Source organism: Trachemys scripta, chromosome 12 (genome assembly GCF_013100865.1).
Source record: "Trachemys scripta elegans isolate TJP31775 chromosome 12, CAS_Tse_1.0, whole genome shotgun sequence".
Classification (NCBI taxonomy): domain Eukaryota; kingdom Metazoa; phylum Chordata; order Testudines; family Emydidae; genus Trachemys; species Trachemys scripta.
Window position 1 is genome coordinate 3,119,732 of NC_048309.1, and position 141,005 is coordinate 3,260,736.

Sequence of the window (141,005 nt, forward strand, 5' to 3'; positions counted from 1 at the left end):
GAGAGGTTAATGAGTCTGCTCTACAGCCTTAGCTAAAGGCCACGTGGATTTTAGCTCATGCATTTAGCTCCAGAAGTCCCAGGTTTAATCCCGCCCACCGACAACTGGGGTCTGTCAGTGTTACACTAGGAACTCTGTGTAGAAACAGGTGCTCAAGTCACTTCACTGCCTTACTGTGTGATTCTGAGATGACAGTGAGAATCTTCAAAGCTCTGAATAGTCTGGAACTCTGTTATCTGAGAAACACCTCTCATCTTGGCCCATCATGATGGCTGAGTTCAATTCAGATGTTCTTGCTGCCGGCTTCTATCGTAAAACTCTGACCAGTGGCAACTCCCTTTCCGCTGAGGGCTGTCGCCCTTTGGAATCCATTCTCCATGAGGGAGCCCCAGAGTCTGAGCTCGGAGGGTGGCGGGGCACAAAGCCTGTTTATTGTCTTTTGCATTGGGCTGATTGATTTTGTTCTGGGTTTATTTGATTTTGTTTTGGGTTATTTTCTATTGACATTTGTTGAGGGGCTAGCATGGTGGTGGGAGAAAAAGGGCCATCATTTCAGAAGAGCTAGTATCGGCTCTTATAAGCTTTGTTCTGCATTCACTTGCACCAGTATAATTCCACCAAGTTCAAGGGAAATAGTCCTACCTACACCAGCATGAGATCAGCTTTCCATTCTATGGGCCAGATTCTGCTCTCCTATACCCTTGTGTAAACACAAAGTAATTGCATTGCAGCCAACGGATTTATACCCATATAACTGAAAGCAGCATTTGGTCCTTTCTTAGTGTACCTAAGTGTGATGGTGATCGGTGCTGTGAAATTAATAAGCCATTACACATATTTTTATTAATTAATGTGAATTTATTGTGTCCTATGGATGTTAGCTTAGGCACTCAGATATCCCACTGAGCAAAGAATATAGCAGAGTAGCTTGATCACTACACGTTTCAGACAGGTGAATATACTCGTTTGTCTCTTGCCATTAAAGTAAACTGGAGATTTGCCACTGATTTCAATGGGAGCAGGTAATGAAAGATTTTAAAGGGCAACCACTGTAAATTGGATTAGCCAATCTAGCAAACACATTTCTTCACTAATAGGCAAGGTGAATTTCAATAAAAGTCTGTCCCTTTTCCTAGAGGCGAAGGCTGCTTTTAGTTCATTTTAAAGTAGGCTGAGGGCCCTGGGTAAACATGGATGTTTGTTCTAAATGTTGTCAGTTATGTGCGTCTGTTTGTTTTTCTATTAAAGATAGTTTCAAAACCCAAGGCAGCCTAAAGTTGACCAAACATACTGCCACAAACAAACAATTTCCTAACATCCTGTGTCTAAAGTTAAGCGTGTGTGTCAGCGATTGCAGGATCTGGGCCTGAGCCCACAAAAAGCTCTTGATAATAAATAGAATAATCATTAATAATAGCACTTTGCACTAATATCACACCTTTCCTCAGGATCTCAAAGTGCTTTACAAGGGAGGTTAGGTACTTGCTGATTGTACAGCTGGGGAAATGAAGGCAGAAAGAGAAGTGGCTTATTCATGGTTACCCGCAGAGTCAGTGGCAGGTATAACTAAACGTATGTTTGTCCATTTGTATGTCGATGTTGTACATATCGCATAACACACACACACACACACACACACACACACCGTTTCCGGTGTTTATAGTTTTTGGTTATTTTATTTTTGTTTGTTTATTGTTCTGGCAGACTCAAATATACAGCAACAAAGGCCTGAAAACAGCAGCTGGGCCCCTAACCAATAACGTGCTGCAGTGATCACACCAGCAACAGAGGGACATTTCCATACGCCGGCAGCCCCTCTGCACTGGGGGGACGCCCACGCCCATGCCCACCCCACTGGCGGCTGCAGCCCGGCTTCCGTGCGCGCGCGCGCTCGCTCGCTCCCCGGCTGCAAAGCGCGAGCCCCTTCTCCGCGGCACGCGCCCCACTCGGGGTCTTCGCGCCACCGGCGGTTGGCGCCTCGCGCCACAGTTGCGCGTGCGCAGTCGGACTGGCGGCGGCGGCGGTTGCGCTGAGGAGAGAAGGGCGGGCTGCGGGCGAGCCGGCAGGGGCTCGACTGACTCGGGGTGGGGCGGCCGCCGCTGCGCTGTGTGTACGGTCTCCCCCAGGGGCCTCTGACTGCCCGAGCGCCCCCCTGCCCAACAATACTCCCACGGCCCCACCCTGCACCCCCACATACTCCACCCCCCACGCACCCCATGCCCTCTGTCCCCCTCATCCCATACCCCCATGTTCCCCACCCTGCACCCCCAGGACCTCCCTCACCCCTGCTCTGCATCCCCTCCCCTCACTACTCCTACCCTACAACCTCATATACACCCCATGTCCTCCACCCCATCACCTCATCCCCCCATGTACCCCACCCTGCACCCTGACACACCTACCTTGCACCCCCATGTACACCCCATACACCCCTGTGTACTCCTCACCAGCATCCCCTACACCCCCCACTCCAAACAACCTGCACCCTATGCCCTATATCACCCTCACTCCATATACCTGCACTCCCCACAGCACTCCTGGGGGAATTCTGCGCCTCTGCATGTGCACAGAATTCATGTCCCCTGCAGCTTTCTTTTGCTTCCCCGCAGAAAAATGACTTTGACAGGGAAGCAAAGGGAAGCTGCAAGAGCAGTCACATACCCCTCCCTAGCAGGGCAGGTAGGTCGTTTCAGGCAGCCGGAGGAGAGGTAAATCACCGTGGGGCTGGGGACACCGCAGCCAGTGGCTCCGAACCTGAGCTGGGATCAGCTGCTAGTCCCATCTGGGGTGGAGGCAGTAGAGGACGGGACATCCTCTTCCTCTGCAAGGAGTTGCTGGGGCTGTGTCAGATCCACCCCCAGAAACCTCCTCCAGCTGCAGGAAGCTCAGCTGCCTCCCCTGCTTCCGGCCCCCATCGCTCCTCAGCTGTGGAAGGGAGGGGTCACTGTACAGGGAGCTGCTCCCTCATCCACCCAATCCCCATGCAGCCAAACCTCCCATACGCAGAAACCCCAGCCAAGCCTCACCTGGTACATCCAGAACCCTCGCTTGCTTTCCATACTCGAACCCCACCCTACCGAACCTCAGCGCCTGCATCTGGAGGCCCCCTAGCTTCCGGACTCTGACCCCTGCACCCAGGCCACGCCCCAGTGAGCTCCTTGCACTCAAACCCCCACCCCCTGCACCCCCCTGAGCCCCCACATCCAGACCCCCATACCACTGACCCCCAATTACCTGCACCAGACCCCCACCCCACCAAGCCCCACTCTCCTAGCACCCAGACCCCCCCTCTGAGCACCTTCACCTGGAAGCCCCTGCAGAGTCCCATTGCCCCTGCACCTAGAACTCACCCACCTACCCCTAATGAACCTCTATGCATTCAGATCCCCCACACCTAGACACCCCTCCCCCACTGAGTTGCCTGCACCCAGATTGTCCCACACAGAACCCTCTCACCCCACACCTGGATCCCCCCACACAGTGCCCCTTCACATTTGGATTCTGCCTGGTTGAGCCTGCCTGCCCCACACCTAGTGCACCTGGCTCAGAGGGGCAGGACCCCAGAGTGTTTCTGGGGCAGGCCCAGGCCTTGTGCTGTGTCAGGGTCTGCTGCAGCTTCACCGCTGAGTCTGGGGGTGGGGAGGCTGCAGGGTGATCTCCCACCTTCGTGCAGCCAGTGGCCTGTGCTCCCCACTGCCATGCTGGAGCCTCTGCATTTATTTATTGATAAATGAAACTTGCAGAATTTTAAAATATTGTGAATAGAATTTTTAATTTTTTTGGCACAAATTTTTTATTTTTTTTGGCACAGAATGCCCTCAGGAGTACCACATACTCCCCAACCTGCATTCCCCATGCCTTGTACCACCTTACCCCGTACACCCACACATACCATCCCACCATGTACTCCAGTGCCCTATATCACCCCTACCCTCACCCCATACACACACACCCAGCCTATGCGGTATGTCCTATCATACCCCTACTCCATATATGCCCCCTCCTGCCCTATATTGCCTCTACCCTTCATTCCATACACCCCTCCTCTTATATATGCCTTATCTTCCCCCTCACTCTGTACCCCCATTCCTTATCATACCCCTGCCCCTTCTGTCTTCTTCCCATGTACCCCTCTCATTCCCTCTACCACCCTCCCCTTACACATGATCCATCATCCCTGCCCCACATCTCTCCTGCACCTTCTCCCTGTGCCCCCTCCCCACGTTTCCCCCTCATCCTATACCCCTTTCCTCTACATGCCATATAATACACCTCTCATCCCCACATACCCCTTCTTTCACCTCGTTCTCCACTGCATATACATGGCTTACAACCTGCTTTCTCCACATACCTCGTTCATAGCTGCTCCCCTAGCCCTTGGCCCTACACATTTTTCTATTCTCCAACTTTATTTCCCCTCTCCATCTACCCCCCCGCCTCTTTATTTCCCCAAATCCCCCTCACACTCATTCTCTATTCTTGCAAACTAAACAAATCTTAGGTGGGCAGCACATGTTTTGAAAACATTCTCTTCCCTGCACCAACAAATTTAGACCCTTCTGCAGTGGTTCCAGAACTTCCACATTGAGTTGTGTGTGTGCTAATGAGATGGGTGTTCCAAATCTCAGTTGCTTTGCACCTTCCGGTGTTCACAGTTTCATGGGTTGTGGCAAACTCGGAGGAGGAGTGCAAGAGGCTGGACGGCTAGTTGGTGGTGATTGGAAAGAGGGGATGGAAGGCCAGAAACTTTCTGTTCCATTCCAGTCTGCTTTTGCAATGTTCCACACCTGGAATCTGCTTATCTTCCTATAAACTGAATCCCCATGGTAGTGAAACCTTCCCAATTTCCAGACTCATCCCCTACAAAGGAAAACCCTTGTAGCCCTAACTTCTTCCTCTCATATCCATTCTTTCATGAAAAGCTGCTTCCTAACTCAAAACTGTCCCATTAGCAAAGATAAAGCCTCCATCCAACTGTCATAACTATCCATTACACACACACACACTTGGCTCCCCTCATGAGCCTCCACTTGCTATGAAACAATACTACAACACTTGTCCATGGGGAGTGGAAAGGACTAGGACGCCTTAGCTGCTCTCTTCAATTCCTTCCCTCCCCCCAAGACTTTAAAGAAACTTTTTATAGTTTCTGTCATAGCACATTACAAAGCCACTGTACAGAATGAATAATACTGACCAAGTTTTTCAATATGTGCAAAGTAAAAAAAAGTAGATTGGGGTGAAAGAGAGGAACAATGGGTGGCTATTCACAAGAAGGAAGTAGAGGAAGGGTATTTGGAAAAGGATATGAAAAGTAACTGCTTGTACTTCTTCTTTCAGCAGATCTATAGTATTCCCTTTACTCCTCCTTCCTTTTCTGAAGACTATGGCAACATTTTATTAAAATGCATTTTGGGAAGTCCATGCCCTAGAATGCCATCTACTGTGACTCACTGGTACTTCAGAGGCAGTAGCTCCTTTCTTCAGTAGGGATTGTAATGAGTATGGCAGCCTCTTTTTCCCCTCTATCTGGTGGGAGACAGCCAATGGCTGCTTCTTGAGTCTGTACAGGTCATGAGATAATAATACTTACATCTTTTATAGCACATTTTATCTGTAGATCTCAAAGCACTTTACAAAGGAAAGTAAGTATCATTATTCGTCTCTACCCACCCTGAGAAGCTAGAAACGGTCCTTTCTTTTCTTTATAAGGTAGTACTACAGAAGAGAGTATCTTTTGTAGTTGGGTGTACTTCATGCCCTTTTTTCTTTTCAATATCGATTTCCTTTTAATTCTCCTACTTTTTCTCCATTTCCCCTGCTTTTTGCATATTCCCTTTTCTTCTCTACTACTGAGCCAAGTACTTTAAAAAAAAAAAAAAAAAAGCATTCTGCTCAAAAAACACCTGTTCTTTGATTTCTAACAGAAATGTTCAGCATGGCTTACAGTTTATCACTTTACTTTATACAGATTATCTGACATATGTCCCTATCAAAATTAGAGGTGTATGTGGCTGTAACTAGCAGATGGCTTCTAATAATTTACTGAAAGATCTAGATTTTTAGAGAGTTTAGGGGCCCAAAATTCATGTGTAATTGTGTAGTTGCCACTATTATGCACAGAAACAGCTAACCAGACACATTTTCATGCATAGTCATACAATTTCTACACACAATAGGATTAATTACACAAACATTTTGCAGGCCTAAACTGCCTGAAAATCCAATCCAAAGTAGGTTTCAGAGTAGCAGCCGTGTTAGTCTGTATCCGCAAAAAGAACAGNCAAATATGTGAGTTTTTGTGAGCTTCTTCTCCCAGTGAGCGGCGAGCCATATTTTGGCCAATGGCCCACGCTTGTTCATAAACAAATGCATATAGAACATGTTGCCTATACTCAGTAGCTGAATTCACGTGAACTAGGGAAAAACACAAGAATTAATCTTAAAAATTTGAATACACAATGTTAATGGAGATTAAAGAAAACTGATTTTTATGTTCATTATAAGATAAAGGGATAAAATACTTTGGATTGGAGTACTTGTGGCACCTTAGAGACTAACAAATCTATTTGAGCATAAGCTTTCGTGGGCTACAGCCCACTTCTTCGGATGCATAGAAGAAGTGGGCTGTAGCCCACGAAAGCTTATGCTCAAATAGATTTGTTAGTCTCTAAGGTGCCACAAGTACTCCAATCCAAAGTATTTTATCCCTTTATCTTATAATGAACATAAAAATCAGTTTTCTTTAATCTCCATTAACATTGTGTATTCAAATTTTTAAGATTAATTCTTGTGTTTTTCCCTAGTTCACGTGAATTCAGCTACTGAGTATAGGCAACATGTTCTATATGCATTTGTTTATGAACAAGCGTGGGCCATTGGCCAAAATATGGCTCGCCGCTCACTGGGAGAAGAAGCTCACAAAAACTCACATATTTGAATGCAATTTGGAGACTACTATTGAAAAGATCATTTCACCAAAGGTATGTAAAGACTGAGATGTTTAAGTCCAGTTGTAGAAAGGTAGATCCTTTTTTGGGGGAAAAAGAATATATCAACAAATATTGTAAAGGTCAATATTTGAAGTCGTGGGGGGGGGTGTTAATGGCATAGATTGTTATAATAAGCAATAAATTCAGTCTCTCTGCTCCCATGATTTTTAGTGGCTATCAAAGTTACGCCTTTAATCTCCCAGGCTCATGTTTTGAAGGTGTTGTGCAGGTTTCCTTTGAGGATGAGGACTGAGAGGTCAGATATGTAGTGATCACTTAGTGAAAAGTGTTCGCCACAGGTGATGTGGTGGTATTGTCTTTTATCATTTTCCTGTGGTAAGCCCGTGCCCCAACCAAGGTCACATAGCAAGTGTGGCAGAGCCAGGAACAGAACCGAAGTCTTCTGAGTCCTAGTCCAGTACGTTATCCAACAGAAATTGTCTTCTTTTAAGGCCTTGGCTACACTCGGGACTTCCCAGCGCTGCAGCGGCAGCGCTGTGAAGCACGAGTGTAGTCACGCTGCCAGCGCTGCGAGAGCTCTCTCACAGCGCTGTATGTACTCCACCTCTCCGAGGGGAATAGCTTGCAGCGCTGCGAGCGACCGTGCAGCGTTGCAGCCTCTGATTACACTGGCGCTTTACAGTGCTGCACTCGCTGCGCTCAGGGGGGAGAGGGGGGGCGTTTTCACACCCCTGAGCGCAGCAAGTTGCAGCGCTGTACAGCGCCAGTGTAGCCAAGGCCTCATGACAATAGCTCTTGAGCTCCAACTCTGTGTTAGCCTGAATATCTCAGAATGACACATACTGTGTTGTTTTATTGTTTAATTGAGTTCCTTTTCTATACTTAGCTAGCAGATAAAGAATTTTTTCCAAGACTTCACTAGTACACCTTTTGCTTTGTATAATAACTGAAATTGTTTTGTCTTAATGATTTTGCCACAAATATTAATACTTGAACCATTTAAAAAAATTATTAAAGGTTAAAATTGCTCTGCGCACCTCAGGACACTTGCTTTTGGGAGTGGTGCGAATCTATCATAGGAAGGCAAAGTACCTCTTGGCAGACTGCAGTGAAGCTCTAGTGAAAATGAAGATGGCCTTTCGTCCAGGTAGGTACCGAATTCTGCTCTATTACTAAACATACCATTGAGTAATTATATGATCTTTCTCAAGTCCTTTAACCTTTTTATGGTCTAGGGCAGGTCTACACTTAAACTGTGACACTCTATACCTCAGGGGAGTGCCCCGTAACCCCCATATTCATCATTTATATATAATTGTGATATTTCACCTAAAGCATGCCATGTGATCTATCAAGGGAAAGGTTATGATCTGCTGAAAGCCATTGTTCTATCTAAAAATCCCATCAGCAGTGCTGCCCGGCTAAGGAAGGTTAGTCCTTACCTGTTCTGACACCGCGCTGTGCCCCGGAAGTGGCCAGCAGCAGGTCCGGCTCCTAGGCAGGGGGGCCACAGGGCTCCGCGCACTGCCCCCGCCCCGAGCACCAGCTCTGCACTCCCATTGGTTGGTGGGGCGGTGCCTGCTGGTGAGAGCTGCATGGAGCCATTTGCGCGCCTCCGCCTAGGAGCTGGACCTGCGGCTGGCTGCTTCCGGGCCGCAGCGCGGTCCACGGTGCCAGGACTGTCAGGAAGCCTGCCTTAGCACTCCTGATGTGCCGCTGACCGGGAGCCGCCCGGGGTAATCCCGAGCCCATCCCACATCCCAAACCTCTCATTCCCAGCTCTGTTGGGTCGCAGGCATCAACAGTTTTCTTCAACTGAGTCACCAGAAAAAAAGTTTGAAAACCACTGGACTAGGGGACGGGTATAAAACAGAACAGAGTGGCCCCATGGGTCTTGAGCAGTGCAAGATGGTATATTCCTGAATTACAAGGCTGGAAGCTGGGGGAATTTGGCTCATGCCTTTCTCTGTATGATTCATGAGTGGGTCTGGGAGCATTCATGCACTCTACCTGGGTTTGAGGCTCCACATGCAGTTGTGTTGAGTGATAACAGCACCTGGAGGGGTTTGCTGCTTGTCACTAGCAAAGCATTGCAAGAGACAGCCCAGGCTGGAGAGTTAAGAGGGGCACCGCAGTCCCACAATCTCAAGCAACACCCCAGGGATCCCGTCACATAAACCACTGCAGTGGCACAGCTGTAGTGCTTCAGTGAAGACGTTACCTATGCCAATGGGAGATGCTTCTCCAGTCAGTGCAGGTACTCCACCTCCACACGAGGTTGTAGCTATGTCAACAGGAGAATTCTCCTGTCAATTTAGCGTTGTTTATCCAGGGGATTAGGTCAGTTTCACTGCATCGCTCCGGGTGTGGATTTTTCATACCCCTGAGCGATGTAGTTATGTCAACCTAATTTCCTAGGGTATACCTGGCCATAATGGTTGTTAGTGGCCAAAATTTTCCATGATCTTTGAACAGTTATTAGTTAGTAGTGTTATACCAATAAAAACTAGCAGGATCTTATTAAAGGAGACAAGATAAAGATGCCACATTTATTATGATAACAATTTGATTTATGACCAATAACTAATATCTTAATCCTTATACACACACATTATACCTAATACCTATACACACACACACATTCACACACACACACATATCCATCAGATGTTCTGTAGCTGCTGCATAGTTACCAGTCCTGCTTGAGTCTGTGGCTTGAGTTTGCAGCTTGGGTTCGTAGCTTGTGGCAGCTAACTGGCCAGGAAAGCCAGGCACAAGGACGAGCTGGGTCTCTGTTGGGCATGCACTGATGCCCTTCCATGTTGGCAGCAGAATGTTGCCCTCCTCCAAAGTTTTCCATCTCACCCATCCTTTTTGTAGGCTTTAGTTTGAATCCAGAGTCTATAGGTCTTGCTGTGTCACGCTGCCTCCAGGTTTGGTGATTGATCACCCGTCAATTGCAGACATGACTTTCAGCCTTGGACCGGGCTTTGATCTTCTTTCTATTGTACCTTTTCTTTTTAGGGTGGATTCTTTTTACTTTGTTAGGGCTCTTGTCTGCATCTTCAGCCCTTGGTGTTTGAACTCTATTTAATCAGGACAGGCTGGGGCTGGAGGTTGATTCCATCATCCATACATACCTCATTCACACATCTAAACCAAACTAATAAGATTACAGCAGGGTTTGCAAAAATGAAGGTTGCAGCAAGCCCTTACAAAATGGAGTAAGCGTTTTAAAATGGGGTTTGAATTACAATATGGCAAACAGTGAACAGAAGTTACAATATAGACAAGTATAATGGATGGCAAACAAGTGAACAGAAGTTACACTGTAGGCAAGTGTAATAAATGGTGAACAGAAGTTACAATACTGAAACAGTGCAAGTCTTAGTGATTTAAGCAGGAATTGGATTCATAGTGAAATTTACAAAGGCAGCTGACTGAACAGCTATGGCTCTTAACAAGCATCTTAATTGTTAATTAGCCAGTTATTGGGGTAACCGGTTTTATGAATGAATATTGTTTTATTCATAAAACTTTACTTATGAAGTTACATTAATAAAGTGAACAATTAAAAACAATTTCATTCATCAGTTCTAAAGTAGTTACAGTAGATTGACAGCATTTCAGAACCTCTAGCATTTTTCAGGCATTTTCATTTGTATGTATGCCAATAAATAGTATGCCTCTGAAATGTACATAAATTAAAGATTAAATTGCATTTTGGGGTCCTAATGACAATGGCAAACTTAGTTGATGATGGCAACAGAATTCCTTGATAGATTAACAGTCTTATTGTAAACACTTGTGAGAACATGACTCCGTATCACTGCTCATTTTGTTATGTTTTCCATTTCTTTTAGGACTTGTTGATCTTCCAGAAGAGAGCTTTGAAGCTGCTTATAATTCCATTACATTGCCTGAAGAATTTCCTGATTTTGACACACAGCTACCTGACTTGAAGTAAATGTTTCTCAACTTTTTTTTATATTTTGTCTGGCCTCATTTTCTTAGAGGTAAAAATGTATGTTCTTGCTTATTATCTGACCCTTACTCAGCATGCAGGTGGTACAGTCATTCCAGTTATTTGAATTTGATAACCTGATTCTTCCATATTCTAAGTCATAGAATTATGTATTGGTACAGTTCTTCCAATCCCATTTTATGAACACAGAACACAATGAAGTAATTGTTTCAGCGTAGACTTTAGAAGTTTTTCATTTAATTTATTTGAATGAATACTAGATACAGAAAAGTTGAACTGCTGTGCTCCAGAGGAGGCAGCCCAAGTAGCCTAAATTTCATTCGGTTGTAAGAACAGGGTAGCCTGGATCCATGGCATAGCAGTCCTTCACTGCTATGATCTAAAATTGAATTTAAAATTCTGGTCTTTTGCTCCCTGAGGGCTGGTAGGCTATGGGAGGCAGCATGCTGACACTTCAAAAGCTAAGAGCTGGGAACTAAAACACTTGTTTTTGATGGACTTTAGTGAGGGTCAGAGCCAAAGCATAGTACACCTTCACAGACATTTTCCTTTTACATCTCAATAAATTTAGTTATTTTGGATCTGAAAGTCTTTGCTATTTTTTGCTATAAATCTAATTTCAGAAAACCTGTAGCTTACAGATAAAAAATATATAATTGTTTTCAGTCTAATCAAGTAGTACAATGTGCCACTATGTGAGGAACAATGATGGAGCTCCCTCTTTCAAATTATCTAAAGAGTTTATAGGGTTTAATTTACAGATGATATGCTATATTGAGGAGTCCATTATGTGACATTGTATCTGGCAGAAAATGGGACTTGTATGTGAAAAAAATAATAGAAGCTGAAGTTGGACAAGATGAAGGTGTGGTTGGTAGGCAAAAATAAGTTTTTGTAGAACGTGATAGGGATGATGTTTTCCCCTGTCAAGCAGGTTTGCAGTCAAGGGATATATCTTGATTACAAATTGCTCCTGTAGTTGGAGGTAGTGTCAGTAGCCAGTAGCTCCTCTTTTAAGCCCTGGTTTACACTGGGGGGGGAGGGGCGAATAGCGTAGCTGAAGTCGACGTATCTTAGGTCGACTTACCTGGCTGTGAGGACGGCGGCGAATCGACCGCTGCCATTCCCCCGTCGACTCCGCTTCCGCCTCTCGCGAGCTGGAGTTCCGGAGTCAACGGAAAGCGTGTTTGGGGATCAATTTATCTGCGTCTACACAAGACGCTATGAATCAATCCCCCGATCCGGCGGGTAGTGAAGACCTGCCCTCAGTGCATTAATCTAAGGCCTTGTCTACACTGCCACTTTACAGCGCTGAACCTTTCTCGCTCATGGGTGTGAAAAAACACCCCCCTGAGCAATGCAAGAGTCAGTGCTGTAAAGTGGCAGTTTAGACATTGCACCAGTGCTAGGAGCCGCACTCCCTGTGCTGGTAGCTACTGCCCACGTCGGGGTGGGTTTTTACAGTGCTGGGAGAGCTCTCTCCCAGTGCTGGTGCCACGACTACACAGCCACATTAAAGCACTGCCGCGGCAGTGCTTTAACGTTGGTAGTGAAGATATTCCCTAAATGCTTTTCTCTCCAGTGTGGACCTTACCATAGTCATTGTACCTCTGCGACTTTGAGACTAGATTATTTAATGTGCTGTGCAAACTTCTTTGAAGATTACCTAGAAGCTTCAGCAAGTACAGAAGGCAGCTGCCTGTTTGCTTCGAGGTATCAAATGTAGGGAATATATAGCATCTATTTTCCAGTAGCTATGCTGTCTTCCTTTTAGCTTCTAGATGCAATTAGAAGTGTCAGTTTTAATCAATAAAGCCCTAAGTGGTTTGGGTTCTGGTCGCCTAGGAGATTGCCTTTCTCCCTGAACAAGAGTTGACATCAGCTGGGGTGTTTTGGAGCCTTAAAAAGTAGTAATTTATTGCTTTTTGTCTTTAAAGAAAAACATATGAAGTTTGAGAACCCTCAGGTTACAAGCTTTTTGCCTTGCAGCAACATGGCCAATGGGTTTCAATTCATGTTGTTTTTTGTATCTTTACATTTCTCATTAGTGCCATTGATGTTGCTGAACACTTTACTTTGAATCAGAGCAGACCTGAAGACATCACACTTCCAGAAGATTACAGAATGACTGTGCTTCCCAGTGATGGGAATTTTGGTGAGAACAGCTGATAAATTAGAATTTGAAAAATTTGTAAGAATTTTTACCAACATTTTTTCTAAATTATTAGAATTGTACTTCATAAGCAAATGCATTTACATTGTTAATGATTTATAAAATTACATTTTAAGATTTAATTACTGTATGCAAGTTCATAAAGCTTATTTTTACTCATATGAAGGATTTGTTTGCTTGTTGTAATTACGGAGTCTACTTATTCTCTTTGGGCTTGATCCAAAGACCACTGAAGTCAATGAAAATCCACCTGTTGGCTAAAGTGGGTTTTGAAATGGGCTCTAGGGCCTGGTCCACACTAACCCCCCACTTCAAACTAAGGTACGCAAATTCAGCTACGTTAATAACGTAGATGAATTTGAAGTACCTTAGTTCGAACTTACCGCGGGTCCAGACGCGGCAGGCAGGCTCCCCCGTCGATGCCGCATACTCCTTTCGCTGAGCTGGAGTACCGGCGTCGACGGCGAGCACTTCCGGGATCGATTTATCGCGTCTAGACAAGATGCAATAAATCGATCCCAGAAGATCGATTGCTTACCGCCGGACCCGGAGGTAAGTGTAGACCTACCCTAAGTGACTTAAAACCTAATGGGCGTAATTCTCATTTATGCTGATGCCCCTTTAAGTAAGTGTCAACATAATATATGCAATTTAGGCTTGTGTTCACTGCAAAGTTAACTTCACTTCTTACCTAACCTCAACCCAAGTCCCGTCCACACACAAAAATCTCTCACTTGAGTTGGCTGGCCCATCAGAGAATACAGATTAAAGCCTGAGTGCTGATCATACTTGAGCAGCTAACACAACCACTCCTCTGATAGAGGAATGTAAAGAGGCCTTAATGTAAAGGAGAATCAAGCCCAAGGCTATGTCTACACTGCACTTTCGTTGGTAAAACTTCTGTGGGTCGGGTGTGGAAAAAACAAACACACCTGACTCATTGGGGGTGGTTTTATTTTGTCCGCAGGAGAGCTCTCTCCTGCCGACAAAGGGCGGCTACACTGCTTACCTTACAGCAGCACAGCTGTGCCACTGTACAATGCACAGTGTAGACATAGCCTAATATATTTTGTGTTTTTACTGAATTAGCTTAAATTGTTTGTTCTGTAATGCAACCTCATTTTGAGAATTTTATAAAGTTCTGAGGAAATTGACATATGTGTATTTTATCTGTATTGACAGAAGTAGTTGTCAGTAATTATATTTGTTTGTTCAGGTGAGGAGACTGAAATACTAAGAGGACATAGCTTCTTCAATGATGGCATATTAATGAGTACTAATAGTCTCTTGCCTGATCACAGCTCAGTGAGCACCACTGGAGACAAATCTATACTACGTGACGACACACATGAATTCAAACTCGATGGTTTTGGAGACGAAGATGTTCCTGGGGATATGATTGGTATGGTTTGTCATAGATTAACACAATCCAATCAATTCTATCCAAAGTATTTTTACTGTAAAAACCCCACACAAAATGTAAATAAAAATAGAACTTGCATTTGAAAACATTTTTTCTGTAATTTACTGTGTGTTTCCTTTTGCACTTTTAGTTTTTCACTACTTAATAATAAACTGAGCTCATTTATGTAATCCCAGACAAAAACTCTGTTAAAATGAAATTAAGGTTGAGAGTACATATCAGCAATTTAGAGTAAAATACATTACGGGAATGTTCCAATTATTCCACAATCAGGCATTATAAAACCAGGAAATTGAGAGTTAAAGTTAAACTTAAAAGAAATTCAAACATGTTAAGATATGGAAATGCACAATTAGGGCATTCAGACAATCTTAACTCTGCCCTTTTGTGACACCAAGAAATAACCATATGATTTTGATTAAAGCATTTTAATGTTTTGGGTTCCAGATTCAATTAAAGTGATATTTTAAAATACATTAGGTTTTTTTCTTTATTTCACCTCATTGTGTCACCTGTTTGGCCTGCTCTCCTTCACCCCACATTTCCCAGCACGTGCATATATGTGCATACAAACCAGTTTTCCCCTTCCCCACTGATCCACTCCCGCACTATATCCCTGGCTTCCCCCTTCTGTCCTCTGTTTAGTAGATCTGGTGCAACAGTTTGCTTTTGAAAATAAATGTTTAGCATTAATTGTCACTGTTTGTCATTTTTTTTAACCAATGAAAGTCTCTCCATCAGCACAAGCTTATATATAAGAATCTTCTTCTGTGAAACTTACATAGAATTGCCCATTTGCAAAATGGTTTCAATAGTCCATTGTTCTCAGAAGGACTGAGGCCATATCTTCCCTCAGTCAATATACCCCATTTAAAAATGACCGCTACTTTTCACTGTTTCCAGTAAGAGTGAAGCCACTCAACTTTTTTGTTAAGAGCACCCTATGGCCACACTCCCATTGAGAACAATGGGAGATAGGTGACCTTCTCAAAATGATCACCTAACTGTGGACAAGTTATGTCCTGAGTCTTCTTGAGAAAAATGGGATGGCAGGCATTTTGAAAGAGGGCAGTTCTAGACAGAATTAATTGTAATGGAATGTTATTTGTTAGCCCCTTGCTGGGGAGAAACGTTCAGCTATAAAGAATAAACAGGGAGAAATTACCATTAATCCTAAAAAATAAAGTCTTCAGATGTAGTCTATGGAGTGAGTTTTAACTGTAAATAAAGTCCGAATCGTTTGTATTATTCTGTTATTAAGATCATTCAGGACAATTAAACAGCCCTACATTGTATGCCACATTTTTAGAGGATCTCTTTTTTAATTAATTTTAACTCAATCTAATTAACAATTTACTTGTAAATTCTGAGAAAATTAATTCTGTTCCCAAAGAGTAAGTACAGCAGTTTGGGGAAGGATATGCCGTATCTTCATATGTAACAAAGCATTTGAGTCGCTGCTTTAAGTGCAAAACTCAGCTCTGCCTTTACCATGGGCTTGGCTACACTTGTGAGTTACAGCGCAATAAAGGAGCCCCAGGCACCCTAGCTGACTCCCCGTCCACACTGGCAAGGCACATAGAGCGCTCTGACTCTGCGGCTACAGCGCTCCTGGTACTCCACCTCGGCGAGAGGAATAACGTTTGCTGCACACCCACTGTACAGCCGCGGCGCCAGTGTGGACGAGATGTTGCATTACTGCACTGTGATCGGCCTCCGGAAAGGTCCCATAATCCCCTTAAGTCAAGTGGCCACTCTTGTCATTGTTTTTAATCACTGTAGGAATGCGTATATGCCGTTTGAAAGCTCCATTTCTGACAGCCGGGAATGCTGTGTGTGTGAGAGAGAGAGAGGGGAGGGGGAGGTCTGCTGCTGTCTGAACTTACAAGGCAGCATGCTGACATGCTCTCAGCCCTCCAAAAACCCACTCTCTCTCCCCCCACATACACACAACACACTCCCAGTCACACTCCACCCCTCTCCCCGTTTGAAAAGCACGTTGCAGTCACTTGGATGCTGGGATAGCTGCCCATAATGCACTGCTCCCAATGCCGCTGCAAGTGCCGCAAATGCGGCCACGCCAGTGCGCAAGCAGCTGTCAGTGTGGACAGACTGCAGCGCTTTCCCTAATGCGCTCTCCGAAGGCGGGTTTAACTCACAGCGCTCTACATCTGCAAGTGTAGCCATGCCCTATGTCACTGCAAGTGGTGCTTCCATAATAAAACATCATAAGTAAATCATCATTTGAAATCTATGCTTAAAACTGGTTTCAGTACATTTTCCTCAGCCTTTGTTTTTTGCATCTATATCCAAGCAAAAACATTTTAGAACTACAGCCTTTCCTTTTGTACTAAAACAAAATACTTTTCTCAAAAGAAATATTTGGAAATTAATGGCAACTCAAATGTGTCGTCATGCCTGCAGTTTTGAAGGACAGCACTGTAAATAGCTATAATTAATGGTCTTAGAATTTACATACAAACCATTTATTTTAAGGGTTAATAATGAAACTATAAAAAAAAAACGTGTATAAAAATTGGTATACACATTTTAACTCAGCTGCTCTTGCTATTATGAGGAGGATGAAATTAAAAAAAAGTTTATGATATTTTACTTGTCAAAAAAAATTATTCAGATAAGTGGGCATCTATGTTTCTGCATCTATGTTTCCCCCCTGAAAGTTAAAAACAATAATTTTTTTCTTCTTCCAGCACTTTAAAAAAAATGTGCTTCTAAGTACACTTTATGCGTGGTCTGTTAAATTTTCATTATGATTTTGCAAAACGTAAAAATATAAAATAGACATTTTACCAAAGTATGGTGTTATTTTCTGCTTATTTATCTCAAAATAGTTTGTTTACAAACAGCTGTCTAGTAAGTGATTAATTTGTAATATGAGTGAATCAATTTTGACATGTTCACATAGAATTTTACTAATTATAAAGCACTCTCTGTAAGCACTGAGGCCTCATTGGCAAGGTGCTGCACACCTCTTCTGATTAGCCAAGCACCCTGAGCTCCCATTGATTTCGCAGGAGATGCACAGCATCTTGCAGGATTGAGCTCTATATAATTCCTTCTAAATAATTCATTATAATGGATTCTGCTGGCCTATTGCATAAATAATGCTATTTTAAAACATTTTAATATATGTCTACCCTGTTGACCAGATCACCTATGATTTACTTAATAGCTTTTTATTTGAGATATAAATTTACATTTGTATTAATGTAGTTGATATACCATAGGGTATTGTAAAATATAATGTACAGATTAGTTTTAATTTTGAAATGTATATATTTAGCTTTTGGTGATTACCGTTGTATATAAGCTAGAACAGGTTTGGGGGTTTGTTTTTTAGAATAAGGAAGTTATATATAAAAAACTATTTTTAAACAACATTAAAGATCATACTTTAACAGGTGAAAGGCAGAAAATTCAAAATTAAGTCTAATTCTCTCCTTTATACACATTGTTTTGTATTAAGAAAGTTTTAATTCTAAATCTTTAGACTTGTTTAAGTTGGTCTCTTGCTTTAAACGCAAGACTAATATTTAAATAGTAACACTTGGCTGGGTCATTTGTTTAATTACCACTAAAGCTTAGAGTGATTAAAATTATGCATTTTATTTTCAAGAAAATCTGCTGAAGACTGAGCAAAATAGCCTAATTTATGAGATTCTTGATATGGAGGAAGAAGTTCCTTTGTCACAGGAACTTCCTGATGATAATGCAGTGGGTGAGTTTGTAGTGTTTCTGTTCCTTCTGATTACCTAAATCAGCACTTCACTTATTTGTTAATGTATAATACTAGTGTTATGCAGGCATTATGTGATCAGAATCGTATCCTTTGCTTCATTACTGTCTTGGATTCTGTTTTCCTTTTTTCTTTTATACTTTGTTCCCCTTTCAGGTATAATTAATTCTTGGAATTCCTTGTCTGTAACTCGACATTGATATAAACATGTTTTTACATTATACCTTTTTTCTACCTCAGAGGATGTTGTGAGGTTTAGTTTGATATCAGCTCCTTGGATGAGAGGGGATATGACTGCTCTTTATAAATACATCAAGAGAGTAAACACTAGGAAAGGAGAAAAGCTATTTAAGCTAAAGGACAGTGTTGGCACAAGAGCAAATGAGTATAAACTGGCTATGAATAAATTTATGCAGAAAATCAGAAGTAGGTTTCTAACCATCAGATGAGTGAGGTTCTGAAACAGCCTTCCAGTACGTGTACTTGGGAAAAAAAGATATCTAGATTTACGATGGAGCTTGATAAATTAATGTATGAGTTTATCTGATGGGGTTACCCATGATAGATGGGGACTAGAATTGATGACCCAGGAGGTCTCTTCCAGTCCTATGTTCCTATAATGAAAGAAACTGCAGAAGTGCCAAATATGTGTATTAAAATATTATTTTAGAAATTAGTTTCAGGGAGAAAAAAAATTCTGTTGTACCGTAAGACTTACACTCCTTTTTCTAACTCTAATATTTGTGTTTTGATTCCAAATGAATTAATTAACATATTTTTATTGGATTGTGGGATGTGTGTTTTACAGTGAATTTCAGCTATGTAGGGTCTATGCATCCAGAAGAAAGCCACCAGATGAGTGAAACTACGCTGTTGACAAATGAAAAAGAAGGATTTACACTTGAGCCCGTTGATGCTACAGGTCAGAGTTCAATCAGTTTCCTGTTAGGTGCATGCAAATATTACAATTCCTGCTACATGGAAAACCCTGAAAAGTATGTTATATAAAATTATTCTAGTTATATTACTTGCTTTACTCTACTCTCTCATTATTACTAATAATATTTGTATCAGAGATTATTTTTATTTACTTACATTTCATCTGTTCCTGCTGTCAAAGTTCAATTCTGTTCTGAAAAGTGACCATGCAAAAAGGGCATTTTCTTACATCAACTGATCCACTCCCAATGTTTATTCACAGTCCTCTCCACTTACTAAAATAAGTTTTATTATTTTTCACTCCTGTTAGCAATGCAAAACCAATACTGCTATAGGAGAGTGAACTGTATTCTATTCTGGCTCATATACCATCAACAGAATTGTTAACTCAGTTCTAGTTGCAGAATCTTTGTGGGTGAGTTGTAGCCAGAAAGAACCAACATTGACTTTCTGATTCCAGGGTGAATTTTCAGGGTTTGCTTTGTTTCATGGTCTTAATTTTACTTAAACATAAAGATTTCCCTAAGATATTGAAAAAGGAAAATTTTTCCTCATTACTGTGATTAACAGGTGTTCAAAGTCAGTTTATTCAAGAAGATTAAAATTGGAAGTCTCAAAGAGACATCATCAATCCTTGGAGATACAAGAAATGAAAGTGTAATTTGTTTCATCCAGTGGCCAACTTATGTGGTACATTTGTGGGTGTTATCAAATATATAAAATAGTACAATGGAAAAGAATGTTATGAAATAAACACCCCCACCATTCATATTGAAACTAAACCTTAGAATGCTTACATTTTCCAACCTTCCTGCCAAATGACTATTGAGATGCATGTATATCATAAATGTGTGTCTCCATGTGTTGGTGTCTATGTCTCCTCATTCAACATCTTAAAGGGTTAAAACTGACAAAACCAGACATTAATCCTAAATACTACTTTTTTAAGGACGTTAGCAATTCTTGGCCTGGCTAACTTCTCAGTAGAGTAAACTGCCTGAGAGACAAGGGAGGTGAGATAATATTTTTATTGGACCTACTTCTGTTGGTGGAAGGTACTTGCTTTCAAGGTATAATGCCTGTCTCTCACACACTTAATCGTGTCCTCTTACTTAAATAAACCATTACTTTACAGCTTTTTGAGTACAATATTCATAAATCTTCCTGCATTTAGAGGTATTTGAACTTGAGAATATACAGAATTCCCAATAAAACGAAGAGGCTGTCTTTCTGAAAACTTTTGGTGAAAAGGTCCCCTCATTGTCAATGTAATTCTCCCGTTCACTCAACTTTTTTCTAAACTATTTCCAGCCTGTCCTTTTTATTCCAACTATTATATTCATGCTTAAGTTTTAAAGCATCAGAACTTGTTTGTATATGTTCATAATTCAACAAGAAATTAGAGGAAAATGTTCTAAACTGGAGTCAAAATGTCCCTTATTGTTTGGCTGGTGGTTGCCATATTGACACTTCTTTTTGTTTAAGCTGAAAGATTGACCTCAGGATGTGAGGGTGTTGGAGACGAAGGTGATACTTTTGGCCTCTCAAGGAGAGTTACCAGTACACATGCCATAAACAAAATGCCCTCTAAGTTGCTGCAGAAATGTTTTACGAAGAGAGTTGAGGACTGGGAGTAAAGTGGGGGAAATGGCCCACAAGGGGAAGGTCAGCAATGTCAGGATGGCCTAATATCCAAGTCTCTGCATTAAGAAGATCACAAGCCAGCTCCTCCCCATTCCACACTCTTGTTACAGTATATGCTGTCATCAGAACTATGAGTAAGGGAGAGCTCCTGTTCAGATCACCAACATGCTGAACAGTGAAAATATGGAAAAAATAATTCAATTTGAATAGCATCATTTACTTCCCATGTGTCCTGTGATACCCAACCCCTCTAGTACAGTAATAGACAAGTGTCCATCAGAAAAAGAGATAAACGTCCATGTTTGTGACTGTTTCTTATGCTTAGTTGTCATAGGGAGAAGGAGCTTTAGAAGAAAGAGGAAGTTGCTTGTTGATGTAGTGAAGGAGCTCAGCAGCAGCACTATTTACAAACAGCTTAGCAACTGCATGGATACTCTTACTATGTTGGATCTTGCACCCCCTACAAGAAAGTTGATGATGTGGAAGAAGTCAGGAGGAGTGGATAAACTTCTGTCCCGTACTACACAGCCTTTGATTAATGCTGAGCTACAAATGGTAAAGGTTTATGCCGTTGTATGCTGTTACGACATTACCATATACGTGATGGGATTGTTGCATATTTAGGACCTGATTATCAGAGATGGTCTCCAATTCTGCAGGCTTCATTTTGTGTGCACAAGTAACTGTGTGTCCAATAAACTGCAGGTGAAAATATTAATAATTGAACATTATCTAATTGTACAGAAATTCAGGTAATTGGACATCTGATGAATATATTTGTATCCGCTGGTATTTGCTTCTACAGAAAAGTCTGCCATCTCTAGAATTCAGGCCCTTAATCTTCAAAATTCCAAGAATCAGTACAAGCGGGCATAGAAATGTGAGCGTATGTTTGTGATTTCACATATAAGCCCTTCGTTTATTGCACACTGGTACATTATTATTTTTCTGATTTATAGCTCTGTAATTAGCACTAGACCATATTGACCTTCTGCAATTATTGTTTGTTATAATAGTAATAAAAATATTATATAGTGCTTTCCATCCATAGATTTCAAAGTACTTTTTTTTGTTTTTTTGTTTGTGTTCTGAGGTCTTCAGGCTGCCAAGTAAATACAAATGTATTATGATTATTGTTTTATTTCTATAATCTAATTGAGTAGGAATTATATTCTAGGAAGTCCTAGTTTTGAACAATGAATTCCAGGAAAAAAAATTACTAACCTTTAAATTCATAGAACCAAATAAGATCAGCTTGAGGAAAAATGTGTGACTTGACCTGATGCTGTACTGTTGTAGTAAGAGCCTTATGTCAGGGTACATCTATACTTACCTCCAGGTCCAGCGGTAAGCAATCGATCTTCTGGGATCGATTTATCGCGTCTTGTCTAGATGCGATAAATCGATCCCGGAAGTGCTCGCCGTCGACGCCGGTACTCCTGCTCGGCGAGAGGAGTACGCGGAGTCGATGGGGGAGCCTGCCTGCCGCGTGTGGACCTGCGGTAAGTTCGAACTAAGATAGTTCGACTTCAGCTACGTGAATAACGTAGCTGAAGTTGCGTATCTTAGTTCGAAGTGGGGGGTTAGTGTGGACCAGCCCTTAGAAAGAACATTCTAACAGTCTTATAAGACAAGAAGCCTTACAGAGAAATGGTGTTAAAATTGTTTGAAATATCTGTGGACATGTCCAGTTTTACTGAAATTGTCATTTCATTCATTTTAGTTTCTGAAACATGTTTTCAGTTGCACCAAATGGAAATAGTGCCAGCTAATCAGATTACTGGTGGTGGCTACTTATTTACTGATTTAAAATAAAACTTCATCCGGTTACATATAGAACATACTTTAAAAAAACAAAACTGTACTTTAAGCTCTTATCGGAAGCACACAAGTCATTTCTCTAAGCCAGTCAGAATTCAGCTATTCAATAATGGTCTAGTGAACAGCTGTCTCTATCTTGGTCCATCGAGTGTTAGACAAAAGACTTCAGTCTTTCAGTATAATGGAAGTAAAGTAATTAGAATAGAACATTATCACAAGAAGACTTCTGTCACATAAATGTTGAAGCAAAGCAGAAGGAAGAAGTATGTTGTGAATCCTGAACAACAGTGTGTATGTTTAAACCAGAAGCCTGTGGTATACCTGTGTTTATATTTTTATTTCAAATGTTTTTAATTTTCCCTTTTATTAACTATTTTAGAGGAAGGCAATTGAAACCAGTGAGGCTATTTGCATGAAATATAATGATTAATATTTTCAAAGCAGTGCAGGGGATTTAGATACATGTCTTTGTGTAGCAAAATCCCCTGCACTGCTTTCAAAATCTCAACTTATGGTTTTAATTTTTCATTTTTAGTACAAACCTTCATTGGTTAATTGCAATAAGACACTGTACTACATCTTTTTTGATAATAATGTACTTAGGTAGTGTGCCATTGACCTAAAACGTATCTCTGTATCCAGCCATGTCTACATCTCTTAGCTCATTACAAGATAAGAATCTCTTGAACACTGTCTTCTTATTATGCTGAAGGATGTTGGCTGGAAAAACAGGTCAAATCGTGCATGGAAGGACCTTTCAGGCATGGAGCCTCACCTCTTTTACACAGGAGGGAGGTATCAGTTGCTTGGTGGCACTGTTCCTTGCTTCCTCTCCCATGATTTCAGGGACCTTCCAGACAACCTTCTGTAGGTTCAGGGTCCATGATGGGATGAAGACTGCTGGGAGAGCCCAACCTGGGTGAGAGTAAGGCAAAAGGAAGCATATAGTGTCCCCCTCCTGGCCCCACAGAGATTATGTAGGCTCTATTACCTTTTATATGGGGCACCTCTTTAGTGGGTCACTCCTCCCTTTAAGAGTGTTCCAGGGGAGCTCCTGGAAGAGGGCACTGGAGTGCAAGAGCAGGTATTGAGGCACAGGCTTCCATGCAGATGGCCCTAACCTCTTGTTAATCCTTTGGATCCATACAGATCCCTCAGATCTGCAAGGTTTAGGGACAGAGCCACACCCTGTTCCACATGGAGACAAATCATGGCCCCACAACTATATGAGAGAAACTCCCATGTGAATAACCTCACAGATTTTTCTTTCCCTTATCCCACTCCAGTGGGGTTCATTATTGGTGGGGGGTGGGGAGAGAGAGATGATCCAGGCCAATGTTAGCTTTGCCACTTTCTCACTTAGAGCAGCGGTTCTCAAACTGGCTTGGGACCTTAAAGTGTGTCACAACCCCGTTTTAATGGGGTCACCAGGGGTAGCTTAGACTTGCTGAGGCCAGGGGCTGAAGCTGAAGCCCAGTCCCCACCATCTGGGACCGAAGCCTGAAGACTTCAGCCCTGGGCAGTTGGGCTCAGGTTACAGGCCTCCTGCCTGCGGCTGAAGCCCTCAGACTTCAGCTTTATCCCCAACCCCACCCCCCAACCGGAGGGGCAGGGCTTGGGTGGGCTCAGGCTTCAGTCCCCCTTCCTAGGGTCGTGTAGCAATTTTTGTTGTCAGAAGGAGTAAATAACTGTTGAAATTTAAATGAGTGAGCTAAAATACTTGTCCCATTTTTAACATTTTGGCATGTGATTTTTTTATAAGTTACATCTAATGCTCCCCCTTCCTAGGGTTGTGTAGCAATTTTTGTTGTCAGAAGGGGGTCGCAGTGCAATGAATTTTGAGAACTCCTGACTTAGAGAATCTCAGCAAAATTTGTTAACAGGGTCTGAGACAATGGCTCTAAATTTTGGATCAAAGAAATTTATATACAGTAACTGTCCATCATTTCCTTGTATTTTCTGTTATGTTTTGTTGTTAGTTATTAATCTGAAGTTACATTCTTCAAGAAACAAATCTTTGTTTTTACAGTTGTTTGCAAATTGCTTTAAGTATCATGGCTTTAAGACTGGAAGAAAAGGTATACAGACAGAGTCTGAAACTGAAGAAACAAGACGAGAGAGAGAGACTACAGGTGAAATTTTTATAATTCTGCTCGTCCCAACTGATTTTATTATTTAATCACCAGAAAATATTTTTTTTAAACTCACACATTTTATTTAGTGTTTCAGACACAAAACATTCAATGTGCATCACTGCACAAACCAGAAAGGCAAGAAAAGCTTAAAGCTTAAGAAAACTGGTTACCCACTTAACCAATTTGTTACAACAATTATATTAATTATAGAGCTGTCAATTAACTGCAGTTAACTCACGCGAATAACTCAAAAAAATTAACTGTGATTAAAAAATTAATCCTAATTAATCACACTGTTAAACAATAGAATACCAATTGAAATTTATTAAATATTTTGGAAGTTTTTCTACATTTTCAAATGTATTGATTTCTATTACAACACAGAATACAAAGTGTACAGTACTCACATTATATTAGTTCTTATTACAAATATTTGCACTGTTAAAATGATAAACAAAAGAAAGTATTTTTCAGTTCACCTCATACAAGTATTGTAGAGTAATCTCTATTGTGCAAGTGTAACTTACAAATGTAAAATTTTTTTCTTACATTATTTTGTTTTTGAGTGCATTTATGTAAAACTTTAGAGCCTACAGGTTTACTCAGTCCTATTTCTTGTTCAGTCAATCGCTAAGACAAACAAGTTTGCTTACATTTACGGGAGATACTGCTGCCTGCTTCTTATTTACAACATCATCTGAAAGTGAGAACAGGCATTTGCATGGCACTTTTGTAGCCAGCATTGCAATGCCCCTTCATGCTTCACCCACCATTCCGGAGGACATGCTTCCATGCTGATGATGTTCGTTAAAAAAATAGTGCGTTAATTAAATTTGTGACTGAACTCCTTGGGGGAGAATTGTATGTCTCCTATTCTATTTTACCTGCATTCTGCCATATATTTCATGTTATAGCAGTCTCGGATGATGACCCAGCACATGTTCGTTTTAAGAAAACTGTCACTGCAGATTTGACAAAACGCAAAGAAGGTACCAATGTGAGATTTCTAAAGATAGCTACAGCACTCGACCCAAGGTTTAAGACTCTGAAGTGCCTTCCAAAATCTGAGAGGGACAAGGTGTCGAGCATGCTTTCATAAGTCTTAAAGGAGCCACACTCTGATGTGGAAACTACAGAACCCGAACCACCAAAAAAGAAAAACAACCTTCTGCTGGTGGCATCTGACTCAGATAATGAAAATGAACATGCGTCGATCTGCACTGCTTTGGATTGTTATCGAGCAGAACCCATCATCTGCATGGACTCATGTCCTCTGGAATGATGGTTGAAGCATGAAGGGACATATGAATCTTTAGTGTATCTGGCACGTAAATATCAGTGCCATGAGAACACCTGTTCTCACTTTCAGGTGATGTTGTAAACAAGCAGGCAGCATTATCTCCTGCAAATGTAACCAAACTTGTTTGTCTGAGCGATTGGTTGAAGTAGGACTGAGTGGACTTGTAGGCTCTAAAGTTTCACATTGTTTTATTTTTGAATGCAATTATTTTTTTGTACATAATTCTACATTTGTAAGTTCAACTTTCATGATAAAGAGATTGCACTGCAGTACTTACATTAGGTGAACAGAAATATACGATTTATTCTGTTTTTTACAGTGCAAATATTTGTAATCAAAAATAAATGTAAAGTTAGCACTGTACACTTTGTATTCTGTGTTGTAATTGAAATCAATATATTTGAAAATGTAGAAAACATCCAAAAATATTTAAATAAATGGTATTCTATTATTAACAGTGTGATTAATTGTAATTATTTTTTAATTGCTTGACAGCCCTAATTAGTTATAAAGAAGAAATACATATTTTGCTTTTGTAAATACTTCAACGTCCTGTTTAAAAAATGCTTAAGAATAAGAGGCATAGTACATTTGTTAGCACACTTCCTTTTCTCCCTGTGGTATGTTAGGTTTGTGAAGGTCTCTTTATCTAGAACAGCACTGAAACCAAAGAAGGCTTTCATTTTATTCTGAGATTGATCAATAATAGCCCACTGTCCCAAAACAGCTATTTAGGTCTATTCTATTCTGGATGACTGAGACTTTGCAGAACATCCAGAAAGAGACATGTTTCTTCCGAAACACTTGATTACAGGTGTTCCACCCATTTTTGGTTCTCAATTCATCTAGAGAAAACAATCTGTAATGTTGTCAAGAAGTTAGTTAGAGGAATAGATTAGGATACCTCTATATCCACAATTATTCTTCCTCAGTACTTAGCAGTGTACTCAGTCTCTTTTAAAAAAGATTTTCAGACCCAGATTCACCCAGTTCATTTTGAGCAGCCTCATGCCATAATTATAAAAATGTATAGGCATACTTTAATGTTTGCCCAATGGTAGTGAATAAACAGCATGTCATACCCAGCCTGTATCACATACACATTAATCCACCTCTGCATGACGGCTGCTTGCTAAGTCTTCTTACCCATGGTAACCAAACAAGCAAAAGGAAGTGTGGACAAAAGTGTTACAGACCACAGACTAGCTCTCTCAGCACATACAGCCATTCCGCCTCTTTTTGGCACTAGTATCACTTAGATCAATTTCAGCCCTGGCATAAATGAGTGCAGAGAAAACAATAGAAATTGCACCTTTTATTCCAGTGCTGGAATTGGTCCCTTTTCTTATTTACTCTTCCTCCTTTATTAATTTGAGAATGTGACTACTAGCATTATACTTCACATTGAGTAGAATGTGATATTGTCACTTGCTGAATTTCACTGTAGGATGTGTTGAGAGAATTATACTTGCAGTGGAAAACAGTGTTTATTCCATGGTAAATAAGTCTGCATCTTAACCAGTCATTTCTTTTGTAAAGTTTGCACAGTTTTCCTGCAAGTGAAAGGTCGGTCTTTAAATGCTTCCAAGAAAATTCTTCCACTAGTTTTTTGTCCCAAAGTACCATTGGGTATGCAGCTCCTGCTCGGCACTCATTTTGATTCCTATCCTCCATGATCGTTAGGTGTTAATGGGGGTTGATTTTTGAGAGTCAATGTAACTTCATTTTAAACTTTGTTTTCGTGTTAATATAGAGATGTTGATAAGAGAAGAGTCAAGTTACCTGCAAGAGTCAGCTCATACAGAAACGGAGAGAACTATTACTGACGATTCATTTGTGTTGGCATTACAGAATGGCAGAAATGAGGATGCTAATAACATTGATGAGGCTATAGTAAGCACCTTCAATAAATGTAAAAGAACCAATGCATGTATTTATTAGCAACGCTTTATATTAAGTTTCCATTTACAGAGATTTATAACATCTATTAATTATTTATTACGTATGTTACAGGCATGAGTAGCTTGTGTTATAGATGTTTTAAGTACATTAGTAAAATGCCCTATGGATGGTTATAAACCATGTTTATAAGCAAACTCGTTGGATGCTCTACCAATTTATTAACCATTTATTAAAATATCTATTCACTTATTAACTCTTTATAAACTACTTATGAATTTAACCTAATTATTATTTATGTGTGCTGAAAAAGATACATGTTATGGCCATTTTTATCAAGGATAGGATTTCAGATCTCGCTGATATTTAGTAACATCACCCTGGACATTATAAAGTCTTTTAGTGTCCTTAGCAAAACTAGCAAATGTCTTTGTTTTGTTAGTTTTAATTTGAGGGTTTTGCTATAACGTAGAGTTTATATTTACACTAGGGCTACCATATGTCCGGGTTTCCCCGGACATGTCTGGCTTTTCGCTCTTTAAATAGCTGTAGGGATTTCTAGAAATCTAAAAATGTCCGGGATTTCCCCCCGGTCGCCTATTTATCGACCAAAAAGCGGCTGACAGGGCAGCCGAGTGCCGCTCGCATTGGGGCCGCGGCAGCCAAAGCCCCTTCCCGGCTCTCCCCATCCCCTGCAGCCTTAGCATGCCGCTCGGCAGCGCTGGGGGGCGGGGCTGTGTGCCTGTGAGGGAACACGGTGGTGGCGCTGGCAGCGGCAGCCAGAGCCCCTCCCCCGCTTCCCTCCTCCTCCACAGCCTCAGCATGCCGCTCGGCAGCGCTCGGGTGGGGCGGGGCGCTCCTTGGGGCGCGGAGCCAGACACCTGCTCTAAGCTGAGCGGCACGGTAAGGGGGCTGGGGAGTTGGAGAAGGGGCGCAGTCAGGGGACAGGGAGCAGGGGGGGTTGGATGGGTCGGGGATTCTGGGGGGGCTGTAAATGGGGCAGGGGTGTGCAGAGGGATTGGGACAGTCAGGGACAGGGAGCAGGGGGGGTTAGATGGGTTGGGGGTTTTGGGGGGGGCTGTCGGGGGCGGGAAGTGGGAGAGAGTGGCTAGGGGGCAGGGCTACCCCCCAATGGAGTGTCCTCTTTTTTGAAAGTTCAGATATGGCAACCCTAATTTACACCAATGTGGTGGGTCCCACAATACATTCTGCTCCTTTTAAAGCCATGCTGTAGTGCACTGTAGAAGGGTGTGGTGGGACCTCTACGTCCTTTGTGCACCACAGAGGGAGACTGAACAGTCTGGTGCAGGTGAGGGTTGGGAACAAGCTGGGGCGCAGTCTATGCATACACACTGACTATGAATCTGGTAGTTGCGACTCTCCAGTGGAGATTGCAGAGGCATTGCAATCACTCCTGCAGAACACAAGTCTGTGCCTTGCCTATGGGGTGGGGAAATTAGTTACTGTAAAAAATACTGAGATATTAAAGACTGGTAGTACATACTCCTTTCTGTAAGGAGAAGATGAAGCCAGTAAAAACAATATCCTTCCAAAATTTCAAATAAAAATGAATACAGAAGTTATTTATTTTAAAAATGTAGAATTCATGTTTGTCAAGTTTTTCCTGTGGGTGTCAAAATTTGCACAAATATGAAACCCTGGTTTGGTAAGGCCCCGTGTATTCCACCATTCAAGCATTTGGAATTTGTCTTGAATCAACTCCTTGCTGCAGAATGTGAGCTTTCATTTAAAAAAAGTTTCTGACCTTAATGGTTGTGAAAAAAATCTTAAAAATTTGCACCAAGTTTAAACTTGAGTCTGCAGGCAGCTTGAAACAGTAGCTCTGAGTGGTGTGAAGTGCCCCCATTCATCTTAATAGGTCATTAAGTCCAAAATACAGAGATAACATTTTAAATGCCAGATTGGCCCATGAACAGTAGCAAAATAGTTAAAAGGTTCTGATATGCTTATTCACATTGATAAGCGCCTTACTTTGCAAGTAGCCCCACTGCAGTCAGTGGGGCTGCTTGCATAGTAAGTAAAATGCTGTTAAACAAGATTTGAGCCCATCTGAGTAGCAATCTCTATCTAATGTTTTTACAATTCCTTACAGCCTAGTACTCCACAGGTGCCAAAAGCCCCAACTGTCCCCTACACAACTACCAAAATACCCAGCTTTCCCCTTAATACAGCTCTGATGTGGTTAGGCATTGTCAAAATAGATAACACATGGGCCACAGAAGAAAAAAATTGCAGCCTTAAAAAGTGAAGTTTACCAGGTAGGGAGGTAAATAACTGTTGAAATTTAAATGAGTGAGCTAAAATACTTGTCCCATTTTTAACATTTTGGCATGTGATTTTTTATAAATTACATCTAATGCTTGTATTAATCTCCTATACAGGAGATGGTGAGGAATGATCAAGACAGTGAAGAAAGAAGGTGGAGCAAAAGAACTCTTCGAATATTGAACACTTTACGGGTATGACGTTGGATTTAGCTTTAGATGCTTTTTAAATCAGCTGTTGACTTGGATTGAACCATAAAACATAATGTACAACCACTTGCTATTTGTTGATACGTTACATGTGCAACTGGTCTCTGTAAAAAGCAACAGAGAGTCCTGTGGCACCTTTAAGACTAACAGATCCAGACTAACACGGCTACCCCTCTGATACTTGGTCTCTGTAAGAGTTTCAAGTGTGATACAACCACGTTTTATTTTGTGTTGACATGGATACTCTCAGGCTTCAGAATGCTTTGTATAGTGGCAAATCCTGCACAGTTTTTGGAATTTTTAGAATTTTCTAACTTTGGAGTACTTGATTTCTCACTCTGAAGTTTGCTTTAACACTGGACCATGATTTTATTATTGGTGAGTCTGGTAGCACTGCCTGTTATTAAGGTTGCCCGACACTTCCCATTGTAAGACCCTATTTTCAATTGCTCATAACTTTGCCAAATTTTGCCAAACTGTTCAAGCTAACGTTTTACATGCTGGGTGTCTGCATCAGGCTAAATTTTTTGGAAAATTTCAGCCCAAATGATTCAGACATTTCTCAGAATGATGTTAGGGAAACGTACATTGTTTTGCCCATATTAAAAAAATTCTGATGACCTTTATTTTAAGACGCTCTTGTGTCCATATGCTTTGGAGCAGGATCTTGAAATTTGACAAAGGTTTTTGCCTTTACATCAGGGAGGTGCTGTTTGCCTTCCCTGTGAAAATCTGCCCAAATTTGGCCAAATTGTAAGTCTTTGAACAATTGCAACAATTGCTTAGTAGAGCTTCACAGCTAAAAACTCAGAAGATTCATACAGAATCTGGCATTCTCCAGCCCAGGACTGAGCAGGACTTCCCTGAAATTACAGGTCTGGACTGCTGTGGGCCAGGCATCAGAAGTGAGAGCAGGGAGACTGGCTCTCCTGTGCTCTTGATGCCCTCCTTCTCTCCCCTGCCCCCAGGCTGGCACTGAGGCACCACTGAGGAGGCAGCTGTCTGTTTTGAATGTAGAGGAGACATAAGCCAGATCTGGGAGTGGAGGCAGATGATTGTGCCAGGCAGTTGGTGGAGGAGCCTGGGAGGAATGGAAAACAGAGGGATGAGACCAGGCCTGGGAGATGGCTGTGGGGAGACTGAGTCTGAGAGATTGGGGTAAAGAATTAATAGTTCTTCAAATGGCTCTGCATATTCCCACTTATGAATATTGCCCCACCTGGTGGTACCTAACAGTAGAACCTTCTCCAAGCACTGCCTATTAGAGCGCATGTTCACCCCCACCCCCTGCCCCAGCATTCCCCTCAATGCTTTTGAATGTTCTGAGGGGAAGACTATGTAAGGGGGCACTGCACTCTACCACCTCAGTTCCTTCCCGTTGCTGCAGCAGACAGAAGTGAACCATTCCAGTCCATTCAGATCCAGGGGTTTTCCGCCTTTGATAGTTTTAGTTGTTGTTCTTAGTGTGCAGTGTAGTTAAGTAATAAGTGTAGATAGTTAAGGAGAGTTGGTAGGTTCAGTTCCATGATATGGGGGAACAGTAGAAGAAGAAGAAGCTGGGATTTAAGAGATGTACTTTGTGCCCAGCTGTCTTCCTGGCATTGGATGACCACATTAGGCTGTCTGAAGTGCTGGGTTGAAGATAATTCTCCTTCTGGGTGTTCCATTTGCCAGGATTTCATGTCCAGAGCATGCAAAGACAGATAGAATAGACTGAAGGTGCTTCTGCTTATGGAGGATTTAGCTGCTAAATCCTCTGGTTCTAGATGGTCATCGGATCTGAAGCCTAAGAGATCAGTTTCAGATCCTGAGGCTTCCTCCAGCAAGACTAAGCTGCTTAAAGGTTCCCAGGATATTGGGGTCTTCAATAGTTCGGTCTCTGGATCCTTCTGTTAAAGCTGTCAGGGCTTCGAAGGCACCACTGGTGTTAGAAGGCCATTTTCCTGCTGAGGATCCTGGAGCCACATGGTTGGCTCCGGCCTTACCTGTTCTGAGGAAGAAGACAAGTGAGAAGACAGCCAGTGTTAGCAATGCCAGATTCTGTACGTCAGATTTATCAGCTCCATCCAAGTCTGACATGGCGTTTGTGGTACTGACTCTGAAATTCTAGTTGGTTCTGGGTTCAACTTCAAACTTGGATCTGGTACTTAAGTTTGTGGGACAGGCTCCATCCTCTGCTTCTGTTCAGAGACTGTCCTCAGACCTGAAGAGGACTTTTACAGTGATGTGTGATGTGCACCTTCCTGCTTCTCATCACTCATCAGATCCAACTGAGAGGCAGAGGATGATGAAGAAGAGACAGGTGTCATCCATTCCATGGTCCATGTCTTCTTCACCAGGAAAGAGAACAGCAGAGGAGATATTCTTTCTCCAGATCCATCAATGCATCCTCTTCCTAAGACTCCTGCAAGATCCTCTGGCAGATCTTTCTCACCTTTTATTTCTCTTTGCCTTCTGGTTCTATTGTTGTCTCTGGATGATCCATAGTGGTTCTGAGGTAGTATCCTCATTTAGAGGAGGAAAGATAGAATTAAGACACCTGATTCATCCCAGTTCATGCCTCCTCAGCCTGGGTTCCCTCACTCCTTTGCTTCTCCTCCTATGGTGTGTTTCCGGATCCCATCTGTTGGAGAGATTGGCAGTCCTAGTCTCCATGGCCCCGTTGCATTGCACTGCAGGAATTTCTGAATCAGCCTCCTTATGGATGGAGAGGTGATGTTTCATCCGATAAGGATCCAGTGTCTCAGCAATCATTGGATCTAGTTGAACCAGATCCATTGGCAGCTCAGGCAATGGGACCTGATACACTATCTGAAGAGAAGGGTGAGGAGATAGCTCCTCTTTTTGAACAAGAACAAATGGATACTGACTTTGATGTCACCTGATGGGCTGATGTCAACTGATGAGCATGTGGGTGTGCTTTCTGGTTCTTCCCCTTCTGAGGATACTTTTCAGTTCTACGACCTGGTGGATTGCATGGCATCCATATTGAACCTACATACAGTGGCCTCGGGAGAACAGGCGGAGTGGGGGCAGGGTCTCAGAGAGAAGGGGTGGCACGGGAGCTGGGGTCACGGTTCAGGTGCTGGTGCACCCCCTCCTTTGAGAGAGCTTCCACCACTCCTGGAGTCAGTGCTTCAGTCATTATTTAATCAGGACTCTGTTCCAACCTCCTGAGTTTTCAGCACTGCACATAATTGGGAATATGCAGAACCACTCGAAGAAGAAATGAAGGTTACTTCCTTGTAACCAGAGTTCTGTGAGATGACTGCATATTCACAGTTCCCACCCACCATCCCCTCTTTCTCAAAGTCTTATTATGGTTTCTCTGGTTTAGCAGTGGAAGGAACTGAAGTGGTACAGGGGGCAAGACCCCCTTATAAAGCCTCACTTTCTTGATGCTATAGTGATGAGTACTATAGAAAAACCCATGAGAAAATTAATAATTTTCTCTTCAGAACAAGATTTGAATAATGTGTGGTAAATAAGGCATGGGACACACATTGAACAATTAGGAGAAAACAAAATATTGAATAGCTGTGCATTAATTGAGCATAGACTATTCTGTGCACTGAATGAGGCAGGGATTCTGTGAAAAAAATAGTAAGTGATCCTAGAATTAAAGAATGTATCATAATGCAAACATACAAGGGGGGTACAGGCAACCTTAATTCTAGCATTTCCTAACTTTGGCGTGCTTGATTTTGCAACCTTAATAATCTTCTTTTAACATAGTTTTTGTGTGTGATATACGTGTGTGTGTGTGTGTGTACACACACATATCCGGTATGATACATGTGTGTATGTTTACATAGTCACACACATGGTCATTTACAAAAATCACACAAACGTTTACCAAGTTGTGATAGACTTTACTGTATTTTTAATGGTATTTGCTGTACTTAGAAGGGAAGATAGCAAAAGCCACAGTAAATTATAATATAAGGACTGGCAATTCTGCAAAGCCCTACACGTGTGATTGTTTTTATGGATCTGAGTAGTCCCATTGAATTAAATGGAACTAATGACTTGTACTGTAAATAGACATGTAACGTTTTGCAGGATCAAGGCCTGAGTAGATTTTTATGGGATACTTTGCATCTTGTATCATCAACAGTATTGCCAACTCCAACCATCCAAAAACCGTGACTCAGACCCCCCAAAATGATGAGATTTTTAAATAAATGTTAGGTTCTTTTTGTTTGCCTTTTGCATTTTGGCCCCGTTAGGATTCACTTGCTTTATCTTTTCAAGCTTTTCTGCACAACCACAAAGGCTAGAATTTTTTTTAAAATGAAAGCTTAGATTCCCATGCAATCTCTTGATTCCAGAAGTGGGGGGAGGGGGGTTAAGAAAACACAAAATATTGTGAGACTTGTGATAAAATTGCAAGAGTTGGCAACACTGTAAAATGTATAAAGAACTTTAGGAAAATTACATACATTAAAACATACAGATAAGAAACCATCTTAAGGCCTCAATCCTGTAAATATTTACTCCTGTGCAAAAATGTTTGTAAATCAGTACCTTGGTTCCAACACCGTGGGATCTAGTTTTATTAGCAGTTAAACTGACCTAACTATATTTTTCCATTTCTTTTTCTATACAGTACATCAACAAATCAGGAGTGAGTTCTGTCAGTTTTCTGGAGCTCTGTAAGAACAATGACCGGAAACAAGTTTCAGCCAAGTTTTACAGCTTCCTTGTTCTAAAGAAACAGCTGGCTATTGAGCTTACACAGTGTGCTCCCTATGCTGATATTATAGCGACTGTGGGTACAAAGTTCCATACTATCTGAGCGCTACCATAACCTACACATACCATTCAGAGAGACTGCTTAAAAATTGTGCTCTGAGTTTTTCAAAAATTCTTTTTTCCAGAGGAGGGAGTTGAAGGTCTCATCAGACCATGGGGAATTGACAAATAGTTCCCCTTATATCATCCTTGCACCTCCTCTCCGGGTTATATAATAGCTTGTGTAGGTGTAATAGATATTTCATAGTTATCCATGGAGAAGATGTTTATTATAAGGTTTAGGTTTTTAAAAAAATATTTTGTTTAATATTATCAATAGTTCAATATTTTGTTACTGGAGAAAAGCTAAAAATAAGCATTCCACTCGAGCAAATTTTTGTATTTAATATTAAATTTATTTTAAAAATCTCCGTGAAAGTTCTGTAAAACCTGTCTAGAGTTACGACAGACACTGTTTTTAAAAATTGTTAAGCCAAAATCTTTTGCACTAGGTTTTTTTTTTCAAAAAAGACCTATTAAATATTCAGTCCAGATGTCACAGGGTACATGAATAGATTTGACTATTTCCTGTGGCATTGTGTAAGTGAGATACAAATGTCCATATGTAATGGTCCATGAAACCCTACTAACTAATGTAGATATTCAACTTGTGTACATCTCTGAAAACTTATATAGTTTATCACAAGCCATGGTACAGTCTGTTTATTTCATAACTGAAAGTCATCTGTATTTATTTTTAACTTTATTTTTATTGGATAACTCCACTAAAGCATATTTTGCTACTTTGTGATAACAGTGATACTTTAAGTGGTCTTTATTAGAAACATTAGAGTCCATTTTAAAATTATAACTTTCTTACAAGGAGAGTTTAAACTTTATATTTTAAGCTCTAATAGATTTTCAAACACTGCCGACCATGTCTCTTACTCTAGAACACTAATAGTTCCATTTTCTGTTACTCTGCTGGTTCTTTAGAGCATTGTAGAGAAGTTACTCCAGACTCAAAATATTCATATAACATCAGAAAGACATGTTAAACTATGAAATACTGCTCGGAATTTTTCTTAAAGATTACTTTTTTAAAAATTATTTGTTGACATTTAAAATTCTTTGTTAAATTTATATATAACTAACTCAGTGCATTAGTATATCTTTTCCTTCCTTTTCTCCTACAATGTTCTGTCACTTTTGTTTCAATGTTGTAAATTGGTGTTTTCTGCATTGAGAAATTAGTTATCTTAAATATACTGAAATGTGAGATGGTAATGTACATTAAGAAATTTTAACAAAATGTTGATGTATTTTGTGTGCAAACCATTGAGATTAAATCTGTAAAAAGCAAAAGCAGACATCTTCTTATCTTGTTGGTATCAACTGTAAAGTGTCAAAACCAACAGACACATAAGAACATAAGAACGGCCATACTGGGTCAGACCAAAGGTCCATCTAGCCCAGTATCCTGTCTACCGACAGTGGCCAATGCCAGGTGCCCCAGAGGGAGTGAACCTAACAGGTAATGATCAAGTGATCTCTCTCCTGCCATCCATCTCCACCCTCTGACAAACAGAGGCTAGGGAACACCATTCCTTACCCATCCTGGCTAATAGCCATTAGTGGACTTAACCTCCATGAATTTATTCCCCTTGTCCACATGTTTGTTGACCCCTTCAAAGAACTCTAATAGATTAGTAAGACATGATTTCCCTTTACAGAAACCATGTTGACTTTTGCCCAACAATTTATGTTCTTCTATGTGTCTGACAATTTTATTCTTTACTATTGTTTCAGCTAATTTGCCCAGTACTGACGTTAGACTTACCGGTCTGTAATTGCCAGTCATTGTCTGGAAGATAGCTAATGTAACGCCAATATTTAAAATGCCATTGAATATAGAAGCTGATTTAAAGGACAGGTTACAAACCATAGTTAATAGTTCTGCAATTTCACATTTGAGTTCTTTCAGAACTCTTGGGTGAATGCCCTCTGGTCCCATTCATTTGTTACTGTTAAGTTTATCAATTAATTCCAAAACCTCCACTAGTGACACTTCAATCTGTGACAATTCCTCAGATTTGTCATCTGCAAAGGACGGCTCAGGTTTGGGAATCTCCCTAACAGCCTCAGCCGTGAAGACTGAAGCAAAGAATTCATTTAGTTTCTCTGCAAGACTTTATTGTCTTTAAGTGCTCCTTTTGTATCTCGATTGTCCAGGGGCCCCACTGGTTGTTTAACAGGCTTCCTGCTTCTGATGTACTTAAAAAACATTTTGTTATTACCTTTGGAGTTTTTGGCTAGCAGTTCTTCAAACTCCTTTTTGGCTTTTCTTATTACATTTTTACACTTAATTTGGCAGTGTTTATGCTCCTTTCTATTTACCTCACTAGGATTTGACTTCCACTTTTTAAAAGATGACACATACTGGAGCCAGGATTTGCTTCCTTGATTTAGCATCTCACAGGGAAATTATACAGTTTAAAAAATAGTTTTTACACTTGATTTGCAGAGCAGCCCTACCAGTGATCCATTTTTGGGAAATATCCTGGAGAAAATGTCTCTTTTTAACTGTCAGCAGTTTAAAAGTAAAACAGAATGCTAAAGGTTCCTATTCTCCCCATAATGATCTGATTTGTGTGTAGCTTTAAGGAAAAAGGGAGCTTATTACCACTGTTATTGAAATTGCACAAAGTGCTGATATGCTTACTCCTAGGATTTGGTGTGCAACTCAGGAAAAGGACAAGTTACAGATGTCCAGAATGACTGGAAGAAGCTGAAAACAGGGAAGAGCAGAGCTGGTTTGGCACTTGCCTAGCAGATCACTTTATATGTATTTTTTATTGTACAGGCACCTTGAACTTCAGACAGGGGCATTTGAAAAATTAAAATAAATACTGTAAACTCAAGTGTACATCCCAAGGATCTCAGTTCTGCTCCTTCCTTCTCCCAGTTGGGCTTCTACCTCCTGGATAGAATTCTGGGGATCCCTGTTCGATTCACCACTTATTAAGCTAAAAGAACGAGGAGTACTTGAGGCACCTTAGAGACTAACAAATTTATTTGAGCATAAGCTTTCGTGGGTTACAGCCCACTTCTTCAGATGCATGCAGTGGAAAATACAGTAGGAAGATATATATGTAGATATAGATATAGATATATATACACACACAGAGAGAGAACATGAAAAAATGGGGGTTGCCATACAAACTCTAATGAGACTAATTGATTAAGGTGGGCTATTATCAGCAGGAGAACAAAAACTTTTGTAGTAATAATCAGGATGGCCCATTTCCAACAGTTGACAAGAAGGTGTGTGTAACAGTAGGGGGGAAATTAGCATGGGGAAATAGTTTTTACTTTGTGTAATGACTCATCCACTCCCAGTCTATTCAAGCCTAATTTAATGGTGTCCAATTTGCAAATTAATTCCAGTTCTGCAGTTAAGCTGCGTTTCAAGTTGAGGAAGACTTATTCTTTGTTTAACAGTGATGACATGCTTGGCACTGTACCAGACATAAAGATAGACCTGGTCCCAATGGGCTTACAAGCTAAAAGATAGACATAGAGGAGACAGGCTACACTGGAAAATTCAGAGGAGGGACTAACTTCTAGATTTGTTTGTTTGTTTATGGGGCATTGCAAAAGAAGGGAGTTTTAGAGCTTGAGTCAAAGGGGATTTGGATGAGCTCCTTAGCTCCATTGCACATGTGTAGTGAGGGCATAATTTAAAGGCATGTGGGCTGCAGAGATGTTACCAAAATTCTGATTTTTTGCAAGATCTTTCATTACTGACGATGATGTGCGAGAAGGAAAGAAGCCAGAGCCCAGATGAAGTTTACAGATTAAGTTTGCAGGGCTGGCATTTAAAAACAATATTTTTTAAAGTGAGCACATTTGGTTATAGAGTCCTTGAGACACAACAAACATGGAATCTCGCAATGACCTTTTTACCGTTGCTTTTCAAAGCAGGACTGTACTTTAATGTGGTATTTCAATTCAAGAATTGCTGTCTTAGTTTTTGATGTATAATATAGGCCTTAGTCCTGCAACTGCAGGTGCACCTTTGTGCCCACATAGAGTCCTATTGATTTAAATGGGGCACAGCAGTGCACCCATGGACTGTCGACTGCAGGATCAGAGCCATAGATTTCCACCTGACAGAATCTCTCAGTTCTTCTTTGAGTGATCGGCCACCTGTATTCTACTTCTGGTGTGCATGCGCCTGAGACCATAATCTTTTTGAATAGCAATGTCTGCACGCCGCATGCCCTCTGGTGCCCCATAGCCAAAGGTGTAAAGGGAAGAGTAGCCACAACTGCCCTTCAGTTTCTTCTTACCGCCCAGAACAGCGAGATGGAAATCCTGCAGTGTCCCCGTCATGGTGCAATGCTTTCCCTACTTATTTGTTAGTTGTAACTAGTGTTATAGTTAGCATAATTAGATTCCCTTCCATGTATGCTTACCCACCCATTCAACTAATACCAAAGGTCCTGACGTAGCTCAGACAGGATGCAGCCTTGATGATAATGATAGCCCCGACATGGCCCAGACAGTTTTGGTAGGCTCATCAGGTCCATCAATACGGGCTCTGATCACACTTCCAGCTCAACATGATATAATAATGTAAACCAAGGGCCATATTCTATACCCAGACCCACATCAGTGTACTTCACAGTCTGGATGTTGGCTGGCTAACAACCACAGACAGATCGTCTTCCAAGAACATCCAGGATATTCTGACTTGTAGTAGAAAGGACTCCACTAAAGCGACTTATGGGGGAAAATGGAAGCAATTCTCTGTCTGGGCAATGCAGATGCCCATACCTCCATTAGAGACGGCAATAGCCACTATTCTAGTTTACTTGCTAGCCCTAAAGTGTTCAGGACTCTTCGTCAGCTCCATAAGAGTCTTTTGGCAGCTATTTCTACTTATCATCCTCTCATACATGGTCACTCGATCGTCTCACAGCCAGGAGTTGTTACATTTCACCAATTGTCGAGGTTCAGCCTTTCTGGGACCTCATAATTATGTTATTGGGGTTAATGAGTCCTCCCTTTGAACCCCTGGCATGCTGTTCATTATACTACCTGTCTATGAAGATCACCCTCTTAGTGGCTGTAACCTCATCCAGAAGAATAGGAGAGATCCAAGCCCTTATGGCCGGAACACTGTCTAGAGTGTTCTGTAAGGACAATGTGACACTAAGGTCCCCACTCAAAATTCTTGCTTAAAGTTGTCTCTGAATTTCATTTGAATCTAGTGATCCACTTGCCAGTTTTCTTTCCCACGCCTGATCCCACTCAAGGCGAAGCTAAACTCCACACCTTGGATGCAGTCAGGACTATCTTTTACCTTTTAGACAGAATGAGACCATTCAGAAATTCCCCTAGACTATTTCTGGCCATTGCCACCAAAATGAAAAGTCAGGTTGTATCCGCACAAAGATTTTCTAAATGGGCTTTGGTCTGCATTACAACTTTCTCTGCAATAGCTCACTGGGACCTCCCCCCCCGCCCCCCACGGAGATCAAGGTTTGTTCCACCAAAGCTTGAGCGGCCTCGACAGATTTGCAAAGGGGCATTCCAGTCTCAGAGACTTACCGATCAGCTCCCTGGAGTTCAGTGCTCACCTTCACCCAGCACGATCCCTTAGCTGAGGACTCCAGATCCAATGTCTGCTTTGGCAAAGCTGTTTTACAGTCATTGTTTCAACAGAGTCTGAGCACCCACATCCAGGCCTTGAGCTTGCTGCTTGTGTGTCACCAGAAGTGGAATACATGTTGACAATCACTCTGAAGAACGAATGGTTGGCTACTCTACCTGTGGTTTTCCTAGATCTGTTGTCCACAATATATTCCACAACTCTCCTTCCTTCCCCCACGACTATGGAGTCCTATAGCAATTGCGTTCTGTTTTAAGGAAGGAGCTACGCTGCAGTTGAGACCGCTCCACAGGGCGCTGGAGGGCATGCAAAGTACAGGTGCAGCCCCAACGGACACTGCTATTCAAAAAGATTCTGATCTCGCACGCATGGGGCACGTGCATGCCAGAAGTGGAATATATGTGAACAACATATATCACAGATCTACAACTACAATAGGGTAAGTGACCATTTTTTTTTCACTTACATTGATAAATGATCTGGAAAAAGGGGTAAATGGGGAGGTGGTAAAATTTGCAGATGATACAAAATTTCTCAAGGTATTTAAGTCCAAAGCTGACTGAAAAGAGTTTCAAAGGGATCTCACAAAATTGGGTGACTGGGCAACAACATGGCAGATGAAATTCAGTGTTGATAAATGCAAAGTAATGCACACTGGAAAACATAATCCCAACTACATATACAAAATGATGGATCCAAATTAGCTTTTGCCACTCAAGAAAGATCTTGGCGTCATTGTGAGTAGTTCTCTAGAAAACATCCACTCAATGTGCAGCGGCAGTCAAAAAAGCTAACAGAATGTTAGGAACCATTAGGACAGAAAATATCATAATGCCACTGTATAAATCCAGGGTACTCCCACATCTTGAATACTGCATGCAGTTCTGGTTGCCCCATCTCAAAAAATATATATTAGAATTGGAAATGGTACAGAGAAGGTCAACAAAAATTATTAAGGGTATGGAACAGCTTCCATGTGAGGAGAGATTAAAAAGACTGGGACTTTTTAGCTTGGAAAAGAGATGACTAAAGGGGGAATATGATAGAGGTCTATAAATCATGAATGGAGTGGAGAAAGCGAATAAGGAAGTGTTATTTACTCCTTCACATAAGAATCAGGATCACCCCATGAAATGAATAGGCAGCAGGTTTAAAACAAACAAACTGAAGTATTTCTTCACACAATCCAAAATCAACCTGTGGAACTCATTGCCAGGGGATCTAGTGAAGGCCAAAAATATAATGGGGTTCAAAAAAGAATTAGATACTTTCATGGAGGACAGGTTCATTAATGGCTATTAGCCAAGATGGTCAGGGATACAACTGCATATTCTGGGTGTCCCTAAGCCTCTGTTTGCCAGAAGCTGGGAGTGAACAACAGGGGATGGATCACTTGAAGATTGACTGTTCTATTCATTCCCTCTGAAATATGTGGCACTGGCCACTGTCAGAAGACAGGTTACTGGGCTAGATGGACCATTGATCTGACCGAGTATGGCCGTTCTTATAAGGAATAATTTGATTTCAATCGAAGGCTTCGTTGCTGTCTTCAAAGCCTGGTAAGTCAAGGAGTAATGCTTCACTGTGTACCATATACTATCCATACAGAAAAATGAATGTAGTGTGATTAAAAAAAAAAGATTAATTCAATTAATGGATTGAGTACAAACTTGGGCTCTGATCCCATAACATGCAAGAAAACTCCTGAGCATCTGTGAATATAGTTTCGGGACTGGGTCCTTAATACTCCTTTGGAAACGTTGCTGGTTATAGGAAACATTGCTACTTATATGCAGTGCAATGGGTGGATCCAGTATTTTGAAAAGGATCATGGAAGACAGGCATGTTGTTTATATTGATGCTAGCATTAAGGTTATGTCAACAATTCTCTTTAGAAAAAAATCTAGGGGATTTTAATATCTCAGCCACCATTTTTTTCTACTGTCTAAAAGATGGGACCAAATACTATTTACGGAAACTGAAAAAAAGATTGGTGTGCCATCGGTTTAAGTTATAGGAATGCCCCTTCCCCCCAAAAGTTAAATGAGTGGTGTTAATTTTAGTTTTGAATTTCTGAATTTCCACACATTTATCAGTTTGGATACCTCCTCAGGGCCCAAACACATGTTGCTCACCACTGATATGTAAAAAGTTACTTGTTGGTGGAATCAGGGCCCAATCCTGCATAAGAGTAGCCCTTCCCATTGATTCAGTTAGACTACTCACATGAGTAAGAGTAGAATTAGCCATTAATTATTACTTAAATGCTGTTTGCTTGCTTGTTGTTGCCCAGTTTGAGATAACCTAATAAGGTACAAATTAAAAAAGGAGTCCTTGCCGTTATTCCAGGGCAGATCTGACAGATTGTCTTCTGTGAAGAAAGAGACCCTGCCAGGCAGAACTGAAAGACCTAAGTCTTTCTCTATAGAAGCAGAACATTTTCCATTGATGACATGTGCAGGAGAAATCTCATCCAAATTTAGACTGGCCTGGGACTGTAATTATGAATGGCTTATATTTTTCTTTTCTTTGTGGGCTGGCCAGACACTTTTATTTAGGAGTCTGAGTACCAATTTGTGGAGAAAAAGGGAGTTTGTTTTTCAAAATCTAGCATCTGTTACCTTGGGAGCAGGCCCATGACCAAGTCAGCAATAAAAAAGTCTCTCTGACTTCCAGTCCCAGGCCTCACCCACCAAAGCTTGCTGTCTCCCCATTGAGCCATCTTGTATATGAATCAGGAAGGCTCAAATGATGGGCATTCTAGAAAATGTAGTTGTAAACCAAAAATGAAAACTTTTGAAAAATAGGCTCTAGGATGTTATGAAAGGAATTTTTTTGGAAATGGCTTCCTTGTCAGAAAGGTAGTTTTCAAGGACCCTCTCAGGCCACATCTGACTAGTTAAGGGAGTAGTTACTGACTCTATCATTTGTCACTCCTCAAGTAAACTTTTATGCTAACTTTTATGCTAGCTGACTGCCAGAAACTGGGAGTGGATGTCAGTGGATGGATTATTCAATGATTGCCTGTTCTGTTCATTCCCTCTGACGCACCTGGCTTTGGCCACTGTTGGAAGACAGGATACTGGGCTAGATGGACCATTGGTCTGACCCAGTATGGCCGTTCTTATGTTATATTCTTCTGTACTTGGGGAGAAAATTAACTGCATATTTTCCATCTGCAACTGCCTTGTGGTAGTCCCTTCATAAATCCCAGGTAGCCTGTCTGATAGCTGGTTTTGAAGTGCAGCGTAGAGGAACTGACCTGTTAGGGTATGATACAAGGAAGGGAAAGGGAAAGACCTGCAGTGTATGGTGCATCCAGAGAAAAACTGCTGCATGAGAGACTCAGGTGGAGAGAAATTAATGCCGGTGACGCAGGAGATAGACCAGGAGGGAGAAGGGTCTGAACATGAAAATAACTGCAGTACCTGAGGTGCATGAGAAGACACGATTACAGATCCAAGGTGCGACAATAATACAAATACAGAAGGACACAACAGTGAATAGGAAGATGAACCGGCAGAAATATAGTCTCCTTACTGTACTGGTTGGTACATTGTAATGTAAACAGGAGGTGACCCGAATGCTGCTCTCTTGCAGGGATGACTATCCCTGCCTCTTCCTTAGCTAGAGTTCTGCTGCGCTTCAGTCATTTGTGGATGGAAGATATGGACATTCTCACCTTCCCAGGCTCTCACTTTGCAGTCTAGGGATACAATTATTGGAGCAGATTATTTGTTCTGCTTTCACGGTTCTGGCTTCTGCTGTGGACGGCTCAAACTCCTTTGAGCTCCAATTCAGTCCGGAACCGTTCAGGTGTCCAGAAAAACTGGCACTCCCAACTTTCAATGTGTTGCAGGTATTTTTAAGTCACCAAACTCTGTATGTCTATAGGAAGCATACTTCTGTCCCCTCCAGTCTTTCATGGGAGAAGAGATCATCTCTCCCTTGTGGAACTCTTCAATAGGACCCAGATTTCAATGCTGGAGATTTTGACTCCTCCACTTCAAAATCAAGATCTGTAGATGGTTTAGGAACCTTGCAAAGGTCACTGTTTGAAAGACTTCTACAGAATGAGGTGTGTTTTGAAGAGGGATTTGAAGGAGGAAAGAGGTTATTTAGCTTGCATGTGTCTAAGAGTGAGGAGCTTGCAGTATGGAAGAAAGCATGAAAGGAAGAGTAGGAGCAGGATATAACCAAAGTGGTTTGGAAGAAGATCTGAGAAGGCAAGCAGGGATGAACAAGAGAAGTGTAAGCCAGAGAGAGAGAGAAATTGAACACAATGTGTATACTTCAGTTGAATCAAATACAAACCTTACAAGAAAAAAATACTATAATAAACAATATCATGTGCTTACAAATTATATCAGATTCAATATAAAATGAGAAGTTAGGGATTTTATGAATGCAGTTTGCAAATATAGACAAATACAAATTTGTTTAGCTGAGTATATATAATATTTGAGGCATGAGTTTGGTTTATTTAATCTAGCTGTTTGTATTTTAAATAATGTAGAAGAAGTTATATTAAATAGATATCAAAGAAAATGTATGAGTAGTAGTATGACCAGCAAGAACATGTATCAAGATATGTTGCACAAAGGAATCTCTGCCTTCAATGTCAATATGGATTAAAGGTCTGAATGCATGTTTCCCATTAAATGTTTTACTCTGAATTGAGAGGACATTCCGAGACATTTAAGAAGCTGTACACAAATGTGTGTGTTGCCATTACTAAGTATAAACTTTTCTTTTGTTAGTTAATGTTTATTAGCGTTTGTAGCTATATATGTTGTTAATTGCAGCCCAGATGTTGGCTGCATTTCTGTCCTGTGTGAGTGAGCTGTGTGTGTATGTGTATTGAGCTGTGATCCTGCAAAGATTTTTGCACATGCTTTACAAATACTGCACAAAGTTAAGTATGTACAAAAGTCTTTGCAGGATTAGGACTTTATAGACTAAAACGACAGCACCTTTCATCCAAAAGTCTCTCAACGCACTTTACAGATTTTTCACAGTATCTAGTCACAAACAGATTGAATAGTCAGGAAATACAAAATAGAATCCCAAATACCTTAAACACCTGACAGATGAATTGTCACCATATCTCCCTGTTTGACTGTTCTGGGTCTGATTCTCTGCTCCTCTCCATCCATTTTACACCAATACATTACTATTGACTTGGTTGGAGTTCTCCTCATTTAACCAGTGTGAGAGGAGGATGAAGCCATGTCTATTGATTCCCAATTATAATGACATATTTTGGGGTGAGGAAGGGCCAAATTCTGACCAGTTACAGAAGTGTAAATTTGGAGTGACTCCAGATTTAAACGAATGGTGCCTGAGATCAGAATCTGTCCTAGAGACTGTAAAGTGCTTTGGGGAAATCTGTCTGGATGGGATGCATGTTGCTATAGAAACTATTATTGCTTGTGTGACATTTCCTGTGGCTTTTTTCCCCCTTTGTTTGTGTGGCCGCCTTCACAAGCTGTGCACGGCATTGGGCTATTCATGGAGTTTCTTGTCCTTTCACTCCTGCTGCAGTTTATTAACACTGCCGACGCCCTCCCCCTTTCCACGGAACATAGGGAGGTTGTGTGAATTGCAGCGGGACTGGAAAACCAGGCAGGTAACTGCCGTGTGCTTAGATTAGATGTGTCCTGGCCTCACGGCACTGAAGTCCGGAGTGGCACCAGGAATGAATATGGCCCATCATTCCGAAGTGGAGCGGGTTTAGTAAGCGCCCCCTAACACGCGTGGCTGGAGTGCTTTGGGTCCACTGATCGCGGGGAGCGGGGGAGGGTGGGGTCTGCTATAAACTTTGCAAAAATCGCCCTTGACGGGGGCAGGAAAAGCCCAGCGGGGCGGGGACCCCCTCGCCGCTGCCAAGCGCCAGCTATCGCTTTAAGAGCCAAGCGGCAGTCACGCAGCGGCATGTGAGCGCAGGCAGGCGCTGCCTTCCATCCATGACCAGCCCTCCCAGCGCAGCCGCCTCTCCCAGCACCCGGCCGGCCACGCAGCAGCATCCTGGCATGGCCGCGGAAGCAGGTGATGGAGGCAGAGCTCCCATTCCCCCTGCCGGCACGGGAAATGGACGATGCTTTGCGGGGGATTAGGCGGCGGAGGGCGGGCGGGAGGGGGTGAGCATCTCTTGCCGGGCGCCCCGGGGTGAGCCCGTCCGTGCGCATCCCTCCCCGCGGGGCTGAGGTTTGGGAGGGGCAGGGGCCTGGCGCTCGGCTCTGATCGGTTCCCCTTGCCTCTGTGTTCCCGCTGGCAGGTTGCTGAGCTAGCCGGCTGCCTGCTGCAGTACCGCAGTGGTGCTGCCCCCCCCACCCCCACCCCCACCCCCGGAGGAATTGCCGAGAAGACCCGGTGGGCCCCGCTGAGCCAACTCAGGTGAGCGCAACGCCCCCAAGATGCGCACACAAAGCGCTGCATCACCCTGGGGGACGGGGGAGGAAAGCCAGGGGCTGGGGAAATGCTCCGGACACTGGAGCGGGGATAAGGCTCTCGCCTCCCCAGAAGTAAAACTTAATGATGCTGCATGTGACCGGCACAAACCGCCCCTCTGCAAACGCAACGCAGCTCCGGAGCTCGGGCTCTGCGGCGAGGAGGCTGGCAGGCTGCTTGGCAAAGGGGGGGATATTCCACTTTGGGTCGGGCAGGCCCCCAATCAGCGTCTTGCCCGGGCCATTCCCGATGCCTCTCCTGCAGCATTGCACCCTGGGGCCTTGTTGTGCAGTTGGGGGGTTATTATTTAATGATGGATGCTGCATCTCAAAGGGATCGCTGGCAGCACAGGGGTGATTGATGAGTGTGCTCCTTGCTTATTTCTTCCCCCTCAAGGTCAATGAAGGCAGATTCTCCCGTAAAAATCCCCTGCTCTGCATGTGTCATCCCTGTAAAATATCGCTCTGCCCCTGTCTCTAGATAAGGCATATTTGAAGTAATGACCTTGCTCAGGCAGGTAAAATCATTTCCCCCAACCTTTTCTAGGTCTCTCTGATCTTTAAGCATGTGCATCTTGTGCTCAAAAGAAAGCAACATCTCTGGCCACGCTTTATAGGGCCAGCACAAGGTGTCCACCACCACAGAAACCCCACTTCAGCCCCAAAGGCTTCTTTATAGACTTTGTGAATGGCTTCTCCTGACTCAGGGTGGATTGAGGTTAGAGGGGAGCTGGTCATACCAACATTTCGCTTTTTTCTTCCACATTGAGAAGTGAATTTCTCTTCGCACGTCATTCTCCCTAGCCCCATGGAATTGTATCTTCGGTCCCTGGGCTGCCCAAGCAGGCCGGCTCGCTTTGCCTTCTGTAATCAGCTGCTTCCCTGACTCACCGTTCTATCTGGGCCTCACCTAGGAACAGGGGGCCTAGATCCCAGGGTTCCTGCCTTCAATCTACCCCTGCTCTTATCCCCGCTGGTCCCTAAGCGTCTGTCACAGAATTCCACTCCCCCACGCCTCTGCCCATGAATAAGCGTCTCTGCATCAAACAGGGCTGCTTGGAGAGACTGTGTGTTTTGATAAAGCCAGTTAACAGAGTGCCACATACTGTGCACATTGGCATAGGTGCTGGAACTAAGGATGCTGCCGCTTACCCTGGCTTGATGGGGTTTCCGTTATATCCGGGATTTGCAATCTGGTTCAATGGCTCTCCCCCCCCCCCCCCCCGCACTGTAAAAATTGTTCCAGCCCCCCTGCAGATTGGATCAGGCGCAATGTAAAGTTGACAGCAAGTTAACCCCCGTGGAACTGGGACAAGCTGATGAACTGAACCCCTCTGCACAACAGGGAATGTGTCAGTTGTAACCAGCTTTACAATCTTGCTGTATGTTTCTCAAACTATTCTTGAAGACACACGGGAAGCTTTCCCGTCGTACAGGAAGGGAAAGGGTTACCCTCCGATGATCCCTTCCTCCTGGGAATACCAGCACCCTTTGTCCCTGCGTTAATATCAGTTTGAAAAACCGATCAGCTACTTAGCACAATAACGTATTCTTGTCTAACGGGTTTCTTTTCAATAGGATCTTTGATGCAAACTCAGCATTTAGTGGTGAGCCAAAAAAAGAAAAGGTTTCCAGTTACATGTGTAATAGCAGCTCTCAGAGAAATCCCTTTCTGCTGCTGCAATGGCTCCTTAAAGCACAAATCTTGAATGTGCATGTTAGTCTACAGTACCACCTTTCCCTAGTCACTTCTGTCACCAGCCCCCTGGAAACCACCAAAAATCCCAGAGCCCACAGGATCAAATGATCTTAGAGTGCAGGGCCTGCTCCAGGCACCAGCGCAGGAAGCGGGTGCTTGGGGCAGCCAATGGAAAGGGGCGGCACATCCGGTCTTTGGCGGCAATTTGGCGGCGTATCCCTCGGTCCCTCTCGGAGCGAAGGATCCGCTGCCGAATTGCTGCTGAAGAATGAAGCGGTGCGGTAGAGCTGCCGCCAAACTGCCTCTGATCGCGGATTTATTTATTTAGTTCCCCCACACACACACACACACACACACACTTCGCCGCTTGGGGCAGCAAAAAAGCTGGAGCCGGCCCTAGAGTGGGGCAGATGCTTCATCTGAAGGAGCAGGAAGCAGGTTTTCCTTCAGATTCTGTGTCTTTAAAAACCATCATCCCATCTCTAAGATAAGAAGCTTTTAAAAACGTAAAGGGATGAGCACTGTGTTTGCTGGGGGGAGCCAAAGGCTCCCTGGGCCTCATTGTCAGAGATGCTGGGAACGCAGGCTCCGTTTACACTGCAGGGGAGGGTGAGCCTGCCAGCCTGGGTTTGCAGACTCACGCTCGCTGGGCTGGAGCGAACGTTGTGGCTCTAGCAGAGACGCGGACTAGCCACCCGGGCTCAGATGCAAGGGGTCGAGTGGGCTTGAGCGCCTGAGCTGCAGCCAAGCTACGAGGTCCACGCTGATATTTTTAGTGCACTAGCTAGAGCCCCGTTAGCACCAGTCTAACGAGGCTCACTCCCAGCTGCAGTGTAAACTTACCCACAGAGCCCTCATTGGCTTTCAACGGCCTTCCAAGTGCTCCGCACATCTGAAAATCAGTCCACGACTGCGGTTGTGCGTGTACAATCATGCCTAAGTAAAGCACAAATATTCCACAGTGCGGGTAAGTAACCCCTGGAACAATTTAACAAGGGTGGTCGGGGAGTCTCCATAAATCAAGATCAGATATTTTTCTCAAGGATCTGCTCTAGTTCAGGGGTGTGCACAAGTGGGGGCAAGCAGGGCCCTGGGCCCTGCAATAATTGGGGTGGGGGGCCACAAAGCTCTTCTGGCAGCGAGTTCCTCTGGCCCCAGAGCCTCAGCGGGGGCACAGAATGGGCCCCTCCGAAAGCAGTGAAATTTAAATTCCTGCTGATGCCGCTGCTGTAATTCAAACAGGAATTAGTCTTGTGGCCTGTGCTGTGCAGGAGGTCAGACTAGGTGAGCACAGTGCTCCCTTCTGGCTTGATAATCTGTTAATCAAATCGACTGAAGATGCCCGTAATTCCCACAGACCAGCTAGCTGCCAAAATTGTTACTTTGTGTCTGCAAATGACCTGGGCTCCAATGGAAAGGCTGAGATGAGGCTCTTTTGAAAATTTGGCCCAGAATATCTTTGCGTGTATTCTCCCTACTCTGTAGCATTGGTAAGTAAGCATTGCCACTCCCAGGATGGGGCGTTTTCCTGCTGACCTTTGTAGGGAAGGCTGGAGCAGGGCAGTCAGAATGGAGCCATGATGGCTTGCGTGCTTGGGTTGAAACCCAGAAATAAATCCATGTTGGCCCAGTGGAAAACTGCAAGCTCTGCAGGGAAACCAATGTTGGGTGGAAACATGAATCTGCTTTTGCCAGTGTTTGCACACCTGCCTGTGCGTTCCCCAAGCCTATTCCTTGCCAAGGAGCAAAGCAGGTCTGATGGCAAATCCATCACTTCGCCCCATGTAGCAGTTCGGGGATGGGGTGGATAATGAAGGGGAAAGGATTCTGGGTAAGCAGGGCCAACCTTCTGTCTGCTGCATGAGATGATTCAAATTCACATATGTTTAAATACGATTAATGAAGCTATGGATTTAAAAGCCGTAACAGAGCTAGTATTGTCCCCAAGACCTAGGGTTCGAATGGTGAAGCATTTAACAAAGGCAGGAATTTCTCTTTCTTCCCCGCCCCCCCTTTGTATATTTATTATTAAGTAACAAATCTGAGACAAACACTGCCCCATTGGATCGTAACAGTCAGATCACAACTTAAGTCCATCAGTATTATGGGGCAGTTGGCTGCGCCATTGTAAACAGGTGGGATTCAGACAGTTGGAGTCCTACAGCCACAAAAATTACAAGGCTCTTCCTACAGCCACCTCCATACTTGGGCACAAGAGAGACCAATGGCTTCCAAACACCCCCAGGTCTTTGTGCTGCAATTTGCTGATCAGTTCTTAGTGCCTTGCAATTACCCTCTGGCAGGGGGAGTGGACTGTAACACGTGCAAGTTCGTTCGGTACAGAGGCCATCAGGTCTCCAGACTGAGCAACTGCCCCATGCCACTGATAACAGATCCTTGCAATCCATGTGGTTCCAGTTTATGCGGGGGCCGGATCCCATTGCTCCAAAGAGCCCATCTCAATCTGCCACTATGTTCAATGTGACCCTAATATAAACATCTTGTATTCTTTGCCTTCCCTCCTCCCACCCCTGGGGAAAAAACGATTGAAAGATTTGTAATGATCTTTCTGAACTTAGAACATCTTCCCCCACACCAGGCTTATGTTTTGTTTGTGATCTTTTTTTTAACACAAAACAAAAAAAGGCCTAATATAGAATAGCGCAAGGAGCCTCTTTAAAGTGCGCCTCAGCATTTTGTTAGCCATTTCAAAACGAAGGTTCGGATCTGCCTTCACTGTGTGCCCTGTATTTTTAACCCTTTGGGGTTGCCGAACGCTGGGTATATCCCACTAGCAACTTTGCAGGATGTGGAAGTGACACTGGTACTCGTGAGATCTCCCGATATGAATCACTGGAATGCGTTACCTAGGGAGGTATTGGAGTCTCCTTCCTTGGAGGTTTTTAAGGCCCAGCTTGACAAAGCCCTGGCTGGGATGATTTAGTTGGGAATTGGTCCTGCTTTGAGCAGGGGGTTGGACTAGAACCTCCTGAGGTCCCTTCCAACCCTGATCTTCTATGATAGTATAGTGAAAAGCAGGGTATAGGCGCTTAAATGTAAATCCTCCATTTTATGGTAATGGCTGTCATTTATTAAATAGGTTGATATCAGAAATGTGTCCTTGATGCTACTGGAGTGATGTGTGACAAGGAAACCAAGGTCATTCTGAGTTCAGATAGTCTCGCTGTTCTTCCTTCAGCCCCATTGTGTCTCGGCTTTGCAGTCGCTCAGGGCTGTGTGGTTGCACTGAAGTGCCAAGAAAGTCTTTCCACAGGATTTCCCTGGGTTTGCCAGTTCTTTTTCAGACATGGCCTCCAGTTTTGTGGTTGCAGATGGAAGCATTGAGACATTTACCTGATTGCCACCCGCAAATCGGGTGGTTAGCTGTCGAAATTCTGACATATGTGCCCAGAGTTACTTGTGGGCACAGAATTATGCCCACAGGATTGGAGGCTGGGTTGAGGCTTACACCGAAGTGTGGAGTCGGTTGGTTTTCGTTTGCTTTCTAAAAGCAGGGCCCTGGTTCTGAATCAGGATCCTCTAGGAGAGACCCATGCGCCCACACAGAGTGTATCCAACGTCAGTGGGATGCCACACAGGTGCAGGGATTCATGTTAGCATATCCTCAGGCAGGACTGGGGATTGATATAAGAAGTATGTGGGGAAAGAGGGCACGAGTTAACTTTTGGGATAGAAACCAAACTTACCATCCAGTTCCTGGCGTTTTTGTTTTTATTTTTATTTTTTATTTATTCATTGCCAGTCAGTTAAAATCTTGTTCCAAAATGGCTATCATTCCCATTAAATTAAGAGTAAAGGCTGCAAAGGGCAGACATTAGATTAGTATAAATAAACTCTTAACCTTTGAGAGAAATGTGCTTTCCTGGGCTAGAGCCTAGTGGATTAGCCCGATTATAACTGAACTGCCCCCCTCTTTACTGACAGATCAAATTCTGTTTAGAACCGACATTCAGACACAGTCAAGTTTAAAACCTGCTTAAAGATCCTTCTCAAACTCTGTTTAAAGCCCTGTGTGAGTGGGCACATAGCAGGTTTAGTGAGCACAGTTCTCAGGGGAGAAAGATTGTCCCCATCAGTCAGGAGGGCCCTTTGAACACTATTAGCCAAAGCCATATTGAACCAGAGTTGTAGCTTGCTGAGTTCTTCTCCCAGGCGAGCTCCGTTGGGATGTATGTAAACCGCTATTTAGAACTTTGCTTTGAACCCTCCAGAAGGAGGGATGAAGCCTCAACACAGCCCCCAAACACGAGGCGAGGCCATTCTGTTAGAAACTGGCAAAGGTCAGCATTAGATTAGATTATGTAAAATATAACAAAAGGAGCAATGAAAGGGAAAACAACCCTAAATCCAACACAATAGCAGCACTGCATGAGGAACAGTGACTCGAATAGCAGGTGGCCAGACAATTTCAGTATCAGAGTTAATGTTCTGAAACAAGTCTCCTCTGCGTGGCCTCTGCACGTTCCCACTCTCGGAACAATCTGATGGATCCTGCTCCAATTACCCAGTGAAGTTTCTGGTCCGTCTGCTGTCTCAGTTGGCAGGAACTGAGGGAGTCGGAGTGCCATGCCACCCTTTCGTAGCCTCACCCTCCGAACGTTCACAGTCACCCAGGGGCATGAGAGCGCTTCAACCGGCACTGCTGCTAGACCGTTCCACTGGTCCACTCTCACTGTGGCCACATCCCAGGAGTGCGAACGTGCCGGGGTCCTCAAAGAATTCTGGTTCATTTTCATATCATCCTTTACTTTCACATGACTTATGAGGAGAGGCTGAGGGAACTGGGATTGTTTAGTCTGCAGAAGAGAAGAATGAGGGGGGATTTGATAGCTGCTTTCAACTATTTGAAAGGGGGTTCCAAAGAGGATGGATCTAGTGTTCTCAGTGGTGGCAGATGACAGAACAAGGAGTAATGGTCTCAAGTTGCAGTGGGGGATGTTTAGGTTGGATATTAGGAAAAACTTTTTCACTGGGAGGGTGGTGAAGCACTGGAATGGGTTACCTAGGGAGGTGGTGGAATCTCCTTCCTAGAGGTTTTCAAAGTCAGGCTTGACAAAGCCCTGGCTAGGATGATTTAGAGGGGGATTGGTCCTGCTTTGAGCAGGGGGTGGGACTAGATGACCACCTGAGGTCCCTTCAACCCTGATATTCTGTGATTCTGTGGTCACTGTTCTATACAGTAACCAGGCCCTGTCCTCTCAAAAGAGCCTGTCCAGCTCTTGGCAGAGCTGATAGGTACAAGATGGTCTCTAGGCATTTTTGGTTAGATCGTCAGTTGGCACAAACCAGCATAACTCTGTTGCTGTTGTGGAAGCTATGCCAGTTGACCCCAGCTGGGGGTCTGGTGCTATATCTCTGCAGAGAAGAGACCCCTAACTGAAGGGTTTAGTTCTTTTACTGGGTAGACCCTGTTCTTCCCTTTCAGTAAGCGTCAGGTTCCCCTCTCACAGAGATACTACTGCTTGGCTCCTTTTTAGGTGGCAGCTTTCTGCCCGCCTGAGTGAGGTTCAATGGTGCTGAGGGCCTCAACTTCCTTTGGAGTCGGTGGCAGGTGAGGGCATCCAGCACCTAGCAGGATGGTGGAGCGTAAGGCCTCGGCTAGGCTGCTGAGTTAGACTTGTACTGGCCTTATTCTGGAGCCAGCACAGTACCTAGGCAGCATCCACTGATTCGCTCAGAATTCCCGTGTGGGGGACACCTGAAAACGTGTGTCTGCTTGGCACAGGAAGGGTGGCTGAGCTGGCGTCCCTCCCTGGGCGGATGGCAAACTTATTCCCATATCTATTTTAATGCGGTGCAATACATTGTGTTCCACTGTATTATAAACACCCTCAAATCTTTATCTCAGCTAGGCAGTAGCCTACGATCGTATGTGATGGTCTCAGCAGCGCTATTTATCCTTTCACTCCAGTGAGGACTGCCTTTTGAATCGGTCTACTTTTGTGTATGTTTTGTCCCTATAAAATGTCGGAAATAGCCGTAGCTGTAGTATGCCCGCAAAGCACCGGACTGTGAATGCTGGAATCATAAGATAGACCAAAAGACTGATCACTTCAAGTGCCGTTTTTTCTTTGCCTCCAATCCTTAATGGGACTGGCCGTCCCGTGGTGTTCAAAGCTCCACTGCTTGAAGTGGAACAGAGTCATCCGCTGAAATGGCGATTCTGCGTTCAGAACCTTCTATATTTCTGTTAGATCCTCTTTGAGATGCGGTGTCCAGAGCAGAGTATTCGACGTCAGGGCATAGCATTGATTTACAAAATGGCGTAATAGGGCTCTCCATCCCATCCCTTTTTCATTCTCACACTTGGTTGTCTTTCGTGACCCCTGCCTCACACGGAGCACAGAGGTCTCCTCCGAGCTGTCCACAATGATAGCAATTCTTTTGGTGACGTTCTAGCTACTTTAGAACCCAGTACGAGGCTCAGAGAGGATCTCTTTTGAGACTGGAATGCTAGTGTCCTTAGCCCGCCCAGAGACCATGTGCTATTTTGCTGTTACATGACGTACTGGAGAATCTGCTCCTCTGGATTTTGGAAGCCTACGTCAACGTATGGACGTTGGCAGTTTGATTCCCGGCTACACGTCTTACATTGGTTTGGGGGGGCTGAATCTTAGGGCTTCGGCACACACGGCTGTCGGGCACCAGACTAGAGAGCTTGGAATGACTGAGCCAATTGCTCAGTTCTTGCCATCCGACAGTGACTACAGCAACCAGGTGAAGAACTGAGTATCCAAACAAACCTAGGCCAGCGTTCTGACTGTTCCTGTTTAATTCAAGAAAATCTCCATTTTTAAACTGAAAGGAAGCTGGCCTAGAATTCCAGTTTGCCATACCAGAGTCCCACCCAATCTAGGGGACTTGCTGCATAATTTATATCCAGCTTGCTTGGGAGTCTGGGGGGCAAAATGATCTCCGGATGGGGAGGAGTCTGCTGATATGAATTCCATAGAAATTGTGAAAGTCTCTTTCTCTCTCTGAGTTGGCAACTGGCAGGCCCTCCCACTGCCATCTGGAATGAGATCACCCTGGACTGCGTAGGGAGTCTCAGGAAGTTGCCAACACCTGCCAGCAAGCTGGGATTACAAACATAGTCTAAACGCTTCTTCAGAAAACCTCGCCTGGGGTAGATGGTCTCATCTCCCAGGCCTCCCTGCACACGAGATTGGACACATTCTGGCTACGCTTTATTCCAGTCATTGTCAACCGGTGGGTTGGGACCCCTAAGTGGGTTGCAGCCCCGTTTTAATGGGGTTGCCAGGGCTGGTGTTAGACTTGCAGGGGCCTGGGGCTGAAGACCAAGCCCCACTACCCGAGCCCAAGAGCTTCAGTCCTGGGTGGCAGGGCCCAGGGTTACATGCCTCCCGCCTAAGGCTGAAACCCTGGGGCTTTGGCCCCCCTGCCCAGAGCGGTGGGGCTCAGGCTTTGGCTTTAGCCCCCCCACCTGGGGCAGCTGGGCTTGTGTGGGCTCAGGCTTCGATCCCCCGTCCAGGGGTCATGTAGTAATTTTTGTTGCCTGAAGGGGGTCGTGCCCCCGGTGCAATGAAGTTTGAGAACTGCTGTCTTACTCTGTACCGTCGGTAGTGCGCAACATTACTGCGGAATGAAGCGCTTTCAGCGCGTGTAGACCGTGACTGATGTGCCCAGGTGAAGGAAGGACTTAAACTGTTGCTCCCCGCTCTTGGGGCTGGCCGTGCAAATTTCCACATGTGGGTCAGGTGACTGCAGTTGGGGAATTTTGCATTCTTCTGCACTCCCTGGCATCTCTGCCAGGCAGGACCAAGGGCAAGGACTTGGAGTGAGGCTCTGGCTGGCAATTCAGAACTGTGTGTGGTGTGGGACCCAATACGACTGTGCAGATAGCAGAGAGCCCCTGCAGCCAAGTATCCATGGACTTGGGTGGACTGTCCCACTGACTTTCTGAATAGCCCCGAGGACTCATGGCTTAAGAATGTTTTGGAGGTTGGGGGATATGAACCCACTGGCTCTTCTGCATGGTGCTGGAACACATCTGCCCGATGGTAGTGCAGGGGATGCTGTTTGTTGTCTATCTGCAGCAGCGTCAGATGCTCTCCGATCCTTTAAACCTCATCCCGGTTGCTGTGATAACCCTTACAGCTGGGTTATAGCAACCTAGAGGCCAACGTGGATTTTTGTGGGATGCTGGTAGCTGCTGCCTTGAGGAGGGAGACTGGGGGGCTGGCAGGGCGTTGGATTTCAATGACAGCTAAGCTGCCAAAGTCCAGGGACCGTGGCTGAAGGCAGGGTGTCCTTTCTCCAGTAAATGCAACAAACAGAAGTGGGGGGAGCTGGGGCTTGGCAGGTTGGACACGAAAGGTGAAATTTATGAAAGACCAGTTGTAGGGTAGAAAATCGGGCCCTGTAGCAGAGTCGAAGGGTCAATCCCCTCCCCAGACAGCTGTGTTTTAGGGCGAATGGTGACTTGTAGGAGAGCACCCGGAGCAATGAAGAAAGAAAACTATTATCTGACTACTTTCCAGCTCTGCTTTAGGACTCTTTGTTACGACATTCCATGAGGCCTTATTCCATCTGATACTAACCCCCAGTATAGCCCCACTTTGTGATTCTTGTGCTAGATGCATCTTCTGGGGGTGTCGGGGTATTCAGGTGCCAGCAGAGTCACTCCATTCTGGAAAATGTGCTTCTGGACACTAGCTTTGCTAACCAGGGTTGCCGACGGTAAGTGGCCTGTGAACAGGGGAGAGCCAGGGTTTCAAACTCTGCATTTTCAGATCCATTTGGCATGCAGCTGTGTGCTGCGCTCACAGGTCCCGTTTCAGAAGTTGTGCTCACATTGTAATGCGTGTTGAAAGCTTTTCAAACTCTGCTCTAATCACTCCTTCCCTTCCAACTGAACAGGCCGATGACGAGTGACATGAAGAGATGAGGATCAGTTCACTTACGAACTGATGGAATTCTCTCAAGTCTGCCGTGTTTCTTCTGGTAGGCTTCGTCTGTGCTGCAAAGCTAGGCCGGCATCGCCCCGGGGTGTAGATGCAGCCGTACACGCACAGAAAGAGTTGTTCTTCTTCGCGTGATTGCTCATGTCCATTCCAATAGGTGTGTGTGCGCTGCGTGCACGAGCGTCGGACGTTTTTACCCGTCGGGTCAGCTGTGGAGCCCCCTGGAGTGGCACCTTTCTGGCGGTGTATATAGGCCCCTGCCGACCCACCGCCTGCTCAGCTCCTTCTTACCGCCAGTGACGGTCGTTGGAGCAGCTGGTCTCTTGCTTTAGCAAGTGCTTCCTAGTGGTTTTGCCTGTACACAGTCGTTATCCTTCATCTTAGTAAGTTGGGGGATTCCCCTCCCCCCCCGATATTTTTCCCTGTCACCGGGGCATGCCGTGGCCCCAGGAGTTCAAGCCGTGCGATAGGTGCGGTAAGCCTATGCCCAGTGGGGATCCACACACCGCTTGTCTGAAGTGCCTGGGAGAGGGTCATTGGCAAGAAAAGTGCACCGGCTTCAGGCCCAGAACTAAGCGGGAGAGAGACTATCGCCTCACACTCCTCAGGATGGCGTCCGCTCTCCGGCTCAAGAGCCAGCACTGGCAGCCTCGGTGCACAGCGCACCGGCCTCAGCACTGAATAAGGACTCACATAAGGAGCATCGGCACCATTCCCTGGTGCGGAAGGCTGGCTCATCGGTGGGCACCGATCACAATCCCCGGTGCCACATAAGAAGAAGAAGGTGGAACAGGGCCGCTCCCCTGCCAAGAAGAGCGGACAGAACTCCAGCATGCTGTGTCCCATGTTGGGACACCAGAAGGCTGGTCCATCAGTCCCGGCACCATCGACTCAGGCCTTGAAGGGGGGTCCATCGAGTCTGGTGTCGGTGGACTCTCTGGTCCGGGAAGTGTTGGGGGAGGACTGGACCTATTGGAATGGACATGAGCAACACATCTCGAAGAACAACAGTTACGAAAGGTAGGCAACCATCTTTTCTGCTGGTGTGGGACTCTTTTCGTGGCATAGCTGTGTCTACACTGAGAGTTTGTTGGCACTGCTGTGTTGGGCAGGGGGGTGTTTTGTTTTGTTTTTTGTTATCATCCCTGACCAAGATAGCTATGCCGATTACAGGTATAATACTTGAGTACTGCAAGGCATTCCCCCTAGTCCTTGTTCCCCAAATTGCTGTCAAAACTAATTGGGAGGAGGAAACTATTTCACCTGCTTTTGATCTTATTCAGGACATCACAGAATCCAACTTGCAAGCAAGAGCCAATCGAGCTGATGGGAAAGTGTGATCTTTAACAAGTTTAAATGTAACAGTCTCCTCAAGATGAATGGATGAAGTTCACACCTCGCTGCAGGTTCAGCAAGACAGTGCTGCACGAATGTATGAGTGACGCCTGTACTCTGCACCCAGAAGGACTAGAAATGCCATTGTGTAATGACGTCAGCAGGTGGACCTGACGGCTGTTGGTTTGTAGTGCTCTGTCCTGACCAGCAAAGCTGATCTCTCCCTTTGTTGCAATAAATGAGCCATAACCTTGCCCACTAATTAAGAGGATAGCCAAGAGATTGCAATGTCAGTTCAGGGGAGTACGTTTGGCCTGGTCTACACTTAAATATTAGATTGGCCTTGTTATGCCATTCAGAGCTGTGGAAAATTTTCACGCCCTGAGTGCGATGGTTAAGTCGACCTAACCCCCGGTGTAGACACAAGAAGGTCAATGGAAGAATTCTTCGGTTGACCTAGCTACCACCTCTCAGAAAGGTGGGTTAACTACATTGATGGAAGAACCCCTTTCGTCGATGTAGGAAGTGTCTACACTATGGTTTTACAGTAGCACAGATACAGCAGTTGTGGTGTAGACACGTTTTTAGACAGAAACCGGCTTGCTACACATACTTCATTTTTCATGCATTCATTTCTATTGTCTGGATACAAAAGTTGCAAACCTGTTTCCATCTAAGTCAATTGCAAAACTCTGATTGATTTCCATGGAGCCAGGATTTCATTCAGACTGTTGACATGAGCTTTTCTGTTACATATGTAATCTCTGAAATGTTCCTCCCCAATTCCCTTGGTCTCTTTCTCAGATGTGATCCCATGGAGCCCATCCAGTGCTGGTTTGGTGGGGCTCTTCCTGCCTGCTAATTTGTTTGTCTCTCTTGGTGTTTTTTGGATAATTGACATGATCCTGGCTTGCTTCAGTGTTTTGTCTTTCCTCCTGGCAAAGACAGATCTGTTAGTGGTACCTGCCTTACCCTGCACTCTTCATCACTGAATCGTTCACTTCATTGTTAGCAAGGTCCCTCTCTCTTTTCTAGGTGATGTAAATAACTCCTGACCCCACTGTTGCCTGACACAGTAACTTCTTACTTAGATGAAGTGGCTTTTTCACCTCCCCTTTTTATTTATCGCTTCCTCACATCTCTGCTTTGGCCTTCCCATTTTGTGCTGAAATCCTGTCCATCCTCTCCTGACCCAGATGCTTTTCGATCTCCCAGAAGCACCTCTCTCTCTCCTGCCTTTGATTACGCTTCTGCATTTTCTTGGCCATCCCCAGTGGCAGCTGGTGTATTTGATTGCTGGAGAGCATACAGCGCACGTGGGCATTCAGTCATTTATCTCTGAGCACTTTCCATTTCCTCTCTGTGTACTTTTCCTAATGACTAATAGACGAACAGCCGCAATAGAGTGTGTTGCCCGCAATGCTTGGGCTCATCGCCACAGCAACAATAAGACAAGCTTTCATGAAAGCTGCCTTCAGAAATGCAAGGTGTGTCCAGTGAGTATGAGCTCTGAGTGGAATTGAGCGCCTGGGGATGAAGAGGGCAGGGTAGAGATTCTTCCATGGAGGTGTATGGGCTTCTACTAATGTAGCACTCCCGTGGGTAATAATTTTTCCAGTGCAAAACTCTGGAGTCCATCAACGCTTCCATGCTTCCACTGATTCTCCACAGAATAAGTATTGTGCTTCCAGTGACGAATTGCCTGCCCTTTATACTCTATGAGCTTTGTACTGGGTAGGCTCTACTCTCTCTTCTTGACAAAGTGCTCTGAGGCTGGTGTCCTCCCTGCCTTTCAGATCTGACTAGCTAATCTTGGGTTTGCTGATGCTGTTGTGGAAGGACTATCTCCTTACTGTAAACAAGGACCCAGATTTCCACAGTGGCAATAATTGATACTTTAGTGTGTTTTCACGCGCAGTTACCACAGCTCCATAACCGATGGAAATCGAGGCTATAGTCTCTACTTTGTTTTTTAGCCTATCTGGAGAAACTGGAGAAATGGTCTGAAATAAACAGGATGAAATTCAATAAGGACAAATGCAGAGAACTCCTCTTAGGAAGGAACAATCAGTTGCGCACACACAAAATGGGAAATGGCTGCCTAGGAAGGAGTACTGCGGAAAGAGATCTGGGAGTCACAGTGGATCACAAGCTAAATATGAGTCAACAGTGTAACGCTGTTGCAAAAGAAGTGAACATCATTCTGGGATGTATTAGCAGGAGTGTTGTAAGCAAGACACTAGAAGTAATTCTTCTGCTGTATTCTGCACTGATTAGGCCTCAGCTGGAGTATTGTGTCCAGTTCTGGGTGCCACATTTCAGGAAAGATGTGGATAAATTGGAGAAAGTCCAGAGAAGAGCAACAAAAATTATTAAAGGTCTAGAAAACATGACCTATGAGGGAAGATTGAAAATATTGGATTTGTTTAGTCTGGAAAAGAGAAGACTGAGGGGGGACATGATAACAGTTTTCAAGTACATAAAAGGTTGCTACAAGGACGAGGGAGAAAAAATGTTGTTCTTAATCTCTGAGGATAGGACAAGAAGCAATGGGCTTAAATTGCAGCAGGGGAGGTTTAGGCTGGGCATTAGGAAAAACTTCCTAGCTGTCAGGGTAGTTAAGCACTGGAATAAATTGTGGGGAGGTTGTGGAATCTCAATCATTGGAGATTTTTAAGAGCAGGTTAGAGAAACTCCTGTCATAGAATCAGAGGGTTAGAAGGGACCTCATCTAGTCCAACCCCCTGCTCAAAGCAGGACCAACCCCCGGACAGATTTTTACCCCAGTTCCCTAAATGGTCCCCTCAAGGATTGAACTCACAACCCTGGGTTTAGCAGGCCAATGCTCAAACCACTGAGCTATCCCTCCCCTAGGGATGGTCTAGATAATACTTAGTCCTGCCATGAGTGCAGGGGACTGGACTAGATGACCTCTCGAGGTCCCTTCCAGTGCTATGATTCTATGACCTTCCCTGGCTGCCCTTCTGCACATCGAAGCTTGAGATAGCCAAATTGATTCCTTGAGAGCAAAGATAGTGACAGTTTATTACTGACGATTAAAATCAAATATACTTGTTAAAACGGCTCTGGGGAAAGCTTGCAAAGCGGACCGGGATGTCTGTGTAAGACAAAGAAAGAACATGAGGTGTCTGAGCACGGTCGCATTTCAGGGCATAGTTGGCCAAGAGATTGGCGGTGGGGGGAGGGTGCACATGAGACACAATGTCAGCAAAGAACGTTTGAAGCTGGCTGGAATTTAGTTGCATTCTTGGTGAGTGTAAGACAGCACTTTCCGGCTGGAGGTCTTGCCTTTCTGCGGAAGCAAAACCCTTAGCTGCAGTTCTGGGCCCTGATGCCATGAAGAGGCCAGGGCAGAGAGCCTGGCCTGAAATCGAGCGTTTGTCGTTCCTTTTTCTTTTCGTTTTTTAAATGAAAGTTTCACCAAACTCAACTCGTAATATCTATACAAATTAAAAAGCCCTGTTCATTTGCCTCCTAATGCTCAAACATTGCAGCCGTGAGCGAGTGCCGCTGAACCAGAAAGGGAAATGGACTGCTTCGTGTCCACTGTCCAGGCTGAGCAAACTATACAAGGTAACAAACGAGAAATGCTGCAAAGCGAGTTTGACTTATTTAAATAAAAACAACAATCCACTTGCGATAGTCTGAGGTATTAGTAGTAATACCAGTATGGGGACTTTTCAGTGCAGTGGGTGTGTACAAAGATGGAGTATCCATCTCACCATGGAATGGGCATGCGGGGGGGGGGGGGGGGGCGAAAGAGAAGCTGATGTGATATTTCAAGGTAGAGCCCTGCATGATCTCGCTACTTAACACTTGGTCACTGCCCGGCCCAAGAGTTGCATTAAGCCCGGTGCTGACAGGCTCAGCCACCAGAAGCAAGGGCTAATGAAGGGGATTTCTGAATCACCCGGGGCAGGTTGGGGCCTACGTCCCACTGGTGACTTTGGAAATTTCCCTCTAAGACAAACTCTTTAGTCACCCACTAAATAGAGCATCTCCATGTGCAAAAACATGTGACCGGAAGGAGGTGGAGACAATACCCTGCAAGTACCAGCTACCAGGAGACATTTGCCCCATTAGAGGCAGACGGTGCTAAGTTATTGATCTTGTGAACAGCGTTGTGCTAGCCGCTGTCTGGACGCACGGTAACAGACAGTCCCTTTTCCAAGAAGCTTATGGACTAACTAGACAAGCAGAAAGGAAAGATTATTCTCTGCGTTTTACATCTGGGGACTTGAGGCAGAGAGAGGTCAAGCAAGTTGCCATGGGGCATTCAGAGAATCGGTGGCAGAGCCAGGAAATACTGCCGGCTCTTTTGAGTCCCCATTCAGTGCCTTAGCACAAGACCGTCCTTCCTAGGGAGTTGTGTGGCTCACCCTGGAATTCAGCCAGGAGCCGGCTGGCCTGGAGCTACTTGTCTAGCACATGCAGCTCTCCGCAGGCACCAGCTGGTCTTAAAACTGTTGGCAAAAGAAGCGATTTCTCGCCGCGCGGCTGCCAGTTCCATTCTCCCGCTCTGTACCCGGCGCCGCGCTTGGAGCAGGTTCTCCCCCAGCTCTCCTGCAGCCCCACCCAGAGCCAGTGACGTGTGGCCCACCTCCTGCAGCCTGAAATCCTGGGGCTGCTGTCTCCTGCGCGCCCCGGCAGTGCTGGAGTGACTGCTTTTCGCTCAATCAGTGCGCTTGGCGCTCGCTGAGCCTCTTCGGGGCAGCGGTGAGGTTGGGGGTGCGTTTGCAAAGCCCCTGCAGCCACCTGGCTCGGGGAGGCAGACACTGGCTCCTACGTGGCTGATTGTGGCGCTTTGATCCAGCGTGGTCCGTCTGCTTCCTGCCTTCACACCTGGCTGCCGCCACCCCGAGCTTCCGTTCTCGAGGTGGAGCCCAAGGGCCAGAGTGAGACGGCAAATATCTCACAAGGGTTTTGTTGTGGTCCCATAGTGCGTTCGATGCTGTGCAGACCTAGCTGAGGAGACGGTACCCGGCCCACGTCGCTGATGAGCTAGCTCGGGAGCTCAGTGCATTCGTTTGGGTCTAGCCGTTGCCAGGGCTTTTGATTCTGTAACGGTTTCAGCGCTATTGGTTTGGGAGCCCTTTGTGCAGAGGCTGGATGCTGCGGGGTCAGGGAGGAACGGCACCGCAGTCAGAGGCACAAGGTGGAATTTGCTATATTTGATGTGCCCAGAAAAAAGGGGTTGGCTGAGGAGAGAGAAGGCGGGAGAAGAGCTATAGAAAATGTTGGTGAGCCCTTCAACTGCCATTGGCTCCATCCCTGGTCATCCCCTTTCCCTTCCTTTCCTGCCACCCCCCAAGGAGCATGGCCCAGCCAGCACGGAGCATTTCCAATAGCCACCCTATTGATTAGGAGATGGCTGGCTTGATTGTTCCCATCTCGCTGAGATAAGGGACGCTGGCAGAGTTTTCCATGCAGGGGCGAAACTGGTCAAGTCCTACTGAAAGCACCAAGGACGGCAGTGCAAAACTGCTGCTCATATCTGCTGCCCTTCACGTGTGGGACAGAGGAGGCCTGGGTGAGGGCCAAAAGGAGGAGACGCACCTTCCACCCCAGAAAGTGCATTGACGGGGGCACAGAGCAGCCATATTTCCCATAGGTTTATGGTGTGTTGGATAGTGTGAGAACACATGGGGCAGAGAAAAGAGACACTGTATTCATAGATCTAAGGCCAAAAGAGATGGCTGTGATCATCTAGTCCAGTGGTTCTCAACCAGGGGACACATACCCCTGGGGGTCCGCAGAGATCTTCCAGGGGGACATCAGCTCATCTAGAGATTTGCCTAGTTCTACAACAGGCTACAGGAAAAGCACTAGTGAAGTCAGTACCAACTAACAGTTCATACAGACAATGGCTTGTTTATACAGCTCTCTCTACGATACATGAAATGTAAGTACAATATTTATATTCCAATTGATTGATTTGATAATGCTATGGTAGCACTGAGAAAGTCGGCCATTGTTCAGTACTAGTGGCTGTGACACTTGTATTTTTATGTCTGGTTGAGTATGTGAGTAGTTTTTAAGTGAGGTGAAACCTGGGGGTACACAAGACAAATCAGACCCCTGAGAGGGGTACAGTTGTCTGGAAAGGTTGAGAGCCACTGATCTAGTCTGAGCTCCTGTATAACACCAGCCGTAGAACTTCCCTGAATTAATTCCTATTTGAAATAGAGGAAAAACATCCAGTCTTGAGTTGAAAATGTCCAGGGATGGAGGATCCGCCCCAGCACTACAGCAGTGCCTGCTATAATCTAGAGCAGTGGTCACCAGCTGGTCGATTCTAGAGGATGTCCCAGTCGATCGCGATCTCCGGTGGTGCAGCATGGCTGTCGCTAAGGCAGACTCCCTGCCTTCCCCAGCCCCACGCCGCTCCCGCAAACGGCCAGCGTGGCCTCCCTCTGCACGCTGCTCCTGCCTGCAAGCACCGCTCCCGTTGGCTGGAGAGCTGTGGGGGCCGTGCTTGTAGAGAGGGGCAGTGCACAGAGCTATGTGCCCCCCACACTCCTCAGGGGCATAAGGGGAGCGTTGGCCCCTTCTGGGAGCAGTGTGGGGCCAGGGTAGGCAGGGAGCCTGCCTGAGCCTCATTCTGCCTGCCGCTGACCAAGAGCCACCGGAGGTAAGTGCTGCCCGGTGGGAGGCTGCACCCCAACCCCCATCCCTGAGCCCCCTCCCGGAGCCAGTACCCCGAGCCCCCTCCTGCACCCCAGCCCTGAGCCCCCGCCCAGAGCCAGCACCCCATACTCTCTCCTGCACCCCAAGCCCCAGCCCTGAGCCCCCGCCCAGAGCCAGCACCCCATACCCTCTCCTGTACCCCAATCCCCAGTCCTGAGCCCCCGCCCAGAGCCAGCACCCCATACCCTCTCCTGCACCCCATACCCTCTCCTGCACCCCAAGCCCCAGCCCTGACCCCCCCATCCCAGAGCCAGCACCACATACCCCCTCCTGCTTCCCAACCCCCTGCCCCAGCTCTGATCCCTTCCTGCACCCAAACTCCCTCCTAGAGCTTGCACCCCTCATCCGCTCCTGCACCCCAACCCCCTGCCCCAGGCTCAGCCCGGAGCCCCCTCGCACACTGCGAACCCCTCAGCCCAAGCCCAGAGCCCACATCCCCTCCCGAACGCCAACAGTGAGGGTGGGGGAGAGCGAGCGACGGAGAGAGGGAGGGATGGAGTGAGCGGGGCGGGACTTTGGGAATGGGGTGAGGCCTCAGGGTAGATCCTGGGTGGCCCTTAGATTTAAAAAGTGATCTTGAGCGTAAAAAGATTGGAGACCACTGATCTAGAAAATAGCATCAAAGGAGAATTTAGGTGCTGACCTCGTATTTTCTAGATTTCTCTTCCCGTGCAGTTTCTTATTCCCACCCAGGGGCCAGCACCAAAGGAAAGATTCCAATCGATTTCAATGGCCTCTGGATCAGACCCATTATTTGCATGAAAAACCCGATTTTTGGTTTTTCACGAGATTCTCTGCTCATGCGGGATTGCCTGGAATCCTCTAGTCCCATGTCTGGTTTCTTTGTGCTGTGGATGATTTAGATGTAACTGAGGAATAAATAGTAAGAGAACATAACATCGCGTGACCAGGCCCCTGGTGCGGACAGAAGAGAGTGGTCTGGCTAAAGCCCAGAGCTTGGCGTTAGGGACCTGCCTTCTACTCCCAATTGTGCGACCAACTCACTCTGCAACCTTAGGCAAGTTGCTTCACTTCTCTGGGCCTCAGTTTCTCCAGTAAAACAGGAGAAAATGTGCACAGGGGGACTGAGGTTAATGTTTGTGAAGTGTTTTGAGTTCCCTGCCTGGACAGCACAGAGCAGAGTACAGTATTAGGTGGCTGGTGATCAAACTGAAGGAGGATGGATAATACAGAGCACAGGAATGGTTCGTTTAAAAAAAAAAAACCCACATGCTGGACCAAATCTTCATGTGATGTAAGTCAGCAGAGGTCCGCTGCCATGGGACTTGGCCCTCTGGGCAGAATGCCTTCCCCCAGGGACTGGAGAGGCTAAGCATCCGACATTCTGTCTGTCTGTGTCCCGTAGCACCCTACAGGCTCCAATCAGGGACCAGGCCCCAAAGCGGTAGGTACGGGACACACACAATGAAAAAGCTGGACCTTGCCCCAGACACTCACTCAGCATCCTCCAGCCCTCCAGCCGAGGTGCCTCTCAAGTGACGTCGTTCACACTTCCAGCTCTCACTCTCTTTCCTCCTGTCTTTCTCTTTATTTAGCTGGTGTGCCGGTTACCCTCACTGCCGGGACCTGCAGTGCTATTGCTATGTCCCTGCCGGGAAGCAGACGGTCCTCCACTGGCTCTCGAAGGTGAATACGTCCAACCTATTATTGTAGATGACACCGGAATCTCTGCAGAGCCTTTGCCGAGAAAAGATACAAACTAGAGGCCATTTTTCCTCTCCTCTCAAATGCATTAGTGCAGCCTGAGTGAAGGAGTAGAGCCGAGCGCTTTCATTTAAGAAGGGCGGCTAGCAAGGTCCTTTTCTGGACCTGGACCGGCAGCATTGTGCACAGACCAGACCCCAGGGTCGGGGGATGGTTTTGGCAGCTGCCGAAATACCTTGTGGCCTGTCTTAACGACTCTTCTGCATAGCACTTGCACAAGGGTCCGCTTCCTGCATGCACACTTGCATTTGTCTCTCCACTGCAGTGCGTGAAGTTGGGATTATCTCTTCAGTTCTGTTGGGCCAAAGCCAGGTGTTGATGGAGTGTCCTTGTCCTCAGCCACTGGTGTGGAGGTTGTGGGGCTTTGCGGGGTTTGCCCCTTGAAGAGATCTTCCCTAGGCTGCCGTACTCTGGGTACAATCAGAGGACAAGGGAGAAATGCGTGTTCACACCAGAGTTTGTTCATTAGAATCATAGAATATCAGGGTTGGAAGGGACCTCAGGAGGTCATCTAGTCCCACCCCCTGCTCAAAGCAGGACCAATCCCCAACTAAATCATCCCAGCCAGGGCTTTGTCAAGCCTGACCTTAAAAACCTCTAAGGAAGGAGATTCCACCACCTCCCTAGGTAACCCATTCCAGTGCTTCACCACCCTCCTAGTGAAAAATTGTTTCCCAATATCCAACCTAAACCTCCCCCACTGCAACTTGAGATCATTGCTCCTTGTTCTGTCATCTGCCACCACTGAGAACAGCTGAGCTCCATCCTCTTTGGAACCCCCTTTCAGGTTCACATCCTCCCCGGACAGGAATTATTTCACTATTGATTGTGTCAATGCCTGGCTAGCGGTACCTCCAGAGTGGCCATGTGATGCTGTCGAAGAGAAGCCCAGAGGTGGCCCAGCAGACAGATGTTTTGGGAGTAGCAGGGTTGACTTGGCTATAAATAAAACACAATGGGATTCCAGCGGGCTCAGGAGAGTGTTGGGCTCGCGGTGTGAAGGGGAAAGGCGCGCTCGTTATAACAGAAAGGGGGGTAGGGGAGGAGAGTGCCGAGTGGCTCCAAACCCAAACGGCACCCGAGGCAGAATTCACACCACTGCTGTCACTGGGCGCAAGACCCTAGCCGTAAGACGGGGTGGATTGGTGCCCGTTAGGCAGCCCCTGTCTGTGGCGCCCTCTGTAGGGCTGCTGAAGAGAGGTAGGAGCTCTTTGTTGTGATGGGCAGTAGAGGTGGGAGAGGGGCACAGCCTCCCTGGGCCTGGCCCAGGGGACGAGGGCAGCGCCGGGTGTGCCGCTCCCCTTAGCCCCCCCTTCGCTATTGTCACCGTCGTGAGACAGCCTTGCTCTGTTCCATCTTGATCCCCGCTGTTTGTTTTGTCCTTTTGTCTTGTGTGTCCCTGTGTCTGTGGTGGTTTGGAAGCCGGGGGTTTTATGGAAGGAGTGGCTTGGCCTCGTTCTTTAAGTCTTCAGCACCCCCTGCCACTCCGACTGAGAAACAGCCTCTTCTTCCTGCCTCCAGGCGCCCCTCTCCCCCCGTCAGCATGCGGGACACCTACGGCACCTCTTCACTGAGCAGCAGCAGCAACTCGGGCTCCTGCAAGGGCAGCGACAGCAGCCCCACCCCAAGGTAACCGGTCCAGAGCGCCCCGGGGAGGCCGCCCCGCCTCGCCCACCTGCTCCACTGACTGTCCGGCCAGCCACGTGGAACGGGGACACGGGCCTTGCAGTGGCTCTGTGAGCTTTCCCCAAGGGGGTCTGGTTTGTGGAAGCCTCTAAGGCGGACTGCTATGCAGAGTCTGAAAGCCCTTGCCCGGTCACTGGCTCTGCTGGCAAAGAGCAGCGTTAGTCTGAGGCCCGGGCTTGAAACCCCTCGAATCCCTTCGTTCCGTAGGTTCCCGTCCCTGCAGGGCTGGGGCTGGCGGGACTTGTGCACGTGCAGTAAGGCAAGGCGTGGCACTGTGCAGGTGTGGAACGGCTGATCTGCCGGGAGGTCGTGTCAGAGGAAAGTTTTGCCCTGGTGTCCTTGTCCAAAAATTTCCCCGTCTCTGCTCCATTTTCTTTCCTGCCCATCACCTTGATTTCCAAGCACCCTTTTCCCTTTGTCACCTTTCCCGCCACCACACACGCTGTCGCATAGAGCACTGGGCGCCACTGTCTGCTCCCTTCCCGCATGCCCTGGTGACATACTGAGATCCTTCAGGAGGAACGGCACCATGGAAACAAGAGGTGGTTGTTATTGTCCCTTTGTGATGCCCGGAGGATGTTGGACTGGAAAGCAGGAGACCGGTGGACTTGTTGGAAGAGGAGAATTTTGACTCTTCCCTGGGATAAAGGACAGTTGAGCATGGAGCACATGAAATGGCCCCAAAGATTAAACACAGCTCCCATTGCATTTCTTTCCCCCCTGGGAGTAGAATTGCGGGGCCCGGGGATGCTGTGAAATGCAGTGGTACTTGCTTCAGACAGCTACATTGGTCCCAGGGCTATAATGGATCGTTTCTATCCCTCTTCTCCACTCCCAAACCTAATTGCTGGTTCCTCAATGAATGGCCCAAGCTCATCATGGAGAAACTGACCAACTTCTCGCTATAAGTAAACATATGGCCCCCTCCGAGTTTGCTGAGAAGGACTTAGCGGCTCAGAAACCCCCTATCTCTGCATTACAGCTACTGTGAGCCCCTCTGCTCTCTTCTTTGCTTACATGTCGTCTGTGTGTATTGCAGCCGAGGGAACAGATCTCCAGTGCTGTGGCAATAACACTTCGCAGACACAATGCACAGCTGGCTTGGTTTGTCGCGTGCCTCTTCGCCCTTCTTGTGCTGCACGTCAGATCTGGGCCTTGCTGTGTCACTTGTGTCTTGTCGTGCTTGACTCAGCCAATACAACAGGAAGTGTGAGGACTGAGTAAACGTCGGTGCCATGGCCAGGGGAGGAATGACGTGGGGTTTAACAGCGGAGAAAATATTTCTGCTTTCCCTGTCCCCCCATTGCCACGCTCTGCTCCCCAGTTAATGAGTGCAGTTCCATTGACTTCAGGGCAGCTGTGCCGATTAACCCCAGCGGAGAATATGGCTCGTTGTCTGCAGCGTGTTGTGTGTTTAGGGTTGGGGCTGTATCGAAGCCCATTCCAGATGGGCCCCCAAATCTCCTGGGTTCTCCAGAGGCGCACACAGCCCAAGGGTGCCCTGCCAGGACAGATATTCTGCTTTGAATTTCTGAATGACTTCACTGTTTGGGACAGCGCTGGACTAATGATACCAGCCAGAGTCTGCAGCTAGACACTGCACTGGGCTTCTTCACGGAGCTCTGGCAATGACCCACAACCCTCCTCCATGCTTCACTCCCTGTTGTTCCAGCCCCAGGCCCCCATGCAGTCGGGTCAATACATGTCCCTCCTGAGAGGCAACCCCCTCTTCTAGTTCAGCCCTGGCCTTCTTGAGCAGTGGCAGCTAATCGTGCCCCGTTGTCCAGGGGCTTTGTGCTGTGGACAGGTGACAGCCATCAACCTTTATTTGTGCGTCTGATGCCAGCAGGAGTTGAACGTAGGTGTGCAGGAGCAAAAAGTTAGCCCACGACTGACTACTCACCGCGGCCCTTAGAGTCCTCGGGGTGACCCTTCGTGGCCACGAGGAGCGACTGCCTCAAGCAAGTTCTAATCCGGAGCTCTCTGCCTCTTGGAAACGTGCTCCTGGTGACGTATTCCCGGGGAGAGGTCCCACCTTGGGCTCGCTTTAGAAAATCACTAAGAATCTTGCGTTGCCATGGGAGCTCGCTCAGAGAGGTCGGGGTGTTTGCTGTCTGCAGGGTCCCCTCTCTCCTAGCAGAGCTCTGCGAAGGATCTACCCTTCTTCTAGGTCCAGCTTTAGTGTTAGCGTCCCAATGTGTCAGTAACCAGGGCAGGCGATGTTTCTGTAAGTGTCATTTCTAATGAACACTTCCTTTTGCTTCTGGTGGCTGTATTTTCCAGGGCTAAAGTGAAGTCCCTCTCCAGGGAGATGGGGCATCACCCATTCTGCCGTGGGACTGTCGGCTGCTTGGGGGCAAGGGCCTATCTTCAGTGTGTCCGTACAGTGCTTTGTATGCCCATGAAGCTCTAGTCATAATAACCACAACCGTAGCTCAAGGCTGCAGCACAAATACCGTCTACCTAGGCGGGGGGTGTCCTAAGGGTCTGGTTAGAGGACACAGCCTGCTTTAATTTCTGCATGAAAATGTGTGATATTCAGCAGTTCTTAATATTCTTACCATGTGTCCCTCTTTAGGAATATCGGGGCTCTGACACTGCAGGGTGTTGAGGGGTGAGGGGGGGTCTTCTGTTCGTCACACAGACAGGCTCCTTTCTCCAGGACCGATCTGGGGTGCCCTAGGTGTGTGCAGTTGAGTGCACGCTGGGACGTCTCATTGGAGTCCCGCAGGGTCTGGGGAGACCCTCAGTGTGGTCAGCTGAGCACACGCTGGGACGTCTCACTGGAGTCCAGGAGGGTGTGTAATCCAGGAGGTTTGTACTTCAGATCTGAGAAGTGGGGAGGAAAAGGTTAACATTCCCCACTTGGTGAAACCCCTCTTCCCTTTGAGACTCCTGGCTCCTATCAGCCTGTGCCCCAGCGCCTGGCTGTGGTAGAATCAAGGAAATGAGCCGAGGTCTGGGGCGGAACGGCTCTGTGGGACCAGCACTGACGTGGTCAGGATTGTTTTACTTGGAGTGCTTGGAGGGTTGTTGACTGTCCATGTTTTCCCAGGCGACCCATCAAGTACAGTCTGTGCAGCGATAACCATGGGATAAAGCCCCCCACTCCTGAGCAGTACCTGACCCCCCTCCAGCAGAAGGAGGTCTGCATTAGACACCTGAAGGCCCGGCTGAAGGACACCCAAGAGAGACTCCAGGACAGGTAAGTGCTGATGCAGGTGAGCAGGTAACAGGAGGGTCCCAATACCAGTCGGGATGAGGGAATGGGAAGGTTGTAACTAAATGCATAGGAACCTCCAAATCAGGTCAGGCCATCTAATCTAGTGTCCTGTCTCTGACAAGTATCAGAGGGGTAGCTGTGTTAGTCTGAATCTGTAAAAAGCAACAGAGGGTCCTGTGGCACCTTTAAGACTAAGAGAAGTATTGGGAGCATAAGCTTTCGTGGGTAAGAACCTCACTTCTTCAGATGCAAGTAATGGAAATCTCCAGAGGCAGGTATAAATCAGTGTGGAGATAACGAGGTTAGTTCAATCAGGGAGGGTGAGATGCTCTGCTAGCAGTTGAGGTGTGAACACCAAGGGATGGCTACCTTTACATCTGCTATATATACACTTCAACCTCCCTGGCCACACAATAGCAGATGTAAAGGTAGCCATCTTACAGCAAAAAAACTTCAGGACCAGACTCCAAAGAGAAACTGCTGAGCTCCAGTTCATTTGCAAATTTGACACCATCAGATCAGGATTAAACAAAGACTGTGAATGGCTATCCAACTACAGAAGCAGTTTCTCCTCCCTTGGTGTTCACACCTCAACTGCTAGCAAAGCATCTCACCCTCCCTGATTGAACTAACCGCGTTATCTCCATACTGATTTATACCTGCTTCTGGAAATTTCCATTACTTGCATCTGAAGAAGTGAGGTTCTTACCCACGAAAGCTTATGCTCCCAATACTTCTGTTAGTCTCGAAGGTGCCACAGGACCCTCTGTCTCTGACAGTGGCCAGTATCCACTGCTTCGGGGGGGGGGGGGGGGGGTGCCAGAATCCATGTAGTGGACAACTATGACCAGAGGGGAAACAGCCTTCCCAGTTGCAGGCAATTCGTGGTTGGTTTGTGCCCTAAAGCATGAGAGTTTATATCCCTTATATAGGATAAAAATGTGTAGCTGTGGATGATCTCATTATCCATATGAATGTCTAATCCTTGTGCTAATCTGACTAAGCACTCAGTAACATCCTGTGGCAGTGAGTTCCACAGGTTAGTCAGGAGTGGTATAAAGCAAAGTGTTTCTTTTTATCAGTTTTAAGTTTGTTGCCAAATTTGGGAAGGAAATTTGGAGATTGCAGAGACCGTGATTTTCACCTGGCAGGTTTGTGACTCTCCCATTCTCCATCAAGTTGCTCTCTGATCTGATTTTCTTGAGCAGCAGATATTAGTACACTATGGTGTTCTTACATTTCTACCTGGATACTGTATATTTATTGAGCGTTGTATATGAATACAAATCGCCCTCTCCCCCCAATACCTAATAACTTGGCGGTGTAGGAAAAAGGATGGAGTTGTGAACTAGACTCATAGACTCTAGGTCAGAAGGGACCATGGTGATCATCTAGTCTGACCTCCTGCACATGGTAGGCCACAGAACCTCACCCACCCACTCCTGTCACAGACCCCTGACCTCTGGCTGAGGTACTGAAGGCCTCAAATCATGGTTTAAAGACTTAAAGTTACAGAGAATCCGCCATTTACACGAGTTTAAACCTGCAAAGCTAAGAAGATTCTCATCTGAAGGGACCACTGTAAGAGATGGTCACAGGGTTTCTATTTGGCTGTCCCCCCAATCTGCTTCCCTCAGAAAGTATCCCCACGGCCCCTATGTGCTTTCTGACCCCCTGCCCCAGTGAGCACACACCCCTCCCCAATGCTGCTGTTACCCAAGGGAACCTGGGATTGGACAATCTAATCACAGAACAACTTCATGCCAAAGTACTTTGTGCTTCGGTTTACAACCATTTTTACCCATATAAATCCTGTCTGCCCTTCTCCTTGTATAGAAGGTCCTTGCATAGGTGAGAGGAGAAAGATGGTGAATAGGGGGTTTGGATAATAAATTGCTCTCAGAGAGTGACCCCAGAAATGCACCGTCCAAACTACTTTTAGGGTGGACTGTCAACACCTATGCAAAATTCCAACCTCCGGTCGTGTCACACCGGCCCCCTCGGGTGGAAGTGGTGGTGATTGTCTGTCTGTCTGGTGCAGGGATACTGAGATTGAGGATCTGAAGACCCAGCTCTCGAGGATGCAGGAGGACTGGATCGAGGAAGAGTGCCACCGTGTGGAGGCCCAGCTGGCACTCAAGGAGGCCCGGAAGGAGATCAAACAGCTGAAGCAGGTGATTGACACCGTGAAGAACAACCTGATGGAGAAGGACAAAGGCCTTCAGAAATACTTTGTGGACATCAACATCCAGAATAAAAAGCTGGAGACCCTGCTGCACAGCATGGAGATAGCACAGAACGGGGCTGTGAAGGAGGACGGGGCCGGGGAGTCGGCAGGGGGCTCTCCAGCCCGGTCCCTCACCCGCAGCTCCACCTACACCAAGCTGAGTGACCAGGCAGCAGGGGACAGGAACGCTGGGGACTCACAGACCCTATCAGCTGAGGAGGTGGTGGACAGTGGCTTCGTGGCTGCAGATGACTCGCTAAGCCGGACGGACTTGCTGGAGCAGAGCAGCCTGCTCTCATCAGGGGTAGAGTTCTGCACCGAGGAGGGGTCTCTACAGAGCTCCTTCACGCTGGGCTCCAGACTTCCCACCAGCTCCACCTATGAGAAACTGAGGGGTACGCAAGGCAGCGTGGAGGCCGGAGTGCAGGCGAGCTGCATGCAGGAGCAGGCCATCCAAACTGACTTTGTGCATTACCAGCCGGACTTGGACACTATCCTGGAAAAGGTCATGAAGTCCCAGGCTTGCAGCCTGGGCAGCCCCACTTCCGTGTGGGTGTCCGAAATGGAAGACCTGGTGCCCAGCTCCGAGGCTCAGGCCCAGAACTTCTCTGGGACCACGGACTTGATGGCGACTGAACCCAACTCCGCTGTGGTGGTGACCACAGGAGAGGGGCCAGAGACTCCGGAGGGGCGAGAGGGCTGCCCGGGACTGGTGACCAACAACCCTGCTGTGCACCAGCCCTCTAGCACTAGCCAGTCGCTGAGCGTCGTTTGCACCCTGGAGGAAGACGCTGCCGAGCTGAGCCAAGAAGCCACAGTACCGAAAAGCTATTGGAGCCGCCATTTCATTGTGGATCTCTTGGCCGTGGTGGTGCCGGCGGTGCCCACGGTAGCCTGGCTGTGCCGTACTCAGCGGAGGCAGGGCCAGCCCATATACAACATCAGCTCGCTGCTCCGCGGGTGCTGCACGGTCGCTCTGCACTCCTTACGGAAGATCAACTGTCGCTCTGTTAGCAACATGGGAGGTAGCACCGGAAGCTCCCAGCCATAACTCCTCTCTTCCACCAAGCAAACACATGGCACATGCTTCGAGAGCCGACTTGGTGAAAGGATCAGAATTTCTCTGACCACTGATTGTAAATTCCGGACACACCAAACGTTCGTTTTATTTATTTGAAGTACGTGGGCAACTTGACATCCTCTGATCTGCTGCAGCTAGAATATGCAATTCCAGGGGGCTTGCCAGGGGCCTGAGGAAAATGAGCTTCTGGGTTTGCTTTGGCTTCTGAGATGTTTGAGGAATAAAAAAGGCCAATTCTGGAAGAGCAGAGATGGGGGGGGCACCCCAACCTCCTCGCTGCAGGCCACTCGCCCAGCAGGTGATGTAGCTGATGGATTTTGCACTGTCCGCAAGTGACGTCTGTAGCACAGATGTGTACTTGCCGGGTGCGTCTACACAGCGCAGCCCCCTGCGGCAGCAAGGCTCAGAGCCCGGGTCAGCGGACTCAGGCTCACGCTGCAAGTCTACAAATTGCAGTGTCGACGTTCTCGCTCAGGCTCTGAGACCCTCCCCTCACCCGGTATCGGAGCCCGGACTCCAGCGCAACCCCAACATCTGCACTGGCTATTTTGAACCTGCGGCAGAAGCCCGAGTCAGTTAACCTTACACTCTGAGACTTGCTGCCATGGGACTCTTTCTGCTGTGTAGACGGACCCACGGTCACTTCATGTAGGGAGACAGAGCATTGCAAGCCCTTCCCTGGACTGATGGATCCCCTCCACCCCACCCTGCCTCCCCTGACTCGTCCACTTCTGTTGTTCCCTCTGGACATGGCAGGGCCATTTGAAAGGTTAGCTGCCCAACTGCCCTTTTATTGCATTGGACTTGTTCTGACAGTTGTTCCTGAGTCCCAAGAGGAACCCGCCACGCCTGCCGTCAGTGTGACGGGAGTCCTGCGGGTCAAACCCTGCCCAGGGCTCCGAGGACATAGGGTAATGGCTGTAGCAGAGACTCATTTTAACGTGTAGAAAACAAAGGGGAACTCAAGAAGACCTGGGCAGGAGAGATGGGGACAAGGGCTAGAACAGGGGAGGTGCCTCTCTAGAATAGATGTCCTTATTCCCAACACGCTTTGCAGAAGAAACAGGGAGAGGCCTGAATTCCCGGTTTGCAGAGAGGCGTCTAGTCTCAATGGGTGTGAGAGCCGGTGCAGAACGTGGCTTCCCTCCTTCTAGGAGCAGGGCTGGAGCAACGAGGGTTGCCCAAGTCTGCTCCCTTTGCCCGTGGGAGAGTCAGTGACTCCAAATCCCTTCCCTCAGAGGACAGAGTGGACAGATGCTTGCCTATACATTCACTTTGGAAACCACGTGAATGTCATTCCCTTATCCTTGGCCCCTCCTGGGGATTTGGACCTGTTGGTTCAAGTCCTGCTTTGCTGACCCAGTTCTAAAACTTTTTGCCTCCTGGAAGATGTGACAGTAAGGGCCCGGTGGCCAAGTGAGAGAAGCCAGATATACCTCATGTGACGCTCCAGAGCCGCCTGCTGTATCTCTGGGCAGTATTACATATGCACCCGGGTTGCCCATGGTGAGAACTCCTTAAGTTCTGTATCTTTCATTCCGTGCTTTGCACTATGTTCACTTTTTGCAAACGGAAGCTCCATTGTAGAGGTTTCTCTGCTGCAGGTTTCGATGACAGGCTGACGTCTGCACTGCTGGCAGAGTCCTGAAAGGCCGAACCAAGGAGTCCTTTGCTGCTGCTCTGCGTCCATCCCAGCTCTTCGTCCTGGGGCAGGGAGAACAGCTGGGTTTCCTCAGGCCGTAGCGCGGCTCCCTTCGGTCCTGGAGTGTCTGCTAGGAGTGCAGGGTGAGAGTGTTTTGGTTACGCCAGCTGAGGGGGCGTCTGGCTACCCATCGCCGCAGAGCTTTCGGTGCTGATGCTGAAAGCTGGAGATGCTGGAACTGGCATGGAGTGGGGAGGGGGACAGAACAGAGAAGGCAGAGGGCCACGCGGGGCACAGGTAGAACATAGCCCTGGTCTCTGGAGGCAGCTTGTCTAAAACTCAGGCTGGCAGAAAACATCTTCAAGTGAAGGTGGCCTCCGGAAATGCCTTTAAAAGCCAAATCTCACTGCAGAGATTGATCAGCTGGGGACAGATGCCTAGAGAGAATGAGGCCTCATCCAAACCATTTCCTCCGCCAATCTAGATGTTCAGCACAAGGCTGTTGGCATACGCTCCAGTGCTCTGACGGGTAATCGGCTCGGGGTTATCTGCAGTGTTCGGCCCTGAGAGCGCATAAAATCAACTCCGTGAGCTTGGGTGGCCTTGCCCCTGTCTTCTCTGGGAAGTGACTGACCCGAAGGGCTAGGGCTTCAGAATGGCGTGAGTGCATTTTTGTACACACGCACACACACACACACACACACACGCATGCACAGTGATAACTATGCACATATACCTTGTGTACAGAATTGCACACACGTGTTTCTGAATCTGGCTGCAAAGGTTTTGTTTACCTTTACGATTACTTGAACTAACAATGTTTCTGCTCTTACGTTCCCCCACCCCCTGCCCCGCTGCTCTCTCCTCCACACACGTGGGGTGAGGGGGTATTTATTGTAATCGTTTTATTTTGTGATGGTTTAAAGCTAGTTTTCTGGCGGGGGCCAATCATCTGGGGCTGATCACATTGGTACACCTCTCCGTGTTTTTTGCCCTCTGGGTCAGACTGTCAAACAGCTTTATTTAGACTTTACCACAGGTGGCTGGCTACCTTGGTCACGTGCCCCCCGCCCCCCAGTTACTGTTGTGGGGGGCAAGGGGGTGTTGCTGCATGTGTTGATGTTGCCACATGCTCGTACTTTCACAACCTGTATCCAGCACGCCTGGACTGTCACAAATCAATATCCCTTTGAAACAAGAGCTTGTTGCAGGATAAAGGTGGGCTACTGATTTTCAAAATGTGGTAGCCAGCTGGGGGAGCCGGGGGTGAAGGAGCCTGGGGATTGATAATGTAATATAAAGTATGGGGGGGGAGAAATGGACAAAACCCAGGCAAAATGGCAACTGTAATTGGAACTAGGATATAAGGCTCTTGTGCAATGTATTTGTGAATGTGTGTACATGTCCGTTAGACTATCCAAAGCTCTGCTGAGAAATCAATGTAGGATTATATTTGAAAGAGAAATCTATATATTTTTTAAATACAGAACTTAAAAGCTGTAACCACTTTTTGTTCCCAGGGGCCTGTAATCTTTGTCTGTTGGTGGATGTAATAAATGTCATTGGGGCTCTGCCGTGGCTGTTTCCATGGAGCTGGCCGTAGGCTTCCTCTCTGGAGCGAGCTGGGCTGGAGCGCACGTTCCGCAGATGTTCCCCGGTCAAAGTGTCCCTGCCTCTGAGCCAGGGCCACCCCAGGGGGGGGGGGGAAGTGGGGCAATTTGCCCCCATGAGAGTTTTCAGGGCCCCCCACGAGAGTTTTCGGCAGCAATTCGGCGGCGGGTCCTTCACTCACGCCGGGACCCGCCGCCGAAGACCCCAGGCCCCCTGAATCCTCTGGGTGGCCCTGCTCTGAGCGACGAAACATTGCTAGAGTTAGGGCCTAGCCCTGCTGCCCGGACGTGATGTCTCGACCCGGAATGTCCATTCTGCTCCCGGGGCGCTAACCGGCTCTCGGGCCTGGGCAGTCAAACCCGAGCCAGGGATGGGGAAGCGGCGACACCCAGAGGGCCTTGTGCTTGATGGCTCAGCGGAGGCTTTCAGGCATGCCGTGCTGGTGGGGTGTGTCTCAGGGAGGGACTGGGGAAGTAGGAAGGCTGATAAAGCAGACAGGAGATAGGGCAGTTCCAGTTTAAGTCCTTGATTCTCAGTGGGGCAGAGGCCCCGCACAACGTGGCTCTAGTGGACCATGGAGAAAGGAATAAGACTTCTTCTGACAGTGCTGAGTACGGCGTTCTGGGCCAGGACTGGGGACTTTATGCTGCATCGTGTTGGGACTTCAGTCCACCAGTCCCCACTACGCCCCTTTGGGTAGCAGCCTGGGTGTATTAACATGCGCCTGTCTTTGCCTTGAGGCCTTTCCCGTTCTCACCTACTCTACCCATTAATCTGTGATGGGACAAACCCCCTCGGATCTGACCTGCTCTGCAAACATCTCCCTCAAGCACTGCAGCTGGCCCGGGATTTAGCTGAAGAAGAACTCATGTCCATGGTTCCCTCCCCTCACACACACACTGCTTGTCAAGTCCCACGTTGTGCAAAGAGGAACAAGTGTGAATGCATTGCTAGCCAGCCGCAGGGCTCACCCTTCAATAATAAACTACTTGGGGGCGGTATTGCACAGTGGCTTTGGCACACTCGATGCTGGAGTGGCCTCGGAGCCATTCATTAGCTCCTAAACCTACCCTCACTTCCCTCGGTTTAAGAACAGGCAAATAGGAGCAGCTTTAATTTAGTTTATTAAAAGAGCTCTCTTTGTGTGGGTCTCGAAAGAGTTGCATCACATGACCTCCACCAGGGAGGCCCCCCAGATCCATTCACCTCGCTTCTGTGTATGTTCACCTGCATCTCTACCCACCTCCACCTCCCCACGCTCCTTCGGACACCAGCCGATTGGATGGACAAAACAAGTCTCAAGCTGTCCAGGTGAATGAATAAAAGATTAAAGGAAACAGTTGGTCTTTGCTCTAGAATATCCCCCATAGAGATGCACCTGTTTTCCCAGGCATTGTAGGAAAGTCTTTGGTATATTGCGTTTAATAAGAGGAAGGAAGATTCTCTGAGCTCCCGCTGACCAGGGGCCTGGCTTTAAGCATCAGGAAGCGAGTGGTCCATGGATGACTTGATCTGCCCTGGTGACAGCCTAGTTCGTAGATGGAAAAAAGGTCAGTTAGGAAGTGTTTGTGCAAAGGATCTGCCCAGCATCTTTACCTAGCACCCCTCCTCCTTCCCTTGGCCAGAGCCTACTTACGGGACATTTTTGGGGGGTGGGGAGGGCAGGAATTGACTCTTCCAGAACAGCACCAAAAAAACTGTACTAGGTAAACCAATGTATGTAGTACCGAGTGCGCTAGGTGCTGTACAGAAAAGGAACATGACATGGTCCCTGCCTCGAACGGCGTTCACACTAACCATGCAATGTACAGAGGAAGGTGGAGGAAAGGGCCTGCAAAAACCCTGCTGAGGGAGCTGTGGGACTTCGCATGAGCGCTGTTGGCGCCGGGGTTTTTTGGTTTTTGATCCTTTTAATTGAAAAGGGAAAGATGCCAGAGTCCAGCGGCGGCCAGCGGCCCCGTTGCACTAACCACCGTCCAGAGGCAGTGTGGGATTTTTGGCACCTATGAAAGGCATAATTTGTTAGCAATTTACAGTAATTAAGCTGACCCTTGTCTAGCACCTGTGGCTGAAAGCGCTCATCACTTCACAACCGTGTTCATTTCAGCTCAGAGCCTCCCTGCGGGGTCGGGAAGGCTGATCCCCAGTGTGCAAATGGGACCAGCGCAGCCTACACTGTAATAAAAGCCCCGGGGCACGGCCGTGGCTGGAGCCAGGGCTCTGAATTCTAACAGAACTCTATGAAGAGCTCACAGATGCCTCCAGCTGGGACGCGCCGGGCCAGGAGGCCTCACTTTGCCATTGTACGTGTGTGGGAAGCCAGTGTCCCTACCGTTTGACCATGTGCTCGTAGATCACTGTGGGGATGATGGTGATGGTGACGGCGTTACCAGCTGTAACCAGGATATCCAGGATTTGTTTGTCCTTGAGGGGGGAAGAGTTGAGAAACACGATATTACAGCCCCAGATACTGCACCTGCCAAGCGTTCCCCCCCGCCCCCCAGGCAGAGCGAACGCACAGCTGCCACTCCGCTGTGCACTCCTGCAGCAGCACAAAGGGGACCTAGCATGGCCAGAGCGTAGGCCCGTCAGTTCCCTGCTAGGGGTGAGTTATGCATGCACAGGGCGTTATTTGCATAGACAGCTGTACAAACCTAGCTATTAAAAAAAAAGTCAGCCTTGATTTTTTTAAAAACGTTTTTAACCCGGCAGCCTTTAAAACCAAAAGACTCACCCCCTCGAGGCAGCTGCAGGGACCTCCCACAAACCTCCCATAAAGCATCCCTTATTCAGGCTGACAACACACCAGTTAATGTCACTAAATGACATGAAAAAAGACTTTGTTTCGCCCCACCAAGCCCCGGGCTGGGGCACGCTGGTCCCCCAGTAAAAGGAAGGCCTGGGAAGAGGGACCAAAACAGCCACTGAGTGTTGGCTGCGCAAAAGACTCCAATTTATCATTTAATTTCTGGTACATTTAACTAGAGATCAGTTTCCTTCAGCCTCCAACCACAATTTTTTCTTTTAATCAACGAAACCACCTGGGGGAGATTTTCAAAGTCACAAGGGGGCGTTCAGGACCCTAGTCCCACTGAAAGGGGCTGGGTGGCTCTGAAAATCTTCCCCTCAAACTCCTCAGTACCCAGCTGCTCTGACTCCATCACAGTGATGGCCACAGGAAACACGTCAACAGCAGCAATGAACAAGGAGGCATCAGTAACCCACAGTGGCAGCGTCTCAGAACACTCAGTTCCTGTTTCTCCAGAGAAAGACAAATCTTCAACTGTAGGGCACCCAAACCTGTGTTTCCAACGGCTCCCCCAGAGAGGCGGGATTCTCCTGCTATGGGACCAGGCCCCAAGCGAGGGATGGTCACAAGCTGGTCCCTTTCCTGGCCAGGGGCCTGTCTCCGGGAGTCTCCCGCGCGCACCCCTCCCAGCCCATCTCGCCAGGGGCCTTTACCTTCAGGCCGATGACATTCTGCCCGTTCAGCTCACAGATGTAGTGGTTGATGAGGAGGCCGTTCCGGGCTGCAGAGCTGCCTTTGGTGAGAGAAACGATCTTCCCCTTCTTGATGACAAACCCCACGTGCCCCGTGCTGTCCTTGTGCATCGTCACCGTGCGCTGGAAGGGCCTGGGGGGGGGGCACCGGGACACGGGTGGTTAGTCAGGACCTGACGCTCCGCTGAGGAAGCTGGACGCAGGCCGAGCGCCCCCCACCCCACTCACCTGTCTCGCACGATCACAACGATTTTCTCCGGGGCGGCCTTTTTCAGGGCCCTGTTGGCCTTGTCCGTGCTCCAGCCAGCGCAGTCCTTCCCGTTGATCTGCAGCACCTGGTCCCCGAAGCGCAGCCCGACGAGGGACGCTGGGGAGTTGGCCTTAACCAGCTGCACAAACACCCCCTGCGGGAGAAGGAGTCAGACCGTCACATGGGCGGCACCGGGCATCCTGTGCCCGGGACAGCGCTCGCATCGCTCAGCGGCGACCCCTCCAGCTGACTGCAGAGCGGCTCAGCAAGGGATGCTGGCCAGGCCTCAGCTGGAAGGATTTGGGGCTGCAACGTGGGGGTTTGTGACAGAGGTAAAGGACCACAGCGGGCACTGCCAGGGCGACCCTGGCACCAGGCTGGCTCCAGGGAGTTTGGCTCTTGGTACCCCGTCTCACGGTCCGAGCACAGCAAAGTGCATCCTCAGACCAAACCGATCACTATCCCAAAGGGGTCCAGCTTCTCCTTGTACTATTCTCATCCAACCCTGAGGTCCCAGCCCCGGCACTCAGGAGCCAGGCCTGATGGGACCGCAGGGAACCCAAGGTGAGCGGTACACACACTGGCCTCAGAACCCACCTGGTCGATGCTTTTCAGCTGGAGCCCAGTCTTCCCGCGCTCGTCCTTGCAGAGGTGGAGCTCCCGCAGGCCCGGCCTGATCTCTGCCCTGCGCAACCCAAGGTTGTTTCCCGTCAATGGGGCGACCAGCACACCCTGGGAGGAAGGGACCAGGGCCCCTGCCTGCTGGAGAATCCAACCAGGACGTGAACAATCTGAGCCAACTCAAGTGCAGATGGTCCATGGGGTGCAATGAGCGTGGGGGGGGAAGATGGCATGAGGGCTGGTCCCTCACATGTGTCTATCACTGGAGTGGGCAGCGGGGGGCGAGGTGTGGGGGGAGATGGGAGACTCTCGGGTAGCAGAGCCAGGCAGCAGAAGAGGAAGGGGACCCCGCCTACACATCCCCCAGCCCCTTGCACCTCACAGCCTTGGGCCAGGGATCAGGAAAGGTCTTTCCTCCAGAACTGCTGCAGAATGTTGCAGGTGCCAAGTGCAAGGCCCAGCAAGGTGCCAGGAGCAAAAACCGGTGGCATCAGGAGTAACCAGTGGCTCGGGGCTGTGGGCTGTGTGGGAAGGCGGGATTCCAAGCGGTGAAGGAGACACGAATACGCCACATTCCCCAGAAACGAGGGACAGCCCAAAGTTTGGCATCAGCTTAATCCCTGAGAGCCATCTACGGGCCAGCCAGGAAGTGAGACTCAGACTGGCTCTCCCAGGCCCACTCCTCAGGCACCAGACCAACTCCTTCTTGAAGGGGACTTCTGCCGGGGTCCGTCCCCTCCTCCCAGGAGATGGTACAGAGTGTCCGGCAGGGGTGAGGACGAGGACACGGCTTATTGGGGCCTAGGCCGTGAGTGGTGCCAGTGGGGGGACAGACAGACACAGTTACATTCTCTGGACAGACAAGATACCTACATTGCCACTTGCTGGGACCAGTGCTAAGTCCTTCTGGACCTCTTCACTGGAGAGCGAGAGCCCCATGTAATCCCCAAGCTCCGTGAGGTTTGGATACAGAACAGGTGGGGCTGAGGGGGGAAGAGAGAAGAACATTGTCCATTCAGAGAGCTAAGCTGACCAGGCACCGCCTGGGCCAGTCAGGGAGCTCGCAGCCCTGGGGCCCTGTCCTCCTGCCACAGGATTCGAGTGCCTCCCTCGAGATGAACAGCAATTACCCATGTCCTGCAGCCCCAAGACCCCGCAAGACAGAAGCCCTTAGCCCCAGGACTGACGCTCTGAGCCCCGGCAGGTGCGCCCCAGTGCTCCAACTGCTGAACATTGTCATAGGCGGCTCGGAAGGTCAGTAAGTTTGGCCATCCCTGTCCTATAGCCTCAGGGCAAAGATCTGACCTTCCCCCAGACGTCCCCTCCCCCCTGCATCACCCCAAGCAGCCAGTTCACAGCCCCTCCTCACTGCGCCTGGCCTGAGAGGGGAGTGCCGCTGAAATTAACCCTTTGTTCACTGGGGAATAAGTGCTGTCCCCTGCACCCTGAGCCGCTATCGGAACCACTCCTGGGCTAGAAGACTGTCCCTCAAAACCGCCTCTCGTGGCGAGAGGCCGAGTCTCAGCTGGGACTTACCCGTGGCTGGCTCTGACTTCTCTGCAACCCCAGCCAGAGCCCTGGCAGCTGCATTCGCCTGAGCCTGGGAAGAGAAGACAGACTTCACTATGTGGGCCGGCAGTGGGCACGGAGAGCGGGCAGGGTTGGCACATTTTATCACCCCAGCTCCTGGGGAGCTGGGATTGTCCTTGCGCGCTGTCAGTGGCTGGAGCCAATCCACGCCTTCCCTTTGAGCACCGGGCTGGGAGACACGTTCTCAGGGCAGGGCGCTGGGAGACAAAGCTGAGCTGGTCACTGAAACCAAACCACAGGCAAGGCGGGGACCCTGCTCACTCAGCGTCCGAGGCCTTTGCTTGAAAAGGGACATAGCGCCTCGCTAGGTGCAAGGCCGTCAGGGCGCACCGTCACCGCCCCTCCACACGGACGGGGCCACACTGGAGCCTTGGCAGAAGCTGCTCCAACAGCCGAGCTTGGTGTCAATTGGACCCACAACCCAGCCTCTTACCTGCAAGGTTTGATCCACCTTCATGTCCTCCAGGGATGGGTATAGAGTTGACATGGTTGCTTCTTCCACAGGAACCACCTGTAAGAGGCATGCGAAGGCAAGGGTGAGACAGATGCTCTGGAGCAAACAGAGCTGGTCCCGCCCTCCCAGTTCATTGTCAAACCTTATTCTGAGCTGCCTGATGTACCAGGGCAAGGAAAGGCCCAGCCTCTTGGGGCACAAAGCTCCACACACTGCTGCATTAATGTCCAGAGTCAGCACGCTGCAGGACCAGTCTACATGGGGCTGGGCAAGTACTGTCCCCCAGTTCCCAAGTTTCAGGTTCCAATGGGGTATGTACATGGCACACAGCCCAAGAGGTCAGAGAGACCATAAAACACTCTTGCTGGAGTGTTGCTGGATGCAAGGTAACATTGCACTGTTCTTAGACTCCAGAACCCTCACATACCAGAACCAAAATCCAGAGAGAGACGAAGCAGGCTGCTCCCTAAGGCAGTGATGCACAACTCGCCCTGGCCTTGCTTTAAGCTATTTCTTTCTCTCCTGCACACTTTGCTACAGCACTCCCTAGCTTGCAAGCCGGACCAGGAAACCCCGTGCAAATTAAAATGACAGCCTACAGTTCCAGCAGTTTTCAAATACACCAGCTCAAAGCAAAACCTGAGCTTAAACCACTGTGTTTCACCTGTCTCTGGGCTGCAGCCACAGGAAGCTAATTCAGACCAGGTTCACCCATCTGCCGGAAACTGGCACCTGGCCAGTGTCTAGTTTGGAACATGAACTCTGGGTTGTCTTAGCCAAGCTGGGCACAACTCAGCTCCCAAGAACCCAAAGCAAAAGCGATCAGCCCAACCATCACCCTGTAATCTGCTCAGCCTTCACGGGCAAAACGCCCAGCGGGGGCATGAGTGTAGGATGGGGTCATGGGGGACGGGGACACACACTCTCTCTCTCTCTCTCTCTCTCTCCAGTGGAAATTGCCAGGGGAATAAGGTTTTTGTCAGGCTGCATCATGCCCAGTTTAAATTCTTCCCTGGTCATGTCAGTGCCCATGCCACCCCATGCAATTAAAACCACATGGTGCCCTCCTGCGGCTTGGGGCTCTCATTTTGTGTGCCTGTATCCCATCTCCAATCAGCGCTGCAAGCTATTCGTAGCCAGGTGGGGAAACTGAGGCAGGAGGTGGTGACGGGCCTAGTCCAAGGTTGCACAGAAAGTCTGTGGCAGAGCCAGGAATAGACCAACACCCCTGGACCAGCCTGCCATTCTAAGGACCACAGCCCTGGCTGGCTGGGGGGGCACCTGCAAACCAAGCGGTTCCTGCTGCACGAGACCGGCGCCATGCGTCAGACATTTGTTCTCTGTGTTTTGCTGGCTTCCAACCTCTGCTGGTCACTACCCAAGTTCTGTGGCGTTAGCTGGTGTGACCTGCTGTCTGAATAGCTGCCTCTGTGCCATTAATACCCACAGCATAAACAGGCAGCGGGGCGGGCGCCTGCCCCGGAGTCCAATTTCCCCACAGCTGTGAGCCAACCCAGCCCCGGGAGCTCAGGGCACAGGAGGCCTGTGGCAGCAGGCACGGCCCGTGAACAGATCCCATTCAAACAGGTTGGTCACGTGAGGCCTGGAACTGAGCTTTGGGTCCAGGCCAAGTTTCTGCAGCATCACATGATTGATTTCTGCACATAAAAGGAAGGCGTCCTAATGCCAGAACAGCTTAAAGGGACAAGACGCCGTTTCTCTCTCGCCTGGGCACCTCCACCACCCGAGAAGGCTGGCACAGCTCCTAGTTTTGGTAATGCTGTTATCTGCCCCCTGGCTCTGCCCCACCTTCAAACGCTTCGCCTGCAGGGTGCGCCAGTGGGCTTGTGACTGGGTATTTTTATGTCTTTTATGCACACATGACGTGTGTGTGTGTGTGTGTGTGTGTGTGTGTATGTGTGTGTGTGCACACACGTGCGCAAGCACATCTGTCCCGCTGCGTGTGTGAGAGCGAGAGAGCCAGCAATGGAGTCTATGAATGAAGCACAGGGGAGGATAAGAAAATACAGTTCGCAGCCTCAGCCCCTGAGCTCCAAAGACAGAGAGAGAGACACTCACACAAAATACAGCAGGTTATACAGTGAGTCTCTCTGACACACACACACACACACACACACAGCACAGAGTACAGTCAGTCTCTCTCTCTCTCACACACACACACACACACACACACACACACCTTTTGGAAGATGTTTCGGGTAAATTCACATCCTGCTCCAAGGAAAATTCTCAGCTCAAATTTGCCAATTTGCCCTCATTGGCAAGACCTGAGTCTTTCAAAAAAATTCCCCTGCAGACTTTCACACCCCAAACATTTCAGCCGGGCTAACAAGGCAAGGGAGGCAGGGGTGTCAGAAGGTGAAACTGACCATCGACACACGTGAAACGGATTAGTTACGTCCCTTGTCTGAGCTGCAAAAAGGACACAAACAATGTCACTAGTAAAATCTGGCTCACCCGCCCGCTCCGTTTGAGGTACTATTAGTACCACAGGCCAGGACACTTGGTAGGTCTGTTTTTATAGATATGGTATCAATTGGCATAGCTCCATTAGAGTCAATTGGAGTGGGAGCTGGCCTACAGTTTTTACATTAAGGTTGCCCTGGTACTTTTTTTTTTTTTTTTTTCACACACACACACACACACTCGCTCTCTCTCGCTCTCTCTCTCTGAGTCCATCCCTGTCTTTAAGGTATTCACCCTCAAAACAATCCTGTGCAGTAGGGAAGTGCTATTATCTCCCTTTTACAGCTGGGAAACTGAGGCACAGATAACAAAAGTGATTTGCCCAAGGTCACACAGGCGGACATGGCAGAGTCACGATTTGCACCCAGGTCACAAGAGTCCTAGGCTAACAACCACTGGGCCAGCCTCCCTCTGTTCTACATCAGGCACAAATGGGGGCTATACAGGGATACCGGAACAAGCAATAGCATATTTCTGTGGCAAGTGATGGTCTGATGGCAAAGCACCCATTGCTGTCAACTGCCGGTGGAAGCAACCTCTGCCAGCAGCCCCACTGGCGGGAGGGTGCTAGAGATTACGACAGCAATCTGAGGTTTATTGCTGTGCTCTCCCAGCCAGGGTAGAGCTGTGACGGCTTCCCCCGAAGAGCCAAGTGAAAACCAGCTCCCACTCCCACCTCCCCCAGTGATATTGAGACAGGGCCCAGATCACAATGACGCGGAAAACAACTGAGGAATCTCCCTAGTCCTACTCAGGTCTAATCCTGCAGGCTGGCCTCAGGCAAAGCTGCCATTGTCTGCAGCTGGAGTGATGGGAAACCCAGCAGGGAAGGAGCGCGGCGGCAGGGGAGGAGTGTGTGGTGGGGGTTAGACACATGAGACTCCTGGTTTACTCAGCGGTGTAGCTTTACTTTCTACCCTTCCTGAGGTCTGTCTTGAACCTCCCCTAAAGATTCCGGGCCAAGTTCTCAGTGAGTGTAAATGCGTGCGAGTCTCCTGGTTACACCTGGAAAGAATCTGGCCTTCTGCACATTCCGACCCTACAGAACAAAAACCAGCCGCTCGGGCGCTCAGGCCAAGATCCTAGGTGCCCAACTCCCATTGAATTCACCGAAATACGGCTCTGAGCCTGAGTCCCTGCTGGTCACACGCTTCCCTGGTGAGCCTGGTTTTCAGTGCTCCAGTGACGCAGGGGTTGGGTTTTTCCACCCACATCCCTAAGACACTATCAGCTGATCTAATAGCAAAGGCAAAGGCTATCCCTGCCCAGTTTATTGACTCGGTGACATCAGCCGCCCTTCTGGGCCGTTACTGCTCTGCAGGGCCGCGATTGCCCAAGTCAGGGATTAGTCAGAACCAACCAGACCATGTTCTGGAGTCGTTGCTTTATTTCCCCCCACTAGCAGGGCTCCCGCTTACAAAGGCATGTCTAGTGCAGCCCCTGGCTCTGACAACACAACCCGAAGGTCAGGATCTCCCGAATGACGTGAACTGTTGGAATAAATGTCATGACCATGGCCACTGACTAAACGGGCCAAGATCTCAGAACAGCAGCACACCCCTGAGACCAGAGAGAAAACAACCACCCTGGGTCCTGACGCCCCACACTCGGCCAAACCTCAGTCCTTCTGGAACACGGAAGTACCCGAAAACACTCAAGTGCCCAGGAGTTCAGAGCGAGAAAGCACAGACACAGCAGGAATTCATTAACTCCACTCACAGATCCAGCCAGTGAGGGCATCTGGAAAACAGACTCCAGCCTGATCTGCGTCAGCGTTCCCATCTTCCCCGTCCCTTGCACTAATCCTGCAGGAGAAACTTCAGGATCAAGCCTGAGTCCAGTGAAGTCAGGTGCTGAGTGACTCCAGTGGGAGCAGATTGGGCCCTCAAAGTGACTCCAGGGTGGATGGAAAATGGAAAAAAAATTCCACCTCGTTCTAGCACCATTCCGCCAGCTTTGGATGCGCAATAATAACCCTCAAGGGAAGCAGATCCCAAAGCCGAACGGAGTGATTGTCCAGCAAGAAGAACAGCGCCCCCTTCACACAAGCCCCACAGGGTCCTCAGCAATTTAACACTATGGGGCAAAGGGCTCAGGCCACCTCCTCAACATGTGGAAATTGTTAGAATTCAGTTGGAGTCCATGGACCTAGGACAATTCACATCAGCTGAGGGCCTGTTTCCAGATGTTCCAGTGCTCTGCATGCATGGCTGGGCCCAGAGGTTCCAGTGCTCAGCACCCACAGCTGGGCCCAGATGTTCCAGTGCTCCACATGCACGGCTGGGCCCAGATGTTCCAGTGCTTCACATGCACGGCTGGGCCCAGAGGTTCCCGTGCTCGGCCCCCACAGCTTGGCCCAGATGTTCCAGTGCTCCACATGCATGGCTGGGCCCAGATGTTCCAGTGCTCCACATGCATGGCTAAGCACAGAGGTTCCCGTGCTCGGCCCCCACGGCTGGGCCCAGAGGTTTCCGTGCTCGGTCCCCACGGCTGGGCCCAGAGGTTCCCGTGCTCGGCTCCCACGGCTGGGCCCAGAGGTTCCCGTGCTCGGCCCCCAGCTTTTTGAAGGCGCTCAGCTCCCACTGTGCACCCCAGGTGACGCTCCCTTTTGACAATCTGGCCCTCGGAGCCAAATCCTGTTGTGACATGAGCACTCGGGGCTCGCACTGCTCCCAGTGGAAGTGCTGCCACCAGAGAGCAGAATCTGTGCCTATAACATGCTCAGTTAGAACAGGTGAAAGCACCTTGTCTCAGCCTGCTTGAAAAAACCAGACTGCATCCCGTCCGGCACCTGCCAGCCAGGAGAAACCCAGCTGGGCAAACCAACCTTTACTGCTCTGTGGAGTCGAATGCAGAGCTGGGCTGAACCCGAGCCCACAACAAACACCTGGGCTTGATTAGCAAACAGTAAATACCCCCAATGGCCTGTGAGGGGATGTTAGCTGGGGTGGGATCTGACTTACTACAGAGAGTTCTTTCCTGGGTGTCTGGCGGGTGAGTCTTGCCCACATGCTCAGGGTTTAGCTGATCGCCATATCTGGGGTCGGGAAGGAATTTTCCTCCAGGGCAGATTGGCAGAGGCCCTGGGGGGGTTTCGCCTTCCTCTGCAGCATGGGGCGGGGGTCGCTAGCTGGAGGATTCTCTGCACCTTGAGGTCTTTAAACCACAAGTTGAGGACTTCAATAGCTCAGACACAGGTCAGGGGTTCGATACAGGGCTGGGTGGGTGAGATTCTGTGGCCTGCGTTGTGCAGGAGGTCGGACTAGACGATCATAATGGTCCCTTCTGATCTTAAAGTCTATGAGTCTATGGTTCTAAGGAAACCGAACAGCCCAAAGAAGGAGCGGTGGGATGGGGGGAGACAGGTGAAGCTTAGCGCCCCCTCCCCCCCCCCGCTCCCTTGCTGAAGGGGTGTCCCTCCTTACCTGACAGACAGCTCTGGAGCAGGTTTCTCTTCTCCAGCACACTCTGCCTTCCTCTTCCAAAGGTCTGTGATTTTATAATAGCAGCAAAACACAGGTGCTGCCTGCCTGGGAGGGGCGTCACCCCGTCAGCTGACGCCGTAGTCACCAGAGAGGAATTCAGAGCCCAGGAAACAGGCAGGTGCCGGAAAGAGGAAGCCAAGCTCCGTCCCTGCTCCACACTGGCAAAGTGTGCGAGGATCACCCAGGCCCAAAGCAAGGAGCATGCATGGAATCTGTGCAGGTCTGAGACTCAGGCTCCAGGATTCAGGATCTGGCTGGAAGGCAGGTCTAGTCTGGGGGAACCGCTTCTCCTAGCCTATCTGCAAGATCTAGGTCAGCCACTGGCGCCCCCTTGGGGAGGCAGTGTGGCCTAGTGCTGTGGGGACCAGGGGACCAGGGCTAAGTCCTGGTGCTGACACCCGCGCTGTGGCCTCGAGAAGTCACCTCCCAGCGCTACACTGGGGTTGCTGATACACAACCCTTCGCTCCCACGCTTCAGCGCAGTCGTTGAAAATTCTTTGCATCTTTGCATGTGACCATTTGGGACATTTTTAAAGCTGTTGCAAAGTCTTATTTCCCCCCAGAGAGCCCTGTTTTCTCTGGCAACGACGTCCTATCTTTGTCTAGCACGTGGCACAGCCTGGGCACCACCGACAGCGACAAGACATGAGGGCTGGAGCAGCCTGGTGATCGGTACCTTAGCCAGCCTGGTGAGAACAGAACAGATTTAAATTTTATTAGAGAAAATTAAAAAAAAAAATAAATAAACGATACATTAAATTTGAAGCGTTAGTTATTGGTCACTGGGGGTAGCTACAATAGCCCCAAATCTGCACTTGGGGCCATGGCTGCAAGTTGTGTGGCCTGGTAACGTTGATACAAAGCAACACAAACAGACACGCCCAGGGTGCAGTTAATACCGGAGCTGCCTGACTGCCCACTTGCTGAAGGTGAGAAATGCACGTCAGATTCCATTGGCTTTAAAGAGCTCCGGCCGTGCTCTGGAGTATCACCGCTACTTCCAGCTTCTGCAGCACGAAGCCTGATGGTGTCATAGCCCTGCAGTCAGGGACAGTGTGTCCCTGGATACTAATTTATTACATACTATTCTAAATGCTCAGCATTGCAATGACACTGTGACGGTTCTCGGGGTACCCAGCACTGTGAGTCATCTTGTTACCCCTGGCTCCAGACTAGTGCGGGAGACTCGCTTGTTCTTGGCTGGGTGGCAGCTCCTATCAGCCACTCCCTCTCCGCTGGGCTATGCCAGCCCTGGCTCTGCCTTGCTGGTTAATATGTGTGCCCCAGGCCTCAAGACCCTCTGACTCATCCCCCTGTGATATCCAGCCCCTGACACTGGCTACTCACAGAAATCCCAGACCCTCTGCCCCCAACGGTGCCGTGAACCCCAGTTGACTAGGTTTATCTTAAATCACCATTCCTGTATAGCACACAGCACTTGTGAGCATGTACAATACAACAAAAGTAGGTTGATTTAAGAAAGAATAAAGCTTTAACTAGAAACAAGAGAGCCTGGTGGAAACAAATGGTTACAATACAAAACAAAATCACAAAACACCAACCTCAGCCTGCTGTGATTAACAGTTCCCTTTCCTAGCTAATAGAGTAGGTCCTTCTCCCCTCCCCACAACATTCAGTTTGTTGCTGAGCTGGCTGGCTTCCCAGGAGTCCAAAAGGCCATGAAAACAGCCCTGCTCCCCAAAGGGTTTCCTCAGTGAATGGATACAGGGTGCGTCTCCCTCTTCTGGGTTATAGTGAAAACAGCCAGGGCAAACCCCGGCCTTGTTATGCGTTTCCTTTTTCACCTTCAAGTGGTTTCACTTGTTTGCTGTTGCATCTGGTGTTTTTTTCCATTGAACATACTTGTATTGCACAAGGCTACACAATTGAGCCATGCATTACATCACCAGCTAAAAAGGACGGGGTGACACCACCACACTGCCTGAATGGGCCATCACCGAGACACATTATCCCCTGGGTCTAATTTCTAGCCCCCAGTCTATAAAGCACACTTTCAATATAAATACGTTACTCCTTAAATATTACCCACACATACATCGCGTAATGATTGTGATGCTTGACAAGTTCTGAGCTTTCTGTAGCTACCTGTGACTCGTCACGGATAAATAGCCTGCAAGACATGTGTTTGGTGTAGTGGGTTTGTCAGGTCTGAGGTGAGAGTTGTTTGCGAAGCTCAGGGGACCTTTTGCTAAGGGGCGTCTGTGTGACCCCTCCGCCCTGACATCGATGCAGTAGGTTAGCCTGCGGGTGCAGGTCTGGGCTCTCTTTTCTGGCCAGAGTGTCTCCTACCCCGTTTGCTTTCCCTTTGATGTGCACAGTCTCCAGGTGCTGTTCCTGCAGCCCTATGCTCCAGCGCAATGCCTAGAGCTGGTACCTTTGGGCTTGACTGGGGAGTGATCCGTTAACACCCTCATTTTCTGTTGCACAGAGAATGTTTGACTGCCCCATTGCGCACTCATTCTCTGACAGGGTAGTTTTGTTCAGTTGGGGGTGTATGCAAGCATGCAATGGGGTGGTTTTTGTTGCTCTCCCCTCTTTGCATTAGAACTGCCCCCAGTCTGGTATTGGATGCAGCTAGGGTGACCAGACGTCCCGATAAGATTGGGACTGTCCCGGTTTTTAGCTGTTTGTCCCGCCATCCCGATCGATCTCTGGTCGGGACGCAATTTGTCCCGATATTTTGTTGTTGTTGTTGTTGTTGCTCCGCCGGCAGCCCCCCCCCCCCCCCCCCCCCCCCGGTGTCTCCATATGCTCTTCCTCTGATCTGGTCACCCTAGATGCAGCTGTACCCAATGTTAATTGATCCTCACCACCCCCACTGCAGGCAGCACTAATAAGCCCATTCTACAAATGGGAAAACTGAGTTACTCAAGGCTGCACAAGTCAGTGGCCGAATCAGGAGCAGAGCCCAGGATTCATGACGCTCAGGCCTGCGCTTATCTGCTAGACACTGCTCTGTCTCTGGCCATGAGCACGTGGGTATGACACCGCTGGGGGAGTGATCACATGCCTTCACTACAACAGCCTACGTAACAGCCAACGTGGTAATGCCGTGAGGCTTTGGAAACCAAGAAGAAAAATCGGTAACTGGTGAGACGGTCTTGTAACGGTGCTTGTGGCCTAGAAGTCCTCACAAATATTCATTACGGTGGATCAACCAGGTCCCTCTGATGTGAAAGGGGAGGTGGGCTGTGGATTTCTGTGGCATCTAGGGGTGTTGGGCACACACTGAATTTCAAAGGTATAAAGGGAACACAAGGGTCATGCTCAGGTTAAATGCACATGTGGTCTGAGCAGCATTTGAATGAACTTCCCCCTTGTGATCAGCTTCCTCCTGGTTACAAAGGGTGTGTTTAGTTTGAACAAAGGGGGAAAGAGGCTGCTAAGTATTTTTTGCATAGGGCAAACCGCAGCATAAATAAGAAAGGATCAGGGAGCGAGGGTCAACCGTCAGGGCATAACTGCCCCCAAATTTTCTCTGCTGCTCTGATGTTGGGCACAAAATCAGGGGCAATACCAGGGGTGCAGGAACCTGTTTGTTGTTTAGCAAAACCACCCTGTTGTGTGCAACGTCACCCTGACACCCTCTGGGTGTGTTACACAACAGGAGACATTTCTCCAAAGGCCTTGGAATGCTGCCCCACTGGCTCTGGGGACCTCAGCCAGGGGAAGACACATGGGGAGCGGGCTATTCTTAGCAGCAGCCGTGGGAAGGCGTGCCCCGGAAGAGCGTCACTGCCACTGAAGCCCTGATAAGCTTTTTCCATAACACCCATGCTGTAACCCGGGCCTCTGTCTGTGAGAGGAACCCGTCGCTAGCTGCAGGGGTGACGGGAGGGCCAGAGGGGCTGCGTTCCTCCACCCACAGCGCGCTCAGTCAGGGTCCCCCTGAGGATTTTCTGGCTGAGCCAGAAAGGGCTTGATTTCCAGCTGCCAGGCTGGCAGTGAGAGAAACCCGGCCAGTTTCATTCATTCAAAAGTGTGGAGACTTTTATCACTGTTTAAACGTGGCTTAGAGTGGCCTAGCTGGCCCAGATAAGCGTGTCCACACACAGACCTGCACTGCTTTCTCAGCATCACACCTTGAGCAAAACCGGAGCAAGGTCAGAGTGTTGCCAAGCCCCAAACTGCAGGGCTGAAGCCACAAGGAAATGCTGCAGGAGTTCCCCCGGCCCTGCGCTGCGCTGCGCTGAGCCGACGCTGCTTGCTATGACCGCAAAGGTTAAACTGCCAGGATTAAAAATATCCAAAAGCCACATCGAGGAATGGGGGGACCCTTAACAAAGCAGGACTCCTGGGATGCAGGGACTCAGCCTGTGGCCAGTGGAAGAGAAGGGGAGTTTTGTTAGGGACATCAATAGGTCCTGATCCCCGAATTGCTCAAATTAAAACGGACACTGAAACTGACCCGGCTGGAAGCAGCTGCCTGCCACAGGCTACTGCTGCCCCAACACGTTCAAATCCAGCTCGGCCTGTAGCCTACACTGGCTCCTGAATCTCCAGCCCTGCCACTCCCACAGAGCACAAGGCCTCGAGCACTGCTGGGCAGCAGGTCGGATACATCGGCGCCTCAGGCACCGCCCTGCTGCCGGCCCCGGGGAGAGGCTTGCTCCAGGGCAGTAGCTGAGCCCCCGGATCAGTTTGTAAAACTCCGGCCAGGCTCAGATTCTGCAGTGATACACGCCACGGGAAGCACTGCAGAAGCCCACCTGCCCTGCTTGAGTTCAATTAACGGGAAATCTTCCAGGTTGCCCCCTTCCTCTGCAGCCCAAACACTGCAGCCTCCTGCTGCGGCATGAGAGCCAGAAAGTGAACCTGTCTAGAAACCACAGCCACACTTGGCCAGGCAACACCCAGGAAAAGATTACTTCATAACAACAGCTGCTAGGCAACCGTGACCCACCCCATGGATTACAGCACAACCAAGGAGTTTACGTCTACGGCGTATCTTGTGTCTCATTGGCTCAGTGTATTGTCAGTCGCCCTGCCACTGGTGGCGTTTGTTGGGGTGGCGTCATTCCAGCCCGCGATGGGACTGTCTCCGGCCCAGAGCACGCTCCAGCCGGCTCTCCTGCTCTTGCAGATGAATTGATTTCTGGCCATTAAATAAGTGTTTGAACATTCTTCTGTTTCACAGATTTTAAGAGCAGAAGAGACTATCATGATAATCTCATTTGATTTCAGGCATAACGCAGGCCGGAGAACCTCACCCAGGAATTTCCGTAGTTCGTTATGAGATTCTTAGCGATTCTAAACGGGGCTACCGTGAAGAGGCTATTTTGATTAATTCGTTAATATCAGCACAGGGCTTTGAGAGCGGAGCTGTGCTAGCCGGAGGGCAGGGACTGCTCCAGTTAAGGTTGCAACTGCCTCTTTTGAGTTGATCTTAACTTTCCCAAACTTTCACCTTTTGGACTGAAATCGTCCAGGTTTAGGGTCTGGTAAAAAACAGGAAAAAAAAGAAAGAGTTGAGCCATTTTGGAGTAGAAGGGGGGGTGGGCAGATGAACTTCTCCTATTACCAAAGAAACCCCCCAAAAACATACAAAGTTGTTCCGATTAACTTTACAGCTAAAACTCCTGCGCGTAAGAATCTAAATAGGGCAAGGACCTAGCTGTTCTTGAGGAGAAAGGCCTTTGAGAGCTGTGGTGTACCTGAATTTGATTTGACTGAGTGGTGACCCTTTGACAATTGCCTGCTGTTCACACGCAGGCCCGTTTGCACAAGGTTTTTCACTAGCCCTGCCTCCACCCAGGGTGACCAGATTGCAAGTGTGAAAAATAGAGGCACATCTGTTTTCGGAGAGGAAGGGGGCATATAGTTGCTTATCGGAGACAAAGCCCCTAATATTGGGAGGTCTGGTCTGGTCACTCTACCTCTGCAGCTCACTTAGGCCCCGGCCCGACTCTGCAAAGCTTTATGCACTCGGGGTAGCCACCCTGAAGTCAGTGAAACTACCAGTAATGTCAGCTCCTCCCAATTGAGTCGGACGAGACTTGGTATTTTTCTTAAATCCCAACGCCTCAGAGAGAACCCTGGGCGACTCTCAGCTTTCATTTGAGTTTTTAAAAAGACAGACCATTCTAGCTCTCGTTGCTGCAGAGAAAAGCTTGAAAGGGCGACCCCTAAAGGCTCAAAAACCAGCAGGCACGTCTCCACAAAACCCACAGTTCTTCGGTTTAAAGAGCTCATTATTTTAGGGGACTTGGCCCAAGATTTTTGGGCACCGGGAGTTGGCAGTAACTTGATCCCGCAAGCTGAGCGTTGTAGCCATGCAGACCCCAGTGGAAATACTCACCTGGGTAACAGTACTAATACCCAGCTCTTACCGACCACCATCCTTCAAAGACTTCACAGGATCAGGGCCATACAGAACTTTTCATCCATGGATCTCAAAGCACTTCACAAAGTTGGTCAGTATCATCCTTGTTTTACAGATGGGGAAACCGAGGCACGGAGGGGTGACATGGCTTGTCCAAGGTCATCTGGCAGGCCACTACCGGAGCTGGGCCTAGAACCCACCCTGAGTCCTTGACTCGTGCTCTATCCACCAGCCCCCACTGCCTCTCTATCAGACAGTAATCTATCAACATTATAAGAGCTGTAGTAATAAAGACACTCCCATGCATTTCAGGCTTTTTCCCTTACTGGGCTTTTAAAAAAAAGATAGGATCACTTTTTATTTATAGTCCAAACTTAGCAAAAAGGAAACACTCCACGTACACGGTGACAAGTGCATCTGATTTCAGCGTCTCACTAATCGGAGGTTCTATTTGTAACACAATGAATTTTGGTTTTTTATCCATTCTATATTAGTTTTACCCAGACAGTGTCCAAGTGACCCAGCCGACAATAACCAAGCGAGAAGTGCCAGGACGACACAGATTTCTATTTCACACTAAAGAAAACGCCTTTGAAAAACCATCCCTACTTTGAAGGAGTCCGTCCCTCTGTCGTGTCCCTGCTGCTGCCTGTCGCGTAGCGTGTGGGAATCTACGTGCCACATGCCAGAACACAGCCAGGGCTCCCTCTGCAAACCCTGCTGAGAGAAATGTGAACTCGCACAGTCCCTGCAGGCTGCATCCTGTCGCCAGGACCCGGCCCTGTCTGTTCAGAGAGGCCCAGCCCCGGAAAAAGCTACAACAATGGAGCTCATACAGCTGGTCATTGTTGATCTCTCTCCTGGCAGCTGAGCGTCCTGACCTACTTTAGCAAGAGTAGAATAAGAGGCCTTGGGCACCCTGAGATTCCCGCTCTCGGCTTCCACCCTTGTCAGGATACCGCTTGGGATAACTGGCCAGACTCACCTTCCGGGCTGGACTCTTACCCCCAAGAGAATTAGGCGGATTGCTTGTTAAGCACTACCCCTGTGCTCAGCCCTGGACACAGACACAGAGCCCAAGCCTGACCGCATTGACACCAATAGAAAAAAATCCTGTTGGCTTCTCCAGCAGCAGGTCCACGTCCCAGTGCACTAGGCATGGACGTGACGTGACTGAGGCCCTGGGATGTGCTGGAGGAGTCATCCGCCCTGGGCTGTTCGTGGGTGTTGCAGAGAAATAGATGCCATCCTCCCTCGGGCCCTGCACTCGGGAACAGGAACACGGAGCCCCTCACGCCTGGAGGAACTAGCTCTGTGGAGAGGTGGCTGGGTGGGAGCCAGGACTGCCATCCGACCACCCGTGGTGCATTGAGCGCCTGGCTTTTCCCAGAGCCGAGCTGCTGGGGCAGCATGGAGAGATTGGCAGCTGCTGTCTGAGTCACACATGGGAGAACAGCAGGGGGGGCAGTTTCTGGCCTCCGTGCTCCTTCACTTACCCCCGACCAAATTCGCACCATGCATAACTCCCACTGTTGGAGATACACTGGGGTGCAGGAGAGACAATCACAGAAGGGAACTGCGTGTTTTCCCTCGTGCATCAGCCCTTCCACCCACACCCCAACTCACTCCCACGCTCTCCCTTCGAGCACAGCCCCCGCTCGACAGCTCCCCGGGGGAACAGCCACGTATGACACCCCGCTCTGCTCATGACATCAGCTCCCTGTTCAAACCCGTCATCCTGCACCTGGCTCCGTGGGTGGAAAGGCTCCATCCGAGGGCCAATGGGCTGAGAGAGACGGCATGGCCAGCGCTTGCTAACGTTGCTACACTTGGCCGGTATGGCAACTGTTGCTAAGTAGCACAGGAATTGGGGCTGCGAGCCAGAGGGGTCACTTATGAACCCGATAGAAAACAAGGAAGCAGATTACAGTATTTTCACAGCCACAATAAATGGAGGCAGAACATGAGTTCAGCACCAAAAGGTCAATCACGTGCCATGGAGCTAGATTCACACCCAGTGACTCATGCGTTTGTTACATAAAGGGGGGGAAGGGCAAAGAGGGAGGGAAGGGGAAAGTAGACTGAAAAGCAGGAGGTGGATTGCTCTGTGGGCTCTGGCACCCTGGTGGGGACCGAAAACTCACTGCTGGGCTGGACACACACTGCGAGAAGCTATCCAGAACTGGCCCCGTGTGGGGTTCGGGGCGCCCGCGAGTGCCGCTCTAACAGTCAGCCTCACTAAGGGCAGGAGGCCAGGGCTTGATACACTCCAGGGAAAATACCTTGACACGCCATTTGTACTGCTAAAAATGAGCCATCGCTGGTCTCAGAATAAACTCCCCCAAAAGCCAGAAACCAGCCTCCACCGGTCCAGCCAGCCGGCCTTTGCTTAGCCTGCACAGACCTACTCCCGCGGGGCTCCGCAGGACGCAGCACGGCCAGGCGCTGGTTAATAATTAAAGCAAAGAAACCCGCAGCCTGTTGTTTAAGCTGTGCCTCAAGCACCCACCTAGAGTTGGTCCTTCTGCACGGAGCGCTGAGCGGCACCGGGCAGCGTTTATACCCAGGCGCCTGGAGGACAAAGGCACTGCTGTCCTGGGATCCGGCAGCACCCGGCCGCTCAGCCTGGGGAGAAGGCTCAGGGCTTTGGCCAAGCCGTACTGGGCAGCAGAGCGGTGCTGGAGCCAGGCTGACGCGTTCAGCGTGGCAGGCTCCACGCTGCGGCTTAGGCTAACAGCTCAGAGGAAGATGGAGCTGGCCCTAGCTTTAATGTAAGGCAGGATTTTCACAGGCATCAAAGTAGCTTGAGAGCAAAAGTGCCCATAGATGCTTTAAAAAACCCCACTCAATCAGGGCCCCCCGGGAGGGTGGGGGGCAGCAAGTGGGGCAATTTGCCCCAGGCCCCGCAGGGGCCCCCATGAGAAGATAGTATTCTATAGTATTGCAACTTTTTTTTATGGAAGGGCCCCCCAAAATTGCTTTGCCCCAGGCCCCCTGAATCCTCTGTGCAGCCCTGCACTCAACTTCCTCTATCCCGAGTTCACACTCAGGCCTTCAGAAAGTCAGGGGGGGCAGGTTTTAATGACAGGCCAAAGCCTTTCCAGGTGAGGCAGCGGGGCTAAGAGTATCAGTACCTCATTATCGCTGTTAGGAACTCAGAGGCGAGGTGGTGACTCAGACGCTATTTTAAAGGGTGGAACCCCCCATCCCACCCCCACCACCTCGAGTTCTGAATCACTGGCACTGTAAATAGTGAGAATTTCGAAGCCAGGCACAGAACTGCTGTCTGATGAAGGGACTCAGCCCCTGGGATAATTGCTGGATGGGCGGGCGAGGAAGCTGGGATTCAAGAAAGCTTGATTCAGCGTGCTCAGCTGTGCCACTGCTTCCTCACATGGCCTTGAGCAAGTCACCCAACTTCTCCACACCCCAATCTCCTCCGCTGTGCCATGCCACTGGTTACCCACCTTCACAAGGCAGAGTGAGATCCACACTTGTAGCGCAGTTAATGGATGGCTCCTGGGCCCAGATCCCTAAGCACCACCTCCACTCACTGCCCTGCTGAAGTCACAGGGCAACGGAGGACGCGTTGTGACAGAGCGATGGCTGTAGGTGAACAGGCCCCATTCGCGATGAGAGCAGGGTGCGAATCTGACTTCTGTCCAAGCGGCTTTATGGTCGCTGCTCTAGATCTCCATTCCCTCTACCACGACAAAGCTCTTTGGAAGTTGTCTGCCCATTTCCCCCTTTGATGGAGCTTGAGAAGGGGTCAACTGCTATTTTCTTACCCCAGAAGAATCCTGTAAGCTGAGCTGTTGAGATCTTTGATGGCCACAAATGGCAGCACTCAGAATTCAGAGCACTTACACGGGGGAGAGTCCACCTGAGTGCAGATCTGTGCTGGGCAAACTCCCCCACTGCACATGGAGCAGACCCCGGAGCACCCATCCCAGCCCAGGAACGGCCAGCACTCCAGGAACAAAGCCAGTCACGGGTTTGGGGAAGGGTGAAAGCAGAGATTTGTCTCAGCTCAGTCAACTTTGCACCATTGCTTGCGGAGTGAAAATGGAGGGCCTCAAAGGCAGAGTTCTATTTAGATATATACTTCCTGCTCATTCACTAGCACCCTCAGCTCCCCCCTTCCCTCTCTGGCAAGCAAATCTTTGGAGGACCTGAACATTAAGGCCACTGGAGGCTATGCCCAGCCTCAGTTCTTACTGCCCTCAATGAAGGGAATGCCAACAGCTCCGCCTCCTCCTGCCAACCCTCCTCCTCTTGGCCCAGCTCTGGGGTGGAGAATAGTGCAGCGGCTACTCGAATTCAGCTCTTCCAATGATCTTGCACCAGGCACTCAGAGAGCCCGGACAGAAAGCAGTAATGATTTCACATTTAAAGCCAGGGAAAAAAAGTAAAGTATTCATTAAACGAAGCATTTTAGTAATTACGACTCTTCTGTCCTTTGCTGGATGAATTACCCTCGAGAGGGAGGCTTCTGCTACTCTCAAAGAAATCAACTGCGACTCATGTGCTTTGCCTGCTTTAAGCAATCGGTATGTGATTGAAACTGATAAACATCAGAGGTCTTTGGCAGTTTCATGAGGAGCCAGGAGTACGGCCTGGATCTAGTCACAAGGAGCCGGGGGCTGCTGCTGCTCAGATTGCAGAACAGGGTCATCTCTTTTGGACAGGGAATGGATTTTTTCCAGCAACAACTGAAAAATCCCAAAGCCAAAAACAGTTGGTTTGTTTCAAACCAAAACTGAATTTTCAGCCCCCCCCCCCCCAGCACAAAACAAGATGATCAGGGATGCACCCCCTGGTGTGGGTGTCCCTAAATCTCCGATTGCCAGAAGCTGAATCACTCAATGACTGCCCAGTTCTGTTCATTCCCTCTGAAGCATTGGCACTGACCCGTCGGACACAGGATACTGGGCTAGATGGACCATTGGTCTGAGCCAATATGGCCGCACTGATGTAAACAAATCTCATTGTGGATCAAAAACACCTGACACAGAGAAAGATTTCCCCCCCTTCAGGTTTTTGTTTACAGCAGGGGTCGGCAGCCTTTTAGGAGTGGTGTGCCAAGCCTTCATTTCTTCACCCTGATTAATTGAAGGTTTTGCATGCCAGTAATACATTTTCACAAGGTCTCTTTCCTCTAAGTCTGTAATATAGAACTAAACTATTGTTGTATGTAAAGTAAATAAGGTTTTTAAAATGTTTAAGAAGCTTCATTTAAAATTAAGTTAAAATGCAGAGCCCCCCCGGACCGGTGGCCAGGATCCGGGTAGCCTGAGTGCTGCCTTCGGCACGCGTGCCATAGGTTGTCTACCCCTGCTCTCTAGCTTACTAGCAATCATTTCCCCCCTCAACAAATTCAAGACTCAAAATTCCTCTCATGCCCTTGGACCAAAAATAAATAAATAAATAAATAAAGCCACCCCCATGGACCAAGAGCTAAGGGAACTCAGCAGTACGTGAGCACAAGCCCGACTGTCCTACACAGGCTAGAGAGAGGGATTTTGATTAGGCAAATCTACTTGCAGGGGCATGAGTGCTGCACAGCTTCTGCTACCGCACAGCCACTAAACCAGAGTCCAAGGTGTAACTTTGATCTCCTTCCCACGGACAACCGCCGACGTTGGTATCTCTGATGTCCACAAACGGTAGCATCAGGTCTCCTCTCCGTACCCCCGGTGCAGAGTAAGCCCTCTGGACGGGTACAGCCATGTGTCTGCTCCCAGCTCCACACTCACCCTCCACTGACTTTCTTCCTCCATTTGCACAAGCAGCAATTTCAATGTCCTGCTGCTCCCATTTGGCAGGAAAAGTGACACAATCTGGTCAGATTCACTGCCCGGCACAGAGAAAAGTAATCAAGGGTTAGGAAGAGCGCGCAGGCAAGCAGGACACAGGGGCAGGTGACCAGAAGAGAAAAGGGGGGTAGGGGCAGAGAGAAAGACATGGCACTTGTTAGAGAGATGACAGAGGTGGGGAACTAGAAGGTCTTTGGGGCGTCAAACATTTTGCATTTGTGACAATCAGACAAACTTCTCCCCAGCAGGGGTTCCCAACCTCCTGCCCTACTCACGACCCAATTCCTAGCAGCTGGTCAGAGTCGCCAGCAGCTCTCTGCTTTCCCGGCGTCAGGTGGGGCTCGTGGCTGCTGTTCTCACTAATCAGCTAGGAATCAGAAAGGCCTCAGGAGCCCTGTGTGCTCCCTGCTCAGGGCTGTACTACCACCCTCCCCTCCGTGCAGAAACAGAGCTCGCTCCCCGCCCCATGTGCAGGCTGAGAACTGGAACGCTAAGCCCTGGCCCAATGCCCTGAGACCGAGGGATAAACCATTCCAGCCAGGGCTTTTGAACGCTCCAAGCTGGTGCTTAGGTGAAGGCAATTCGCCCCCTCAACGCCTGCAAGGTGATACTTTTAATAGCTTTACGGTAATGCAATTATGTGAACTTAGGCAGGCTGCCCTGTCACTGACACTCAAGGCGTCCAAGGCAAGTTCTCAGCCTCTCTGAGCCGAAAGGGCCGAGATACCGAATTCAAACGCCTCGCTCTGGAGAGACCTGGCACACCTCAGCCAACGAAGGCAGCTGTGCATCCACACAGATCTGCTGCCTCCACCCCCAGCTTCCGTGTCAGTGCGCTGTTAGCCAGCCGGGCTCAACGGCAGAGAGGCGAGCGAAAAACCTCCGACACAGGAGTTGAGAAAAGCCAGCATAAAGCATTTTATTGCAATAATAAAACGTGATACTTTAATGTGGTGGAGGAGGACGTGATGGCGGCAATTTCTCTTACCAAAAATTACTACACAGGGCAGAGGCAGGCGAGTGGGAAGGACCGCAGCGGAGCAGGAGCTGTGCGTCATACGTGAGACTGCTGCAGGCTGTGATGACCAGCATCAAGTTTTGGTAGAGAACACTCAGGTCTAAGTCGTAATGACGACGACTGGGGTTTGGGTTTTCTCTTGTGGGCTGGTTTCTTTTTGTATCTCCCCCCTTCCCCACCCCCCCCGTAAACAGCACCTTCAATTTAAAAGTTCAATTCAAGTTCTTGAATTTAGGTAGTTGCAGAGCTTTGATGGCTAAAGATAAAAAGGTCTTTGAAATACAAGAGAAAATAACCAAGAGATGGAAAAGTCAATGGGTAGCAGTCAGGGCAGCCCCAGCCACCCTGGAGGAAAAACACTGCTGGGGCATCAACACCGCGTTGAAACTGTCCTTCCACAAGGCAGACGGGAAAGGGGAAGCGAGTCGCTCCCAGGGGCCCAGTTTCAGCCAAGGGAACAAATACATTAGCCTAGAACTACTCTGCTTTCCAGAGTCAATCAGCCCTCGATAGCGCCTCGAGAGCTATGGCTTTTGGAGCAGCAGCCATTTGTTTTTTTTAATACACAATAGATATTTGCATCCAAAAAATTAACAGGTTTTCTTTGTTCAAACAATTCCTATCTCAGGTTAACCCATCCGTGTACTTACTGGTAAATGCTCCATCATACACAACTTAATCTATACCCAGAACAAAAAGAAGATTAAGAATTTGACCCCCAAAATGGTGAGGTTTACGACGTATAGTTGAAAAGACATAAAAGCACAACACAAGGAGGAAGAGTCAGAAGCAAAGCTGAGTGATCAGACACATTCAATCAGGGATACGGTTATACAACGAGTGTCGTGGAATATCAGGAAAAGCTCCAGACAAAGTCATGTGCATTTTTCTTGAAGCCGAGATTCTGGAGTCCTCCATGTGCCAAACCTGTAGGAGAGAGAAGAGGAGCCAATGCATCAAAGTGGGCTGCGGAGGGAGCCCAACTCGGAGTCCCAAAACCCCTGGAGGGAGTAACTGGGCTATGTGAGGGGATTTGAAGACAAAACCATTGCAGCCCGGAGCAGGCGCATTCTGAGGCATGTTCGGCTTTTGCAATTAACTCTCCCGCCTGCCCCACGAAGCCCCACTTGCTGTGCTGGGTTAGGAGCAGATCTATGCTCTGCTTCACCTCGGAGCAGGCCAAGCCACCCAAATCTCTACACACAAGCAGGCTCCGTCTACTTCCCTCAAACCCTGTTACAGGCAACACCGTCCCCTCCTCCCCACACACTCCTGACTGATGCTACTTCCCCTCCTCTGAGATGAGGTCACCAGGCCTTCACCTACCCAAGAACAGGGAGTTGAGGAAGGGGCCTCCTGTCATTCCAATTTCATAAGCTCCACATCAAAAATTAGCGTGGCATTTGGGGGGATGATGCCTGGGTGGCCAGTAGAACCATAGGCGTAATCTGGAGAGATGATCATCTTTGCTCTCTGCCCAACACTCATCTGTGGAAAGACACAGAACAAAGTCAGACGAATGCAAAAACTCCAAAACAGGCAAAGGCACCTCGACAGCGCAAAGCATGTTCTAGCCAGGGCAGCTACCCACAGGGCAGCGCCCGATGTTAGCACGCGGGCATTCTGCCCACCGCACAGAGGAGACATCATTCAGGGAACAGACAACAGAACAATGACCACGGTCAGGCTGCTCGTGTGCTCAGACCACTGCCCGTCACGCTGACAAAGTCTCATTGTTTCCTTGTATTCCCCTGTCTGTAGCTATCTGTTATCTTGTCTTAGACTTTGGCTGTAAGCTCTTTGGGGAGAGGCCGCCGTTTGTTCAGGGTTCGTACGGCGCTAGCACATGGACCAGCACCTCTTCATGACTACGGCTCCCAGGCACTAGGGTAACACAGATAATTAATAATAATTAGCCCTTGCAATGCAGCCCATCCTCCTCCTCAGGTTATTCCTGAAGACACAGAGGGAGAAGAAATCACTTATCTCCTGTACGTGCTCAGATTCCATCCTGCTCCTACTGATGGATCTAGGTGGTGACTGTGTGGGAACTAATTCCATTTAGACTAGATTACAGACGAACACGGGAATCACCTCACTCAGAATGAATGCACCCATGATTCTTGTGAGAAGGGAATACGTTAGCTATGTGCACTAACCTTTCTGCCCACGGTACTTCAGCACCATGGCAGATGCTCCTTTCTCTGGTTAGTCAAAGACCCGCAGCCTCAGCTAGTGTAAGTTTGATGCCAGGCTCCACAGTTCTGCAGAGGATTGGCATAAACCATGGAAGTGATATGCACCTGTATTCAAGTTCCTGACTCAACCAGCATTACAGCAGACAGCTGTTCTGCTCTGATCAGGGGCTGGGTTACAGGCATGCTGCATGGGACGTCAACCAAAGACACGGGGACTCGCACATGTGCTGTGCGGACAAAGGCAGCTAACGAAGCCTGCTGTGCCACCCACTCTGAGCGGAGACAGCTCAGCGTTCCACCCACGAGCACTCTGCAAAGCGCAGTGGAAAGCCAGGAATAAGAGAAGAATGAGACTGGGGGGAAATCTCGGACTTGGCTTCGATTCCTCCTGTCACCCCTGCCTAGACATGGACATGTTAGGACAACAGCCACAAGGGCACGCCCGTTGCCTAGTGATGGTTAGTCCTCCAAGCCACAAATGCCCTGGAAGCCCCACCCCAGCACACATTTCGCCCCCATCACTTTGGGTGGAAGGTACTTGGGGTGAGATTTTCCAGAGCACCCAAGCGAGTTAGGCACCCAGGTGCTAGTGAAAGTCCATGGGAGTTTGGTGCTTTAGAAAATACCATCATTCTTCTGGCTACATGTGCTGGGCCAGCCAGGTGGGGAAAGGAGAGCAGAGCAGAGACAGTAACACTCGGCGGGAGGAGGAGATGACAAAAGAGCAGGGCAGACCGACACCCCCCGTTACAGAGACACAGAAGACTGACAGTGAAATGGATGCAAATCTGAGTGACACACCCTGGAACAGGAGCAAGGCCCAAGGCCCTGGGCACAGGGAATGCAGCAGGAGACACAGGAAGCCAGTGGGGAGTAGATAACAGGAAGTAGGAAGAGCATTTGAAAGAGGAAAGCGAAGGACACACTGAAAATGGGCTACACGTCCTATTTTTAGATCCTGGTTAAGGCGATGCACTCAGGAGAGGAAGCAGAATAGAAGATGCCCTTCATATGAGCTGTGAGAAGGGGAGCTCACAGCCCATTTCCTCAGGATACTGGCCAGCTCTGTATTAGGCAGGGACTGCTACACACAAGGTGAAGTGTGAGCCCTGCACAGTCAGGAACGATGGGAAGTAAGTATCCACGTCCTACTGAAACTGCAGGGTCTCAAAGGGGGCAGGGCAGAGCCCAGGAACCCAACTGGAATTTGGCCAGGACAATACAGGTTGCACTCTCCCGCCTACAGCATGCCTTGGGCTCCATTTTCCAGGGACACATTTATTTACTATCTAGCATCTAGGAGCCCTCGTCATAGACCAGGGCCCCACTGTGCTAGGTGCTGTACAAACACAGAACCAAAAGATGGTCTCTGCCCCACAGAGTTGACAATCTAAGTATAAGCTGAGACGCCAGATGGATACAGACATACAGGAGAGCCCCAAGGAAAACAGCGAGGCACTATAGGTCAGCATGACAGGCGATGGTCTGAGCACGCCAGCAGCCAGCCACTGTCCCGTTTTTTGTAGGCACCATAGCAAAGAAGAGTTTTAAGGAGAGATCTGATGGTGGACAATGATTCTGCAGATGTTTACAGGGAGCTCTTCCCAAGCAGGAGGGGCAGCCCGGGAGATGGTAGCCCCACTTTGGGTCTGTCTCATCTGAGAGACTGTGCTGGGACGTTGGGTCAGTGCAGATTCAGCAGGAGAGATGGCACCTACTGTGTCACTGACACCCTGTAGGTGTCCCACTGAAGGGCTTGGCAGGCCCAACCCCGCTGAGCTCATCAGATCCAGGAGGCGGTGAGGCAGAAGGTGACATTTACTCCCACACTCAAAATCCTGGATCGGGGAAAAGAAGAGAACAGCACATGCCGCAAGCATGAGTCTCTCCCACGTCTCTGATCCTCAGCTGCTCATCTCCAAACTGCCCTCGCAACAGACAGAGGGACACAGCAACACACCTGTGCAACCCCTTCTTCCCAGCCGCGGATCACCTCCTGCTTGCCCATCACAAACTTGAATGGCTTGTTCCTGTCGCGGGAGGAATCAAACTTTTTCCCATCCTCCAGCATACCTGAAAAGAGAAGCAATATATCAAACACGCAGCATGGAAAAGACCCCACGCTGCGTCAAACCCTGGTGCAGTCTGACCACCCATGTGAACAGCAGGGCACTGGCTCCCAGACACCGATGCCAAACGTTGCAGTCCTGGCATCAGGGTGGGCTCCCAGCAGAGGTCAGTTACTGCCTCCAGGGGGCAGCTTTTCAAGTACAGATGCCCCCACAGGATGCACGCCCAGATTGCAGAGCTCCCAGAGGGAAGACGTTCCCAAACACCACTTGCAGCTGGACCCAATGAATTGAGTGCAACTCCAGATGCTATGCCTTCTAGCTGGCAATGCAAGGGGAGAAGCTAAGGTCACGGAGAGAAGAAATGTTCAGACAGAACAGGTGGATTTATCACTCCCTCCTGGGTCAGGAACAGCTTCCTGACATGTCAGATCACATGCAAGCCTCACGAGCCCAGAAGAAAGATGGGAACAACAATGATGGCGGGGAGGGGGAAGAGCCCTTCCATCACCTGGTGCTCCTTGATGGGTCACGTCGCACAGCAGACTGCACCATTGTTCTTGCTGGCCTGATCGCACCTTGCTCTTCACAAGGTCAAAATCCCCAGTTAGTCTGTAGGAGCACAGACAAATCGCTCCTCTCGCTTCTGACCACAGATCTGCAACCACCAATTGCCATGCCAACCAGGCACGCAAAGCTGAAAGAAGCTGTGCAGTGAATGCCAGGCTTTCTGGCTCCTGCGCTACCAACCGCACCCAGCTAAGAGGGGAGATGGCAGGGCTTTTAGAGAGCCAACACTGCCCAGCACACCCACGCTGATCTGCTGCTAGAAGCTGTAATGGAGGCACTCGCATCAAGGTGTTTCTCCTGGATCCCCTGGCTTGTTTCAGTTTGGATTTGAGCGCACAAGAACCCACAAGCTACAGCCAGAATCGGGGCCATGTTATGCGAGGTGCAGAATACACACCTCTTCTAAGGGAGCCCTGTACCTCGCCCTTACCACAGTGAGTGCATTGGTACTTCGGCTAAGGCAAGGTTAACATCCTCGGGGCTAAATATAGTTCCTGAACACAAGCAAAGGAGGAATTTCCTCCTCTTCTGGCAGTTCCCTCCCTTGCTCCTTGGAGTTTCCGTGACCTTCTTGGGGAAACTTGGGAGCTTTCACTGCCTTATACAAGCAGCAGAGCTTGTCCATTGGCCAAGTTTCTTACACAAACGGCCAACCCAGGAATAAGCCCTTTGGGGGCTGCACACATGAGAGGAGCCTGGAGCACACAATGCATCAAAAGTGATTTCTGCACCACCGGGTGTTCTCATGGAGTCAGCATCCCATTTTACTGGCTTTGTCCTCATCCCACACATTCCTCTAGCCCTCCACACGTGGCCAGAGGCAGCCAGGGGACAGTCTAGCCGGTTCCAAGGGGAACTGAGCTGGGACCCCACCAACACAAGAAATCCAAACCATGGGGCTTCCGAGAACAGCCACAGAACGAGGGGCTCAAGGTGCACAGGAAATCGTTGTGCTCACTAAACTGAAGCAGGGCAATGAAGCGGGTCTGTAAGCAGAACTAAAGGGTCACACTATCAGTTTGCGACAAAGGATGCCTGAGGCGGTTTAGCCCAGGGATGGGTCTCCTTTCTACAGGAGCCCTGGATCCCGCTAACAACAGGTGACTGAGAAATCAACCCCCACAGGCACCAGACTGGAACAGGCTAGTTAGCTACTACAAACAGGCTGGAGAGTAACCGAGAGTGTAATGATTAACTAACTGCATTACCCACACTCCTCTTTTCCCCAGTTCTTCAAAAACAAGCATGTTTTCCCCAACAGAAGCTGTTTTACTCTTGGAAAAATAAATCCGTTGTCTCGTCCAGCAGGACACTGTCCAGAGAGATTTCCCCTAATCAGGGCAGACAGTGAGTCACTGCCCGGGGGCAAGAGGACAAAATGCACTGTGTACACGGGGAGAACAAATTACATCTTACTTCAGACTGTGTTATCACAGCAGCCAGAGTGTCTAGGGCCATAACCAAATAGGAAGTGGGTGGGAGGGCCAAGGATATGGGTCTGGGTAGAGCTGCTTGGAGAGGAGCAATATAATGGAAGGAAGGGGACGGACAAAGCCCCGTGCTGGGAGAGCAGTAACCACGGAAGTTCCTCGCATGTGTGAATACACCAGTGAAGGGAGATGCAAGCAGCACAAGAACTCGCCCTACACAATGCCGACTAGATGAGCTGCTCCTTGATCGATCAATCTGGGAATGAGTTGTGTGTGCACTGGCTCAAATCGGCTGTCCCTGACCGGCCGTGTCAAAACAACCATGCGACAGGACTGCTAACACCACACTCAGCGGGTGGGATCCCTGCTCGTCAGGCCGCCTGCTGCTATCCAACCAGCATTCCCGAGGGGTATAGACACAAACCCACACAAAGCGAGACAAGGCCTTTCCAAACGAGGCCCATTAGCTCCCCGCTCACCAGCAGTGCTGAGGCAGCACCGCCTGCCTTTCCGAGACTAAAGACTCGAAGCCAGCAGAGCACATTTGAAAGGCAAAATAATTCCAAAGCCAGGTACACAAAGTGAAATCTGCCCTACAGTGATCCACACGCTTTCTAACCTGTGTGAAACAGCCCTCGCCGCACGGCACAGTTCAGATTTAATAACAGGCTGGAGCACGTTGCCGTGTGGAGACCATTCTTGTACAATCCATTACAGAACATTTCCAGAGTACCTCCCAAAGTGCTGTAATTACCATCGCCTTACAATAGCGAAAAAACCAAAGCACAGTGCGCCCGGCCCCCATTCTAGCTCGCAGCGCCCCAGGCTCCGCCATGGCGCTGCCCCGTTGAGAGCGTAGGCGAGCCGGCCGATAATGGGGATTGTCTGCGAGTACAGAGCGTGCTGGCAGGCTAAGAGGAGCTCCGTGCCTTGCTGCGTGTCAGAGGAGATCTAACTGCAATTAGCCCAGTTCTCACATGGTACTGTCCAGCTCCATTCAGGTCACCCACTAGCACTCCACCCTACCTCCATGCAGGCCTGTGTTTGCTGGAGTTTTGTTCATTTACAGGAACAAGCTCCAGGGATTTTGCAAATACTGCTAACGTGCCCAATGCTTGGAAAGCAGCTTCATTGCACCAAAGAATTCAACTCCGAGGTCCCTGGCTCAGCAAGTCAGCACCGGCATAGCCCTGCCAAGCAAAACACCGGCCTGGCCCAGGGAACAATGAGCTAGTAGTCACTGTTTGCTTTTCTCGGGGATACAATCCCTCTCGGTTCTCAGCCTTCTCGCACCTGGGCTCCACAAACCAGCCACCGTCTGCTGCGCCTTTGAGCCACACACTGGGTGCCGCACCAAAGCAGGGAGCAGAAGGCTGGTAGTTTTACAGGGTCAGGCTGGACAGTGTTTCGCTATCCTCCCCTCTCCCACCACCACCACGATGTTCTCTTCCAAGGCTTCCTTTCCGGGAAGCAGAACACAATGCTGCCAGGGAGGTGCTGCAACCAGCTGGAGCAAGGGCACAAAGAGAGAGGGAGTGAACTTTCCCTCTCGCTGATAATCCCCTCCCTCCCCCAGCTCCTCTTTCCTCTCCCAATTATCAGCATTCTATTAATGAGGGGTGTGGCACAGGAGCCCCTCACGCTCCGAAGGGACAGGTATGGCCATTCTTTTCCTCTCCCCGGCGTCTCTGCACCCTCAGTTTAGCACACGGCCCTGGTGGCGTGCATGCCTACAGCACCAGGGATGGCACCAAGGTTACTGATTTCCTTCCCCTACAAGCTTGTGACTTCGGCATAGAGCTGAGCACCTCATGGCCCGGCTACGACGTTCGTGCTAGGGAGTTCCCACAAGCCAACTGCAAACTATAGTGACAAAGGGAGAAACTATTCCCTAACCTTGCCTGCTCTACATTCAGGTACAATGCACCACGGCCAGGCCAGCGCTCGAAGTCTGTGCACCAGTGAACCGCCTCCTGCCCTGGCCAATGTGTGCAGTGGGGTGGACACCAAGGCATCCAATTTCCTGCAGAATTTAAACTCATGTAAGAGGCCCCAGTGAGGATCAGGGCACCGCTGTAACAGGCAGTGCACAGGGAAATGTGGCCCCAGCCCTGAAGAGCTTCACTTTCCAAGTATGACCCGATGAAGTGTTTTCCTGAGTCTGCAAACGCATGGCTCTAGTGCCTCTGCTCACATCTGCCCCCTGGGGCAGAGGGAAATTAACAGGATGCTAGTCAGTTTCACAGATGCTCTTTGGAACCCTCTGGGCAGCTGTGACACTGTCAAAAATCAAGTCACTTCCACACTGCAGCGGATTGGGGAAGCTCTAGCAGATCCTGGAGTTATGCCGAGCGGAGAACCATCCCGAAAGAGAGGGGCAGAGTAGCAAAGACAGCTACCCCTTTTCTTCAGATGCTCTGGGACCAGAGACTCTTTCCTTCCAGTGGCTGGAGGCGAAGCATCAAGACACCAACTAATCAGAGGCTGAAATGGAGCCCACAAGCAGGAAAGCACCCTGGGAACCCCAGCCCCCTCCTTTGCTCTCCGGCAGTGGAGAGGGCCGGGGTGGGAGAGAGCCAGGCTGCCCACCGGGACGTTGCCTCCCGACTCCCATGAGCAGAGCTCTGCTTCCTGGGCCTTCTGTATTTACTCCTGTAGCGGGTTTGGACTGGATGTTTCTCATTCGGCCCCTTGAGCAAGAGGACAACGTGCTGCATCTGGCATGTTACTGCAAACCATGTCGCTAGCTGAGGTCTACACGCCTTTAGAAACAACCACAGAGCAAAACCAGCTGCAAAGGAGACAGGAGGATGTGTCCCCCACCCTCCCTTAGCATCGCCTCTCATGCAAGGTTCCCCTCTTCAAGAGCCCCTCCCCCTCAAAAAGAAATGAGCCTGCAACTCAACAGCTCTGGGCTACATCAGAGGGGAGGTGTAGTGAGCTCCAAAGGCGAGCACCAGACGTGCCGCAGCTCCAGCCCAGGCCCCTCCATGGACCAAGTGTGGCTGCCTGGCCCAGGGCAAGAGCCACTCCCTCAGGCAGGCTGTTCCCATGCCATTAAGGATGTGGAGTCTTGTACCAATTCCTCTTTGGAGGCCTGATCTCTGAGATCATGGCACAAACTGCTGACAGCAAAACCAAGCCAACAGGAAGTTTAAGGTTCGCAGACAGGGTTATGTTTACTGTGCAATGCGAAAGAGAAGGCATTGTACTAGTACTGCGGGGCATGTAATCCAGAAAGCAATCTACCTCCTGCACCAGGGATCCCGGAACACAGCCCTTGGGTCTGCTTCAGGAGCTGCAGACAGCATGCACTTGGCCGTTCCCAAGATGCAATGTGCAAGCCAGCTAAAGCTCCCCTGCCCAGCACCCTGCCCTCTTGGTCAACAGTGCTGGAAGAGGGATGGCCTGAAATCCGCCTGCCCTCTGGATGAACCAGCAGCTTCAGGCCCCTCCATCTCCTAAACTGAAAAGCAGCGTCAAGGTAGACAGGGCCCTCACTGGAGAAGAGGCTGCGAGAAATGGCATGGAAAACAAAGAACATTCCTGCACTAGCACTGTTTACTGCACGAGGTATGAACAGAATGCCTATGTCATCCCCGAAAGCTTATGCTCTAATAAATTTGTTAGTCTCTAAGGTGCCACAAGTACTCCTGTTCTTCTTTATGTCATCCTAATGCTCTAAGATAAGACACCTCTGCTCAGGCCAGCTGCGTTTCCTAACGACTGGTAAAGGGGCAGGAAACCTTGCAACGCTAGGTCAGCTACGATCAATCTGGCTCAGTTATGACCAACAGAGGTAGCCTGTGGATAACAGCAGCACACCAGAGGTCACCAGTCCAGCATCCTGCCAGTGACCAATGCCAGATGCTAAAGGAAGGTGTTAAACCCCACAATGGACAGTTATGTAACAACATACCCGTGAGGGAAATCTCTTCCTAACAACAGACAATAGTCATGCTTTGTATTTATGGCAGCACCTTGGGGCCCCAATCATGGATCAGCGACCCACTGTGCCAGGCGCCGCCCCAAACAGTTTACAGCCTACATGGACAGATTCTAACCTTCAAACCAATTCAAACCAACTCCTAACAAGCTCAGTGAGGTGCTATTAATTAAGGGACACTATTTGATTAATCTCCCCTCTAAGTTAGCCAGTATTAATTTTTCTAGACTCTTCCTACAGAAGCTTTTCCACATCCACTGCCCTTCTCTTGACCTTTTCTAATTTCTGCCACGTGCTGTAGAGATGTGAATGATTCAAACTGACCGCGGTATTCCAGGCGAGGCTACCACCAATTTCCACAACAGCCTGGGGATATTGTCCTTCCCTCAGTGCAGCCGCACACCTGACTGCCTCTTTCTCAGTGGCACCGTGCAGCAAGTGTTTTCACTGAGCTGGCCACAGTGACACCTACATCTCCCTTCCGGTATCCCACATCCTGCATTTGCCGCCACTAAACTTCACCTTCCGGCCCTCACCCAGCTCACCCTCAGCAAGCGGGAACTCCCTCCACCTACCACGGCCAGCCAGAAGCCTGGAGTGCAGACACCACAATGAGAAGCGCTATGTGAACATCCCCACCATGTTACCCAATCTCCCACTTACATTAGGTCTTTCTGTGGCTCTTCTATATCCCTTCGAGTCCCAACTGGGCTAAATAACTGCAGCCTCAGTACACTTTGCCATCCTACTCCCCCCCCACCCCCCCCGGATCATTAGTAACCAGCCCTAGCACGGATTCTTCGGACTCCTCACAATTAACCTACTTCCCCGTTCAGAAGCAGCTATTCAGTCCCACTATTTTCTCTTAGCCAGTTTCTAATACATGAGAGAACTTTACTCTCCACTTAGTTTCCTTAATAGCCTTTTGTAACAGACTTTATCAAAGGCTTTTTTGAAAACCCAAATGTGTTCTATCCAGCAGGGCTCCTTAGCTGCCGCATTACTAACCTCTCCAAGAATCCTCCCAGGGTGGAGAGAGACAACTTCCCCTTACACACGGTACTGGTTGGTCTAGCATGCTTTCCTAGGTGCTTTAATACTATTCTTCTAACTTGTTTACCTGACACTGTGGTAAGGCGCATTGGTCTAATTGCCAGGATCACCCTGCCCCATTTTTAAAGACAGGCACAAGACTGATTACCCTACAATAGAGTGGCTGATTTTGATCAATTACATATTTGAGTTGGCTCCAAGTCTAGTTCATGGTGGACAGGTGTCCATGGTGAAAGCCAAAATGGGGACTCAGCCAAGAGCATCCTCTTTCTGCTAGAGGTGGTCCCTGTGGAAGAGGGTCAAGGTACCTCGGTAGGGAAGCTCAGGGGAACACGGACGCTCTGGCCCAGGAATACAGCCTATGCGGATTAGACACATCAAGCTCCAAGGATGTCAATCTTTCATGAACGCTCAGTTTGACTGATTTTATAAAATGAAACCCTTGTGGAAGTGCTGGGTCAGCCACCCGGGGGACCAGAGCCCACTACCACCCCACACGTGCAGCACACACATTCTATTGCTAAAGAACGGGTACAGCAACATCCTGAACACATACAAAGTGGCAGCCTAGAGAGACGTCTCCACAGACAGGTAAAAAGCACGTATTGCGTTTGCCAACAAAGTCACCGCGCTCGAGAACCAGATGTGTTAAAATGAAACCAAATAGGACAAAGGAACAGGAACGCTGTGGTTTACCTGCACCCAGCGAAGCGAAGCTGCTTTGCTCTTGCTAATCACATCCATGCAAGAGAGCCTGAGCTTCTCTCGCTTTGCAAATTCAACATAATAGGTACATTGATACTATTAAATAGACCGTTCTCAAAGATCCCCATTTAATTATGTTGCAATGGTTTCAGATCTAGATATATGACAAAAAATAACTGTCTCATCAAATGACTCCAGAACTGTACCGTAATGAAGCTGAATTAAATAAGACCTGCATTGCCATGTAGCAATTGTGAGCCATTACAGAAAGCTACAAGTATGCAGCCTTGGGACCGGAAATTCCTTCACTGCCAAGAGGAGAAGCTGTTTGCACTTCAGACAATTCTGATTTGGGGATTAATCCCATATCTGTGCCCTTTAAGGTACCTGTTGGGAACCGCATACAATGCGCTCCAAATCAGTGCTCTCGTTTACGCGGTTCTAGATTCCAGGAATGTTACTAAATAGCCAGCAGACAGGGGAGTCGAGCTGTGCATGCCTGAAACGTTTATTTAGGACACAAGTCCCCTCTCCAATGTGCACAGCAGGCCTTGACTCATCCTGCTCTTGACAAGCCCCACGTACAGGGAGAGGGGGTTTGTAGAGCCAACAGCCACTGCGCAGACTGGAGAGTTTTGCTGGCATTGTCCCGGGGGGTCAGCAGACCAGGGTCTCTCACTGCTGAGCTGCCATTCTCTCAAGGAACCAAAAATTCAGCGCAAACCCTCAGCCCCAAGGGCCATTAGAATATAAGCGGCGGGGGGGTAACGGACGGGGTGGGGGGGGGGACAGCACTGAAGACAGACTGCTGCTGCTTCGAAAGTAGCCTGAGATCTGTAGTGGGGATGGGACGGGAAGGAAACACTTGGGACAACTCACCCTGAATGAATCTGTGGGGAGGAGTTAGGAAGGGATCCCAGGGAGAAGCATCTGTGCTGCCTCAAAGCCAGTAAAGGCTCGCAATAGGGATGGGAGAGGGGATGCTGCTGGGGAGTTCGGAGGGCTGGCAGGCAGCAACGCTGGCCCACCGAGAGCCACTTGAGTGCCTGCCAGCCATCCCTTTGTTCTTCCACTGGCAGAGGAAATGGGGCTGCCGGCAAAAGAGGCAGCCCCACTTCCTCTCCCCCACCCCGCCCCCAATTAAAAGGTTAACGGGGAAGGAAGGAGAAGCAGATGGCCTGGTTGTGAGCCATCAGCCTTGCAGGAGCCAGCACAGAGATCTAGCCTCACCGTACCCTGGAACCTTCCCCTCCCCCTACCCCCACCATGGGGCAGGACTGTAAGGGGCACAGCTCCACAGCTTGGGGGAGGGAGATGGGCCCAGGCGTTCCTCACCCCATCCTGACAGTGGCTCTTCTTCAAACAGTAGCAACCCCAGGAGACTGCCACCTCCCCTCTTTCCTTAGGACAGGAGGAAGACTAGAGTTTGGAGCATTGGAGACAGGGGAGAACTATCTGAGATTATTTATCTTAAAAGTGACGAAGTTACTGAAGACAGTGCTAATAGGCTAAGCTATAGCAACGTGTGCCTTAGAAAGACCTTGGAATGACCACCACCATGAACTGGGAGTCCTACACTACCAAGCCAGAACAGAGACAGGCAACCAAGTCATAAAACATCCATCGCTCACCAAACGACAGCTGGCATCTCCCACTGCCCCTCTTCACAGCTACAGCACTGATCCTAGAACCGAGAGCTGCAGGTTGGCTGAGCTGGTGTGCCATTTTACATCACAGCCAATCCGGCGTCAAACCAGGAGGGCAAAGAATCGCCAAAGAGGGTAAAATAGGCTATTTGCTTGTCCCAGCAGATGCACAATGTTCCATCATGGAGAGTGTTAAAAGGTAACCGGCAAGGAATGAGGATTGGGCAGGAACAAGAACATGTGTCACTACAGGGCGTGCGGCTGTGGAGAGAGGTTAGTCTGCTCAGATATTTCTGAGCCACGGAGCAGCAAGCCCAACCCTTCTACACAGCTTTAATGTTTTTAATTGCTTGTCAGGAAGACTTTACAACTAGGTTTAGTCAAGAATTTATGGCGAGAGAGAGAGAGAGAGAGAGATAATAACCTGACCAGAGCACAGAATGAACAGCTCCTTCACAGAAAGGATTCTCCAAAACAGAGAACTACCTCTGACTTCTTGTGTAAAGGAGACACTATCAACCACGTCATGGTACTTACACTCTACACTAATACAATTGTGTCTTGAGACCCAGTTAAAACACTGTCCCCTGACCTTCCCCTTCTTCTGTGGCTGAAGCTTTGGACAGCACCAAGACATTGACCGCATTATAGTCCTGCCTACGCTGAAGTTGGAATCCTATTACAATCAGGTTCTTGACACCTGTAATGTAGATGGACACACAGCATTTGGACTCCATGCCGCCATCCCACAGGCTTATCCCTTTTCCACCATCAAAGGGAACAGACTTCTGGCTGAGAAGGGTAGAACACTGGAGATATTAGGGAAAGATGACGGGGCAAGTCGCTTGCGGGCCCTCCTGCTAGACCACAGAGCCAACCAAACAGTAGGACACCCAGAAACTTCACCAAAGCACCTCCTATTTGACCTACACCCAAGGGTGGGGCTGCTAAATGCACGTGTCTCTAGGGAACCCATCAGAAGACACACAGCAAAGAACAAAGTGAGATGATCCCTAGCAGAATATTGCACGCGAAGGAGCTTTCCAGCTACACAGCCCACCAGGGACTGCCTGAACACAGGGCTACAAAGCAGCTGTTTCAAGTGCTGCAGTGAACGGTTACCCCTTAAACATGTATCCCAGTCCGGGGGGGCGTCTGCTCTCGACTCTTGCGGGTCGGTCTCAGCACTTACGGGGGCACGTACGCAAGGAGAGACTCCTTCTGTACCAGGAGTCTTCATAGCCTTGCAAAAGCCAGGTTCCAAAAGGCGAGCAACGGCCTGCCCCCCAGCCAATCCACAATGGAGACCTCCATGTACCTTCCCCCTCTTACTCCTGGAGGGAGGGGGGGCAGTGGCCCATCCCATGGTCCCTCCCCCACAAGCCACACACCCTACTGTCGTCCCCCCCAGCTCCATCAAATGCTTGGAGCTCCTCCACTCCACGATGCAGACCTGAGCCTCCACCTCATGGGACACAGCCCCCACCCCACGGAGCACAGCCTATAGGGCACAGCCCCCCAGCACAGCCTCCACCCCACGGGGCACAGCCCCCCAGCACAGCCTCCCACAGGGCACAGCCCCCACCCCACGGGGCACAGCCTATAGGGCACGGCCCCCCAGCACAGCCTCCCACAGGGCACAGCCCTCACCCCACGGGGCACAGCCCCCCAGCACAGCCCCCACCCCACGGGGCACAGCCTATAGGGCACAGGCCCCCCAGCACAGCCTCCACCCCACGGGGCACAGCCTCCCACAGGGCACAGCCTATAGGGCATACCCCCCCCGGCACAGCCCCCACCCCACGGGGCACAGCCCATAGGACACAGCCCCCACCCCACGGGGCACGGCCCCCCAGGGCTCAGCCCCCCCCCGCGGCGGGACTCACCCGTGTAGTGCACCACGCAGGTCTGTCCGCGCTTGGGGAAGGTCCGCCCTGCGGGGAGAGACAGAGAGACCGTGAGCGGTGGGACCGGGAGGGGACCGGGGGGGGGGGGTGATGGGGCGAGGCCGGGGGTCCCCCGGGGGGCGGCGGGCCCGGGCTCCCCTCACCGTCTCCGGGGGCGATGGTCTCCACGTGCACGCCCATCCCGCTGCCGCAGCCGCCGCCCGCCCGATCCCGCAGCCGCCGCACTCAGCTCAGGAGGAGACCGCGTGCGCATGCGCAGCCTCCTCGGCCCGGCCCGGCCGCACGCCGCCATAGAGAGCTCGCCGCCTAGAGAGGCCCCGCCCTGCGCGGAGGCGGCGGCCATCTTGCGTGAAGTCCCCCACCCCACCCCCTCGCTCCCCTGCGCGCGGAGCCGCGTCGGGCCGCCGCAGGGCGGCCATCTTGGCCCCACAGGGCGCGCCGGGATCGTTGCCATGGGAACCAGGCGCCCCTGAGCGGAGCCGCTGCCGCCCGCCGGCCTGGAGCCTCTCCTGCGCCGGGCACGTGTCCCAGCGGCTCCGCAGCCCCCCCCCTCCCCGAGACCGAGGCGCTGCAGTCACACGACTCCAGGAGCTGGGGCTTGGGAACATCGAGGTAGCGCTCCGCGCCCCTATTGTCCCAGGCCGGGCTCGCTGCAGAGAGCAGGCGGGTAAGACTGTCCAGCGAGCCCCATGAGCTCGCCTCCGTCCCAGCGCTTGTCGGGGTCAGCCCTGGGGGCTGGGGGGGCTGCACTGATGCACTGTCAGGCCCGGCCTCCCTGTATCGGTGTAACGCCATCGCTCGGGGCGGGGGTGAAAATCCGACCTGGGCTGACAGCTCGCACGGGTGACACGCCAGGACACTTTTTTTCGGGGGCGGGGAGGGTATAGTTGCCTATATAAAAAAAAAGCCCCTAATCTCCGCCTGCCTGATCACCCTATACTAGGGTGCCTAGATGTCCCGATTTTATAGGGACAGTCCCAATGTGGGGGGTCTTTTTTTATATAGGCTCCTAGTACCCCCCACCCCCTGTCCCGATTTTTCACACTTGCTGTCTGGTCACCCTAGCCTATACTGACCTAACACCCGCCCCGCCCCAGGGGACAGCACTGTGTCACAGGCAAGGTTCTCCTGCCGCCAGAGCGACCACCTCTCGGGGAGGTGGACACTACAGGAGAAGTAGTCGCGTCTTCACTAAAGCGCTACGGCCGCTACATCAGGGCTCTAGCTCTGTACCTGTAGACAAGCCCTCAGACTTTGAACTCTACATTCCAAGGCGCTTCCCCCCATTACGTGAGCAACTGTTTTATCCAAAAATCTCTTCGGGACCCAGGAGTGGCTTTGCATTGAAGAGGATTATTTCTAATTAGAAGTCTTACTTCCTCATCTGAAGTGGAGGAATTCGACTGTTGCTAAGTGAGCAGGGATGCTTCACGGACAGGGAAGAACGTTAAAAAAGCAAACACTTTCAGTGGGTGGCATTAAAATGCGAGACAAGAGGAGATGCGTGACATAATAGATAAGAGGCTGGAACATAAGATTTTAATTGAACTTCATTGCTCAAATATTTTAGAAAGCAAAATATTCAAACTCCAACGTTCCTGGTTTGCTTTGTTCTTAACTGTAGAAATATTTCAATTCACACACCCCCATTCTATTATTTGCCAGCTTGATGTCTCCCCCACTTCCACCAGACTGGTGCCAGCAGAGGAAAGGCAGTAAACCCAAATCCAAGATGGAAATAGGAAGGCACGTGCTCGTCCCACTGCTGATTATTATCTCTTTCGAAGGGGACCGCAGCAATCTGCTCTGGAAATCTGTAGCATTTACCTTCCCCACATTGGTAAATGGGAGTGAGGATGCGGGAAGGGAAGACACAGCTCTATTTATTTATAAGTATTTTCATGATGCTCATCACTCAAGTATATGAGCACCTTGCCCGCTTTAATCATTTTAACTACCCAGCTTCCCTATGAGGTAGGAAGTGTTACCATCTTTGTTATCAGCTGGTGAAACCATGCCACAGAGAGGTCACATGAGTAAGTGCAGAATAGCAATGGTCCAGATCACCTGATGTTTAACCACAGGATGATCCTTCCTCCCTAGTGGAGCTGTAGTGGTGCTAACTCCCACAAGCCCTTTAGGCAGCAATTAAAAATTTACCTATATTTTGCCGTCAGTTGACTATAGCCCGAAGCACCCAAGACAGAGATGATCTGTTACACAAGATGTGATCACTAGTAGTATGCGAGATTCTATCTCATGTAATAGCATCATCAGTAGTGTGTTAATAAGTGCCTGGCGAAGACTGGTGCCACCAATGTACCACAGATTATCCTTAGAAAAGTAAAATGGCATCTGCTCACACCCCCAGCTTCCATCAGTGTACTGGCAGAAGTGAAGCTGAAAGCTTGTCAATAACTCCAGCCAGCGATTACCCCACACTTCCTCAGGCGCCTCTCCGAGTTCTGAGCCCCACTCTGGCCTCACAGCAGACGGCTCAGGAGCTCTCCATGTCCCATCTACCCTGCTGGGGCAGGACCCAGCAAAGGTGTTTAGTGGCTCCTAGAAGTATCAGAACTAGCTTCTTCCAGCTTAAACACGGAGCCCCAGGAAAATGGCTTTGCCCAGTTAACCTTCCCCACATACAGTCTAAGCTCTAACAAAGGGCCTCCGGTACTTTCTTGGATCCAACTGCTCTTCTGGCCAAACACATTGTCAGCATCTCTGCTGTGCTCTCCGGAGAAACATCTTACCCCTAACTAGAGCTCCTCCCAGCTGAGAGACAAGTCTCTTTATAGCTGTAGCCAGTTTCAAGTATGCCCAGTCACCCTCCAGCCCTGCCGTAATCCCTTCCCTGTCAGACTGCATGTGAAGGCGTGTACATTCCACCACAAGGCTATGTTAGAAAATACTGGTTCAAGTCATAAAGCTCAGAAGAAAAATAAAGAGCTACATTAGGTCCGTGGTTCCCCGTTAACTGTTGTGGAAGGCTTGGTGGGTTAGTCGGTCACTTCTGAAGACCTAAATTCAAATCCCCCTTGAGCTGGGTGTTCTCATCTTACTCCTTACTGAACACCTGCAATGCCCACATGATTTCCAGGATCTCTTTAACAGAAGTTTCTTAATGGGGAAGGGGGCATAGCAAGGGCTGCCTGAGACACAGAGATGAGCTGGAAGAAGACCTCATTGGTCACCCTTGGTGACACCACAGTGAGGTCTGCACTCAGCAGGGAACAGAATGAGGTGTCAGCTTCTAGTATCTCAGTTCATGGTTAAACTGTACAACCTGCAAAACAAGCTGATTCTCCTTGAACAATTCCCCACCAAGCTGGCTGATCCATAGGGAGAGCTGTGAAGGGAGGCCTTCTCCTGCTTGCAAAGCAAGAAATGCCAAGGGGAGAAAACATTAATGTTTGCATCGGTTTAATACTTTGTCTTTGAGTTTATAGTTAAAAAAACAGTTGAAAAATACTGACATCAAAAAATACAAATCTACAAATACAAATCCACCTGTAAGGATGGTGCAGCACAATTCACATCCTTCCCAGCCTGAATGGTGCGATATAGCAATTGCAAATGCATCTGAACACAGTTCTTGTCAACCATATGACTTTTAGCATGAGAACTAATCATGTTTCATTTCTTGGCACACAAAGGGCATCAAAATACATAGACAACAACGCTGAATGGGAAGCAACGGGCCATAGCCCATTAGGTTCAAAACACCCAGACCAGCCTTCCTGAACAACATGTCTGGCCCTCGTGACAAAGTAAATGTGATCTGCGTGTAACTGATATAATGTTGCTTTCCTGCCAAGCTATCTGCAGACATCCTGCTACAGCTCTGAGATGGGATCTTCCCCATTCATCGCAAAGCGTGGTTAACTCTTACGCCTCAAGATGTCACTCTAAGGACCAGATTTTCAAATAAAGTGAAAAGAAGAACAGGAGTACTTGTGGCACCTTAGAGACTAACAAATTTATTAGGGCATAAGCTTTCGTGCATATATGCATCCGAAGAAGTGGGCTGTAGTCCACGAAAGCTTATGCTCTAATAAATTTGTTAGTCTCTAAGGTGCCACAAGTGCTCCTGTTCTTCTTTTTGCGGATACAGACTAACACGGCTGCTACTCTGAAACCTGTCAAATAAAGTGGGTGCAAAACTGGGGGCTAATTTGCACAAATACTGCCACTGTGTGTGCAGATTGGGTAGCTGCAAGCTCAAATGTTTAAAGCAGTGGTTCTCAACCTATTTACCATTGTGGGCTCATATGCAGCTCTCTTTGTGTTATGAGGGCTGCGTGCACACAATATAGATATAGATATAGATATATTCTACCTGTATGGACCTGAGGATGTCACATGGGCCGCAGCTGTGTGCTGACTGGGCTGCCCGTGTGTTGAGAACCGCTGGTTTAAAGAAAAGGCAGAAAAGGCACTGGCCTGAAAAATAACAAGCTAATGCATGATGCCAAAGGCAATTAAATTTTACTTACTGAAAGTTTAGTCACTACAGAAGGGCCAGCCCCAACCCTTGGTCTCTGTGCGGTGGGACATTTGTGGTGTGCTGAAGGTAGTACAACATGCTGAGTTTGTAGAGCTGTTCTAGAAACTATTAAAAGTGCAATTCAGCTGTTTCCATTGAGTGAATTTGACATCCTGCAGATGGCAGGCACAGGGCAGACCTTGTAATAAACCCCTAAGAAAGCAAGATCCCAGGTAGCTTAGTCCATTCCTGTGACCCCTTTCACAGAGAAATTCATCTGAGTGATAACTAGCTGACCTGCCTGCTGATGAACCCGAGGCAGGGAACCATGGTTGGTTTGGAAATAGTGAGACTAGCGGTCGTGTGGTGTGTATACTTCTCCTTTGGAGCATGTGCTTCTCTTTGAAGTTTCTACACTTGAACTTTGGGATCTTTCTGAAGATTAATAGATTCTGTGTTTACAAACACAGGGGACCAGCCCTTGGGAAACAAGGTGAACTAGGATCATCCTACTGGCCACTCTCCAGGAACAGCATCATGCCAGCAGGTGATCAAAATATTGTAGCTCTCTCTATGGTAGTTGATGAAGGCAGGTGCTTAGCTATTGACAACAGGCAGTGAACCACTTTTCCTTACCTCTCCCAAGCCTCACAACCTACATCTATCATGCTTCCTTCAGCCTTGTCAATAACCGGCAGTAATACCCAGACCTGGTACCCATGTTACAGCGTGTCAGAGTGACTACCTACGCTGTATCTAACCCACAGTTCCAAGTGGCTGAATTCAGCAGTTCTCTTTGGCTTGGCGTTCTGGATGGAGAACAGTGAGTCAGCTGCTCTGCATGGGGGAGGTTGTAATCCCAGGTCTGCGCAGGGCTATAAGGCAACCAACATCCCTACCCTGTCACCTGGGCCACTCCCTGACCTACAACCTACCAAGGAAATTCCACCTCAGGTGATCTGACTGACAGTGGTCTAGCGATCCCTGATTGGTTCTTTGACCATAGAGACGCCCATGGGGCGTACTAGGAAGTGTCCAGGCAACAATGTAGATTCCTAGCTAGCTACCGTACTTCTGAACTCCTGGCACTGACCTTGCTCTGACTCCTAATCAACCCCTGGAAACCCAACACCGACCCCGATACCTGGTATTGACCCTGGACATGATTTCTGACTCTGGCTAGACCCTCGGCTTGACTATTGACTCTGATACTGGTCTGATCCCTGGCTTCAGTTTTGGGATCCCAAGTTCTTGCCACTAGTCCTGCCTACCTTTACCTAGGAATTTGACAGAAGTAAATCTTCGTGCTGCAAGGCAGGAACTGATCACCACATAGGGTCAAAAGGACCCTTCCTCCCTCATCTCCGCACAGGTACAGTATTACTCAGTCAGGATCATTAAGGAGGTGTTTGACACCTTCCTCTGAAGCAGCCAGCATTGACCATTCCACTATCAGCAGTAGGATCCTGGATGAGCTGGACCATCTGCTGTTCTGGTGGGACAGTTCCTCTGTTCCTAATGCGATGGGTGGGTTAGTACAGTGTAGGAGACTTCATCTTGCCAGTTTGATGACCTAGAAATATAGTATGCATACAATACCCTTCCTAAAAAAATTGTATTTCCCCCCAGACTTAGCTCTCAGTACTAATGATCCTGATCTTCCAGAGAGAAACTCTCTCTTTTCTCCCCACATCTCCCCCACCCTGTGGTCCTGTTTTGAGTGTGCCAGAGCAGGCAGGAAAGCGAAAGCTAAGCCATGCAGAACGCAGTGCTGTGGGGTCACGCGGCTCTGCAGGCCTCACTGCACAAGCACCGCAGGGCTGGGCTGGCACAGGGAAAGGCAGTAAGTAGAGCTGTGTCCTTTGTGATGGGGACAATCAGCAACAACAGGCAGCTAAGCCTTTAAATTACACTGATGCATCCTCAGGGCCGTGTAGCAATACTGGATTCTTTCCAAGTGAATTTCCCGACAGACATTCGTTTACCCTGGGTTTCCATCCTCTACCCAATGACTGGTAAAAAGAACAGAAATGAATATGAAATCCAACTTAAAATCCACATTCAAGAGAGAGAGGGAGGACACGGTGTTTGGTCCCAGACCCAGTCCCAGTCCCACTGCATCAACATGGAGCGTCCTGGCCATAAACGGGTTTATTTCCTGGCAAATTCTCCTTTTCTCCCCAAATGTCTAGGCATGGGGACAAAAGGGAGCAGAGGTGACAATCACTCAGGCTCAGACACATTTCAGGACCCATATCTCCAATTGTTCCCGAGGCAGCACTGCCTGCTAGCAAATGGGGGGTATTGTTCTGGTCATCCCCATCTCAATGTACAGGGTGCGGAGGAGACATCTGGCAGAGCCATCACGGCTGGCCAGCCATGTTATACCTCCTGAAGCTTCCCAGTTCAGCCTTCTGAAGCATTAGGAGGCCCCAAGCTGCCCTGGAACTGGTGGCATAGCATTGCATAAAGAACTTTAAAAACCCCAGTGTGCTGAAAAAAGTCTAAGGGCTGCTCTAGAAGCACTACGTCGGCACAGCTGCACCACTGTCGTGTGTCTGGTGAAGATGCTGTATACTGACGGGAGAGAGCTCTCCCATTGTCATCATAAATCTGCCTCTGGGTGAGGCGGTGACTATGTCAGTAGGAGAAGCTCTCCCACTGCTATAGTCCTGTCCACACCAGCACTTAGGTCAGTGTAACTTACGTCGCTCAGGGGGGTGGCTTATGCACAGCTTAAGTAAGCGGTAGTGTCGACCTGGCCTGAATAAAGACAGTAATCCTGGGTCCGCAGCAGGAATCGCTACAGAGAGGAGACTAGAGGGGAGCTCCCAGCTCTTCCCGTCCCAGCCTCTCCTAACTAGGAAAAGGTGTAGAAGTATTTGCTGGCTGGTTGCCATTGGGTGTGGATTGAGATGTGAGTTGAATTCCACTGCAAAGTGGCTAGCATATACTCATGCTGGGGAGTCCTTCCAAGTCAGCCCTCTCCATTGGGATGGAGCCTGTGCTAGGTGTATTAGGCAGTTCTAGTGTGGAGGCTCGAACCAAAGAACTGCAGAACACGGTAAACTCTCCTCAGAGGGCACTGCACTTACCCAGTTGCCTCCATCTCCACCCTCATCTGTTTCCTCCTCTCCTCGTCGATGGGATAGAAGCAGAATATGGCCATGGCAATGAGCAGCAGGGTTATTGGGACAGGGGCCATGAGTATCCGCAGCGTGAGGATGACAGAGGGGTTGTGTGTGCAGTCACTGGCTCTGTAACCTGCAAAACTGAAGAGAAGCACAATGAAAAAAGCACCAGCTTTCAGCCATGGAAACACTGGCCTTTGTTTCCCCTAGAAACAGGAGCCCCTGGGCAGAGCGCTGGCAATGGAAAAGCTGACACACACCACAGTCCCAGCAAGTCACGGCAGAGAATTGGAAAGGAGCAAACAGCGACTTCACTCGCAGGTTTGCTGAGCAGGAGGTGCCGTGGGGAATGGTATAGGAGTGCTGGCCTTGGGACACTCCCAGCTCGTCCGGTTCCAGCCACCCCCAGCAGGAGGTGCCGTGGGGAATGGTATAGGAGAGCTGGCCTTGGGGAGCTCCCAGCTCGTCCAGTTCCAGACACCCCCAGCAGGAGGTGCCGTGGGGAATGGTATAGAACGCTGGCCTTGGGGAGCTCCCAGCTGTTCCCGTTCCAGCCTCTCCCATGGGGTACCTGTGAACCCAATGATAAATAGAAAGTAGATTTTGAGGCCTACTGTAGGCTCATTGTTGATATCCCCAAGGAGAGTCCTCCTGCAAACTTGTTGAAGAAAACATAGAACGAGTAGAAAAAAGCTTCCAGGTTTAGGTAGTTCGGGTTCTTCAGCCTGAAATCATCCACCGCGTCTGGTAGCATGGACCTGGGGATAAAGGTGCTAGTCAAACCCAGCACTGCTGCCTGCCCTGCGTCTCTCCTGTTAGGCATTGCTGGGTTTTGACACTGCAGCCCTCCAGCACTGGCCAACGCTTCGGACTATGATTTGGGGGAAAAACACAGTAGGACCCAGGTTTTCAAGGCTGCATGTGCACTTTTGTGCCTAAGCTGAGCAATTGCGCTACCTGCATATGCAAATTAGGCATGCATATGTGTGCACATATTTGCAGGAGTCTGGACATTGGGCCTTGGGTGCCATTTTGCAGGAGGCAGTACAAGAGAGGAGGTAAGTGTTTTGCATAATGAAAGCAGGGCCACATGCATGCAGCTATCTGCATTTTCACGGTTCGCAGACTGATGCAATGCCAGTGCTGTACAATCACTCGGTAACCCACAAACCTCCCTGTCTAATGCCACTCACACCGAGGACAAAGGTGCCCATCCCCCTGTGCTCTGGGATTTGGCCACGCAGATGAACGCACCCACATCTAGGCCTTTATCAACCAGGCTTCCCAACAGACTCTCCCTTCCCACCATTCAGTTTGTTCCTCCTACCAACCTAGCCCTTTAACGGTCCAGGAATGAGCAGCCCCGGCCGTGGCTTGGAGAACCGCTCCACTCACCAGGGTAACAAGTAGAGGACAGCCAGGCTGCATCCCGCTAATACCACCATGAAGACGAAGACCAGGAAGTTGTGACTCACTAGGGTGATAACGATGAGGGCAGGGATAATTAACTACAGCAGAGAGAGAGAGAAAAGCGCTTATGCTCCCTTTGCTCTGCATGCGTGTGGCCCTCACGCCCCAGGACCCAAAGCCCATGCTCCCCGCTGTCTCCACGCAAACGCCTCCTGGGCTCATGAATACTTACTACGGCCTAAACCTCACTTCTCCCATCAGAGCTGCCTGCATCAAAGAGACCCGCAAGTCCAGTAGCAACTCCGCATCAATGCTTGGACATTAGACTATTTCTGATATTTCAGTGCCCCCTCAATGGTCTAATACTCAATGGAAGCTCCTCGGGGCAGGGACTGCATGTCTCCTTCCCGTGTCCTGTGCAGCCCTGAGAGCACGGACGGCGCTCGACAGGTGATAACATCATGCTGCGTTAATTACTGAGTGTCATAGGAACCCCCGCAGGAGGAGAAATCAAATACGATTCCAGGGTAGAAGGGAGCGTGGTGCAGTGGTCTGGATTCCTGGGTTCTGGCTCTGCCATTCTCACTCTATGACCTTGGGTGAGTCACCTAGATCCAGATTTACAAAGGGACTTGGGTGCCTAAAGATGCAGATAGGCACTCCAGTGGGATTTTACAAAAGCCCCTAAGCAGGGACTCCCGAGACTGTCAATGGGAGTTAGGCACATAACCAGCCTAGGTGCTTTTATAAAATCTCATTAGGTGCCTGCCTGCATCTTCAGGTACTTGAGTCCCTTTGTAAACGTGGCCCCCAGAGGTGAGCACCCACACTGGGGGCCAGGTTTTGAGCAGAGCTCAGCACAGTGGATGCAGCCCGAAGGGACTGTCCGTGGTGCTGAGCCCCCCGTCTCCCACTGACACTGACTGCAGGTGTGGACACAGAGCCTTGGGGCTTGATCTTGTGAGGCGTGGGGTGTCCTCAGCAAACCCTGACCTCCCTGGGAAAACTCCCCGCACAGCCCCACGTCCATTCCTTAACCTCCCTGCACCTTCTCTGTACCCATTGCATGGGCTAGCCACAGGACAAGTTAATTAACCTGAGGGGTGGAAGGCTCTAGGGAGGTGGTGACCAACTTGCAGCCCGTGGCCCATCAGGGTAATCCGCTAGCGGGCGCAAGACAGTTTGTTTACATTGACCGTCACAGACACGGCCCCCCGCAGCTCCCAGTGGGCCAATGGGAGCTGCGGGCTGCAGGGAAGGGCTGGCCCGCAGGCCACAGGTTGCCCACCACTGCTCTAGGGGAATGCAAAGCATTAATCAACTCTTCTTATTCCCCCTGGGTATTAAGGACACCCATCGAACAGCCCTGTGGGACTCCAGGGCAGTATGGGGGAGGGGAAGGGAATTATGCTGCAGTCGCTATACTGGTCACTGCCCAGGCCGTGGCCGCTCGGTTTTACACAAAGCTGAGCGTGCGTAGCAGAGGGATCTGCCTGTGGCACGTTCTCTGCTCTCCCTGCACCCAGCTGAGCCTGCGATCAGCCCAGCGACACATCTTCAGCCAGCCCTCCGGGGCGGTGCTGGTGCCAGCTGTCAGCGAGCCTGTCGCGTCCTGGAGGGTTTGCTGGGGAGTCTCGTGCTGGGTCAGACTTTTGCCTTCCCTGTGCAGTGGGGGGGGAAGAGGGGAGGGAGCGCTAAAGAGGAGGGGCTCACAGAGGCTCCAGTGCCAGCTCTGTTCTGCAGGATACACTCTAGGGAATGGGGCAGAACTGCGTATGGACGTGCTCGTCCCTACTCCGGTGGGGGCCACACGCAGCAGGGGTCCCTGCGAGGAATGGTACAGGTGTAGCACAGGTGGGCTGGGGAGGGGCTTTCCGTTACTCCAGTCCCAGCAGCAGGAGCTGTAGGGAGCAGGGTAGGAGGGCTGACGGGGGGCAGGGTGCCAGTCCCAGCCTCTTCCAGAAGGAGGCGCTGCAGGGGGCAGGGCAGAAGTGCCGTAGGAATTTCAGTTTAAATATCTATTTAAAGTCAGAGGCGAAAGGAAACTCACTGATAGGCCCACGAACAGAGCTGTTTTTTTCCCAAAACGCACCAGAAACCACTGCCAGAAGGGAATGGAGAGGGAAGCCACGACCTGGGGGAGACAGAGCCACAGGGGGGAGACTCAGCAAGGCCTTCCAGGACCCTCGAAGCATTCCCTGGGAGACATCCATGTTATGGCGGGGGGGGGACATGGGCAGCAAAGATACTGAAATCCATCAGACCAGCCTTGGGCACCGTTATCCCCTCTCCCTGCCCTGCCCACACTGGGGGCTTCAGATCAACCTCTGTCATGCTAGGTGAAAGAGTGGGCGGGGCCCTGGATAGGTGGGGGTTTGACCCCTCCCTGGAGTACACTATGGGGCACCATTGGCATCGGAGAGTGGGGCTGGGAGGGCAGACCGGTTCCGCTGTGTAGACGTACCAGCATGATGAGCACCAAGTGCTGGAACTTCCCAGCCAGCCCAGCAGCATGTGTGCAGAAAAAGGCAAAGATCCCCTGGGCGATCTGGGAAGGGAACATACAGATGCTCAGTGCTTAGCCCCTGGGCCTGCCATCCTGCCCCGAAGGCACCTGCAGTGTAGCAAGGTGGGAGGTCTTTGCTGCTCCTCGCCATCTGGCTGGAGATGCCTGTTCCGCCTGCCCCCCACTCTCATACCCCCGCTGCTGAATCCTCATCCGTTTTTCCAGGGATCTCAGAACCCACCTGTCCAACGTGTTCTCAGCCAGTGACTCACTCGCTGGCTTCCCACGCCTGCACGTCGTAGCACCAGGCCTTCAGCGCCCACCTGCCTCTCGGGGGCGGTTTCATTTTAAAACCATAAAAGTTCCTGTGAGTTCGGTGCTGGTGAAAAGAGCCAGATCAGCTGCCCTGTAGACCCAGATTCTCTCTTTGCTCCTGGAGCAGGCACATCGTGGGCATCAATGGAGCAAACACCCCCTTGCCACCTGCCAATGTGCCCTGGATATACCCCCCCTCTCACAATAAGGGGGCATTCATTCTCTTTGCCCATTCACGCCTTGGTCTCTCTGCCGAGGCTGCCGGTTAGAGGTAGGTGAGGTGGTTTCTGGGATACCAACACTCATCCTTGGGGAATCGGACAGAGAATACGGAACTCATGATGACCAAGAGGCCACCTAACACGGTCTAGCAGGAACAACTTTCAATCGCTGCAGACCGGAGATGGATTTGAACCTGCCCCCTAGAGTTAAAGGCTCCGCACAGGATCTCTCCTGGCCTGTTGACCCCCTCAGGGGTCTTATCCCAATAGTCCCACAGCAGGGGCTGCTGCAGCCAGTCTCACTTTTATTAGCATGGCCTGACAGGGGATTGCACTGGTGGACAGGGATGGGAAAGGTAGAGCCCGGGGCTGGGCACAGCCAGTCCCACAGGTGGTGAAAGCTCCTGGAGTCTGTGCAGGTCCCTCCTTGCCTCTTCCCACACGGCTCGTGTGTTTCAAGCCACCGGTCCCCCACCCTCCCCCTCCACCGCGGGGACCCACTTCTCCTCCTTGTTCAGATACTTTTGCCCCAGGACTTGCTGAAAGAGCCCAGCTGCTGCCCACGCTGCCGTCGCCCCTCACTCCACGCCAGCCAGGGGTGTGAGCGTACCTGGAAGGCCAGGGACATGAAGAGGAAGCCACAGAGCAGCCAGGCGTAGGGCTGGTGTCCCAGGATCAGTCGCAGGCTGTGAAAGAAGGGCAGCTGGGTCTTTCCCAAGGGACTGAGGGGCCCTGCAGGGGTGAGAAGGGAAGTGCAGCAGAGTCACCCCCAGCCCTACCCCCCGGGGACGGTGGGGATTACTGTTCGCGTTCCAGCCGAGAGCCACGAACACTATCCCAGGCCGCCTCGCGACTGAGGAGGCCTTCGCCATGCTTGGCCCGGCCTCGCAGCCTGACCGGGGTTCTGACCGGCCTTGCTCTACCGCAGTCTCATTTTCCCTTCTGCCTTCCCGGCCGAGGGGCGTAACCTCCTCAGAGCTGACGTGAACTGGATGGTGGAGGAGGCTGGAAAGCAACAAGCCACCAACTCCCACCACATCGCAGGCTGGCGAAAGTCTTGAGACTGAAGCCCCTCGACCCGCCTCCTTCCCCCCCACAAGCCAGGCACTATGTCTCCCAGCCAGCAGATTCCCAGCTCCCTCCCTGCAGGACTTGCACCCATCCCCCAGAGCCACGGCCACAGGGCACCTCCCAACCATTGCAGGAGGAGCCAGAGAAGTGACCTAACCAGGCTGCTCCTTCACTCCGAGGAAGAGAATCAGGCAGGCCATGCAGTAGATCGAGCCCAGGACCACGGAGGCGATCACGTACGCCCTGCGCTGGAAGACAAGAGCCGATGCAGCCGTCACAACCTAGGCGCTGGCTGCAGGGAGCACAGACAGCGCGCTCGCACCCAGAGCTCTGCAGAGGAGCGGGGAGCAGACGGCCAGGTGCTTACTGTGTTCTCCAAGGTGTCGGTGAGCCCCAGGGAGGTGCTGTTGTACAGAGTCCCATTGGGCACGCTGCAGCTTTTCATCATGCTGGCGTGGTACCTGCCGACTATCTGCCCCTGGATACCCGAGCCGACCAGCGTGCTGAACACCTCCACCCCCATTCCTGCCAAGAGCCAGGACAAATGGGAGAGGGGTCAGTCAGCCTTGCGGCCTGAGCCTCAGAGCAGATCCCCTAGGGAAAGGGAGGCCAGCATGTGCCTTGCAAAGTAACCTATTGGCTTTGTGTGCCTGAAAGGTAGGGTGACCAGACAGCAAATGCGAAAAATCGGGACCGGCTGGAGGGTAATAGGAACCTATATAAGAAAAAGACCCAAAAATCGGGACTGTCCCTATAAAATCGGGACATCTGGTCACCCTACTGAAAGGGTGAGACTGCCCTCTGGTGGCTGCTCACAAAGCAGGGAAGAGTTCTACTATTTCTGCCTGCTCTAAAATTTCCCCCTTCACTCCAGTGGTAGAGGCCTAACTTGTTGGAACTGAGGGGCTAGTCCTGGTTCCCCATGGGAGTTGTTTGTCTAATAAATGCTTTTACACAGAGACTCTTTACAGGAACCAGCCCAAGGCCTGTGTGTGTTCACGATAACCACGCCCCGTGCCGCGGGATATTGCCTGCGCCGTGGATGGGCTGATTTAACAAAAGAAGAACTTCTAGGGATGCCACGTGCCCTGAGATTGAGATCCAAGCCATCGGAGTGTCCCTGGTTAACGCTGCAGCCCAGTTACTGTTTAGCTACAATAACACGTGGATCCCAAGTATGGGATTTTTTTTTTTTTTTTTTTTACATTTTATAAGGTATCAGGTCAAATTCACGCCCGGTGTGACCCTATTACAAACCCAGATTCAGAGACAACACCCCTCTGGCATGGAGTGAGAAGTCACACACTGGAGAGAACTCGCACAGGCCTGGGACCGGGAAGGAAACCCTGCATCCGGGCAGGGACACTTACTGTAGGCAGTGGCCGAATCCCGGTCTCGCTGATTCCCTCCCAGAAACATGGTCAGGGAGGAATACGGCACATGATAGCACTGGGGAGAAAAACAGCTCAGATACCAGACAACTCAGCTGCTTCTCCTCTGCCTGATACTGGGATCCCCTGTCTCTCACATCCCACCCTCTGGGGCAGACACCCCCCTCCCCTCCCGGGAACACTTTTGGTGCAGGAGCTACCACCCTAGAGAACAGACGTGAAAACTAGAACTACTGCCCTGTCACTATATGACCAACCAGATACCATGCCCTACAGCGCCCCCTGCTGGGAAAGCTGGGATGGGAAGAACTGTGAGCTCTACCTCCACCCTACAGACTGACCTCCACCATAACCAGTTACCCTCTACCGTGCCCTACAGTGCCCCCTGCTGGGAAAGTCTGGGGCCAGAGCAGCTGTGAGCTCTGCCCACAGCCAGTGGTCTTATAGCGTTCCCTACAGCACCCCCAGCTGGGAGAGTTTGGCACTGGAGTTGCTGTGAGCTCCCCTACAGGTTGAGTTCCTGTTCTCGAAGGGCCACTCGGGCACCTCCAGCATAGCAGAGATTCTGGTACTGCTCGTGTGATCTTGCATGCACGGTCTGTGCGAGGTCACGCCCCCAGAACGTGCCATTTTGAAGAACATGCCACCCCACCCCCACTGGCGTGACCTCGCACACACATGGCGTGCTTCATCCGTGCTATGGGAAACAAACACATCCAGCTTTGTGTCAGTCCCAGGTAGGGGACAAACCATTTAGAAACAGGATGGTCCAGCTTAAAATGGGACAAATGGCCTGCCTAGCCTGTTCTCTGCAGCAAGGTGAAGGCGGCTCCTGACACGCTTAGCCGCTGGCGTCCTTACAGTCATGCTTGTCTGGAAGAAGCAGTACGTGGTCAGGTACCAAAGGAACTTGAGGGAGACAGGCATGGCGTCCGAGGGGGTGGACCAGACCAGGCAGTAAAAGACCACCCCGAACGGCGTGGAGGAGACAATCCTGCAGGGCAAGCAGAGATGATTCAACACAAGCACCGAAGCAAAGTGAGAGTCGGGTTTATTCCTGCCTCATGCACTGGCCTCCTTTGCTGCTCGCCACACCACAGATCCTCCGCTGCAGGATCAGGGTTGCCAGGCGTCCGTTTTTCAACCGGAACGCCCAGTCAAAAAGGGACCCTGGCGGCTCTGGTCGGCACCACTGACCGGGCTGGTAAAAGTCCGCTCGGTGGCGCAGTGAGGCCTGGGGCTAAGGGAGACTCCCTGCCTGCCCTAGCTCCATGCAGCTCCCAGAAGCAGCCGCCAGGTCCTTGCGGCCCCTAGGCACATGGGCGGCCAGGGAGGCTCCGCATGCTGCCCCGCCCCTAGTGCCGGCTCCACATCTCCCATTGGCTGGGAACCACGACCAATGGGAGCTGTGGGGGCAGTGCCTGCAGGCGTGGGGGCAGCCCATTGAGCCTCCCTGGCTGCCCATGTGCCTAGGGGCCAGCCAGGATCCTCACCCCAACACCCTGCCCCAGCCCGGAGCCCTCTCCCGCACCCTGAACCCCTCATTTCTGGCCTCACCTGGATCCCGCACCCCCAGCCCAGAGCCCATACACCTCCCCACACCCCAACCCCCTGCCCCAGCCCGGAGCTCTCTCCCGCACCCTGAACCCCTCATTTCTGGCCTCACCTGGATTCCGCACCCCCAGCCCAGAGCCCATACCTCCCCACACCCCAACCCCCTGCCCTAGCCCGGAGCCCCCTCCCGCACCCCAAACCCCTCATCCCTGGCCTCACCCCAGAGCCCACAGCCCCAGCTGGAGCCCTCACCCCCCCTCCTGCACCCCAACCCCGTCCCAGCCCAGTGAAAGTGAGTGAGCAACAGAGGAAGGGGGGATGGGGCAAGCAGGGGCGGGGTGTTCGGTTTTGTGCGATTAGAAAGTTGGGGCAACCCTCTGTGGGATCAGGGTGAGCAGGGGAGGGGAGCTTTGCTCAAAGCAAGGGAAAAAACAGATAGGCAACAGCAGAGCCACGCTGGCCCCAGATCTGTTATCACAGCCCCTGCTCGAATATTCGAGGCCTTGATCCAGCAGTGGGATCCATGGGGACAGGGGTCCAGCCACATGGACCCAGCTGCAGGCTTGGGGGATTAGTGCAGCAATCCTCTGTATATTTATTGTGCTGCTCACTTCATGGGAGAGCTTGTCCCCCGCCCCTCCCACAGCTTAGCGGCTTGTCTGGAGGGCTCCATGTAACACAGGTGAGAGCCACTGGGTATCAAATCTCCAGTCACCTTGACTATGTAGTGAATCGTGCAGAAATTGCAATTGTTCCAAGGGGACCGATTCTGGCCAGTGCTCCCCCTTTTCAAACTGCACGTTTTACGCGCCCAGCCAGAGGCGTTGGTCCCAGTCCCCGAAGAGGCTGCACCCGGCCTCCAAAGCCAAATCAACGCCCGTTCTGCCTCAGCCCCCAGTGCTCACCATGGGATCAGCTTGCCAAACTTCCTCCTGGGGCTCTTGCTGACCAGGAAGCCGACAGCGGGGTCTGTAACGGCGTCCCAGGCTCGCCCAAGGAAAAGGATCAGAGAGGAATGGAACGGTTCCAACTGGGAGAGACAAATGGCTGGATCAGGCCACAGCACGCAAGCGAACAAGATCCCAGCCAAAGGCGGAAAGAGTCAGAATGACTCGGCCCTGGAGAGGCCAGCTCTGGGCAGAATTCCAGGCTATCTTTCTTGGAACTGCAATGACATGGAAACCTCTCCCCACCCCCCACACCTCCTCCTCCTGCAGCTCTGTGGAGCTAAGGGTCCTGATGAAATCATAGCACTTGAAGCTGTGGGGCACCAGCAAGGTCTTTCCAAGAACACTATCCAGCACCAGCAAGGTCTTTCCAAGAAGAAGCTGCAAGACCCACTTTCACCCAGACTGCCCCACACATACACACTCCTGTATGGAGCCTCTCTGCTTCCGAACCCCACCATCCCGCGAGAAAGCGGCCGCTCACTTGCACAACGTCCAGTAGGAAAATCTGGAGGAAGAACCCGAGGGCGTTTCCTGTCATCTGGTACGGCGCACCACCTATGGCGTAACAGAGCTTCCTGCAGAAGGGCAGGGGTGTCAGCTGCATCTGGAACCAAGACACAAATGAGCCCCGCTCGCTGCAAACTGACCTGCGCCCAAGAGGTTAGCGACCCTGCTCTCTGCCCTGGCTCTTCCCATCCCTGGATATCCTCCCAACCCTGCCCAGAGCCTCAGCTTTCCCCCAACCATGATCCCTGCCACTGCAGCTGTCACTTGGGCTGAGGACTCCACAATCTGAAGCAGCCACAGGAATTGGTGTGACATGAGGCTCTCCTCTTTCTTCCTTCCAGGCCCGAGTATGTGACCCCAGCCCCCCCACCATGCTCCAGCCTAGCAGGGAGCCAAGACCCACGTGTGCACCTTGGGCTTGAATCTGTGGCCTGTGCAGCATCTGGGCCCGTTCCTGCTAGATGGACTTTTCGGTATCAGCATTTTAGTGGGTGGATGCCCAACTCTGCTAGGAGTCTAATGCAACTTCCACTCCTGCTCTTCCCAGCCTGTAGGTTTCAGTCCTTGTCCCCTGTGCACCCAGGTGGGACTATTGTTAGGTGGGCTTCTGCCTCAACGGCAGGCTGTTGGGATCAGCTGCTTTGGTACTTTGTGGACATGAATCTCCCAAGTTACAGACACTAATGGCTTCGTTCTCCTCTCATGTACCCTGGTGTATGTCTGCGAAAACACCCAATTTCCACTGGCTTAACCACACTCAGAATCTAGCCGTAAAGCACCAGTGAATCGCTGATCTGTTCAGATAACACTCAGTTTTGCTCTTCCTTTTCCACCGCGGCTTCATGTTAACACATAAGTGCGAATTTCACACAGCATCACCGCTGCTGACCCAGGGACAGAATAAAGTCCAGAGTCCACTGGGTTTTTATAGATCGGGGAGAGGGGGCAGGGGAACATTTTAGGGGAAAGGAGATGGGCTGATGACAGAGTCCATCATTCAGCTAGGTGCAGACACATTTATTGATGCGTCTGGCTGGCCAATTTTCAGAGCTTGCAGCAAAGATCTAGGATCTAGTGAAGTGGGATTCCCTTTTATTTATAGACAGTTTCACTTTCCGGCTCTCATGCACAAGTCATGGTTGGCTTGCATGCATTGCAGGGAATGCTGAGTTGTTTAACAGTTTCCATTGCAGCTCCGTTTTTAAAATCTCTTGGTTTTGTAAAAGTGTCTCTTCCCCTTGTGCTTCCCTCCCCATCTTTTCAGGGCCCCCAGCAGCAGTGTCGACAGGTCACTCTTCCTTGAATGGTGCCTTACAACAGGTGCTAACACTCGGCTCCACCTTGCATTGCTGGGAGCCCCTTTCCCAGCCCTGCAGAAGAGCTGCTGGGTGCAGGTCAAAAGCGTCTCTCTCACCACCAGACGTTGAGCCTCTAAAAGATACTAACCCCCCAGCACCGGCACCCCCGTGTCTCGGGCTATCGCCACGTCTCAGGGCACCCGGGTCATTGGAGTGCCAGCAGCAACCAAATATAAACGCCCCCCTTGCACAGGGTGTTCTCAGGCTGAGTCATAGTGAGGCCCTTCAAATCCCCCCCGGCTACCCGAGCCAGCGAGATTGCATGGGTCTGCGAGAGAGTCTGTCCCCGCTGCTCTTACCTCGGCGTGGCTCGAACTCGCCCCAGGGCTGTCTCCCGCGTGGGTTAACCCCGGCAGCGGCGCATGCCTCGGGCTGTCTGGAAGCATGTTTCCAAACACGCGGCCTCCCTTACAGGCAAAGGGCGGAAGGCTCGAGCCCAGCTCCTAGGTGGGGAAAACAACCCCGCGGCAGTGCCCCGGCGGGTAACAGGAGCCCGGCCCGGGGCTTAGCTGCCTTATCGCAGCGGGCAGAGGCAGAACCGAAACTGACCAAACCCACCCCGGGGAGGAGCCTAGCGAGCCGCTTGGCTAAGGTCCCACGCTGCCCTGTGTGCGCTTTGGAGGGGGAGAAAGGGGGTTTGCACTGAAACAGGCCAGACCCCGCGAGCTGCCCTGGGGGGCTGTAGATCAGTGGTTCTCAGCCTTGGGGGGCGCAGGGCTCATGTGCAAATGGTGATCGCCTGTCACGGCCCAGGAAACAGTCTGGGGGTGCAGGCCCTGGGGAGAGGGATGGGTCCTGCCCAGCACTCGCCGCACAGTGGCATCTCCTGTGCTGCGGGGTGGCTGGACTGGGCTCTCTGCTCCAGGTGTTGCAAGCGCCTGGAACCCAGGTTGAGGTGCTGGTCAGGTTTGACCCCTCCACCCCTCCGACTGGACCAAACCTGGGGGAGTGGAGTCGTGACCTGGCTCAGGGGGTTGCAGTGGCTCCCATTCGGCCACCCCAGACTCCCGTTGGCATGACGGCTGGGCCAAAGCGGAGTGGTGCTGGGACCCTGGTGGGGTCAGTGCCTGGAGCAAGGGGAGGGGGAGCTCAGCCAGCCCTGGGGGACAGGAGCCAGCACAAGGCCCTTTGAAGCATTCTGGCGCCCCGTGGGTCGAGGAACGCTGCTGTAGAACTGAAAGGTGAGGGATCGTCGGCAGCCCCTTCCAGTCCCCTCCAGCTTGAATTAATTTACAAATCTGGAGAGTTTGCAGGCTGACGCACCAGGCTCCACTAATAACAGCACCGGGACTGACTCAGACGCACATCTTTTCATCACCATTCTACTCATGGCCTGGATCACCAGCATTACTCATATGGTACCGCAGCCAAAGCCCACGCCGTCTCCCACTAGCATACCGAGGAAGCACGTATCCTTCTACACACAATCTGCTTCATTATACCTAGCAGCAGGGAGAGAAACACTGAATCCCAAACAAAACTCCAGAAGGGGCCGGATTTTTCAAACGTATCCTTGTGCACCTGCCTGCAACCCACACCTCCCCCCACCCCCACCCTGCACCAGTTGGAGAGGTGCAAAACAGCCATTGGAGGTCTGGCCCTCAGTGCTTGGCCCCTTTGACACCCCTGGGGTTTCTGGGTGCAGCAGGCTGCCTTTTCTGTACACGATAAAAATGGAGTTTGTGGAGGTGCTATGAAGCCGGCAGCACAGCGATGTCCATCGCTGCCTGGCTAATGCCACCCAATTCCC

At 49.3% G+C, this 141,005-nt stretch overlaps 5 protein-coding genes across 11 annotated transcripts; 2 read left to right on the forward strand and 3 right to left on the reverse strand.

The window, feature by feature from the left end:
• Window positions 1-6,812: 6,812 nt before the first annotated feature.
• Window positions 6,813-36,539, forward strand: RAD21L1 (RAD21 cohesin complex component like 1). Its single transcript, XM_034787415.1, has 12 exons — window positions 6,813-6,983; window positions 7,971-8,100; window positions 10,817-10,916; window positions 12,987-13,093; window positions 14,328-14,513; window positions 18,172-18,273; window positions 19,100-19,213; window positions 21,200-21,429; window positions 24,725-24,827; window positions 27,884-28,023; window positions 30,432-30,509; window positions 35,134-36,539. Exons 1-12 carry the CDS (start codon window positions 6,840-6,842, stop codon window positions 35,320-35,322), a joined length of 1,623 nt encoding a protein of 540 aa, XP_034643306.1. The 5' UTR covers window positions 6,813-6,839; the 3' UTR covers window positions 35,323-36,539.
• Window positions 36,540-47,271: 10,732 nt separating this feature from the next.
• SNPH (syntaphilin) lies at window positions 47,272-79,218 on the forward strand. Of its 2 annotated transcripts, XR_004647903.1 has the most exons (6): window positions 47,272-47,331; window positions 67,628-67,718; window positions 69,318-69,425; window positions 72,538-72,687; window positions 74,747-77,519; window positions 77,618-79,218. XR_004647903.1 is itself a non-coding variant. In XM_034787947.1 (5 exons), exons 2-5 carry the CDS (start codon window positions 67,675-67,677, stop codon window positions 75,981-75,983), a joined length of 1,539 nt encoding a protein of 512 aa, XP_034643838.1. In that variant the 5' UTR covers window positions 47,272-47,331; window positions 67,628-67,674; the 3' UTR covers window positions 75,984-79,218. The 2 variants fall into 2 exon arrangements, 1 of the variants encoding a protein (XP_034643838.1); XM_034787947.1 differs by having other exon boundaries at window positions 74,747-79,218.
• A 1,155-nt stretch (window positions 79,219-80,373) lies between these two features.
• SDCBP2 (syndecan binding protein 2) lies at window positions 80,374-98,737 on the reverse strand. Of its 3 annotated transcripts, none has more exons than XM_034787985.1 (9): window positions 98,607-98,737; window positions 85,662-85,739; window positions 85,175-85,238; window positions 84,512-84,621; window positions 83,615-83,776; window positions 82,996-83,171; window positions 82,729-82,900; window positions 81,599-81,690; window positions 80,374-80,794 (listed from the first exon to the last, which is right to left on the reverse strand). In XM_034787985.1, the coding sequence occupies exons 1-9, from the start codon at window positions 98,679-98,681 to the stop codon at window positions 80,740-80,742; spliced, it is 984 nt and encodes a 327-aa protein (XP_034643876.1). In that variant the 5' UTR covers window positions 98,682-98,737; the 3' UTR covers window positions 80,374-80,739. The 3 variants fall into 3 exon arrangements, with proteins under 3 accessions (XP_034643876.1, XP_034643875.1, XP_034643878.1); XM_034787984.1 differs by having other exon boundaries at window positions 83,615-83,779; window positions 98,607-98,736; XM_034787987.1 differs by lacking the exon at window positions 98,607-98,737 and adding an exon at window positions 91,595-91,874 and having other exon boundaries at window positions 83,615-83,779.
• Window positions 98,738-104,707: 5,970 nt separating this feature from the next.
• Window positions 104,708-120,657, reverse strand: FKBP1A (FKBP prolyl isomerase 1A). The gene is made up of 5 exons (XM_034787386.1): window positions 120,499-120,657; window positions 120,335-120,382; window positions 108,990-109,102; window positions 106,158-106,319; window positions 104,708-105,758 (listed from the first exon to the last, which is right to left on the reverse strand). Exons 1-4 carry the CDS (start codon window positions 120,533-120,535, stop codon window positions 106,191-106,193), a joined length of 327 nt encoding a protein of 108 aa, XP_034643277.1. The 5' UTR covers window positions 120,536-120,657; the 3' UTR covers window positions 104,708-105,758; window positions 106,158-106,190.
• Window positions 120,658-124,417: 3,760 nt separating this feature from the next.
• Window positions 124,418-139,804, reverse strand: LOC117885685 (sodium-dependent lysophosphatidylcholine symporter 1-B-like). 4 transcript variants are annotated; one of them, XM_034787076.1, is made up of 14 exons: window positions 139,555-139,804; window positions 137,872-137,994; window positions 137,346-137,470; window positions 135,748-135,880; window positions 134,866-134,944; window positions 133,863-134,020; window positions 133,653-133,743; window positions 133,035-133,156; window positions 131,847-131,930; window positions 131,433-131,516; window positions 129,368-129,480; window positions 128,587-128,730; window positions 127,937-128,113; window positions 124,418-126,414 (listed from the first exon to the last, which is right to left on the reverse strand). In XM_034787076.1, exons 1-14 carry the CDS (start codon window positions 139,639-139,641, stop codon window positions 126,357-126,359), a joined length of 1,578 nt encoding a protein of 525 aa, XP_034642967.1. In that variant the 5' UTR covers window positions 139,642-139,804; the 3' UTR covers window positions 124,418-126,356. The 4 variants fall into 4 exon arrangements, with proteins under 4 accessions (XP_034642967.1, XP_034642968.1, XP_034642969.1 ...); XM_034787077.1 differs by having other exon boundaries at window positions 124,418-126,853; window positions 139,555-139,803; XM_034787078.1 differs by lacking the exon at window positions 131,433-131,516.
• Between the last annotated feature and the right edge of the window lie 1,201 nt (window positions 139,805-141,005).

What these genes read in the sequence shown, in the direction of transcription:
- SNPH (XM_034787947.1), top strand. Translation starts at nt 67,675, where the DNA reads ATGTCCCTGCCGGGAAGCAGACGGTCCTCCACTGGCTCTCGAAG. An exon ending in GACAGCAGCCCCACCCCAAG is followed by an intron (nt 69,426 to 72,537) that starts GTAACCGGTCCA and finishes ATGTTTTCCCAG; the next exon opens with GCGACCCATCAAGTACAGTC. An exon ending in CAAGAGAGACTCCAGGACAG is followed by an intron (nt 72,688 to 74,746) that starts GTAAGTGCTGAT and finishes TGTCTGGTGCAG; the next exon opens with GGATACTGAGATTGAGGATC.
- SDCBP2 (XM_034787984.1), bottom strand. Translation starts at nt 98,681, where the DNA reads ATGTGGCACGTAGATTCCCACACGCTACGCGACAGGCAGCAGCAGGGA. An exon ending in GAGGGACGGACTCCTTCAAA is followed by an intron (nt 85,740 to 98,606) that starts GTAGGGATGGTT and finishes TGCCTCTTACAG; the next exon opens with GTGGTTCCTGTGGAAGAAGC. An exon ending in TGGTCCCAGCAAGTGGCAAT is followed by an intron (nt 83,780 to 84,511) that starts GTAGGTATCTTG and finishes TGGATTCTCCAG; the next exon opens with CAGGCAGGGGCCCTGGTCCC.
- RAD21L1 (XM_034787415.1), top strand. Translation starts at nt 6,840, where the DNA reads ATGTTCTATATGCATTTGTTTATGAACAAGCGTGGGCCATTGGCCAAA. An exon ending in AAAAGATCATTTCACCAAAG is followed by an intron (nt 6,984 to 7,970) that starts GTATGTAAAGAC and finishes AAATTATTAAAG; the next exon opens with GTTAAAATTGCTCTGCGCAC. An exon ending in ATAACATTGATGAGGCTATA is followed by an intron (nt 28,024 to 30,431) that starts GTAAGCACCTTC and finishes TCTCCTATACAG; the next exon opens with GAGATGGTGAGGAATGATCA.
- LOC117885685 (XM_034787076.1), bottom strand. Translation starts at nt 139,641, where the DNA reads ATGCTTCCAGACAGCCCGAGGCATGCGCCGCTGCCGGGGTTAACCCAC. An exon ending in CGAGTTCGAGCCACGCCGAG is followed by an intron (nt 137,995 to 139,554) that starts GTAAGAGCAGCG and finishes TCTTGGTTCCAG; the next exon opens with ATGCAGCTGACACCCCTGCC. An exon ending in TCATGTCCCTGGCCTTCCAG is followed by an intron (nt 131,931 to 133,034) that starts GTACGCTCACAC and finishes TTCCCTTCCCAG; the next exon opens with ATCGCCCAGGGGATCTTTGC.
- FKBP1A (XM_034787386.1), bottom strand. Translation starts at nt 120,535, where the DNA reads ATGGGCGTGCACGTGGAGACCATCGCCCCCGGAGACG. An exon ending in GACCATCGCCCCCGGAGACG is followed by an intron (nt 120,383 to 120,498) that starts GTGAGGGGAGCC and finishes CTCTCCCCGCAG; the next exon opens with GGCGGACCTTCCCCAAGCGC. An exon ending in GGGAAGAAGGGGTTGCACAG is followed by an intron (nt 106,320 to 108,989) that starts GTGTGTTGCTGT and finishes GTCTTTCCACAG; the next exon opens with ATGAGTGTTGGGCAGAGAGC.